The sequence below is a fragment of the Eptesicus fuscus genome, chromosome 14 (assembly GCF_027574615.1).
Source record: "Eptesicus fuscus isolate TK198812 chromosome 14, DD_ASM_mEF_20220401, whole genome shotgun sequence".
NCBI lineage: Eukaryota > Metazoa > Chordata > Mammalia > Chiroptera > Vespertilionidae > Eptesicus > Eptesicus fuscus.
Genome location: NC_072486.1, coordinates 14,903,511 through 15,047,689, shown reverse-complemented (window position 1 = coordinate 15,047,689; position 144,179 = coordinate 14,903,511). Strand labels below are relative to the sequence as shown.

General features: G+C 38.3%; 2 protein-coding genes across 2 annotated transcripts; one reads left to right on the top strand and one right to left on the bottom strand.

The window, feature by feature from the left end:
* The first annotated feature begins 57,109 nt into the window (after window positions 1-57,109).
* Window positions 57,110-141,085, top strand: ABCB5 (ATP binding cassette subfamily B member 5). The gene is made up of 27 exons (XM_008148273.3): window positions 57,110-57,162; window positions 59,449-59,506; window positions 61,156-61,306; window positions 66,440-66,494; window positions 71,287-71,478; window positions 71,560-71,731; window positions 74,637-74,761; window positions 74,845-75,022; window positions 77,026-77,139; window positions 77,421-77,531; window positions 79,583-79,708; window positions 80,935-81,138; window positions 84,958-85,128; window positions 99,614-99,775; window positions 101,338-101,475; window positions 103,814-103,957; window positions 104,842-104,946; window positions 105,132-105,209; window positions 110,846-110,929; window positions 120,383-120,586; window positions 127,281-127,381; window positions 128,399-128,539; window positions 133,417-133,573; window positions 134,144-134,341; window positions 136,168-136,374; window positions 139,146-139,292; window positions 140,888-141,085. Exons 1-27 carry the CDS (start codon window positions 57,110-57,112, stop codon window positions 141,083-141,085), a joined length of 3,774 nt encoding a protein of 1,257 aa, XP_008146495.2.
* LOC129151493 (thymosin beta-4-like) lies at window positions 126,810-127,239 on the bottom strand. Its single transcript, XM_054726590.1, has 2 exons — window positions 127,171-127,239; window positions 126,810-126,976 (listed from the first exon to the last, which is right to left on the bottom strand). Exons 1-2 carry the CDS (start codon window positions 127,237-127,239, stop codon window positions 126,845-126,847), a joined length of 201 nt encoding a protein of 66 aa, XP_054582565.1. The 3' UTR covers window positions 126,810-126,844.
* Window positions 141,086-144,179: the final 3,094 nt, after the last annotated feature.

The following is a 144,179-nucleotide window of genomic DNA, read 5'->3' as shown; positions in this document are numbered from 1 at the left end:
TTTATCAGTGGACAAATAAATAAACAAAATCTGCTAAATCCATATATTGGAATTTTATTATGCACTCATAAAAAGTAATGAATACTGATACATACAACATGGATAAACCTTGAAAACATTACTATTCAAATTACTAGAATTACAGAAGAAATGTTACTGATATCTCTTTATAGCTAAGAGAAAAAAGTCAGTCACAGAAGTCCACATATTATATGAGTCCATTCACATGAAAGTCCAGAATAGGGATCCTACAGAAATAGAAAGGAAATTAGTGGCTGCTTAGGACAGGAGGGAGGATATGGGGGACAGGCAGATGATAGTTAAAGAGTTTGAGGTTTCTTTTTGAGATGATGAAAATTTTCTAAAAAATCAACAGTGGTGATGATACATGTATCTCTGAATATAATAAAAACCATTCACTTGATTAATTTAAATGGGTGACTTGTATGGAATGTGAATTATATTTCAACAAAGCTATTTTATAAATTGATAAAACAGGAAAAAGATTGATAATACAGCAAATTGATAACACATCAAAAAATTAGTACTAATGAAAGAATTAGACCATTTTTTATCAGCATAATGACAGATTTTTAACATCTCTTTCAACTATTGATAGATCAAGCAGATAGAAAATCAGCTTACCACAGAAAATTTCAACAGCATAACTAAATAATATTGAATGAGAAGACCCAGAGTATTAGAATATATGATTTTCTCAAGTACACATGGAACATTTACAAAATCAACATGTATAAGGCCATAAAACAACTCCTCAAAGTTGCAAAAAATGTGTCACACAAACCCCCATTTTGTAACTAGTATACGATTAAGTTAGAAATTAATAACAAAAATAAATTTTTAATTCCATGTATTTAGAAACTAACTCATTGGTCAAAGATTGACTCATAATAGAAATTTTATAAATATGTCCACATATTTTTTAAGAAGTCTGAAATGTTATAAGAATATAAATGCTACCTTAACATAATCAAATATTTCACAAATAAGTACATTGGAGATTTGTACTTTCTCAAGAATTATTAGGCTTATAAATATCAGTAGAAAACACTGGGGAAGAAGAAATTTCTACTTAGTAGACAGGAAAGATTATGCAGCTATAAACAAAAAAATTAGATATTGCTGTAAGCCTCATCTAAGAATGGCTCTATGGGTAAAAAGTTAACAAAGTCAGATTTTTCTAAGCCCTTCTCCTGTAAATAGGTAATTATGAGTATCCATTTCCATGGAAGAAGTGTTCGAGAGTTCCTGATTTTTGTGATCCCTCTCCCAGCAACCCAATTATTCCAATCAAAAAAATATTCAGATATGGAGAGCCCGAATAAACAAGGTTTTATAAACAAGGATTTTTCCTAAGATTTTTCCTTTCCCCACCTAAATCAGTCTAAGTTTAGCACACCTATTTTAACAGACCTCCCAGAAACAACATCATAACTTCAACAGGCAAAAACGTAACCATATTTTTTATTTTCTGGAGCACTAGTTGATAAGATAATTAAATCAATACTGAAGATATTTTGCTGACCCAACTTAAAATAGATATTCTGTGGTAAAAATGATGTGTTACATACAGATGAATAATTTAAGAACAGGTAGTTAAGAATACTACTAAGATCCTAGTCTGTTTGGCTCAGTGGAGAGAGCATCGGCCTGCAGGCTGAAGGGTCCAGGGTTCCATTCTGATCAAGGGCACATACCGGGGTTGTGGGCTCGATCCCCAGAAAGGGGCATGCAGGAGGCAGCAAATTAATGATTCTCTCTCATCATTGATGTTTCTATCTCTCTCTCCTGCTTCCTTCCTCTCTGAAATCAATAAAAATATAATTTTAAAAAATCGTTAAAAAGAAAAGAATACCACCAAGTTAAAATACTCTTTTTTTTTTTAATTTTGTAGGTAAACTTCCAAGTTTTTTTTAGAATAAGAGTGATTGGCTAAAATTTAGCTACCAAACTAAAATTTCTGGACTCTAAACTGCCCATTGACGTTTAGAACAAAACTTAAAAATCTAGATGCTAAAACTGGGATGGGATATGAATGTATCAGAAATATGAAATATATAGAACAAAAATCTAAAAAAAGTTTCAATAAAATTATTATTTCAAAATTCTCAGTAATGTTTTAAGACATAGGATGAAGGATATAATTATTTATAGACTATATTGTCTTCCTCTGGACAATTCTCAGGGACAGGTATATAATCTCCCTACTCAGTGGTTTACCATCATATACACTAGAGCTGATTCTTTTAATATCATACATGCAATGAGCACCCTTTACTTCTATTTATGCTGTATAATGAACATCACTAATAATCATGGTGACATAAGTTACCATTAATTATTTTGTTTGTCCCAGGCTCTCTGTCATGTACTAGTTGTTATTTTTATTTCATTTTAAAGATACATATAAAATCTGAACCCACAAAAGTTCAATTAGGTCATGTACCCAGTAAACATTCAACCCCAAGTCTGTAATTCTCAAAAGTCCTCCCCTCATTTGTCTCTCCTTGTTGATCCGTTAGTTTTAAAACAAAATCCAAATAGGTATGTCTACACCTCAGAGTGTGAAAAATATAACATACACTTGACAGTCTTTCACACCCCAGAATAAAATGCAAGAATAGTATTGACCTTGAGCAAGAGGTTCCCTGTCCTGCTTTTGGCTGACTATACCTATCTAGCAGGGACTGTCCACTCATTCCTCAGGCTTCCTCTATGGAATTGGGACTGCTGGTTTATTTTCAAATAGCTTCCCATTCTCAGGAACCAATGTGTTACAGTTGGTTTTGAATAACTTTAAAAGTGAAATGGTGCAAGTATCATTTTTTCAATTCATGTTTTTGCAGTCTTCTATACCCCCTTGTAGAGCAGCAGTTCTCAATTTTTAACTTACATGATAAAGAGCGCCATGGGACTTGTTATCATTGCTATAGCCAAGGCTCTTCTCAAAGATTCTGTTTGCATAGGACTGGGAATTTCCAAATGATTCTGATATAGGTGATGTCCCAAAGACAATTTGAGAAAAATAACGGGATTTTATCCTTCTTCATGATAAACTGAATGTGATGATAATCATGTTTAAATAATATAAGAGGCAAGGTAAACTGCAGGTTTAGATTAACACATTACGTCCTACTGCTGCTGCTTTCTAGCTCTGACCTAGGACAAATCTCTTAACCTCTCTGAATCCCAGTGTTGTGAGGATTTAATGAGATAAAATGTGAAAGCCCTTAACATAGTACTTATCATTTACCAAAGTTCTCAAAAACATTTGCTTCCTTTCACTTTCCCCTTTTAAAACTCAGATCTTTGTATTACTCATTCAGTTTTCTTTCTCTTCCACAACATTACTAAGAAAGAGCAAAATGCTACAGCTCAAAAATGCCTGTCTTCTTAAACTCCTATGCATTGAACCAAGGCTATTCATTTCCTTGGTTAGTAGATGATTAATCTTCTACTCGTCACTAGTTGAATTTTCCACTGGCACCAGTAGTTTTTGGCATTTTAAGCCTTCTTTGGGCAATAACCCCATTTGTTTGGAGAAAATAAAGGATAGAAATTTAACATTTAACAAAACAATTTATAATGCACTGTGTTCCGACAGCAGGAATTCACCTGAGCTTTGTTACGGAGACTTTTCTGGTTCCTTCTGAAATGGCTGTCAAGTAGCTTCAGTTATCTTGGCCTGTTCAGGGAGCGCTGACCAGTTTTTACTCTGGCTTCAAATAGAAGTAAATTACTTTCTATTACTGGACACATTACAGGAGACCTAAGTGCTTTGGGAGAGCTAAAAGAATATAATCTCCAAACTGGGTAATAGCAGGGCTATGGAAGAAGACAGGAAAGAAATGTAAAAAGCTCGTCAGCTTATATTTTAATCTTCATGATTTCCTTGATACAGATTAGGTTGGTGAATTACAGAAGGATATTCTCTCACTGATTAACTTCTTAGAGCCTATGGGCTTTTCATCTTAAAGTGGCCCTTAATTTACAAAATGATTTCTAATGGAAAGCAAATGGTAGTAAACTTTAAGGAAGGACAGAATGGTATAGTCATTAAAGCATTATTGAAGGAATAGGAAGCACTTATTTGAAAGGACTACTGGCATAGGATCTTTAAGCTCTCAATAACTTTCTAGCTCTTATTCGTTTCAAAATTTAGATTTCATCAGCACCAACAGAAAATATCAACTTCGATGCAGGTTTGGTATATATTTAGGATTTATTTTGCCCATCTTTCACTTACAATGCTCTTATTGGCAAAAAATAAATACTTGGAAACAAACATGAGATAAAATGTATTTATCAGTACAACCTACTCTCAGGAATCTAATTTGCAATACTTATTTTATCCAGAACTAAGTCTGAATCTAGCTCTGCTGCTCCTATGTCTTGTGACATTGGTGATGTTACTCAACTTCCCTGGCCCTCCATTTTCTTATGTGTAATACAGGAATAACACTAATTCCCTCATAGAGTTATTATGAGAATTAAATAAAGTATCAAGGACTGATGCTGGACCATAGTGGGCACTCAACAAATAAGTAAATATTTTTACATAAATATCAATAAAATCAAACAGAACTTCAAAGGAAGACAAGCAGGGCATTTTCACAGGATGTCTAGCTGTTTGAGGTACAGAATCATAAAAGCTTAGTTGCCACAGGAAATTTTAAGTGATTGGATTTCTTTAGAAACAAATGTTTGAGCTTTTGCTGTTTTAGAGTTAAGATAATCACATTACTATTTAGTTTTAATGAATGTATTAGTGTTTCTTACTATAATCATTATCTGAGGCTTTCCCCCATGGATTTATCTATGGAAGAATGCAGAGTACCTACCACTTCATTAATATGAAGGTCTTCAGATTTATTTGGAATATAGTGTACTGTACAGTGATACCTAATATTTGGAAGTACATTTATATAAGAATTTGTCACAATTATAATAAGTTAAAGATATCATTTTCAAAAATTTAATTGTATATAGGCAAAATTACAGAAGTCTTGAAATATGCAACAGCTTGGAGTTTAATTGCAACTGGAAAACTATCCTTTGGAAAGTGTATGTGGATGGAAATATTTATGAGTTGGCACAGAGAGCTGGCACAGTACATTTGCTATGGGATAATTTTAACTGTTACCTTGTTTTACAAGCTGAATTTTATCTGTTGCTTTTATGGAAGGATTGAACAAGTCTATACATTCATGCTACATGCTTAGGTTGCTGTTTTAGTTTCAACTCCAGATATGCATGAGAAGATTTAATAAACTTACTACAGAAAAATGATCAAATGAAACAAACTATGGAAGATTTTCCACATATGGGCATCATGGCATTTCACATTCTCTATTGTTTCCTATATCATCAATTGTGCACCAGATTTTGATAAAGGAAAAGATATGCCTCAAGAATTTTATTATTTTGGACCATAAAAAAACAAAAATCCAAAAGTAAACAATGATCAAACCAAAGAAGAAGGCATAAAACAATAAAAATCAGAATCATGACATGCATGTTAAATAGAAAAGGGAGCCGTATAGTAAGTTTTCTGCTCATTCTGATTATAATCAAAGTTTGTCAAACAGAATAGTCTTTGCCCCAAAAGATTCAAAATTCCTAAGTTTACTCTTAAGTATTAAAATAGCTTCACTTTAGAAATATTATTAATGTCATGTGTCCACCTCTGAATGCATACTTCAAAAATATTAAATTTTAGTAATATGTCTTATGGAAATATCTATATATAAAGTTGTTCATGCAATACTATTAAAATAAAAAAAATTAAAAATCTAAAATTGTCCAAAGTAAGCAACTGATTAATGAGATACATTCACAGTGGATTACTCTGTAGCTATTGAAAAATGATGTAGGAAAATATAATGACATGAGGAAATGGGCATTTGAATTCAAGTGAAAAAATAAATAAAGTGATCCTATTTTTGTTTAAAAATTGTGCTTATGCACTGGAAAACTGGTTTCAGTATTCACCGGTGGTTTTCTCTATGTGATACAGACTTATAGTAGTTTGCTTAGAAATTAAATGTATATTGTAAAATTATAGCAATGAATATATATTTATCTTTGTGATAAGGAAGTGCTTATTATAAAAATGGGGGAATAAAGGTATATAAGTAGTGACAACTGTCTTTTTACAAACAAGTAGACTACTTCTCTATTGATATTTTTGCTTCCAACTTCCTGTCAGAGTAGTGAGTTGGATCAAACCAGGACAAATCACCAGAAAAGCCAACTCATGAATCAAGGAAGAAAACTGAACAAAGGCCAAATGTGAGTTAGGAACTAGGGAACCAGAACAAAGTCAGAACCCATGGAACCCAGAGAACATTACACAGGTTATCCAGTGATCAAAGGGCCAGAAACTGAAACCCAAGGGGTGAAAAGCAATTGTTTCCGTGCCCAGCTCCATCTTCCATGTTAAAGGTCTCTCAATCAGACTTTTTTTTTTGTAATTTAATAAATCTTTATTGTTCAGATTATTACAATTGTTCCTCTTTTTCCCCCCATAGCTCCCCTCCACCTGGTTCCCACCCCACCCTCTGCCCTTACCTCCCCCACACTGTCATCATCCATAGGTGTACGATTTTTGTCTAGTCTCTTCCCACATCCCCCACACCCCTTTCCCCCTGAGAATTCTCAGTCCACTCCCTTTCTATGCCCCTGATTCTATTATATTCAACAGTTTATTCTGTTCATCAGATTTTTTATTCACTTGATTTTAGATTCACTTGTTGACAGACATGTATTTGTTCTTCATATTTTTATCTTTACCTTTTTCCTCTTCTTCCTCTACTTAAAGAATACCTTTCAGCATTTCATATAATACTGGTTTGGTGGTGATGAACTCCTTTAGCTTTTTTCTTATCTGTGAAGCTCTTTATCTGCCCTTCAATTCTGAATGATAGCTTTGCTGGGTACAGTAATCTTGGTAGTAGGTTCTTGCTATTCATCACTTTGAATATTTCTTGCCACTCCTGTCTGGCCTGCATAGTTTCTGTTGAGAAATCAGCTGACAATCATATGGGTGCTCCCTTGTAGGTAATTAACTGCTTTTATATTGCTGCTTTTAATATTCTCTCTTTGTCTTTTGCTCTTGGCACTTTAATTATGATGTGTCTTGGTGTGGTCCTCTTTGGATTCCTTTTGTTTGGGGTTCTCTGCGCTTCCTGGACTTGTAAGTCTATTTCTTTCACCAGGTGGGGGAAGTTTTCAGTCATTATTTCTTCAAATAGGTTTTCAGTATCTTGCTCTCTCTCTTTTTCTGGCGCCCCCATAATTCGGATGTTGGTACGCTTGAGGTTGTCCCAGAGGCTCCTTACACTATCTTCAAATTTTTGGATTCTTTTTTCTTTTTGCTTTTCCGGTTGGGTGTTTTTTGCTTCTTTGTATTTCAAATCTTTGACTTGATTCTTGCAGTCCTCTAGTCTGCTGTTAGGTCTCTGTATAATAATTTTTATTTCAGTCAGCGTATGTTTAATTTCTAGTTGGTCCTTTTTCATATCCTCGAGGGTCTCGCTAAATTTATCGGCCTTTTCTGGGAAATTCTTGAAAAACCTTATAACCATGGTTTTGAACTCTATATCCAGTCGTTTGCTTTCTTCCATTTCTTTCATTTGTGACCTGTTTCTTTGTCTCTGCATTTTCACTGCTTCCCTGAGTTGGTAGAGTAGCTTTGTGTGGTAGGTGTCCTATATGGCCCAGTAGCTCAGCCTCCCAGTTACCTGAGGTGGACACTTTTGGTGCACCCCTTTGTGGACTGTGTGCACAGCCTTGTTGTAGTTAAGTCTTGATTGTTGTTGGTATCACTGGGAGGAATTGACCTCCAGGTCAATTGGCTGTGAGGATCAGATGTGTCTACGCTGGGAGAACTTCTGTGCTGGAGACACCCTTCTGGGAGAAGACTTGCAAAAGCCTCTGTGCTCAGCTTAGATGGGACGGAGTCTCAGGGCGGAGCAGACAGCCTTGGCTTCCCGTCAGCCCTGCCCTATGAGGCCCCTGGGTCTCAGTGTTCCTCGGTAATCACTGCAAGCGCCTCTGAGAAAAAGCCACCCTCGAGTTTCGCCCGCTGCCAGACAGTCCAGTTTCTCCCCGAATGAGTCTGGGTTCCCAGAAACTCGCCCGGAACTAGAGTTCAGCACAGTTGGGAGCTTCCTTCTCCCTCCCGCTTTAGGAAGCCAGCCATGCACTCAGCCACAGGTGCACTAACCAGTCAATCCTCTCTGCATGCGTGCCTCCAGACCTCTGCTTTCTGCAGCTCCCCTGAGTCTCAGTGTCTTTCTCTTTTCCTGACAGTCCAGATTCCACCCAAATGAGTTTGGGTTCCCAGAGTATCGCCTGGGACTGGAGTTCAGCGCAGTCGGGAGCTTCCATCTCCCTCCCGCTTTAGAAAGCCAGCTGCACAACTGCCCGTGCAGTCAGCCACCCGTCCTCTCCACGCACGCGTCTCCGTACCTCTGCCTTCTGCAGCTCCTCTGAGTCTCAATGTGCTTTCCTCTTTCCTTCTAGTTGTAGAATTTCCACTCAGCCAGCTTTCCTGTGGTTCTGGATGGTGTCCGTTTTGTCTTTTAGTTGTAGTTTTGATATTGTTGTGTGAGGCAGCAGTTTAGGTCTTTACCTATGCCGCCATCTTGGTTTCTCCCTCAATCAGACTTTAACAGAGCTCTAGGTGAGCTGCAATTTTCATGAAATTGTATTAGGAAAGGCAACTATAAAAATAAATACTTTAAATTCTAGAGAAAACCAATGGCCTAAATTTAAATTCTAAACTCCAACATGAAATTTCAGTCTCTGATTCCAAAGTAGTTTGCTGTGCATGTTATGAGGAAAAGATAAGGTTGTACACAGCTTGGGAATTCCCCTGCTAATGTTCCCCCCAAACTATAAAGGGTTTTATAGGAAACTTTAAAGGAAATCCTCTTCCAATATTACTATAGCTATGGTAAGAGATAATCACTTAATTAATTTTAAATAATTATCTCCATATTAAAGTAATCTAAATTCAGTTAAATTTTCTTCATAGGCTCGCAATGTTTTTTTAATTCACCTCTGAATCTCTTCAAGAAAGAAAAATGGGACTCAAGAATATCAGTATAGCCCTGACCGGTTTGGCTCAGTGGATAGAGCGTTGGCCTGTGGACTGAAGGGTCCTGGATTCGATTCCAGTCAAGGGCATATACCTTGGTTGCGGGCACATCCCCAGTGGAGGGTGTGCAGGAGGCAGCTGATCGATGTTTCTCTCTCACAGATGTTTCTGACTCTCTTTCCCTCTCCCTTCCTCTCTGTAAAAAAATCAATAAAATATATATTTTTTTAAAAAAAGAATATCAGTATTGCCCTGGCCAGTTTTGCTTAGTGGATAGAGCATCAGCCTGGGGATTGAAGGGTCCCAGGTTCTATTCCAAGCAAGGGCACATGCCTGGGTTGCAGGCTCGATCCCCAGTAGGGGGTGTGCATGAGGCAGCCAATCAATCTCTCATCATTGACGTTCCTGTCTCTCTTTCCCTCTCCCTTCCTCTCTGAAATCAATAAAAGTATATTTTTTAAAAAGAAAAAAAAAGAGTATCAGTATTATAAGAAAGACTAAAAGTACAGTTTCTTCAGGGACCAACCTTTAAGTTTCTAGAGGACAAACCCTGTGCTAATAGAAGGCCATTACTTAAATTTAACCAAGTTCCAGCATGGATGGACTTGGAGAGCATTGTGCTAAGTGAAATAAGCCAGTCAGAGAAAGACAAGTACCATAGGATTTCAGTTGTATGTGGAATCTAATGAACAAAATAAACTAACAAAATAAAAACAGACTCATAGAGGAGACTGAAAGCTGTCAGAGGGGAAGGGGTTGCATGACTTGGTGAAAAAAGTGAGGAGAATAATAGAAAATATATCCAGAGTGTATTAAAGCTTTGCTTACAGAGGTAAAGATGGGACCCTGATTTTAAAAGAAGAAGGGAGAAATAAGGAGAGTGGGGAGAAATAGGGTTCCATACAGTATAACAGTGGCTACTCACAAGAGGGCACAGAATAGGAACTATAGATTTCAACACTCAAAAAAGGGTTGGGGTGGTCTAGGGTAATAAAGCAGTCACACAGATATGGGCAAGACTGAACCCTGAAGACCTGCAACCAGAAAGATATAAGAAAGGAACTCTTAGCACATAAAATAGGACTTTCTTACAATGTAAGATGAGAGTACCAGTAATAGGTATTGTAGTTTATTTTAGAAAGGAATCCATATTCAAGTGATGAGTGGGAAAGCACTCAGAACCATATTGCTAAACACATAACCTATAAGGTATCAAAACAACCAAAATATTACAATATTATTACAACTCTACATTTGACTTCAATATATTTTGCCATTGGCAGTTACAAAGCAGCTTGGATTCTGGAGCTTTCAATTGAAAAACAAATTGGTTCCTTTAAATTGCACTTAGTATAAACAAATGGACAGAATGACCAACCACGACTATATAATATCTAATTATAAACTCAGTATAATTAAGAGAACTCATTAGCCTTATAAAGGGATTAGACAAGTATGGATTATTTTGCTTTGAAGAAGTTATTTCAGTCCTCTATACCTAATTTTTTCATTTATCTAATGTTCATTACTAGCCCTCACTTTATTGGGCTTAATTCATAGGAGCTAACAACACAATGGTCCTATTTTCCAATCTAGTCTTACAGGATTATTTTCCTAATTTTTAGTCTTGAAAAGGTATAAAAAATTAAATATATTCATCAACACATGTAAGAGATTATTTTTATTGAAATGCATAAAAGACTAAAAAAACTGTGATAGTTAATCAGTTAATCTTATCTTCAAAGTCAAACAATTGATGCACAACTGTAACTGCACAGAAACTTTATTTCTTTAATATGACCTTTTCTCCTTTCTTTCCTGATTCAAACTTGAGTCATCAAGCATCCTGGCTCACGTGCCTCCTCCTCCCTTGAAGGATCACTCACTTCCTTAATCATTAAGCCCTCAGAACAACGAAGTTCTGATCAACGTCAAATAATCTTAGGAACAAAGCCTTGGGTCTGTTGACCCCAGAAACAGAGTTTCAGTCAAACTACAGATAACATCTAGCCCTCAGTTGTATTTCATCTCCGGGCCCAGAAAAGCATAAAACCATATGAAGGGACACCATGGCTGACATCAGGACCAGCTGCACTGAGCAACTACCCTCTACCCTAGTGCTGACCAATCAGGAGAGACCACGACCCTGACCATCACCCTAAGTCCCTTAGTAACCATTATTAATAATTTTTTCCCTATAACCCATCCTCTGGAAGCCATCAGGGAGCCAAGTCATTGACCATGTCTCCAGGCATGAGCCACTTTCTGAAATAAACCCTTACTTTCAATGCTGCAAACTCCTATTCATGTCTTACTGGACTTTGATGCATGCAGGCAAACAGACCCCTTTAGTCCCATAACAACTGACTAAAAATGTTTGATATCATTAGGTGCAAGACCCTAATTTAAATGCAAAGTTTTTATATTTAATTAGGAAAAAAATCAAGATTATTGAGTTCTCATAAGAGTATAGCATGTCCATGGTGTTTCCTTATTTACTCCTTAAAATTAAAATTGTGTATGAAGGAAGAAACTAGAAATAAACAAAACCCCTACCTTTCCCCAGTGCAAAGTTGAAGAGGCAGCTCTCAGGGGATGCTTGTTTTCAGTCCTGACAGGAAGGAAGCACTCAGGGAATCCATTTCCTGTAGCTATTATCAGCAGTTTCCACAGCCATAATGGAAGTCTCTGACCCCTCCTAGCTTTCAGATGTCCTAAAAAGTCAGAGATATGCTTACTCATTATTTTATAATAGAAAAATAAAATACATGAATTAGAGAAGGGAGCATGGCTCTTTGGTGACTAGAAACATACATTTTTTTTCTTAATTAGAAAGTATATCTTATATTTTTGTTCTGAAATAATTTAAAACTTACATAAATGCTGTAAGAAGTATACAAAATACTCTTATATTCTTCACCCAGATTCATTAATTGTTAACTTTTTGCCACATTTCTCTCTCATTCTCTATTTATATGCATGTGTATGTACATGTAAAATCACTTTCCAGGACTGTTTGAGAGTAAATCATAGACACTGTACCTCATTACCCCTCTAATACTTCAGCATGTATCTCTTGAAAAAAGGACATTCTCTTACATAGCTCCAATACTATGCACAATACTAAGAAATTTAACATTGATGCTGTTAATGCTAATCTATTGTCCATATTCAAATTTCACCAATTATTCAGGCACATCAATTCTTAGTAAGCAGTTTTAACAAATAAACTAGACATTTTATTTTCTTTAATGAACAATGGACAATCAGAAGTTACAAAAAGCCAATTTATTTCCCAGAATACACTAGGTGCAAACATATATATGTAACTAATTTGTAACACAGACTAGCTATCTGCTAGAAATGGGTAACTAGAAATCATGAGAATGTATACAAATAACAGATGGAATATTTAATGCATTTCTTTCTTATATAACATGGAAAAAGGTGAAAAGATCCTTTTATTTTATCTTGATACCTCATTGAATGAATTCAAATATATTTTGAGTCTGCAGGATCCTAGTCTAATAAATTCATAAAGTTATTTCATCTATTGCCATTTTTCAAAATTTAACAGTGTGACGATCTGCCAGTAGCATAGCAAACACTAAAGAACAAGTGTATTCTCAAAGTTTGAGGACAGTACTTGGGGGAAAAGATTTCTTTTTCCTGACACTTTTTTTTGGGTTTAACCTAAGATCTAGCCTTCATATCATGACAGTTTACAATGAAATCCCCAATATGGAAGAAATGTGATTAACAATTCAGCCAATAAGAGACCTGCTAGGAACAATCTATTTGAAAAACCACAATATTCTTTGCATGGTTGTACAGATTGTTCAGGAAACCTTGGAAGATGTTCCAAGAGATGAAAGTACTAATGTTAAGGCTGATTCCATGATAACTGTACAAAATGGCCACTTCTCTGAACAGAAGACTGGTGGAACAGGAAATTCCAGTAGCTTCCAGTAAAAGACAGTTAATATTTGACTTTGTAAAATGTGTAAACACTGCATTTGATAAATACTCTTAATAAAGTTAGAGCATTCTAATCAAGCAAAAATATTACTAAAGTTTAGCCTACTGCACAATAGTAGTGAGAGGTACATAAGCCTGTAAGGACCAAAGATGAGTGAAAATCTCAATTCTCTTCTTTATCTGGTTAAAATCTTCCATTTCTAGTTAAACTTTCAAAATTTCAACTATCAACATCAAATTTCTTCATATCTGCCATGGAATATCATCTATATATATATAAAAACCTAAGCGACTGAACAACCAGTTGACCAGTCACTATGACGCGCACTGACCACCAGGGGGCAGATGCTCAACGCAGGAGCTGACCCCTGGTGGCCAGTGCACTCCCACAGCGAGAGCACCACTCAGCTGACCCACCTGTCCCGGCAGCCCTCCAGCCCAGCAGCAGCCACTCACTCCCTCGGTAGTCCTGCAGGTCCAATCTCTGGAGAACAGGCCAGGCACCAACAGACAGGTACTGCTGGCACGATCCCGACAGCGCTGCTGGCTTCCTGGAAGTCTGCCTCAAGCACCGCGGCCAGTTCCCCTCCCTAGACGCTCTGCAAGGAAGAAACTATATAAAAGCGGCTGCCAGGTGGCTCCTGACAACCAGTTCGAACATCAGCGGGGCGGATCCAGATCCCAGGCCCACAAGGGCATCCCACCGCCTGCCTGGAGGGCCAATCGCATCCCGGCCCCTCCCTGACTCCCCTTGGGACGCGCACCAGACGCAGGGCTCGCTACTGGTGAGCGCCGCTATGGAGGCGTGAGCCTCTCCCAATTGGGACTGACTGGGCACAAGCCTGTGGCAGGTGCAGCGGGACCAGGATGAGCAGGAGCGGCAGGCAGGAGCAGCAGGCGGCATTGGACTGCGGGTTTCAGCCCAATCCCCGCAGGCCACCCGAGGGACCCCACCCATGCACGAATTCGTGCACCGGGACTCTAGTATAATATAAAGAAAAATAATTGAGTCTATACCTACTGACTGCATCACAACTGTACAATTTGTTTGTGCTATAACTTAATATCCTCTTTGTACAATGAACTCCCAAATATTTCCCCAAAAAAATGATTAAAGAATATATACCCAGTGAGTATTTATATGTCTAAGGAGTTTTCACTGTAACTGCTACTGTACTTTAAAATTGTATACATATACTGTATTTTTAAACTTTTATACAAATTCAACGTTTAAACGCTTAATTTTTAAAGGTATATATGCCATGTCCTCCCCTAAAAGAGAGATTATGTGTGTATTTCAGCCAGTTTCTTTTTTTTATTTAATAAGAAAAGTCTTTCTTGTATATTTCTAGTTCTATTTAAATGATTACTTAGGTTTTTAGTTTGTTTTTTCATTTACTGGTAGAGACCACTTTTAAAAACTACTATTTGGAAATGATGCAAACAATATTTATTATCATTTCAATTCCCTATGTGGAGATATGTAAAGAAGCCTAAATTACTTTGTATAATTACATTATATAGATTTTATTGAAAATATTTTATTTTTAACAAAAGTACATTTAGCTAAGTTACAAAAATGTAAAGAGGCTTGGCAGATAATGAAATTATAATGTTCATCCTACAAAAGAAATTTTAGCCCTAGCTGGTTTGGCTCATTGCATAGAGCGTCGGCCTGCGGACTGAAGGGTCCCGGGTTCGATTCCAGTCAATGGCACATGCCCAGGTTGCAGGCTCGATCCCCAGTGGGGGACGTGCAAGAGGTAGCCAATCAATGATTCCCTGTCATCACTGATGTTTCTATCTCTCTCTCCCTCTTCCTTCCTCTCTGAAATCAATAAAAATATATTTTTTAAAAGAAATTTTAAGTAAGGCAAGACAGCAAAATGTCCAAACCAAATCAAATGCTGATACCTCATTTGTGCATCATATTCACATGAATACTGTATAAGGATAAAAAATTTGAACACATAACATAAACTTGAATGCTTAGTTCATTCTTAGCTTAATTTTAAAGAATAATTAGGCCAGGTTTTATTTCAAAAAATTCTTCTTTTAAAATATATTGTCTGTTGCTGCTGTTACCAACACTCTATTAAAATATTCCTGGAGCCATCCCATGTCCCAACAGCCCAACCTACATCCTCCCTGCCTAACTCATCAAATAAATTCACATCTTTAAATTGTAATAGTTAATCCCAAGTCAAAGTTTAAAAAAACAACAGGAAAAAAAATTTTCAAAACTCCTTGGAATAGAGTATGTGAAAACATGGTAACAGCTGCTAGGCACAGATGAAGTCTTTTTGTTTTTTACCCAGAGCAGAAAACCATTAAAGTCTCCAAGAAGAGTCACAAAATCTCGATTTTCTGTGCTATTTAAGTTTTACTGCATCTCCCAGGAAAGGAGTAGATGCCTTTAACATTTATTTAGAGGCTACTTACTCGAAGCAGAAATTAAAGGTGCCTACTAAGCAGAATGAACTAAAAGTGCTACATTCTCTGAGTTTCATCTCTTCAGATTTTGAATCCTCACTACCTCCTTTTGCTTTTCAAACATGTATCAATGTAAGAAGCACCTAGAGTAGGAGACTTCATTACAAGCTCGAGTGGCTTAGGAGCAAACAACCTAAATAAACCAAGAGGAGTTCTCTGCTTACCAAGCTACTTAAGCTGCTCTGATCGATTCTCTTCTCCAAAAGGTACCTGCCATTTTAAATAAACTCAGGCCAATTATTTGTTTTCTGGCTTATAACATAAATTCCTAATCTAGATAATCACTCTCTGCTGTGCATTTGTCTGGAGGTTGATAATCTTTGTCATGGGGTCCTGTAGTGAGGGAAAAACCCAACAAAGACAGTTCTACTGCATTCGGACTCCAAAACAGACATAAGTTCGTATGATTTCATCACAGGATTTATCAGGGTCATGCGCTGGAATCTGACAACTTGATTTTGAATTCCAACTCTAATGAGGGAAAGATCCCAGAAAAACAAGTGACTTAACATCTCCCTGTCCCTTCTACCTCATTCATATATAATATTTACCTCAGAATGTTGTAAGGATGAAATTTAATATAATGTGTGTACTGTTTTTTACACATATTAGTACTCAAACTTGCTTTTAGCTATGTGTACCAGAATTCCTAAGTAACAACATCTTGAACTCATACGTCAATTTGAAGATGGCAGTTGCACTCACGGGCTCAGTAACTCAACACCATTAGGATCAAATCTTTATTAGCCTCTTGGCTTGTTTCCATGTATGTAAACTCACGGTTACAAGGTGGCTTACATCACATTAGTGTCCTCTAGTCAGCCCACACCCCACCGCCAGGTTTCATTAACTGGAAATGTCACATGCTTAGCTCCAGGAGAAGCTAGAAAAATTAGTATTTGGCTTTGGCATATTTCTATAATAAAGTGTCCAAGGGAAAGAGGTGTGGGAATGGGTGTTGGAAAAAATAACCAAGAGTATCTACCATTATTTCCTTTGAAGAACTTTCTATGTTAGTAATGTTATTAAATCCTATAACAAAATATTTTGTTTTTACTCTAATAGTGTACATTTATTTTTGTTGAGGTTATTACTTTATCATTTCCCAGAAGCCTTCCACACTCTAATCTCAGCAGCAAGTGACGGCATGTGTTTTGTTTTTGTTTTTTTTGTTTTGTTTTGTTTTCCATAAAAGCTGATTAATCTGCCTTCTGTGAAACCTGTCACAGTCATCAAAACAAGAGAAGAGGCACATCCCAGGATTATCCTAAGGAAGAAAAGCAAGCAAATATATCCAATTATTTTATTTAAAGCAATTTCTTAAAATTTTAATTTTGTAGTAATTTATTAAATTGAGTAATTTACATACAGCAGTGATCGGCAAACTCATTAGTCAACAGAGCCAAATATCAACAGTACAACGATTGAAATTTCTTTTGAGAGCTGAAAACCGACTTCTGCGCATGGGCCACGAAGTTTCAATCGCACTGTACGTGCGCGCCCGCACGTGGTATTTTGTGGAAGAGCCACACTCAAGGGGCCAAAGAGCCGCAGGTGGCTCGCGAGCCGCAGTTTGCCAACCACTGACATACAGTATTTCCTTTAAATAACTACTCTATAAGTGATTGAGTGAGGTAAACTGTCCTGCCTGCGGCTATAAAATCTGTCTTGCACATTGCTTCTGCTTGCTCACACATGCTTAATCTTTATTGCCATCTTCTGGAGGGTTTGCTTTTACATGCAAATAGGTAATATAAGGCCAATACAGCTCCTCCCTTAAAGGGATCTAGAACCACAGACCCTTTTGGTATCTCAGATAAAAAAATACAGGTCAAATATGCAGAAGTGGAATTGCTGGGTTATATCCTACTTCTCTTTTTAATTTTTTGAGGAACCTAAATAATGTTTCCCTTTGTAGCTGTACTAGTTTATAATCCCACCAATGGTTTATAATCGCCAACACTTGTTTGTTGATTTATTGATGTTAACCATTCTGACAGGTGTGAGGTGATATCTCCTTGTGGTTTTAATTTGCATTTCACTGATGATTAGTTATGTTGAGCATCTTTTCATATGTCTATAGACCATCTGTAAGTCCCCTTTGAAGAAATATCTATTCTGGTACTCTGCCAATTTTTTAAAAATATTTTTATTTTTTAGAGTATTAGAGAGTACTTAGATGTTCCCCCTTTATTTCTTCCCCTTGCTCCACACTACCCGATTCCCACCCACTCCAGTCCTTCACCACCCTATTCTGTATTCATGGACTGTATTCATAGACTCTGCCCATTTTTTAATGGATTGTTCATTTTTATGTGTGTGTGACAAGTTGTGTGAGTTCCTTATATATTTTGTGTTTGCTTGTTTTGTTTTGTTTAACAGATGCTAATTTTTTTTAAATGTGTGATTTTTTTCTTAAAAAGAAATACAGGAAGAAAATATAGCAATGACCTATTCATTCAACAAATTTTTTTTCAAGAAAAATGATTTTAAACTGAAAATGGAACTCCCATTTGACCCAGTAATCCCACTCCTAGGAATATATCCTAAGAAACTGGAAACACCAATAAGAAAGGATATATGCACCCCTATATTCATAGTAGCACAATTTACAATAGCAAAGATTTGGAAACATCCTAGGTGCCCGTCAGCATATGACTGGATCAGAAAACTATGGTACATCTACACAATGGAATATTATGCTGCCATAAAAAAAGAAGGAACTCCTACCATTTGCAGCAACCTGGATGGAATTGGAGAACATCATGCTAAGTGAAATAAGCCAGTCCATGAAAGAAAAATACCACATGATCTCACTCATCTATGGATAATAAAGAAAATTATAAGCTGTTGAACAAAAAGATAGATGCAGAGACGGTAAAGCATCAAACAAAGTCAAATTACAGCGGGAAGGTTAGGGAGAGGTGGGGAGATAAGAGATCAACCGAAGGACTTGTATGCAAGCATATAAGCATAACCAATGGACACAAACCTCTGGGGGATGAGGGCATGTATGGGAGTGGGGTGGGGGGGCAGTGGTAAGATATGTACACATATAACACCTTAATAGAAAAATGAAAAAAAATAAAATAAAAATGATTTTATATATAATATTACATGTAATAAAGACTAATATTTCAAGAAATAAGATTTTAAATATGATTTTACCAAAACTGTACTAACATAGTATAGTATCACAAAAGTTGTAGGAAATACTAAAAATCTGCAAACAACAGGATTACTTCTATTATATTCTAAAATATTTTTCCCTCTGGCTCTATTTTTGTTCATTAGTTTATGTTGTTCATTATCTTCCACAAATAAGTGAGATCATGTGATATTTATCTTTTTTCAACTGGCTTACTTCACTTAGCATAATGCTCTCCAGGTCCATCCATGCTGTTGCAAATGGTAAGATTTACAGGGAACTCATACAACTTAACAAAAGGAAGATAAACAATCCAATCAAAAAATGGGCAAAGTACCTAAATAGACATTTTTCAAAAGAGGACATACAGAAAGCCAAGAGACACATGAAGACATGCTCAAAGTCACTAATCATCCGAGCAGTGGCGGCAGGTGCAGCGGGCTGAGATGAGCACGAGAGCAGCATGGCACCCCTCCCCGGCTAGGGCTCCTCCCTGGCTCGAGCTCCTCCCTAGCTGCCTGTTTGGTGCACTTCTACATCCCTCGGGGAATGTCCGATTGCCAACTTAGTTCAGGCCTAAACTGGCAGTCGGACATCCCCCAAGGGGGTCCCAGATTGCAAGAGGCACAGGCCAGGCTGAGGGACCCTCCCCCACAACCCCACCCCCACCCCGTGCATGAATCCATGCACCAGGGCTCTAGTTTTAAATAATAGAGGAATTAACCAAGAGGTGCACAAAAGCTAATGAGATCATAGATCATTGAATTACCTAAAACAAATATTTACTGTAACTGTAGATTTTAAAAATCAGTGTCATCCTTTAATCTGTATTATAATCATAGTTTTATCTTCACATATATTCTTCATTTACACACACCTGAAAAGTTTTATATTTGCTCTTTTGCAATTTAAATCACTAATGCCTAAGGCAAAGCCTCATAAAGCTATAAACACTGCTCTTGCCTCTTTCAGCTACCAAATAAAAAATAAAAGTAATACAATGTGGAGGGTGGGGGTAGAGAGGAGAGATCAACCAAAGGACTTGTATGCATGCATATTATCATAACCAATGGACACTGACACTGGGAAGGTGGGGGCTTGTCCTGGGGAATAGGAGTGGCCAGGGAGGGGTCAGTCAGGGAAAAAGGAGACATATATAATACTTTAAACAATAAAAAAAAGGTAATAGAATGCTGACTCTATAAGAACAATAAAAGGAAATCTGAAGTTGCACTTACTCAATATTTATGAAACAATGTTTAGTTAAAAAGTATTTCTTTCTTGAGACTCATTTCACTGTTCTTTTCTCTACTTTTTATATTTTACAGATATTTTGAGACATGAAACAGCTTCTACCAAGTGTTCATCCTAATTCTTTTCTTTTCTTTAATTTTTTAAAATATATATTGATTTCAGAGAGGAAAGGAGTGGAAGAGAGAGATAGAAACATCAATGATGAGAGAGAATCATTGATCAGCTGCCTCCTGCACATCCCACACTGGGGAGCGAGCCTGCAACCAGGTATGTGTCCTAACTGGGAATCAAACCATGACCTCCTGGTTCACAGGTTGGTGTTCAAACACTGAACCATACCAGCCAGGCCATCCTAATTCTTTGAGATATTTCCCATTTACTAATGCAATTTTTAGATTTTTAACTCACTTGAAATTTTGGATTTTCAAGACACAGGTAATGATATAAGAATTAAGGCTCTCCTCCATTCTATCTCCACCACCACTTGATATTATGAATCTTCCTTAGATACATAAGATTGATGGTGATTACTCCATCTGAATGTATAATAACTATGAAGCTCTTTGGCCCTAAGAACAGGGCCAGTAAGGCCAAACTTATCTCCTACGTAGTATATCATGACTCTTAGAGAACTTTTCAAACAATAACCTCATACATAAATTATACACTTTCACAACAGTCATTCGCTTGTAAAGAAAAGAGAAAGAGAAAAAAAGAGCAGAGTTGGTGTACTATAGAAAATTACAGTTTTCAATACCCATTATTTTCTTCATGAATAAAGCCTTAAATTCATTGGGGAAGAAATTCTCAAGCATTTGCTAATGTGGTTTATCCCCAAAGTTGCTTCAGATCAGATCATACAATCCTTCATTCACTTTGTGAAACCAGTTACTCATGGTTACTCAATTTCTTTCTTATTGGACCCTAACAGAGGCATTCTCCAGGCCTATTGTTCTCAAAGGTTAAAATACTTCCATGAACTACTACATCACTGCAAAAGTATGCCCTGGTCACAGGAACAAAGTCAGCAACTCAACCGAAGACTCCTGGGGAGAAAGTGGGGAGACCTGAATTTTAATGTGATCTCTACAACTAACTATATGAGAAAAACTCAGCCAATTATTCCATCTTGAGTTTCTGTCCCAGATATATTTTAAATAAAACAGCAGCTGTTTAATGCAGCCATTCCTAAGATGTGTGCTAAAGCACAAAATTGCTTCCAAAACTTTTGGGCAATCCTGAGACCTTTACACCCCTCTTGGAGATTCACAAGGAGCATTAACACAGTAAAGGCTCTGACAATTCCTGCAGTTCTACTTAACTTTGTTCAACCAACAAAAAACATTTTACTTTTTTTTTTGTAACCTAATACCCCTAAACATCTGTGAAGCCTGCACTGAGAAATGCTGCATTGGTGATTTTCAAATTCTGCTAAATCCTCTTAGTGTTTACCAGGAAACTGTAGTGAGGGGAAGTAAGGAGGGAAAGAGGAAGCAGTCCACAGGTAGGACAGTAGGTCCCAACCCCACTTCAATATTTTTATTATGGGGCCTCCAAACACAGTATCACTTTAAATAAAGGAATCTATGACTTTAAAGACCAAAAAAATCCACTTTGGGTTCTAAAAGTTTCTGACTTAGAAATAATTTATTTCTAGTTTGAATTGACATGTTGAGCTTATTATGGGATGGCCCTTAAGGGGTCCACAGTATTTCCAAGATAGGTACTTGTGGTAGATTGAATTTACTGTTCGTTATCACTCCCTCCTCACCTGTCATTCCATCCCCATTCTCACATGCTTCCTTAGAGGCAGAGTTCTCTTCTCTGCCCCACTGATTTGCAGCTGGGCCATGTGAACTGGAATGTGAGGGTCTAATGTACTTAAGTGGATTTTTTGTGTTCCTCTTGACCTCTCTTTACCATGAGAAGAGCATGCCCCAGATAACATATGCTCACCAGCCAAAGCCCAGGAATTAGAAAACACTTGAAGCCCAGCTACGGCCAACCCACAGCCCTCATGTTATATGAGCAAGAAATTAATGTTTATTGTTATACTAGGGGCCCAGTGCACAAAATTTGTGCACGGGGGGGGAGGAGGTCCCTCAGCCTGACCTGCACCCTCTCCAATCTGGGAGCCTTCAGGGGATGTCCTACTGACGGCTTAGGCCTGCTCCCCATGGTTCTCTGCTCTCTGCTGACCTGCCTGCTTTACACCACCACAGGCCCTGGTGTCTGCTCTCTGGCTCACTGCTGCAGAGGCAAGCAGGGCCCCGGTGTCTGCTCTCTGTGAGGGCCCTGCGGTGGACTGCTTGCCCCTCGCTGCCACAGCCAAGGGGTAAGCAGGGCCCTGCTGTCTGCTCACTCACTGCAGGGGACTGCTTGCCCCTTGCTGCCACGGCCATGGGCAAGCAGGATGCTGCTGTCTGCTCGTTCACTGCGGGGGATGTTCCCGCGCCCCCCCCCCCAGGCCACTTGCGTGTGTGCCAGCTAGGAGCGCCTGGGTCCCAGGGAGGTTCCCACCCTGCCCCCAGCTGCTCTGCGCCTATGCGCATAGGCCCAGAGTGGCCAGGGGGTCGTTTCAGGACCCCAGCCACTCCAGGCCTATGTGGAGGCCTACAGGCTCAGAGCGGCCTGGCTCCTGAGGATGCCTGTCCCCGGGACGCAGGCCACTTTGTGCTGGCATGTGCATAAGCGGCCACCCCACCACCAGCCACTCTGTGCCTGTTTATGCAAATTAACCCACAATATTTGTTGGGTTAATTTGCATACTCACTCCTGATTGGCTGGTGGGCGTGGCAGAGGTATGGTCAATTTGCATATTTCTCTTTTATTAGTGTAGCTGCCTCTGAAATTTGGGGACTATTTTTTTTGACACAGCAAAAGCTAAAAATCAAAATCTAAATTGGTTTGATTCTCAATCAAGCACCTGCAGTATTATACTATACTAGATAATCAGGTTTAAGATATGAATTGAACTCACTAATAGTTTTGTAATTACTTTGTATAACTGTAAGAAAATGGAATAGAGAGGAACCAAGATGGTGGCATAGGTAAACAAATGAACTTGCTGCCTCACACAATCACTTAAAAAATACAACTAAAAGACAAATGGATATCATCCAGAATCACGAAGGCTGGCTGAGTGGAATTTATAGAACTAGAAGGAAAGAGAAAAGCACACTGAGACTGGGAGGAGGTGCGGAGGTGCAGAAGTGAAGTGCGGAGGTACGGGGCGCGTGCGGAAAAGGTCTGGCAACTGGGTACACTGTTGTCTTTTTCAATCAGGAGGGAGATACAAGCTCCCGATGGCTCTGAACTACAGTTCCAGAATAGACCTTGGGGACCCAGACTCATACAGGGAGAAACTGGACTGACTGGCATCAGGCCGGAAAACGAGGGCGGCTTTCTCTCAGAGGTGCTTTCAGTGATTGTTGTTCCTGCACAGTGCCTCGGGACACAGACACCTGGGGACCATCAGCCATTGCTGTTTGCTCTGCCCTGGTGATTCCCTGAGACCCTGCCCACCCAATTTACAACCCCAACCAAGCTGTGCACAGAGGCTTTTGCATATGAATGGCCTGGCCTTTTGCAATCTAAAACCTAACAAACTGCAGCTGGGTCAGAGAGCCTAAAGCAGTGATGGGCAACCTTTTGAGCTTGGTGTGTCAAACTTCGCCAAAAAACTGAGCATAACTCGGGTAGTGTGTCACTTTGAGGAAAAAACATTATTTCGCAAATGTTTCATCCTCAGGAGCAGCAAATGTTTCATCCTCGGCATGCGGCCACCTCAGCGGCTGCATGTCATCAAAAATGGCTACGCGTGTCAGTGCTGACACGCGTGTCATAGGTTCGCCATCAATGGCCTAGAGCCTCCAAAAGAAGGCCCAAGGCTGGACAGCAGCTTGCATTGCTTCACAGCTGGGCCTCATCTGGGCACCTCCAAAACCCAAACAAAGAGGAGGAATCTGCAGATCTCTCTGTAGCTCCTGCTGGGTGGCCTCAGGCAGTGGCTGACTTTGCACCTCCTTGGAGATCCAAGAGCCAGTGTACCCAGTGGTCAGAGTGAGACCATCGAGATTACAACTCTTCACATCCATAAGAGACACACTCAGGGGGCAGACTCAGTGAGCACCAAAACTCCACTGAAGCAAGTCTTGCCCCATAAGGGTGTCTCCAGCACAGAAGTTCTCCCATCGTAGACACAACTGATCCTCACAGTCAATTGGCCTGAAGGTCAATTCCTCCCAGTGATACCAACAGCAATCAAGGCTTAACTACAACAAGACTGTGCACACAGCCCACAAAGGGGTGCACCAAGAGTGTCCACCTCGGGTAACTGGGGAGGCTGAGCCACTGAGCCCTATAGGACACCTAGCACACAAAGCCACTCTATCAACTCAGGGAAGCAGCCAAAATGCGGAGACAAAGAAACAGGTCACAAATGAAAGAAATGGAGGAAAGCAAACTACTGGATATAGAGTTCAAAACCACGGTTATAGGGTTACTCAAGAATCTTTTAGAAACCTCCAAGAAATTTAGTGATACCCTCAAGGATATGAAAAAGGACCAACTAGAAATTAAGCATACACTGACTGAAATAAAGAATAATATACAGAGATCCAACAGCAGACTAGACACTAGAGGATCGCAAGAATCAAGTTAAAGATTTGAAATACAAAGAAGCAAAAAAACACCCAACCAAAAAAGAAAAAAGAAAAAAGAATCCAAAAATTTGAAGATAGTGTAAGGAGCCTCTGGGACAACCTCAAGCATACCAACATCCAAATTATGGGGGTGCCAGAAGAAGAGAGAGAGCAAGATATTGAAAACCTATTTAAGAAATAATGACAGAAAACATCCCCCACATGATGAAAGAAATAGACTTACAAGTCCAGGAAGCGCAGAGAACCCCAAACAAAAGGAATCCAAAGAGGACCACACCAAGACACATCATAATTAAAATGCCAAGAGCAAAAGACAAAGAGAGAATATTAAAAGTAGCAAGAGAAAAATAGTTAGTTATCTACAAGGGAGTACCCAAACGATTGTCAGCTGATTTCTCAACAGAAACTATGCAGGCCAGACGGGAATGGCAAGAAATATTCAAAGTGATGAATAGCAAGAACCTACAGCCAAGATTACTCTACCCAGCAAAGCTATCATTTAGAATTGAAGGTCAGATAAAGAGCTTCACAAATAAGAAAAAGCTAAAGGAATTCATCACCGCCAAACCAGTATTATATGAAATGCTGACGGGTATTCTTTAAGAGGAAGAAGAAGAAAAAGGTAAAGATAAAAATTATGAACAACAAAGTGACAACAAATACATATCTATCAACAAGTGAATCTAAAAATCAAGTGAATAAAAAATTTGACAAACAGAATAAACTGGTGAATATAATAGAATCAGGAGCACAGAAAGCGAGTGGACTGACAATTCTAGGGGGGAAGGGGGTGTGGGAAGAGACTGGACAAAAATGATACACCTATGGATGAGGACAGTGAGGGAGGTAAGGGCAGAGGGTGGGGTGGGAACCTGGTGGGGGGGGGGGGAGAGGAACAACTGTAATAATCTGAACAATAAAGATTTATTTTTTTTTTAAGTGGAATAATGCCATACATATATATATCCCAATCCCAATCTTTATCCTCCAAGGGTAAATGCATTGCCTTCCATGATTTTTAAGATAATCAATGGTTAACAATAATGCCAATAAAACTCACAGTATACAGTTTTCCACTAGGGCAGTGGTCGGCAAACTCAGTCAACAGAGCCAAATATCAACAGTACAACGAATGAAATTTCTTTTGAGAGCCAAATTTTTTAAACTTAAACCTCTTCTAACGCCACTTCTTCAAAATAGACTCGCCCAGGCTGTGGTATTTTGTGGAAGAGCCACACTCAAGGGGCCAAAGAGCCGCATGTGGCTCACGAGCCGCAGTTTGCCGACCACGGCACTAGGGGAATCAAAGAATCTTCCCTTTGTCCACAAAGCCAAATACTGCTTGGAATTTAATAAGTAATATTCAAACATGCCTATAAGTGGTTTCATGTAATGAATAATGAAACATTTATGGAAGTAATCTGACTTATTGAGCTAAACTTGTACACAGAAGGGCCACACAATCAAAAGGAAAATTATATCAGCAGCAAGATTCAAAATTCCTAAGAAGTAAATGCTAATATTATGTGTGAGGCTTAAGTTCATGATTCTTTTGAAAAGTAATGAGAGATTTGTGATCTACTAAGGGAGAGGAACTTCTCTCTTAATAATTAAAAATAATGCCAACTACTATTTATGAAGCACCAACAATGTGATATTAAATAGTTGAATAAAATATTGAAGTAGGGGACAGCAACCTGACATGGTACATTATATGCTTATTTTACCGATGAACAGGTAAAAACTCCAAGAGTATAAGTAACATGTTCTCACAACTATTATAAAGTAGATTTTTTTCTAAGATAAATTGAATTAATAAATACTTAGCCAGATTACCTATGGAAGACAGAAGACTCAACTAAAATCAGAAATGAAAGAGGAGACATTATAACTAATGCCAGAAACGTAAAAAGATAATAAAGGACTATTATGAACAATTATACTCCAACAAACTGGACAGCTTAGACAAAATGGAAAACTTCCTAGGAACATACAGCCTAGAAAGACTAAATTATGAAGTAACAGAAAATATTAATAGATCTATAACTAGTAAGGAGAATGAATCAGTAATCAAAAACCACTCAACAAGGAAAAATCCAGAATCAGATGGTTTCATTGGTGAATTCCACCAGACATTTAAAGAATACCAATCCCTCTTAAATTTTTCCAAAAAGATAGAAGAGGGAACACTTCCAAATTTTGTATCACCTTGATACCAAAGCCAGAAAACATACTGAAAAAAAAACTCTGATATCTCTGATTAATCTTGATGCATAAATCCTCAACAAAATACTGCCAAACCAAATTCAACAGTGCATAAAAGTATTATACATCATCATGACCAAGTAGATTTAGTCCTACAATGCAAAGATGATTCAACATATAAAAATTAATTGACATAACACACTATATTAACAAAACGAAGTACAAAAACCACTTGATCTCAATCAATGCAGAAAAAGCATTTGACAAAATTCAACAACCATTCATGATTTTTAAAAAAACAACACTCAACAAACTAAAACTAGAAGGAAACAACCTCAATATAATAAAGGCCATATATGAAAAGTTCTACAGACTACTATTGAACTGTACACTTAAAAATGATAAAGTTGGTGAATTTTATTGTTTTTTACCAAAATTGTTAAAAAACGGAGAAAAAATTCAAATTCAGCTGTTCTTTTTTCCACAGATGTTTTCCTGCAACATGAACTTGGAGGTGAATGAAATGAACAACAAGTAGTCCAGGTGGAATAAAGGAAGTGATCAGATGAACAAGTGTCGAAAGTTATGTGCTAAATGAGGGTAACATGATAGGAAACTAGAATTGTTACATAAGTACCAATATATGCAGAAGCCTGCAGTTCAGATGTTAGAGCATGTACCGTTATAAGAGTTTTAAATAACTCAATGCTTTTTACTCAAAGATTTAATACTTATTTCATTTTCACTGTATTATTTTGCTAAGATGTCCATAACAAAATACCACAGACTGGTATTTTTCTCACAATTCTGGAGGCTGAAAGCCCAGGTTCAAGATGTGAGCAGGTTTGGTTTCTCCCGAGGTCTCTCTCCTTGGCTTGCAGATGGCCTTTGCTCTGTGCCATACATCCCTGCTGTCTCTCTCTGACTGAATTAGGGCTCAACCTAATGGCCTCATTTAACCATAATTACCTCTTTAAAAGCCTTATCTTCACATACAGTATCTGAGATGGTGGGGTGTAGGAGTTCAACATATGAATTCAGGAGGAACACAATTCAGTCCATAAACAATCACACGGTTTAATTTCCTAGTTAGTTGTAATGTGATTTTTGCTGAGAGAGAGAGAGAGAGAGAGAGAGACAGAGAGAAGGGAAGGGGAAAGGAGGGGAGGGAAGTGGGGAGAAGGAAGAGGAGGGGAGGGGGAGGGAAGAGGAGAGAGAGGAAGGGAGGAGAGGGGAGAGAAGGGAGGGGAGGGAAGGGAAGGGAAGGGAAGGGAAGGGAAGGGAAGGGAAGGGAAGGGAAGGGAAGGGAAGGGAAGGGAAGGGAAGGGAAGGGAAGGGAAGGGAGGGAGGAAGAAAGAGAGAGAGAGAGAAGAGCTATGGACAAATAGTTCAGGTCATATGTTATCAACCAGGAAAAATAAGAGAATATAATTATGCTTCAAAATGTATTTTCTAATGTGTTCACTATAAGTAATTTCACAAACTATACATTTCTATTGATCCAGCATTTTTTGTTTGTTTGATTGATTGATTGATTGATTCATAGATTAGCTGTTCTACGTTTTATGCAGTAGCAGGAAAAACAAAAAAGCAGGCTGTCAGGGCCAAAGGAAAGTCTGGAAGAACATCTCTGTAATTCTGCAAGTTCGTTCCCAAGAGATTTCACAACATCCTTGGGGAAATCTGAACACAAAACTTTTACTCAAAAGGTTTTAATATCCTGGCCTCCAGACTTACTCTGAACTGGGAAGTCCCTAAGTATTTTTAAATGAAATTTAAAAGAAATCTATAAATATTTCAAAAATTATTTTTTAACATTTTAAATGAAAATGCAATTTAATTGTGTCCCCAGGAACTGGATGTGTTTTCTATTTTTCTAGGTTCATTTTACAGTTTTTTCTGTATTCAAGGCATTAATTTTCTTTCCTGATATAAATTCTTAAGAAATTTATACTCTTGCACACAGACTACTTTTCTCAATTGTCACTGACATCAGTAAATATAAAGTTCCAGCTGGGCCCGGCCAGTGTTGTTCAGTGGTTGAGTTTCAACTTATGAACCAGGAGGTCACAGTTTGATTCCCAGTTGTGGAACATGCCCAGATTGCAGGCTCAATCCCCAGTAGGGGGCGTGCAGTAGGCAGTGATCAATGATTCTCTCTCATCATTGATGTTTCTTCTCACTTTCCTTCTTTCCTCTCTGAAGTCTATTAAAATATATTAAAAAATCTACACATATAAAAAGCCACCGACCATAACACCATAATGACCATAATGACCGGTCACTATGACACCCACTGTGGCCAGCGAACTGGCCCCATCAGGTACATATGTCTCCTTTTTTCTCCATTGACCCAAGATCTCTCTATGTGGTTACCTGAGGCTGATCCCTGGCCAGCATTGCAGCTTTACTTATTCCTCTGCTCAAACCTGCTCTTTTCCCATTCTTCCCAGTTCCTGTTCTCAAAAGTATCCTTTAATAAGTACTGCCCACTACCAGACTCTCCCACCTGAATCAAGGGTGGGGCTGGCTGGCCAACTGCCCCATCCCCTTGCCCCAGCCAGCCCCGCCCCCATCAGCCCACCCCACCGCAATAGGCCCACAGCTCCTCCCCACGGCCGGCCCCTCCCCCCCGTCGGCCCCACCCCTGATCACCCCCCAACCCCAATAAGGGGTGAGGCCAGCCAGCCAATCTCCTGCAGCCCCTTCCCCAGGCCAGCCCTGCCCCCAATGGGCCCCCACCACCCTGATCAGCCCACAGCCCCTCCCCCTGAGCAGCCCCACCCCTGATCACTCCCCCACCCCAATAGGGGGTGGGGCCGGCCAGCCGGGGGGAGGGCCCCACCACCCTAATCAGTCTGTAGCCCCTCCTCCTGGCCGGCCCCGCCCCTGATCGCCCCCCACCCCAATAGGGGGTAGGGCCAGCTGGCCAACCTCCTGCAGCCCCTCCCCCTCCCTGGCCCCACCCCATATAGGCCCCCCCACCCCAATCAGGGGCAGGGCCGGCCAGCCATCCACCTATGGCCCCTCCCCAAGGTCACTGGCCCCCGATTGGCACCCCCCACCCCATTTGGGGGCGGGGCTGGCTGGCCCACCACCCACAGTCCCTCCCCATGGCCGTCCCCACCCCCAATCAGCCCCCCAACCCCAATCAGGGGCAGGGCCTTCTGGCCAATCGCCTACGGCCAATACCCCCAGCCGGCCCCACCCTGATTGGCCCCGATCGGGGCGGGCTGACCGGCCAACCTCCTGCCATCTCCTCCTCCCGACAGGCCCAGTCCCAATCTGCCCCAATTGGGGCCGGGCCAGCCAGACCCCACCCGTGCACGAATTCGTGCACTGGGTCTCTAGTAAGTAAATAAATTAAATCAGTGATGGCGAACCTATGACACGCGTGTCAGCACTGACACATGTAGCCATTTCTGATGACACATGGCCGCTGAGGCGGCCGCATGCCGAGGATGAAACATTTGCTGCTCCTGAGGATGAAACATTTGCGAAATAATGTATTTTCCTCAAAGTGACACACTACCCAAGTTATGCTCAGTTTTTTGGCGAAGTTTGACACACCAAGCTCAAAAGGTTGCCCATCACTGAATTAAATAAAAGACCAGCTGGGGAAGCTGCTTTAACTAAATATATACACACTAGATGCCTGGTGCATGAAATTCGTGCACTAGGGGGGGTCCCTCAGTCTGGATTGTGAGAGGGCACAAACCAGGCGGAGGGACCCTACCGGTGCATAATCAGAGCCAAGGAGGGACACAGGAGGTTGGCCAGCCAGGGAGGGACCATGGGAGGGCTCCAGGGCGTGTCCAGCCCATCTCGCTCAGTCCCAATAGGCCAGACCCCAGCAGCAAGCTAACCTACCTGTCAGAGCATCTGCCCCCTGGTGGTCAGTGCACGTCATAACGACTGGTTGACCAGTCGACTGTCTGCCCCCTGGTGGTCAGTGCACGTCATAGCAAGCGGTTGAGCAGCCCTAGCATATCATTAGCATATTATGCTTTGATTGGTTGAGTGGCTGACAGGACGACCGGACACTTAGCATATTAGGCTTTTATTATATAGGATATATTCTTGACAAAATAAACCCCAGGAGTTGTTTTTAAGTCAAGGGCATATTGACGTGTGTGTATTTGTTTAGTATCTCTTAACAGAAATTCACAGAATTGAGAGAAATGGTGCAATCCATAGTTTTCTATAATTTATGAAAAGCTATATACCAAATACATTCCCTTTTCAATAATATAAGGTCTGGCACATCTTTTCATCTATAAAATTAAAAAATGTCGGATAATAATTTAGAACAGTTCCTAAATAAATAAGAAAATAAGATTGTTCAAATTTAAATATTTGAGACCAGTTCTCCATGCTAATAAGAACATCTTTGTTTAGACAGATTTAATGTATCGAACTATTGTATTTTTTAAAATATAATCAAATTCATAAACTTTACACCTAAATACTGTTTATAAAGTTTTTCTTCCTTGATTTGATCTTACAAATACTGATGTACATTAAACATTCTTTAAACAGTTACATATTTCTAAGTGTAGGGTAAAAATGCTGATTAAATATTTCATTTAATCTCTCTACTACACGAATAACATTCTAAATACAGCTTTCTAGATTAAAAAAAAGTCACTTTAGTTCAATAGGAATATCAGCTAGAGAACTGAGTATCAATAATAGTCATACAATATTAAAATTAAGTGATCAGAATGTTCAATTTTAAATAGATTGATATAATATCAAATTTTCCTCTACCAACCTGGAGATGCTGGCATGTAATATTTTCTACTTCCCTGAAAAGTCCAGAAAACAAATAAAGCATCCTCATGTTAAGAACTTGAAACTATACACAAACTTTGCTGAAGACACAGAACCATTTTGTAAATCCCAGTTTAGACTGGACTCTTGTGTCTAGTAAAATAGCATAAAATAGGGGAGTGAGATGGAGATAAATTGTATTCTTAAAAAAAAAAATTATTTCAGAGAGGAAGAAAGAGAGAGAAAAAGAGAGAGAGAGAGAGAAAGAGAGAGAGAGAAACATCAATGATGAGAGAGAATCATTGTCCTGCATGCCCCACATTGGGAACTGAGCCTGCAACCTGGGCATGTGCCCTGACCAGGAATCAAACCATGACCAAGATAAATTGTATTTCAATGTCAACTTCCACCTAACATTCTTAAAATTGGCGCATTGCTAGTTGCTGGGGTCTTCCAAACAAAGTAAGCATGAGAGCACTAATATGAGAATATATTCCTGCCAGACATACTAAAAATATAAGAAGAGAAGCCTAGAACAGCCATTAGAATAAACCCTCATTCTCTACATAAGCCTTACATAGGCAAGCATTTTCATCTCCTAATTGCTCCTCTGCCACTCCAAAGCCTAATGCAATGTAAATTAATTTTAGCATCATCTGTTTCTCAGACTAAGAAAAACACCAAGATCAAAATATGGAGTGCATAAGAGGGTCAAATAAAAATGCTGTTTTTTTAATATGGTTTCACCTGCTTTCTTTCTTGAGTGCAAAACTGACTGCATTTTCTAGTTGCTGGGGTCTTCCAAACAAAGTAAGCATGAGAGCACTAATATGAGAATATATTCCTGCCAGACATACTAAAAATATAAGAAGAGAAGCCTAGAACAGCCATTAGAATAAACCCTCATTCTCTACATAAGCCTTACATAGGCAAGCATTTTCATCTCCTAATTGCTCCTCTGCCACTCCAAAGCCTAATGATTGCTAAATTAATTTTAGCATCATCTGTTTCTCAGATTAAGAAAAACACCAAGATCAAAATATGGAGTGCATAAGAGGGTCAAATAAAAATGCTGTTTCTTTAATATGGTTTCACCTGCTTTCTTTCTTGAGTGCAAAACTGACTGCATTTTAAAATTGACTAGTGACCCGGTGCACGAAATTTGTGCACATTAAAAGGGAATTAATTACAGGAAATATTTTAATATTGTTATTTGCCCTTTCTCTATAATAGAAGTGTCAGAGATGAAAGAAAATTAGTAAAATGTATATGAAAATATTCCTCCTGTCAGAGTCTGGGGCGTGCCACAGGAACCAGAGTCAAGACAAGACCCTGCCCACTCACATGTGCCTCGAAATCGCTCGAGACCCAGACTCAGTCAGCCCCACCCCTGTCAAGCCCCACTGGTGGGGGGCGCGGCCTCAGGTCGCCTAGCCAGGCACCAGGGCAGTAGTCACGGCCTGAGGTCCCCCGGCCTGGCACCGGGGCAAGGGGCACGGCCTAAGGTCCCCTGTCAAGCCCCACCAGGCAGAGGGGCACAGCCTCAGGTCCCCTGCCCTGGCCCAGCGCCACGCAGCCTCAGGTCCTTGCTGATTGCTAGTTAAGGCTCGTTACGGGAACTCGGCCTCCGCTGTGAGCGCAGCCATCTTGTGTTACGAAGTCCCTGCCTCAGCTATGGGCGCAGGCATCTTGACCTTTACAGTGTGGCGGTCAATTTGCATATTCCCTCTTTATTAGATAAGATTTCTGTGCTTCTATTTCCCCATAAAAACATCACCAAGTCATCAGTGATTCTGTCTTTGGTCAGAAAGCCTCTCCTGCCAACACCCCTATCTAATCCTATAATTTTAAAAAATGACATATTTATGTATAAAAGATGATGTTCTGCCTGCATTTAATCATTGGCAGGAACTAAAAAGGAAACACACTATCCAACAACCACATTACCAAGAAAGCAGGATCCTTTCACAAAATTTATTCCTAATTATTTTGGTGTTAGAAAATAAAATGTGATTAAGAGGATTGCTTCTGACACCAGTTATATACTACTAGCCTCTCTGTAAGCTCTCTCCTGTTATCTCAAGAATCACTTTTATGTCAATGACTCTAGTCCAATTCCTGCCCTGCCTACAGACCTACATCTCAATCTAATGGTTGACACTTCCACCTGGATGTTTAGATAATATATCTGCTCCAAAATGTCTTCTAAATGAAGCCTCTCATATCTTTCGTCCATTTACCTCTCTTACTCAGATCTCAATAAATCTCCTTTTTCACTTTTCTATTTTCTATTTGCCACCACTGTCATCCAACTTTGAAGTCATATGTGGGTTCTTCTTCCATTGCCTCCAACCTAGATTTTACATCAGCTTGTCTTTTCCAAGCTAAGCTCCTATTTTTGTGTCTACTATTGTCAAAGACTCCAGTCTCTCTTTAAATCTTCTGATTTAAGATGGGTCTATTAACAGCACAGTTGTCCCAGGCTATCACTGGCCCAAACCAAGCTTTTGTAAAAACCAGAAAAGATACCCCATCCTCAAGACACTTGCCTCCCATCTATCAGGAAACCTGTCATAGTGTAATATACTTACGATGACTGAAACATGCTCATAATAAATATAGAAATAATTAATTACCATGTGAATGACACCCTCTAAGATTTGCAGTGCAGAATCTGCACACAGCACTAAGCAGCCCTGTGACCTTGCTATCCCTCAACTCCACACATTTTAGTGACCCCTCATCACCTGTGAAAATAAATGCACACCCATCAGCCTACTACAGGAGACTCACCATGCTTGGTTTCAGTCTGGATTCCAGTATTATTTCCTATTTCTTACCTCCTCACAGACCTATACTCCACTCTTGCTGCACACTTTCTCAGAATTGACTCACACTTGCCTAATGTCTTGCCTTCAATCATTTGTCTGCCTAGTACACCCTCTCTCTTTTTTTCACCTGTAAATATCCCACCCATTTTTCAAACCTCATTTCTTCCACAAAGTCCTCTTTTCCCCACCCCAAATAGGAAATGAACATTCTCTCCTTTGAGCCCCACTATACTTTGTTTACTATACCTGGGTTACAAAATACTGCCTTCTATTAGAATTACTGGCTCATTTGATTGATCCTGCACCAGCCAGTATACTTGTTGAAGTGACTATTTTGTCTCATTTTATGTCTTCTTCAGAGCCAAATCCATAGTGTTATGCAGAATAACTTTTTTTAATTTGCTTAACTGAACAATGTGAGTAGGTTTCATTCACAATAAAGTTGCATTACATTTTTCTAGTTAAAAGCTTTGCTTATTCCTAAAACAGACACATAGACCAATGGATAAGAACTGAGAGCCCAGAAATAAACCCACACATATATGGGCAACCAATTTTACAAGGGAGCCAATAATTTACAATGGAGAAAGGAAGGTCTCATCAAAAATGATGTTGTGAAAACTGGACAGCCATATAAAAAACGAAACTAGACTACTATCTTACATCATACACAAAAACTAACTGAAAATAGATTAAAGACTTAAATGTAAGACCCTATACACTCCACTCTAGCTGGCACACTTTCTCAGAACTGACTCACACTTGCCTATGGACCTTGGTCTCAGAGTACCATATTTTCTGGCATATAAGACGACCGGGCGTATAGAAGATTTTCCTGGGTTAAAAAGTTGTCTTATACGCCAGAAAATATGGTAGTTTTTATGAACCTGACTGCCCGAAGCCAGTTCCAGCATGTCATAATTGCAAGAGTTTCATCAAAAGGTTGATGGAACTTGGGGACTCAACAAGGGCTGAGTCACATATGTTATTGCCTGCTGGAATGGCTTAAAGGCATTTCCCCCAAACCTGAATAAGATGATTGTTTGCTGCCAGACAGCTCAGGGCATCTTAATCTACATGTTATTGCCTCCTTTTGGCCAAACACCTGAACAGCCATAGGCTATTCCCCATTCTGACAATGCTTCTGTACGGAAACCCTACCCTTTGAAGTGTATCTCCAACTTGACTTAGGACAAATTGAGTTAATAAAAAGCAAGGGGTCCTGAGACAAGGAGAACTCAGCTCTTTTAACTAAAGCTCCTCTGATCCCCAATGCCTTTCAAAATTATCTTTTGTCTCTGGACTCTTACTTAATCTACGCACAGCCTTCTCCAGATTCCAGAACCCTTCTAGATGCCGGATCAAGACCCACTGGCATTAAATGTCACCCAACATCTGGCATTACTTGAACTCACAAGCAAGGGAACAAAAGAAAAAAGAATGGAGGAAGGGGTCAATGCGGAGAGGGGGAGAGTGGACATCTATATTACTTTCAACAATTAAGATAAATTTTAAAAATAAAAATAAATGTATTAGTCATGAGAAATTTTTTAGAGATTAAAAATTGATTAAAACATATCTTGTTGACAGAATTTATAGCTACAAGAGCAGAGCAAAAATAATTATATTTTGTACAAATAAACAAAAAGTTTATAGTAGTTAAGCCTGTATATAATATTCCATTTTTATAGTTCCAGACACTATTCTAAGAGTTTTTTAAAAAGGTAATTTATTAGCCCTCTCCATAGGATTAATCACAGAATTATCCTATATAATAAAAGCCTAATATGCAAATTGTCCCCTTGGGCGGTTGTTCAACTAGGAGACCTGGAGTTCAACTGCTCGCTATGACATGCGCTGACCACCAGGGGGTGGTGTGGAACATGGCGGGCGTTGGCGACACAGCACTGGCAGCAGGCGGCAGTGGAGGCACTGCCAGCCCCGATGGGCCCCGACAAGAGCGTGACTGCGGTGGGATGGTGGAGCAGGTGAGGGGGTGGCAGTAGGCCAAGGCTGGGTGCCAGGCGGGGCTGCGGGGCTGTGATGCTGGGGGTCCGAGCTGGGGCTGCGAGGCTGGGGGCGCAAGCTGAGGCCCGATCTCCGCAGGCCACCCTGAAGAACCTCACCCGTGCACGAATTTGTGCACTGGCCTCTAGTCATGGGATATTATAAAGCATCCTATGAGGTGGATACTAATATTATCCCTTTTTATAGATGAGAGCAGTGAAACACAGAGACAGTTAGGAAACTTATGCCAAGTAACATAGCAGTGGCAGTTGTTCTATGCACTGCTCCCTTTCTAATAAACCTTTATTATTGACTAGAAAATTACACAAGATTCACATCTCCCTAATGGAATTTATATCTCCAAAATTTTGACATAAGCAAATTGAGCTTGTTAGAAACAATAGCCACAAAAGAAAACTCACAATGCAAAAGCTAAAATTAGTGCAATATGATATTGCAAAACAATTATGAATTAATAATTTCTGGTAATTTGAACAAAAAATAGTTGATTGTGACAAAATAATTTCTGAACAATAAAAAGAAAAAAACCTCTTTAAATGACAAAAGGATGCTATACAAAACAATTATCAAAAATTAAAATAGGTTTTATTGACTTTGTTCTTCTGTGCTTGCTGGGATGAGTTGAGCTAAGTAAAGCTGTAACAACAAATGACAACCACATTTCAATCATTTCAGTCATGTCAGTGGTTTAAAGCTGAAAAGTTTATTTTTCATTTATGCTACATCTATCACATTTTGGCAGGGTTTTCTGCACCCGATGTTCTCTCTTAGGGCTTGCACCATCTGGACTGTCATTGGTTGAGGTGACAAGTATCATTACTCTTATTTTATTAACTCCAGCAAGTCATATGGTCATGACTACACTCAAGCAGGTGGGTAAGTGCCATCCCTCTGTGTGCTCAAAAATAGAGGGGAAACATTTAGTGAGCAGTTTTTCAATCTAGATTATCAGCACCTGGCTTCCAGACACACAAAATTAAGTGTTCAGATTACAAGGTAGATGGAGCACCAGGAAATGTCTATACTTTCTGCCACTATCAATGCTGAGAATAATAATAAACATGATAATAGCAGCCAGCATTCCTTGAGAACTTACAAAATTCTGGACATTGTGCTTTGTATGCATTTTTATTTAATTCCAAAATCTCACAAGGAAAGTCTATTTTACAGAAAAAAAAAAAAAAAAAACCTGAAAAACAGAGAACTAAAATACCTTTCTGGGCCTTAGAGCTAGAAACTGTTGGAGATAGGACAATAACCTAGACCTAGACAATCTAATAAATTCCCCCTGTTAGAACTGCTCCTCTATGCTGTTCCCCCTATTGTGCTTTATCTCTGGATATTGCAGGCTTTGCAACTATATTCACCAGTGCTAAATAGAACTTGACCCTGGTGGTTTAGCTATAACTGGAAAAGACAACTTCCACAAAATTTTCTCATAAAGTCTGTTGCCAAGATTATTGAGAACAGCATGTGCTTTTCTAAATTACAGTGATAAGAAGGTCGACCATGCTGAGAGCCACAAGTAAATTCTAAGAAAGCAGCACGTCTCCAAAAGAGGAATATTTCCGCTGGCCTCCACAAAAGCTTGTGCATTGGTTTCTTGGGGAGAAGCTGGCTGAGACTACTGGTAAACCACATGAAAGAGATTGCCCTAAATCTACTAATTGGGCTTGCAGAGGGGTGCTACTGCAATAGTCTAGACATCACCATGCTATCCATTAACTTAAAGCAAAAGACCCCTTGCATTCTAAAGGCAGAGTAATGGAAGGAAAAAAAAAGTCTCTGACTAAATAAGTTATATTCAAATTACTCCCTCACACCTAGGAATTAACATCAACCATATCCACCCCCACCCCCTAAAAAAAAAAAATGTAACTATGACAATATCTGGTGTCTACTGAGCTATAAATCTCTTCAACAGGTGCTTATTGTCATGAGCTGGCAGTTGCTGGTGACAATGGCCTCTGGCAGTCATACACACACACACACACACACACACACACACACGCACACACACACACATGCCTTCCTTTCTTGCCTCAGGTTCCTTCAAGTCCACTGGATCTCTCTCAGTAATTTACATCCCCATTGGATCCTTTCTCTCACCTCTAGGGTACAAGGGACCCGAGCTATTAGCTTAGGCTCTTTACCATGCCATGGCTGGTCTGCTGTTTTGGCCCCATGATAACCATGGGGCTTCTAAAAGGCTTCCAGTCTCCTCCGGCTTATGTACCCTAAGATATCATGTACCAATTCCCTTCTGCTTAGGAGGTGGGAGAGAATTCAGGGCAGGATCTGAGTCTCTCCCATTAATTCTTATATAATCAGACATTCAGATGATTTGGACATAATTTCTCTGCCTTATTACCTTCAGAACTTTGGATTCTGATATCCAAAGCCAAGCTTTTGAACTTTAAAGCACCTATCTGTCTAAAGAACTTGGCTTTTAGGAATTTAAAAATTCTTAAAATTTGCTTCTGCTGTGAGTGTCAAAACCCACTCATCAACTCCCTTTCTAAACTATACCCTCCCTCCCTCTATGGGTAGTGTCTAGAGAAAATTATCTTGTGGGGAAAAAGTAATTGGTTCCAAGTTGCCCAGTGGATGAGAAGGAAAGTGGGGTCAGGATCTCTGTTGGATATGCTTTCTGGAATTCTGGGTGTTTCCACCTATTTTGAGGTTACTCTGATAACTGTGATAGCATTTATGTAGTACTTACTATGTGCCAGAACCTCAGATGACTTTATCTTCTAATCCTCACAAGACACTATGAGTTGGACCTTTTATCTCCCTTCACAGATAAGGAAAGGGAGTCTTGGATACATTTATTAACTTGGCTAAGTCCACACAGGTAGGAAGTAGATGGTGGAGCCAGGCACTATGTTAGTTTCCAAGTGTACAAAGATGAATAACACAAAGATGAATAATATATCAAGATGAATGCACCAACTGGTGTAAACATCATACACTTAAATGGATCCTGAAAGCCCAAGTGACTAGGACTGGTATTAGGATTTAGACAAATAGGAGGGGCATTTGACTAAGGAGTATAAAAGTCTTCCTAAAGAGATTAATACCTGAGTTGATTCAAGAAGAACAAACAGGAGAGTTAGACAAGTAAAAGGAATGGGAGAGGAGAGAAAAGAAAGGATATTTCAGACCCAAGAAATAGAATCAACAAAAGCACAGAGGCAAGCTGAAATAGAATGCTTTGCTTCCTGTTTAGGACTGATTTTCCAATTATTTACTATTGTATAACAAGCCACCCAAAAACTTATATGAGCAATTATTGTGCTTATGAAGCTGCAATTTGGACAGAGCTTTTTGGGGACACCTCATCTCTGCTCTCCCTACCATCATCTGGGAGAGCTCAAAGGCTGAGACTAGAATCAGCCAGAGGCTTACTCATACGTGTATTGATAACTGTAGTAAGCTGAGACCTTAGCTGATTCCATGGGCTTATAAACCTACCCCTAGCCTGTCGCTGTGGGTTGAACTTCCTCACAACATGGTGGCTGGGTTGTGAGGGTGAGCATCCTGAGAAAGAGTAAACTAGGTGAAAGCCATATCACATTTTTTTAACTATCCTTCTAAGTCATTCAGTATCACTTCTATCACATTCTCTTTGCCAAGACAACCACAAAATGCCACCCAACTCCAAAGAGAAGAAAAAAGACCTTAACTCTTGAGGGAGTATGGCAATGTTTTAGAACAGCCTGGGGAATTGGAAATATGGTTGTGATTATTTTTTAAATATACAACCAGACACAATGCTAAACATAAAATATATCTATATATATAAAAGGCTAAGTGTCTGTCCATCCGACCGGTATGTGATGCGCACTGACCACCAGGGGCAGACATCCAACACAGGAGCTGCCATGACACACACTGGCCATCCTATATAATAAAAGTCTAACATGCAAACTGTCCCCTTGACTGGAGTTCAACCATTCGCTATGACATGCGCTGACCACCAGGGGGCGGCGCAGAACATGGCAGGTGTTGGTGATATGGCGCTGGCAGCGGGCGGCAGTGGAGGTGCTGCTGGCCCTGATAAGAACGGGACCATAGCGGGATGGTGGAGCAGATGAGCAGGCGGCACCAGGCCAAGGCACATGCGAGTGAGGCCCAATCGCCCTGCCGATGGTGATCAGTGGCAGCAGTGGGGGCGGGGGGGTGCTGCTGCCCAGCTCCCAGGCACTGAGGGAGCCAGGCAGGGGCTGATGACCCAGGCAGAGGGGGCTGCGCAAGGACCCAGGGGCCCAGGTGCTTCCCAGGGCCCAGAGGTCAGCTGGGACCTGCTCTTCCACACCAGACGCTCGAACTTCAATCGCCAGCCAGGCCTAGGGACTGTACCCATGCATGAATTTCATGCACCAGGCCTCTAGTTTAAAAATAAATGGCACCACAGACCTGGTGCCAACAAACCAACACTCAGCTACCCCCAAGTGGGACACAGGCCCTGCCACCACCCCAGAGCGACACCCCACCAAATCGCAGCCAATGCTGCCAAGACTCCATGGCACAAAATGCGGCCCACAGCCCAGCTCAGCCCACAAACAGTCGCTATGAGCGCCAGGTAATGACATCAGGTAGCAATGCCCAGCTTCCTCTCCCTAGCAACTAGCCTCCTTGCAGTTTCTTCAGCCCAGGAACATGACTTGCTTTATACCCAGATGCAAACATTTTACAGTTTAACCAAATGTTTATGAAGCGTTTCCCATGCCTCATCTCATTTGATCCTCACAGAAATCCTGGAGTAGGTAGATAGCAGACTTGGTAAAATCCTATTTTCTTTACTTTAGCCTAAAAACAGAGATTTAGAAAGTTTAGAAACTTGACCCAACTGAAAAGAAGTAAGACATGGTGGAACTTGAAAATGACTTCAGATTTTCTCACTGTGCAGAATATAGTCAAACACTGCTACAGTTAAATATTTTATCCTTTGTTTTCCCCGAGTGATCTACAATAATGATCTGCTTTTGTATTGATATTTACTGCTGTGTTGCTGACAATTACCTGAAAGAGAAGTTGGGGTGCTTCACTGGGCTGGAAAAAGTTTAGCTAAATCAGAAAGCAGGTCTAATTAAGCAAGTTTATCTATATACATAAAAGGCTAAGTTGACTCGCGCATGCACGATACATATAAAGCTCTTGCTGGGGCCAATCGCACACGTGTGTTTTGATCTGTCATTGTCGATTGTGAATTTGGTTGACACTTCTATTATAGAGAAAGGGCGAATAGCGATATTAAAATATTTCTTCTAATTAATTTCCTTCCAAGGTGCATGAATCCATGCACCGGGACACTAGTAACAATATAAAATGCTTTTAATCATCTTCCATAACAATGCTCTTTCCTGATATAATCACATTATTAGTTGCATGAGATCATTTGATTGACTCATTGTCTACTAGGAGGGGGTTACCAGAATAAAGCCAAAAAAAAGAATGTGTCATTCACAAGCCATCAACATGACTTACCCACACAGTAAGCTGGGCATAGGAAAATTCTGTCACTGCACAAAATACTTGCTATCTTGACCACACTCATAAACTGTAAGACCACTACAAGCTATGTGTCCCAGACTGCCATAGATGCCTCTATTTTTCTAGGCAGTAATCTATAAGTCTTGACCAAGAATCTCTAATGAATTTAGTCATTTCAGGAAAGGTCTTATTGTTTGTGGAAATATCCTCAGAATGGCTTGGCCACTTTTAGCTTTATCTCACTTACTGGGTACAACAATCATAGCCCCGTGCCATTTAATGGCAACAGTCAGATTGTAAGATGTTAATGTCTCTCTGTCCTACAGAGCCCAGACGGCAGTGGCTCAGTATTGCATGACATGTTACTGAAATGTAAAGTTGTTTTTCTCAGGCAACGCAGAATGACGCTAAAAGGATTGGAATCCTCTTATCTAGAGGAATTTAACCCTGAACTTCCAGCTTCTTCACCACCTCACCACCACTCCCTGTGGGATCAACAGAAACAGAGTAGAGAAGCATGGTTTTTACTGTCCCTCAAATGCAGACAGAGACCCTGTTACCAAGTAATTTACATTGCAGTAAGAGAGAAAGAGTTTAATCAAACAGTTGCACAAATATGAGATGTAAGTAAGAAGGGATAAATGCTATGACAAGAAATCACCTGATTCTATGAAAGCATATCATAAAGAAGCCGACATAACTGGGGAAGCCTTCCCCGAGGAAGTTAGAGTTGAACTGAAGCTGAAGAATGAGTATGAGTTCACCTGGAGTCAGGGTTGAGAGGGGGAAAGGGGTGGAGAGGAGTTCCAGGCAGAATAAAATGAACAGGGCACCTGAAGGACAGAGCATGGTGAACTCAAGGAAGTAAAAGAAGGGCAGATGGCACAGCACAAAGGCATCCCAGGAAGTGTGAGACTAGGTGAGGATGCAGGGCCCCTGTCCTGAGAACAATGAGAAGCCATTCACAAGTGTGTTTGTTTGCTTTTAAATATATTTTTATTGATTTCAGAAGGGAGAGGGAGAGAGATAGAAACATCAATGAGGAGAATCATTAATTGGCTGCCTCCTGCACGCCCCAGGCCAGCCCGCAAACCACGCATGTGCCCTGACTGGACTCCAACCGAACCTCGACCTCCTGGTTCACAGGTCAAGGCTCAATCACTGATCCACTCCAGCGGGACCCATTCACAAGTCTTAAGCCTCTAGGTTTTTAAGTTCATTCCATTCAGAACCACGTAATATACAACTAGAGACAACCAAGTGAGAGAACTGGGCCTGGGGCCCTACGGCTCTCGTCCACTTTAACAACAGGTTGACCTAGGTAGTGGACGCGGGGGAGGGGGGAGAGGGGGAGGGAGAGGGCCGCCCACTGCCCACCCACGCAGTGAGAAACCCGCATAGTTTCTATCCGCCTCCACCGACTGCCAATCATGGGTGGAAAACACTTGCGCACGGTCTCCTTACCGTGAACCGCTCTCCAGGGTGTTTCCATCCTCCACTTAGCTGTGTAGGAATCCAGGCCTTCCAGCATGGAGGGAAAGCGGAGCCGCCTGAAACACCCATGCCGCCGCCGGAAGCGGAAGTGCCTGGAGGCCTCAGGAGGACCCGGATCTGGAGGCCTGAAGCCACTGTGTCAGGCGTCCTCAAACTACGGCCCGCGGGCCACATACGGGTGTTTTTGCCGTTTTGTTTTTTTACTTCAAAATAAGATATGTGCAGTGTGCATAGGAATTTGCTCATAGTTTTTTTTTAAACTATAGTCCGGCCCTCCAACCGTCTGAGGGACAGTGAACTGGCCCCCTGTTTAAAAAGTTTGAGGACCGCTGCTCTGTGTGAAGAAGGCTTCCCGCGTTGCCACAAGGACCCCACGTGGCCCTCCGGCACATCCAAGTCGTCGCCTTGTTGGTTTCTCCATGCTCTTGGTCCTTGGCAGCACCTTCGTGCCCTGTCCGGCTGCCTGATGCGGGAGTGGGCCCGCCCGGAAGCTGAGCGGCTGGGCAAACACCAAGCGGCCATGAAGTCCAACAGCTTCGACTCCAGCAACATCCAGCCGCCAGACAAGGACAGGCTCTGAATGCGGCCCAAGAAGTGCCACCTTCTCCACCCCGTCAGCCGACCTGCCCTCACCTCAGAGCACCTAAAAGGGTCCTAAGAGTCTGAAAGGTTTGGGTGGTGGTGGGTTTTTTTTTTTTTATTCTGTCAGAATTTGATGAGGTGGAGTTTGGGCAAAGCGGAAAACCCCTGAAACAGTCGTCCACCTGGATCACCACAACTGGAATAGAGGAGCCGTCGCCTGGAGATGTGCCCTCACTGGGGTGAAAGCATTTTTTTTTTTAAGGGGAGCTGACTGGCTGAACCACTGAGAGGGCAAATTCAGATTATTTTACTAGTAAAATGGGTCAGCCAGAGGAAGGTGAGTCCCTGGGGACAAGACCAGAGCAGAAGCCCATGTCCCTGCTCTACGTGAAGACAAGCAGGTGCCAGTTTTATGTTGGAGAAGAGGTGGGTATCGCTGCTATTTCCAGAACAAGATTTGGCGGGAGAGGAACATGGCAGATGACAAATAGACCAGTTTCTCAAAAACAGAAGGAAACACCATTTACATAGGGAAGAAAACGCAAATAATGTTTACAAGGGAGCAATGTAAGTCGTGATTCATCATTGGTGCCTGACCCCAATGCCCAGTTCATCTTCCTACAATGAAATGTTTGTCACATTACAATCCTGTTCAAAATTTTAGAGGCAAATTCAGGAGGGAGGGTAAGTTCCAGCGCTCCTCTGTGTTATTTCTGATCCAGTAAAATCTCGTCTCCTCCACAGCCGACCTCCACTCTTCGCTAAAGGCATCTTCCATCTCATCTGGACTCTGTGTGTATGTCCATGTCCATGCTTGTGCTCATGTCATTCCTCCGCGGGATGACATGGCTCTCTTCCTACCTTAGCCATTTCTTATTCATCCATTAGAACATCACTCAATTCCCACATCAGGGGAACCTTCCACAGCCACTCCAGTTTACAATTATTTCTCTCTCTCAGATTTTATAGCTCCTGTTACCTCTACCCTTCATATTTGCAACTAATCACAAATGAATGCACACTCTGCAATATTCTGTAACTATTTCTATAGGTTTGTCTTGTCTCTTGACAGAAAAATACAGGTTCCTTGTTAGGACCCATGTGTTTGGTCTCTTGTACATCTCTCATGGCTCCTGGTTGAAAGGTAAACTTCAGGCAGGAGGACAGGAAGCAACAGACTACACTTAAAAGCGAGTTCCCCTGAGCCTGGGCAATTCTATTTCATGAGCAGCAGTGACATCTAGTGGTTGGAAAGTTGTATGCCTTCTGACTTTTTAATACTTGGAAAAAGGCATTCCCAAAGAGAATGTTGTAGAATATTCAATGAATCCAAATTATTCCCATCGATTATGCTTGCTTTTGAAGGGATTTCAAATTTTAATTTATGTGCTCTGCCTTCCTCCCAATGCCTCCCCACCCCCTCCTGTGGTCCAACGGCCCACAAACTGCTTATTAGGGGTCCCCACATGTGCTCCTTATAAACCACAACTTCCCTTTCCCGTAGGAAGATCACCAGAAGCTTTCATGGCAACTATGCTCCGCTTCCTGTTAAAATGAAGTTTACATGCATAAATATTTATTTTGGAAATAAAATATGTAATTTAGAAAGAAACTTGAGATGATAAATTTGATAGCCAGAGTAGAAACTCATTTCAGAGCCAAATGGGAGAAAGGCAGTGTGGTATAGAGGAAAGCTGTGGACTTCAGCTTCCAAGGAACTTGGGATCAGAAGCCAGTTCTTCCCATTAAAGTCACATGGTAGTTATGACAGTAATGTCTCTGGAACTCAATTTCCTTATCTCAAACAATTAGGATGGCATATAACTTGTCAGGATGTTTTCAGGATTGAATAGAATCATGTACAATAAAATTCGGGCCCAGAGTAGGTAGTATCATTATTATTATTATTATTATTATTATTATTTACATTTTACTAAGAATAACTATCCTCATGTTTACAGTTTGATACTGTAAAAAACCAAAATGCTGGTTTTTAAATTTTCAGCTATCTGTGATCCTGATTAAAATGACCTCGTCTCTCTTTGTTTCAGGTGCTTAAACTACAAAATAATGACTTTGGGAAAACTGCTTTAAATCTCTGAAAATGAGATAGGAATTCTAATCTACTGTAGATGTTGAAATTTGAATAGTAATCAAGGGTTTAGAAGAATTGGAACAGACTGATAGTATCTTTACATAGAGAACTTGAAAAATGATTTCTAACTCTATAAATTGTGAAGATAATCTGGATTTGTGGAGGAAAAAGATCACTCTAGGAATAAATATGTAAACAAATTTATCACAAGAAAATATTGTGAAGTACTGATTTTTGTGGCCCTCTTATGGGCAGAATGTGAATCACAGTATATATATAAATTGTGTTGGAGAGTATCATCTGAGTAGTCTAAGTTTTACCTTATCTGCACCCTTGTTTTAAAAGTTGACCTTTTTTGCCTATAACCTGGAACTTAACAAATTTTTTCCATATAAGGAATGCTATATACCTATACTGTGGTCTATTTCCCAGTCAGTTCCACAGATTAATACCACAGTTAGACCTCAAATATATAACCCCACAAATAGGACTAGCTCAGTTAGCATCAATTGACAGTGATTACTTTAGAAATATAAAAAAAACAATAGAATTTTGTGATTGGAAGAAATTTGAGATCTCTATTCTAAATTCCAGTGAGGTATACCAAAAACACACCTTGCCCCAGTTTTGACCATAGCAATAGGAGCCAATAATCCCCTTCCCACCTAAGACAGATGTAGCTGTCTTCTCCAATCAGTATTATAGAAATAGCAAGGCATGGGCTGACCTGGGTTCTAATTTTCACTCTTCAATCTGTTGTAGAAGAGGGAATGGAGGCTGGGGCATAGTCTCCCCAAAATCAAAGAGGGTTAAACAAAGGTCTGTTTTGTGCTCACATTAATGACCTTTGCAGGTTGGCTGTAGCTCTGTTCCAAATCTTCATCTGCAGTCCAGGCTGCAGTAGCAGCCACTAACAGGGACATGCTCTGAGCAGAGGGGAAAAAATTTAATTGACAAGTTAGATTACTCAAAGTCTAAACTCAAGGTTACAATAAAGATCAAGTAAGACTAAGTTATATTATGTTAAATTATAACATATCATATCATATTTAAATTCTATTAATGCTATGATATCTTTTACCAGAGATTCTGTCCAGTAGGTCTGTATTTTTTTTATTTTTTTTTTTAATGCTCCAGGATTGAGAGACACTTGGGAGGGATAATTCTAGTCCTCGAGTCTGGCTGTGCCTGAAGCTAGCAAAGCCCCTAGACTTTTGTTTTTCATTTAGCTATTTGCCATTGGGTTCCTGTCACTTGTAACCTAAAGAGTTCTAATTAATAATACACTCCCCTCAGGCATAGTCAGTTTTGTTGTTGTTGTTTAATACATAAAATTTGAAGAAGAACCAGGTAGTTAACCTTGTTCAAAGTACTAGTACTAAAACAATTCATGCCATTACCCTGCAGCCCTTCATATTGAGGCCTTACAGTTTTTGTGGTACAGACTTCTAAGAAACATAAAATCTCTCATAGATGTTCCAGGAAGATAAAAGGAAAACTTCCTCCTATCCCTTTTGTCTATATTCTAATCACTTACTAATATACCCCATAGCTGGGCCCTTTATCTAGCTTCACTTTTCTCATAGGTTCTTTAGACAGCATTAGCTCTATATGGGGAAATATGCCTTTCATTAAAAAAAATTAAAAACAAAAATGAAATCTTAGCTAACCTCTGCTTCCATGCCTATTCTGGCAACTGTTGAAATGTAGCAGTTCACATTTACAAGTTTTCTCAGTTGTCCTCCATCTCTAACTCCTGATAAGTGTTAGGTCTTCCAAGGAAGCAAACCAATTACTACTTCTCTTTGGCCACACACAGAATTTCAGAACAGATGGACCTGGAGGCCAAATGTTGCTGTAGAGTTTAATATATTTTTTCTTGCTCTAAATTTAAAAATGTCATTATAATATTTAGTTTACTTAGAATTTAAAGCTATTGTTTTTTAAAAATACATTTTCACTTTTTCAGGATAGAACATTAACACATGATCTCAAAATAGAATTAGTTGTAAGAACTCACTCACATATGCTACAAGTATATCTAGTATATGAATTCAGTAATTTGTCCTGTTTTATAGTAACAGCACAAGGACTTCCCCTGTATTGATCATGGATTTTTATTTTCTGTATGTTTATGATGCTTTAACATCTTGGGGCCTTGCTGATTATAGAGAGAAAAAATTTAATTGACAAGTTAGATTACTCAAAGTCTAAACTCAAGGTTACAATAAAGATCAAGTAAAACTAAGTTATATTATGTTAAATTATAACACATCATATCATATTTAAATTCTATTAATGCTATGATATCTTTTACCAGAGATAAAAATTAGCTTGCCCTTCTCAGGGTTAGCTAATTCTTAGAGACAGCAAACAATTCATCCTGGAGTGCTTTTCAAAACCAACAATCCAGAGCCTATAGCTTCCTCCATCTCCTTTAATGGACTGCCACATGCTGAGCAAGCCATTATCCCCTGCCCAAATCAGTCCAAGATCAGGTGCCAGACAACTAGAGACATCCCCTACACCCAAGTTCACTGAAATTATTCAAACTAGCTAATTCTAAGCCTGCTTATGCTGTGTTGCTATGCCTTTCCTCTGGAAACCACAGTGAAGGCTCTTCCTTCCTGGCCAACCCTGGTGTGGCCCTGTGTAGAGTACCTTATTTCATGTTCTAGGGATCTGAGAGTATAAACATCTTCCTTCATGACAGTCATTTCTGTATCTATATGTCTTACCATACCTGATTAAAACAAGTCCTGAGTACAATTTAAAACCTTGGCAATTTTATTAACTATTCATCAAAATAGCTTCTATTAGTAAATATATTATTAATCTAATATTTTATTAACTACTAAGGTCCCTCTGCGTGGCCTGTGGGGATCAGGCCGAAACTGGCAGTCCAACATCCCGCAAGGGAGGTAGAAGTGGGTGAAGCGGCAGGCAGCCCGGGAGGAGCCCAGGCCGGGCACCACTCCACTCCCGCTCATGCCAGCCCCGCTGCGCCTGCCACTCAGTAGGCTTGCTGCAGCTCTGCTGCAGTCTCCGCACCCATCCTAGGGTGATACCAGTGTGCCCATGACCAAGAAGCGGCTGTGGGCTTGCACCCAGTCAGTCCTGATTCTGGTCCTGGTCTGGATGGGGGAGGGGCACACAGGGGGGGTGTCCAAAGGAGAGGTTCGCACCACAGCTGCACTTGCCAGGCGTCTGGTGCCCATCAATCAGCTGAGCAGCACTCCAGCTGTGGGAGCTCACTGACCACCAGGGGACAGCTCCTGCATTGAGCATCTGCCCCCTGGTGGTCAGTATGCATCATAGTGACCAGTCCAACCGTCAATGGTCCAACGGTCACTTAGGCTTATATATATATATAGATTTGGCAAAATAGCTTTTTTTAGTAAATGTATTATTAATCTAATGTTTGTTTTTATAATATTCAGAGGTTTCCTTGAGATACTTTTTTTTAAAGCAAGACTTCAGGAAAGAGGAAAATTCAATTCCATAGAGACTGTTTAGGAATAAATCACTTCCATATTTTTTTAGAAAAACTTCAGTAATAAAGTCTTTAAAGTTGGACTTGTGGTTTACAGAAGTCTCTATAATCTGTTTTTGATATGGGTATAATACTGTGAGTCATCAAAGGAAAAGTAATTTTCCCTCTGTGGATTAGAAATGATTTCAGAAATCTTTATAAAACTCAAAGGAGAAAGGCATTGATTGCTTTGAACAACTTGCCTAATTCATTTAGATCTGGTGATTTAATCTTGTCATTTATTTACAGAAAGAGCTATGAACAAGCAAATAGCCCCCACATGTGACTGGCTGATGTTTCCTTGCCTGGAGGAAATTAATCTGGTAACAAGTTATATCTTTTCTTTTCATTGATATTTAAATTAGAATAGAATTGATGGCCTGTTGGTGAACAAAATAGATGATGAATGCTGGCTGTGTGACTGGGAGATTTTACCCATCAGAGCCACAATAATGTAATCTTTAATAATTCATATTATGAAATAAAAACATCATTGTCCCTAAGAAGTTATTTATCCTCCATTTAGAAGAGGAACTTTAAAAATATTCTGTATATAAAAACAACTAGGAATAAAGCCAGTGTCCACTACTTTAAGCAATGACCTCAAATTCTAATTTGAATAAAATCATGTGTAGTACTTGTTAAAAATGCATATTTTGGGGTCCTGTTCTCCAGTGATTCTGACTCAGTAGTCTGAAGAGAGGCTCAAGAATCTGCATTTTTATTAAGCAGTCTGCATCCTGACACAGGTGTTCCAAGAATCACAATTCAATAAACACAGAGAAACCAGCGGCCTACTTTCCCTGCTTCTAAAGACTCATTGTTGAGCCATGTGTGCAATCAGCTGTCAGCTTGGGTCCTAAAGTATATTTTAGTAGCAGCTTCTGTCTAAACATTGAGCTGATAATATTAATTTTACATAAATTATATATGTGTATATCAATATATCTAGATAGACAGATATCTAGAGATAGATATACTTATTTTTTATTATGATTTCACCCTTTTCAGGTCCAGAAATAAATGCGTAAAAATTTCAGGTCAGTCATTAAGTTTAACTTGCCCTATCTTAGCTAGGGCAATTTAAACACTTTGAATCTCAGTTTCTTGATCTTGAAAATGGGATTACAATGCACCTTCACAGAATTATGGTGAGCATTGAAGGGGCAATGGTATATAATGCATTTAGCCCAATACCTAGCAAAGAGTAAGGGTTAAGTAAATAGTAGGTCTTGTTATTAAAAGATAGGGTAGAAGCACTACGACCCATTGATGCCTTACATTTGTAAGGAAATTGCTATATTGTTTCCAGAGCTCTTTCACACACATCATTTCATTATATCCTCACAATGTGCATATGAGATAGCGGGTACAGGATATTGTCCAGTTTATAAATGAGGTTCAACTTTGTCATTCGCTGTGAGCATTGGCTCAGACTATGGAGGAGGTGGGGGGGATGAGCCTCAAAGCAACTGAGAAGGTAGGAGTTTCTTTTACCTTTGAAACCAAGGAATTCGTGTACCCTAGAATGCTCCTGTAAACTTTAGAGCTCACAGTGGGTTTCAAATTTGTAAAATGGCAGAGTAGTACAATGGCTAAAAGCAATAGGTTTTGGAGTAAACAAATCTGGCTTTGCCACTATAATGGTTGTCAACTTGACAACGATTTTTAAGTTTTTTAAGCCTGGATTGCCTCTTTGCATAATAGTAATACCTAATATTTATTGACTCTTCTATATAATATATTTCAGAGTACAGAAGAGTACTGCTCAGAATAGAGGTAATATATAAGAAACCACCCACCTAAACATGCTACAATTACTACTAATGTATAGAAGCTGTTATTACGATGGTTAGCTTAAAGAGTAAAGTAATTTTTCCTAATGTGAAGAGATAGCTAGTGGACAAATTGTTTGCCATCATTATAATCACTTACATTATTAGGAAACAGAGGAAACATGAACAGTCTGTGTACCTAGGCCCAGATCACAAAATGACTCCATGGCAGGGTCAAAGTTCTGCTCTGTCCAAGACCTTGTCTTGTCTCCAGAGATCACTGTGATCCTCTCACGGCATTCAAAAGGACTTCCACTTGGGGAATTTCCTTGTAGAGTTCCAAATGCTCTTTGGTCTGGAAAATTACTTTGTATTCTTATGTTTAATATTCTGAGTTTTGTTAAAGATGGAATTTTTGCTGAGTTGAAGGCCCACACAGTTCTTACAGGTTCCAACTTGGAACCAATCGGAAATCTTTTGTGGCTTTGAGTTAGTCTTGGCAGAACACTTTCAGAGTGGGAGGATTTAATGGGTTTCTTTAAAGAGTCACTTTAAAGCATTCATTTAGGCTCAAACCAAAGTAAACTGACCACTCTATTCCCATGGATGTCAGATGAACAAGGGTTAGAATTCAGGGGAAATGTGGTAACCAAGCCTATTGAGAATTTGGTTGATACTTTGGGCCATAAAACAGAAGCAAGTCCATGGTGTCACTAAAAGAAACTTTCTCACAAAAACTTTTTTTAAAACTTTGTCCATTGACCAGTTGGGGGAGTTCTTCAGGCAAGGCATCCCCAGCAGCTCATGAGTAGGCTTTCTGATGGAGTCCACCCCATAGGGTTAATAGGATCTACATTCCTTTCATATGTTCCATTCTGAGCCCCCGCTGGTCTTCTCCCAGTTGCTCCCTACCCCCAGTCACAGCACACCTCATTGTTATGGGTAGGTTGTGAAAGAAATAGGTATTTTTAGTGGCTTCCCACCCAGTTTACCCTTTTCAATCCATTCAAATTGGAATTTTTGCTTCAACAGTGTCCTTGAACTTCTTTGCTGAACTCCTAGACTTCCACAAAGGCTGTGAGTGACTGTATAAATCAGTGTTCTTTGTGGGAGAAATGGTAGAAAGCTACTATTTCACCATTATGACCCCTGTCTAACTCTGACTTTGCTTCTTTTTTTAAAATAGTGATGTTTTACTCACATCTGGTATTACTTGATATGGCTCATTTGACCAAAAATGAAGCAAGTAGTTACATTATTCAAAAGAGGAAAATAGGCCTTAATTGAGTTGTAGTCGCTGTGCTTAGTATTATACAGTGAGGATTAAATGGCTTGCCCAAAATGATACGTATAATAAGTGGGGAATTCAGAATTTGAGTTTAAACAAGTTGACGCCAAGAACTGTGCTTTCCAATAAGATAGCCATTAGCCACATGTGGCTTTCTAGATTTAAATAAAATAAATTCTATAAAACTAGAAATTTAGTTTCCTTAATAGCCACATTGCACATATTCAACAGATACACATGCCTAATGGCTACCATTATCAGACAGTACAGAAATATCTGCATTTTTGCAGAAAGTTCTATAGAAGCAAAACTCTTAGCCTCTATACTACATCACTTCCCCTATACTTTTATATAACATTATAGGTTAGTAAAGCAAGTTTATTCTCAAAGTTTTAATTATTCCTTTTGTGCAGGTGACCATAGCAAGCAATTTTCTTAATTATCAGTGCCACATTTTCATCTGTATGCCAGATACATTCTAATAGCAATGCAAACATATATTTGTAAACTGAATTTCACCTTATCCTCAAAACCAACTTTCTCTCTTAACTTCTCCGTTTTCATCTTTGCTATTCTTTTATTTCCAGTTTCTGAAGGTTAGTCATTGAACTTTTTACTTTTTATTTCCTCTTTTTGTCCCCTGAATCTATATCCTGTCAACCTTCCTTTAGAAATATCTCTGAAATATGACTTTCTTACTGCTATCAAACTAGACCATGATAGTCTACCTGAATCTTATCTTTCCCAAATCCTTCCAGTCGATCCATGACATCAGGTTAATTGTATCAAATACCAATGGCCCTGTCCCTCATTCTCAGAAAATTACAGTAGTTTAAAAAAAAAAAAAGTTAATGCCTTCTACAACCTTATCTACCTTATCTCTTTCTCCATTTCTGCATGAACTGTTTGTTCTAACCAGACTGGTCTTTTTCCTCTATTGTGAGATACTTTACCTTTGCATTCCTGAGATTATGTTCTCATTCTTCTTCCACTCATCTCCACTTACTGAAATATTAACTATCCTCCAAGGACTAACCTCAGGGCCCTCCTTATCTGTAGGGTGAAACCATTTTGGGTCATAATGTTCTTTTCAGATGCTAGACTAGTCAGTCACTCTATGTGCTATTCATCACATAACTTCTTGTCTTGCTAGGTATATTGGACAAGGTTCTCCAGAGAAAGGGGAACAATATATTTATATATCCATATATCCTATTGTGTTTATTTACATCTTTATCTATATATACTTATATAGATATGAGAGAATGGGTAGATAGATAAATTTTGATTGATTGATTGATTGATCTTAAAGAATTTGCTCCCATGAGTGTGATGGCTGGCAAGACCAAAATCCTCAGGGCAGGCTAGAAGGCTGGAAATTCTGGCAAGAAGTTGACATCTTGAGTCTGGAGACAGAATTTTTCCTCATCATAGGACCTCAGTCTTTTCTCTTAAGGCTTTAACTAATTGGATGAGGCCTACCCACATTATGAAGGATAATCTGCCTTACTCAAAATCTACTGATTTAAATATTAATCACATCTAAAAAATACCTTTACAACAATATGTAGACTGGTGTTTAATCAAACATTTGGGTGTCATTACCTATCCAAATGGATGCATAAAATCCACCATTACATTGGGTATATATATTTTTAGAGCATATATGTGTGGGTGTGGGTGTGTGTGTGTGTGTGTGTGTGTGTGCGCTCTGCAATCGAATAGCTTTATGGAGAAGACAGAAATAAAAATTGTTTATGAAATTTGTCTGTACTCAGCAATGATCTTCCTACTATTAGTTTGTTCTCTTTGTAGCTTCTATAAAATTTATATCTTTCTTCATCTAATTAAAAATCCCATGTTTTCTATCCAACCTGTCTATCTTAGCTAGGCATCATCTTATTCTTATTAACCATGTTTCAGAATTAATTGCCATTCAAAAAATTTCTTCCCAATTTCTCATCTGATTTCTTATCTTGGCACACAAACCCAGAACTTTTTTTTAAAGCAAGAGCCCTTGTAAACAAAATATCTCTTTCTAAATTTGTATTTCTTTGTATCCTCTATAATATTTGCTATGATAATCTACATAGTTATCAATCAGTAAGGATTGGCAGAGTGACAGATTATTTAGGCCAACAAAGAGTTCTATTCTCACATTACCCACTAACTGTTAGATATTACTACCTGATTATCTCAACAATATCTCACATTACATGTTTCAAACCAAACTTACTTTTCTTCCAAAACATTGGCTAATCTAGAGGAACAAGAAGTAGCCGTCATTTCCAACCTATATCTTCCTCTGTAATAATGACCTCTTCATTGTCCCATGCTCTTGCATCTTGTGTTCCTTCGTCTCATGCATTTTTATCTCCACCTGCTTGGGATACTCTTCTTGATCTTTATATGTCATTCTCCTTCTTGTAGTTCCACTTTCACCTCAAACACTATCTTCCAGAAGAGGTTTTCCCAGACTGAACAGGAGAAGGAAAGCTATCTTTTTATTTTTATAAACTAATGGCTTACAATATAAGCTCAATACTTTCCTAAAGGAATAGATTAAATAAATATAATACAGTAACTAGGAATCTATAATAATAAAAGCATAATATGCTAATTAGACCAGATGTCCTTCCGGACGACCTTCCAGACAAAGCCGGGGCTGCGAGGGAAGCCCGTGTCCCGGTGCCAGAGGGAAGCTGGTGCCAGCAGCCGGGAGAAGGAAGGCCTACTTTTGCACTAATTTTGTGCATCGGGTCTCTAGTTGTAATATAAGGCAGAATGTATCAATGCACATAATACAGATACGACCAAAGCACAAAAGGAGGTGATTATTTTCAGTGAGTAACAATGAGGTAACTGAATGAATGCCTTGTACTCAATGATTATTTACTATGTCATTTACTATTATTTAAATGATTATTTACTGTGCCACTGACATATGAAAGAGATTTATTTTAGTTATTATAATTACTAATTCAGCTAACTAAAAATATTATGGGACTAAACAATAGAAAACTGGGTATATATAAACACTACAGATTTTTTTTTTAAAAGAGTGTTTGTTTGGCTCAGTGAATTTTCTTTGCTCACCTTGTGTCCCGAGTGCAGTATGACATGAAGAACACAATGTGCTTTAGCTGGAAATTAACCGCTGTAATCAGATGTTACAGCACGACCAGAAAATAAGCTTTTTAAAGCATAGTTATGAAGGTATAGTTAGTTATTTGTTGAGAAGAGAAACCGCACATGACTTTGATGTAAACGAACAGATCATGCATTTAACACGGTGAGCCTCAGTTGTTTTTATTTCTTTTTGTGAATATGAATCTTATTATATAATTGTTAATTTCCATAAAATGAAAATGATTGATAGAGTATGTTTTATTACTTTTCCTACACATATGTCAAAACAATGACGTGGTATAAAGTTAGTGTAGTAGTTATAAAGATTTCCTATTTGGAGTTAGGACAATTGACTTCTGGAAAAGGAAGTGCATGCCTTCTTTCTCAGGCACTAACAACTGACCCATTAGGTCTTATTTCTTCATGGAGAAACTTACTATTTCAAAGTGTTGGGGGTTTTCTCAGATGTTCGGGTAAGATTTAATTAGTACTTCTAGAGTTAAAATTCAGATTCTCCATATTCTGTATAATCATCTCAATACATGAGGTTAACTCAAAACAAATGAGGTTCAGTCAAAACATCTCTATTACATTTGCATTGAAATGATAATTTATGTAAATAATTTCAATCTGAAGACAAACTAAGATTCTGAAGTGTCATCCAAAGGAAGATACATTATGCTTAGTATAATTATAATGATGAGTGGGTTTTCAAACTATTCTACTTTTAATAACTATTAATTTATATATGGCAGAACCTCTAAATTGCTTACATTTGGTGAACTAGAGAGGCCTTCTCCCTCAAACTACTCACAGACACTATTGCATTAATTTTTTTACAGAGAAAACTAAGCATGAGATAGTTTAAAGTTTTCATCAATTACAGTCAAATCAGTGGCAGAATAGAGATAAAATCCAATGTCATGAAAAACTATGCATTGTCATGGAACTTGATATTCCTTCTTTTTTTTTTCCATTTCTATAATTTTCATTAGCTTTACATCTAAGCCCAAATGAGACCAAGAAGTCATAAATTCAATGATAAAATCTAAAGATACATAACCAGAACTCCAGTTGGGGTGGAGGGGTGAAGAGGCAGCATGTTTTTTCAGAAGCTGTTAGGGATATAAAGAACTCTTTTATCAGCTAAGTGATAAAATTTCACATAGTCATGATATATTTGTTGATATTTACTTCAGAATAATTAAGTTATAAAGAAGATGGCAGATTATGAAAAAGCTGAAGAGATGCAAGAAAATTGCCAGAGAAATAGGTAAGTTTTGCCTAAATTCTCCAAAAATGTGTTCTACAACTTCATATATACCTTATCCTTTTCACAGCTGTAGCAAAAAAGGTAATTTTTTTCCAAAACTAGCAATGCTATTTGCATTTTGCTGTACTTCTACATAATCAATGTTACAACTGGTTTAATAGTAATTTTAGGAAATCAATAGCTACAGGATTTATTGAATTAGCACTTCAGATATCACCTCTTCTGAATTTCTTGTAGTTTACCAGATACAGAGAATTCCATTTTAATTATCTATGGATCCTTCATTCCACTTGGTACATTTAATAAAATAAAATGTTAAGTTTTGATTATTTTTTTCACTGAATGGATGTCTGTGTGTAAGTTATAAAATTTTTCTTCACCTATAATCCATTAATTTGGAGATTTAAAGTTGAAATGTTTTAAAATTTTCCATCTTTACCATAATAATTGGGTTAAATTTCAATGTATAAACTGTGAGCCTCAGGTGGACCCCTCTAGATTCTGTGGTTCATTAATGCAGGGCTGTCGTAGCCAGGAAGGAAGCTCCTGCCATACCTGTGCTCTTCTTCACTTTCTTTTTTAAAAATTATTATCATTGTACAATCTTTATTTTTATTGAATTTATTGGGGTGACATTGGTTAATAAAATTATATAGGTGTACAAGTCTATAATATATCGTCTGTATATTGTATTGTGTGTTCACCACCCTAAGTCAAATCTCCTTCTACGACCATTTACCCCTCTATACCCTCTTCTGCCTCCCCACACCTACCTTCCCCTCTGGTAATTACCATACTGCTGTCTGTGTCTATGAGTATTTTGTGTTTGTTTGTTGGTTGGTTTCTTTGTTGTTGTTGTTGTTATTGTTGTTGTTGTTGTTGTTGTTATTTGCTTCATCCCTTCATCTTTTTCACCCAGCCCCACAACAACCCCCAAACCCCTCTGAAAGCTGTCAGTCTATTCTGTATCTCTGAGTCTTCACATTCAACTCTGGTCTTTTAAAAGACTACCCAACCGCTCCTTCCAAGGCTTTCCATGAAAGTCAATAGAGACAGAAATGTTTTCCTGAAACAAAATTTATCAAAAGAGAGCTTACTGGGTCTTAAGTGTTTGGAGTGGGGGAAGGTCTTTTATGATCTTAAAGCACTTTTTTGTCATCTATGACTCATCTCAGAGAAAATTGGCCTTGTACATAAGTAAATTATTAACCTCAGGTGGAATAGAATTAAGTGACTTCTCATTTATTTTATAATAAAAATAAAACAGAAAATAGTAAGTATTGGTGAGTATGTGAAGAAACCTCCTTGTGCATGATTGGTAGGAATGTAAAATGATGCAGCTGCTATGGAAAACAGTATGATGGTTCCTTAAGAAGTTAAAAATAGAATTGAAAGCAGAAATTGAAGATATATTTGTACACCCATATTCCTAGCAGCATTATTCACAGTAGCCAAAAAGTAGAAGTAACCCAAGTGTACATTGATTAAGGAATGAATGAATTAGTTTTAAAAATGTGGTATATACATACAATGGAGTAATATTCAGACTTAAAAAGAAGGAAAATTCCAACATTTGCTACAACTTGAATGAACCCTAATGATATGCAAAGAAATAAGCCTATGAGAAAAGGACAAAATACTGTAGGATTCCACTTATATGAGTCTCCTAGACTAGTCAGATTCAAGAGACAAAAGTAGAATGGGTCCGCTGGTGTGGCTCAGTGTTTGAGCATCGACCTATGCACCAGAAGATCCTCGTTCAATTCCTGGTCAGGGCACATGCCTGGGTTGATCAATGTTAGTGTTTCTCTCTCATGGATGTTTCTGTCTCCCCTCTCCCTTCCTCTCTCTCTCAAATCAATAAAGACTTAAAAAACAAAAAAAGGAGAATGGTGGTGAGTTTCCATTTTTCAAGATTCATGGTATTCTGTGGATGGTTAGTGGTGATGGTAACACAACAATATGAATGTACTTGATACCACTGAAAAGTACACTTAAAAAGAGTTGAGATTGTAAATTAAATGTACTTTACCACAATAAAAAAATTCACTCCAGATGTATATCTTCAGTTGTTACTCTAATGTGAACAGCCAATGACAACTTACTTTTCCAGGGATTATACTTAAAATCTTTGTATTGTCTGTGATTAAATTTGTTTTTAAAATTGCAGTGTTGGTATAATTTGCTACCCTGGGTGAAATTTGACTCTTCAGCACAATAATAACTAGAAAATGTTACAAATTACATTCACATTGTAATGTTACCTTTTAAACATATACTTTCCAGAAAACTGCAAGAACAACTGCCCAAAGTAAGAAACCAAGTTGTTGGACCTTTTGAGATAGTAAGTAACATCTGTTAGAAAGTATGCATATCAAAAAATTTTAGGGAATTGTCAGTAGTGTATAGAATGTTTGTTTGATAGTTTACATCTATTTGGGGGAAATAGGAATTTTTAAAAAATTCTTCAAAGTATTATTTCCAAAAGGAAAAATATATAATCAACCCAACAGGTTCACAATAAGGCATGGAAAAAACCAACACAAGAACTAGACAATGATTCCAATTTTGGGGGGTGGGAGTGTGTGTATGTGTGATCCGTAAATGTTATCAGAGGTTATTTCTGAGTGGTATCCTATATAATAAAGAGATAATATGCTAATTAGGCTGAACAGCAGAACTATCAACGAAGCCGGGGCTGCAAGGGCCAAGCCCCTCGCACAAATTTCGTGCATTGGGCCTCCAGTGGAATTGTAAATGACTTTTACTATTTTTATTTACATTTCAATATTTTCCAGTGATATTGACAAAAGTTGCTTTTATTTTTAAAGTTGTATAAATCCTTCTTAAATAAAAAATAATTATCTAAATATTTTGTAAAAGTTATGTATGCATCAGAGTATGTTTCAGCACAATTCTTTAGCATTATGTTTAAGGAAAATTTTCAAAAATGCGTTCTCAAAACAGCTCCTCTACTTAATCTAATCTCTAAATCAACCTATCAAATCAATATCACTAAAAATACACTTGAAAGTACGTATTTTTTCAGAAGTCCATTTTTTAAGAAATCTGGGAAGTAGCAGAACATGAGAAACTTTATCAAGGAGATAACACACTACTCTGGGGATGGTGGAGGAGCAGATACCCTCTTATCATCTGTAGTAATGAGTACAATGGTATGGCAGTTAATTCATAAATATTTATTAGCTAGTGCATGAATGAAGGGAAAACATTAAGTTTTTTCAGTTTCCACTTATAAAATATGTACTAAGTTCCTGTTATTCAAATCTAATTTCATTTCAGTAACATTATACATTTTATCTTGACCTCTCCCAGTAAAATAAATAATCCACATTTTCAAGTTCATGTTTTGGCTTTGGAATAGTGTTATGGGGACTTGCTATAGAATAGAATGTGAAGCAATCAATATTTGACTTTGTTATTTCTTTCTTCTAAACAGCTTTGCGAATTATTGTAGACCTTAATTTACAGAATACATGTTGTCCTAAGTAGAAATAAATATGAGGAATTTAAAATAAGAATGAAAAATATAATTTATTACATTTGGTGAACTGATTTTTACTAGGTTCATTGTACTTAGTTTTCATTGCTATGATGTTGATAAGCCTAGGGAATTGAAGATCATTGTCCATCAATCAAGATATTGTCATTGCAGTCTTTTGAAATATCTTAATTTATTCCAGAATTAACCAAATGAAGGAAGTTTCTGATTCATATCCACATCTGACCTGACTTGTGTCACAGGTCTACAATTTTTACTGATTTTGCTACTTTATATTTTTCAATATACATTGTAATTCCTTAAAATTGGTGACTATTTTTTTTACTTTATAAATACTTTTCCATTGTTTTATTCATTTATTTAGTCAATTAATTTATAAAATGACATTTACTTGATGGCAAAAACTGTAGGTTGGTTTTGGGTTTTAATTTTTTACAGCAAAATGCTACCGTTTTGTTTATTTTCCTCAGTTTCGCTTTGCTGATGCGCTGGACATCACACTCATGATCCTGGGATTACTGGCATCAATGATAAATGGAGCATGTCTTCCTGTAATGTCACTGATTTTAGGAGAAATGAGTGATAACCTTCTTAGTGGATGTTTACTCAAAAGCAACACAAGTGAGTACAATATTTACTTTTCTATATTGCTGGAGACTCAGAGGTGTTAAAACAGTGAGCTCATAATACAGATTATTGTATTTCCATACAATATCTACATGTTATGTATTAAAGTCATTTATTTTTCTATATTGCCAGGGACTAAAGAACCAAGATCTGTATTCATCAATATTTTTCAAAGAAACAGAACCAATAGGATGAGTGTGTGTTTGAATACATACATACACACATTATATGTGTGTGTGTATAGAGACAGAGACACACATATGCACACACATACACACAGGATGTCCCCAAAAAATATATACACACTTTGAATGATTATAAAATTAGTATTTATTAGCATACAGTTCATTTTCAAAATTTAAAAGAATCTATAGAAATGAGTAATTTTTCTGTCAATGCCTGTTTTCAAATTGATGACCATTCTGGTCCAGGCACTGCTGATAACATGAAGCAATGGAATCATTTTATTTAGTATCTGTGCACCCTCAATTCATCAATTGTTGCTTGTTTTGTGCTATAAACTTTATCTTTTATGTATCCCCATTTAAAAAAGTGGCACTTTAGGATAAATTTTCTTTGTTCAAAGCCTAGTCTAGCTTCACCATTATTTCAAATCAGTTGAACCTGAAAAGGAGTGAAAATTAAGTGAGTTATCAACTGCTAAAGTGTGCATACATTTTGGGGGACACCATATATATGAGAGAGAGAGAGAGAGAGAGAGAGAGAGAGAGAGAGAGAGAGAGAGAGAGAGAGAGAGAGAGAGATGAGAGATGAGATTTCAAGGAATTGGTTCACTCAATAATGGAAGCTGGCAGGTCCAAAATCTTCAGGATGGGCCTGCAGGCTGGAGACTCATGAGAGAACCAGTGTTGCAGTTCAAGTCCAATGGCCATCTATCTGCTCATGGTATATAAAAATAATCTGAGATTCGTATAGCTCAGCTGTCTATCTAGAATTTCAAATAATTTTCTATTTAAAGTATGGCATAGGGAATATAGTCAATCATACTGCAATAACTATGTATAGTGTCAGATGGGTACTACATTTATCAAGGTGATCATTTAAGAAGTTATGTAACGTCCAATCACTGGGTTATACACCCGAAACAAGTATAATATTGTATGTCAACTATAATAGAAAAATAAAAAATTATTTAAAAGGGAAAAAACAGTGATGATTACATCAAGATTTAATCAAAGGCTTGGGCCATTCCAGGCTATTTATCTGTAATTCAAACTTTAAGAAGAAAAAAAATCAAGAATGGCTAAATCTTTCAGAGATCTATTTAGAGTTTCATTAATAATATATAGACATACATGGCATTATAGAACATACTATGGCAAAGAAGCCAAAAAGAACATGCAGAAAAATTATAGTACTAGAAACAAAAAGCCTGAATAAAGATAGGAGGGGAATCTTAGCAATCAGGTGTGGAAAAAGTGTTTTTGTGCTTCCAAATTATAAATATCCTTCATGTATTGTTACCTTTGTAGCATCCTATTTTAGGGTCGTGTCCTTCAAGGTGACATTCTTCAGATATAATTTCCATCAATTCTCCTATGCACCAATATAGTGAATATCCATTTTTTTTAATCTGGTGGATATTATAAATATTAATAATTCCCTGATATGTTTTCCCCAAATTATACAGTAGGTAGTATCCTAATATCTATCTATATACATAAAGAGGTAATATGCAAATTAGCCAGACGCCTTAAGGCATCACGACTGGCTCAGGAGGAGGCTGCATCACGACTGACTCAGGAGGAGCTGTGCACGCAGATGGGCGGGAGGGGACTGCGTGCTGCCCCCAGCTCCAGCGGACACACACCAGGAGTGCGTGGCGGTGGCGGTCAGAGCGAAGCAGCCCGGATCCTGGGTGCTGGAGGGAAGCCGGTGCTGGCAGCCAGGGCAAGGAAGGCCTATTCTTGCATGAATCTTCATGCATCAGGCCTCTAGTTTATTATAACTAGGATAAATGTCTCATTAAAATCTGACTGTCTTTTAGACATAAGCCTAGTTTTATACAGTGTGCTTCCCTCTGTGCCCTATTTGACTTTAAATACTAATTTATAGCCTCTTGTTTTCCACCCGAAGGCTAATCTTTCTAATGTCCCAATCTTGTTTGAATGGAGTAAAGCCATTGATTCTACCTCTGTCTTTGCATGTGATGATCTCCTGTCTACAGAGTTAATAATTTTTTGAAAAAAAAAATTTTTATTGCTCTGATTTGAGCATGTGTTTCTTTTTTTTAAATCTTTATTGTTCAGATTATTACAATTGTTCCTCTTTTTTCCCCCCATAGTTCCCCTCCACCTGGTTCCCACCCCCCCCCATGCCCTTACCTCCCGCCATTGTCCTCATCCATAGGTGTATGATTTTTGTCCAGTCTCTTCCCACACCCCCCACACCCCTTTCCTCCTGAGAATTGTCAGTCCACTCCCTTTCTATGCCCCTGATTCTATTATATTCACCATATTATATTCCGTTCAGATTTTTTATTCACTTGATTTTTAGATTCACTTGTTGATAGATATGTATTTGTTGTTCATAATTTTTATCTTTACCTTTTTCTTCTTCTTCCTCTTCTTAAAGAATACCTTACAGCATTTCTTATAATACTGGTTTGGTGGTGATGAACTCCTTTAGCTTTTTCTTATCTGTGAAGCTCTTTATCTGACCTTCAATTCTGAATGATAGCTTTGCTGGGAAGAGTAATCTTGGTTGTAGGTTCTTGCTATTCATCACTTTGAATATTTCTTGCCACTCCCATCTGGCCTGCATAGTTTCTGTTGAGAAATCAGCTAACAATCATATGGGTGCTCCCTTGTAGGTAACTAACTGTTTTTAATATTCTCTCTTTGTCTTTTGCTCTTGGCATTTTAATTATGATGTGTCTTGGTGTGGTCCTCTTTAGATTCCTTTTGTTTGGGGTTCTCTGCACTTCCTGGACTTGTAAGTCTATTGCTTTCACCAGGTGGGGGAAGTTTTCTGTCATTATTTCTTCAAATAGGTTTTCAGTATCTTGCTCTCTCTCTTCTTCTGGCACCCCCATAATTCTGATGTTGGTACGCTTGAAGTTGTCCCAGAGGCTCCTTACTCTATCTTCATATTTTTGGATTATTTTTTCTTTTTGCTTTTCTGGTTGGGTGTTTTTTGCTTCTTTGTATTTCAAACCTTTGACTTGATTCTTGCAATCCTCTAGTCTGCTGTTGGATCTCTGTATATTATTTTTTATTTCAGTCAGTGTATGCTTAATTTCTAGTTGGTCCTTTTTCATATCCTTGAGGGTTTCACTAAATTTATCGGCCTTTTCTAGAAAATTCTTGAAAAACCTTATAACCATGGTTTTGAACTCTATATCCAGTCGTTTGCTTTCCTCCATTTCTTTCATTTGTGATCTGTTTCTTTGTCTCCACATTTTGGCTGCTTCCCTGAGTTGATAGAGTGGCTTTGTGTGCAAGGTGTCCTATAGGGCCCAGTGGCTCAGCCTCCCCAGTTACCTGAGGTGGACACTCTTGGTGCACCCCTTTGTGGGCTGTTGTAGTTAAATCTTGATAGTTGTTGGTATCACTGGGAGGAATTGACCTCCAGGCCAACTGGTTGTGAGGATCAGCTGTGTCTACAATGGGAGAACTTCTGTGCTGGAGACACCCTTATGAGGCAAAACTTGCTTCAGTGGGGCTTTGGTGCTCACTGAGTCTGCCCCCTGAGTGTGTCCCTTATGGATCTGAGGAGTTGAATCTGGATGGTCCTACTCTGACCCCTGGGTACACTGGCTCTTGGATCTCCAAGGAGGTGCTAATTTAGCCTCTGCCTGAGGCCACCCAGCAGGAGCTACGGAGAGATCTGCAGATTCCTCTTCTTTGTTTGGGTTTTGGAGGTGCCCAGATGAGGCCCAGTTGTGAAGTAATGCAAACTGCTGTGGGGCCTTGGGCCTTCTTTTGGATGTTCTGGGTCTTTCTGACTCAGATGCAGTTTGTTAGGTAAGTTTAGTTTTCAAAGGACCAGGCCATTCATATGCAAAAGCCTCTGTGCACAGTTTGGATGGGGCGGAGTCTCAGGGCGGAGAAAACAGTAATGGCTTCCCACCCGCCCTGCCCTAAGAGGCCCCCGGGTCTCAGTGTCCCTTGGTAATCACTGCAAGCACCTCTGAGAGAAAGCCGCCCTCGAGTTCCAGCAGCCCGTATGAGTCTGGGTCCCCAGAGTCTCGCCTGGAACTGGAGTTCAGAGCAGTCGGGAGATTGTGTCTCCCTGCAGATTGAAAAAGCCAGCCACGTACTCAGTTGCCAGCCCTCGCTGCATGCGCGCGCCTCCATACCTCTGGACTTTACTTCCACAGCTCCTCTGAGTCTCAGTGTGCTTTTCTCTTCCCTTCTAGTTGTAGAATTTCCACTTAGCCAGCCTTCCTGTGGTTCTGGTTAATGTCCGTTTTGTCTTTTAGTTGTAGTTTTGAAGTGGTTGTGCGAGGCAGCAAGTTCAGGTGTTTACCTATGCCACCATCTTGGTTTCTCCTCAATTTTTTAATATTTTAATGATAGAAGCTAAATTAAGGATGTCATTCTGTTTGTTAAACAAAAGAAACAGCCAATTCACTGAGCAAATATCTATTGATATATTTTTTACCAGATGATATAAATAAAAGTTTATATAGCAAATTTGTAACTCAAGGAGTATTTTAAATACTGTTTTATTATGTTGCTATCCTTGTTATACTCAACATATTTCAATGAGCTTTATTTACATTTTTCCCATGACTACTGCTTCTAGAATTTTTATGTGTTCTTGCTTTTCTTGGACTTTCTAAATCATTCCTTGGGGTATCTCAAACTGAATTCTAAATGCATGATCTCAGCAATAAAGGAGAGCTTTATTACTATTAGTTACACAATTGTTGTCTGAAATCAAAGATGTCCTAAAGAATTCTTTCCAAGTATGAGTTTCATGGTTAATATTAACACATAATTTTTCACATTGCATGAGCACTTCTTGAGATCAGAGGTAATTATTTCAAATTTTATGTTAAAGTCATTAAGTTTATTTTCTTAAGAATGCACTATATTTGGTTTGGAGAGTATGGCCAATTATTAATTAATTGCTTTTATAATTTTAAAAACTTTTTTACAGCAAATTATCGGAACTGTACTCAGTCTCAAGACAAGCTGAATAAAGATATGATTGTGTAAGTCAAAATGAAATGTTAATATCATGGACATTGCATGCTGCTTTATTCAATACTTATGAGGAAAACTGAAAAGTTTGATCATCAACATGACATATAAGGGATTAAAGCAAACATATCCTCTGATTTTTTAGGTATATAAAATATTATTACATATTTTTTCTATTTGAAAGTTACTTAGGTTCATATGCTTTAAGCTTTATTTGACAAAATTGCCATCAATAGAAAAGTTGTTTTACACAAATTTTGCCTCCTAGAACTGAAGGTACATATCCTAGAGACTAAAGGACTTGTTTTTCCTTTTTTTAAAAATTATTTTTCTTAAAAATCTTATAGAAAAAAATGTCACTTCTATAGAGTTTAAAAAATAAAAAGAAGTATGCAAAAAAATAGTAAAAATAATTGTAAAATTTTATTGACTAATTTTAGAGACTATTTCAGATTATTGTAGTTCTTTTTAGACTAAAAATTGTAAAGACTGAAATAAGTAATTTATAAGGACATTTTTTGTTAGTAGTTTTATGTACTGAACAGCATGCTTTCCTCTCTCACATACAGGGTGTCCCAAAAAATGTATACATACACAGTTTAAATGATTATAAAGTCAGTGTTTATTAACATACAGTTCATTCTCAATATTTAAAAGAATCTACAGAAATGAATAATATTTTTGTCAATACCTGTTTCAAACTGATGATCATTCTGGTCCAGGCACTGCTGATAACTCAACACAATGGAATCATAAACATCAAGAATCATTTTGTTCTGTATTTGCAAGCCCTCAGTTCATCAACTGTTGCCATAAACTTTTTTTTTTAATATATTTTATTGATTTTTTTTTTTTTTTTTTTTACAGAGAGAGATAGAGAGTTAGAAACATCGATGAGAGAGAAACATCGATCAGCTGCCTCCTGCACACTCCCTACTGGAGATGTGCCCGCAACCAAGGTACATACCCTTGACTGGAATCGAACCTGGGACTCTACAGTCCACAGGCTGACGCTCTATCCACTGAGCCAAACCGGTTAGGTCTGTTGCCATAAACTTTATCTTTTATGTATCTCCATAAAAAAAGCCTAGTGGCACTTTAGGATAAATTTTCTTTGCTCAAAACTTAGTCTGGTTTCATCCATTATTTCCAATCAGTTAAACCTGAAAAGGAATGAAAATTAAGTGAATTATCAGCTGTTAAAGTGTGTTTACATTTTGGGGGGACACCATATTGAGTTTGTTAGTTAAAGAGACACTACTGTACAGGGTATAATCACTGGATTTCAGTAGTATCTCACTAAAACTATGAGTCCTTACTATAGACCAAGGGGATTTCTCATGTTTTCACCCAAGGGTGAAGCCTCTATGTTGCACAATCCCAGGGGATACCTATCACATCACAGTGACACCCTCTAGGTCATCATTCTTTTTTTTAATTTTTAAAAACATATGTTTTTATGATTTTAGAGAGAGAGGAAGGGAGAGAGATAGAGAGATGGAAACATCGATAAGAGAAAAACATCATCGATTGGCTGACTCCTCTACACTCCCTACTAGGGATTGAGCTTGAAACCCGGGTTGACCAGGAATTGAGCCAGTGACATCTTGGTTCATGGGTCAGTGCTCAACCACTGAGCAACACTGGCCTAGCATGGCTACATCCACTTTAGCTAGGCATGTTATCACTCTATCTCTGTCTCCATCTCTGGAATGCCAGTATAAATTTTTAAAATGAAAGTATTAAAAAATTCTGAAAGGAGATACAGGCAGTCCTCGCATTGCATCGGACTAGACATACATTGTTTAGTGGTTACATCACCATCTCCCATCCTACCTAATAATAGACAAATATGCAAATTGACCATACCTTCGCTATGCCCGCGATTGGCCAGGAGGTGCAGGGGGGCGGGACTCGGGGTGGCCGATTGAGCCGGCGGGCCGCTGAGCTCGCGTCGCCAGCGGCAGCTCGAGCTCAGCGTCTGCGCCATGGCTGTGCTGCAGCACAGAATGGGCCTCTGGGGCAGCGAGCTCAAGTCCCACCGTGGACCATCAAAAGCGGGGGAGGCTTCTGAAAGGCCTGGTGCACCAGCGATCAAAAGCAAAAGCGTGGGAGCTGGGTGCCTGTCCGCTCAGGCACCAGGCCTTTCAGAAGCCTTCGCCACGCAGGAGGCTTCTGAAAGGCCTGGTGCACCAGCGAACAGGCACCCAGCTCCCCCGTGATCGAAAGCGAAAGCGTGTAGGGGATCCTACACGTGCATGATTCAATCATGCACTGGGCCTCTAGTTTATTTATATAAAAAAAAAAGTTCCGTCATTTCGCTGTATGTACATATGTGCTTTGTTTTTTATTATTTATTTACCACAAGTAAAGGTCAGGAATTATTATCTTTCTTTTAAATGTTTTTTACTGTTTCACTTTATAACTGCTGTGTATGTGCTCCATGTGAGTGACGTAGGTGCTTATGTAGGTGGGTTCCGACTTGCGAAAATCGTGTTATGTCGCACCATAGGGACAGATCTCCGATGTAACCCGAGGACCTACTGTATGTTTAAATACTAATTTCTGCCCTGGCCAAGGTGGCTCAGTTGATTGGAGCATCATCTTGTGCACCAAAAGTTTGTGGGTTTGATCCCCAATCAGGGCACATAACTAGGTTGTCGGTTTGATCCTGGGTCGGGCACCTATGGAAGGCAAACAATCGATGTTTCTCTCTCTCTCTCTTTTTTCCTCTCTCCCTTCTCCCCTCCCTTTTCCTCTCTCTAAAATCAAGAAAACAGCCCTGACCGGTGTTGCTCAGTGGATAGAGCGTCGGCCTGCAGACTGAAGGGTCCCAGGTTCGATTCTGGTCAAGGGCATGTACCTTGGTTGTGGGCACATCCCCAGTAGGGGGCGTGCAGGAGGCAGCTGATCGATGTTTCTCTCTCATCGATGTTTCTAACTCTCTGTCCCTTTCCCTTCCTCTCTGTAAAGAATCAATAAAATATATTTTTTAAAAATAAAATAAAATCAAGAAAACATATCCTTGGATGAGGATTTTAAAAATACTAATTACTGCTAATAATATAAGAGAGACATACTCTAGATGCCTTATTAGGGAAACCTAAATTTTTACTTTAGTGCACTTCATTTTTACTTTAGTGCCTCCTGCTTGCTGCAGCTCCGTGGCCGCAGCCATCTTGGTTGGGTTAATTTGCATACTGGCTCCTGATTGGCTGGTGGGCATGGCTTGTGGGTGTAGCGAAGGTGCGGTCCATTTGCATATTACTCTTTTATTAGATAGGATATATAAAGGATTAAAAAATTCCAATTTAATAAATTTTGGGAAAGGAAATGTAAAATGACTTGGGATTATAAAACCAGAATTTGCAATTATCTGTGAATAGTCAAAGACAAATCATAAAACCGTTTTGATTACAAATCCAAAGCAATTCTAATGGTTACAGAACCACTTTTATTCCCCCAGTGAGATTACAGTTGTTAAATTGTAAGCATTCCCACTGTTACTCACACTCCTTCAGCTCCTTCTCCTAAGACAGTGTTTTCACACCCGAGTCATATCACACAGACCAGGCACATTTTTCCTTTCACAAAGCTTAGCAAGATAGTTCCTTTTGACTTAGACCAACAACTTCTATTTATAAATAACCCCTCTTCCCCCAGTGCCTAAATCCACCCAAGTCTTTATCCTCCATAGGTTGTCTCCCCTTGGTCCCAGTTCCAGTAGGACAGCTCCTCCTCTAAAAGCATCAGTGAGGCCACACCAGTCACACATTGGCTCCTGCCTACAACTGGGGTCCTAGTTGTCTAGCACCTTTATGCCCAAGAAAGTTATTGTGCTCTCCTCTCTCTCTTCCTCATTCTTGCCACTGTTCTCCTGGCTTTTCATGACATCTGTGACAAGATATATGATTATTCCTAGTCCTTTCTGTCTTGCACAACCCTTCATTGATAACCAAGTAACTGTAACTATCATTGCAATGCTGAAAATCTCTTGGTCTTTTTCCCTCTCAATCTGTACCTACCTCAATGAAACAGTCTCTTCTAGGAGCCAGGAGTCTTAAACCAGTGACTCCTCTCTCCACACACTCTGCCTCCTAACAGACCTACTTAATAAGAATCTGTAACTTCAAGATGTCTACTGCTCTGTGAGGTCTAGTCAGAACACCACAGCCTCTGTCAATTGCAGGCCTGAGGGAAGATGCCAGGCCCATCAATTCTTACCAATTATTTTGGGTTGAATTAAATTAATATAGTACCACACTCTGCTACACTTCTTCACACACATATAACATCCACTTTAGTAGTTTGAGCACAAAGCTCTTGAGAGCTATCTTCCCCCTTTTTTTAATATGCCTAGACACCATCCCATTAGCCCTAGGAAGCCTGTGCAGGCCTTCTGAGTATCTCTTAGAACTAAGTATCTAACTGGTTAAGAGTTACCCACAACTAGTTATATTTTATGACCTCTGTATAGTATGTGTTGCAGCATCACTCAATTTGCAATCAGTGAAATTTATGAGGGATCTATGTTCTTTTAAATCTGATTTTAAGTGCTAACCACTTACTAGTATTAAAAATGCTCCAATTTTAGTATGTCTATGTTAAATGCTCAATGTAGAAGTGCTACTGAGAGAAAACATGGGCTGAAGACCTGTCTCTATTCTCCTCCCCAGTCTTTCAGCACAAATGTGATAGGCTCTTTTTGGTTTGGGGGTGTAGTAAGGAGGTGTTGGGGTTTCTTTGGTGACAAGGGAAAAGTTGTTCTTGTATCTGACTAACATTTCTGATCATCTTTTTCAGGTTGACCCTATATTATGTTGGAATAGGAGTTACTGCTTTGGTTTTTGGCTACATGCAAATTTCCTTTTGGGTTATGACTGCAGCACGACAGACGAAGAGAATTCGAAAAGAGTTTTTTCATTCCATTTTGGCACAGGACATCAGCTGGTTTGACAGCTGTGACACCAGTGAACTGAACACTCAAATAACTGAGTAAGAGTATGCACATGTAGCCTATCAACTTTGTTTTCATATCTGACATATAAACAAATCTGCTGCATTTATTTGTTTCAGTGACATCAACAAAATCAATGATGGTATTGGAGACAAGATTGCTCTGTTGTTTCAAAACCTGTCTACATTTTCCATTGGCCTGGTGATTGGCTTGGTGAAGGGCTGGAAACTCACCCTAGTGACTCTGTCTACGTCTCCTCTTATAATTGCTTCAGCGGCCTTGTGTTCTAGGGTAGGTGAGATGGCTAATGTGTTGACTAGAAGTGGGAATGTGAATGAGGTGTTTTACTGAGTTTGTCAGAAAGGCATTTCTGTTCATTTTTTATGTCTCAAATAGAAAGGGACATTATACATCAAAATTACTTTTGATTTTGTTTACTGTTAATCACCATTCTATCCTCAAGTTATTTGGCTGTGGTGAGGCTGGTTTTAGTATCTTATTAACATTAAAAATATTCATCTTCATTTAGCAGCCTAATGCAACTTCAGATGATAGCATGAATAAAGTATTGTGCCTGGATATATCAGATGCTGAGAGTGCCTTAGTGTTCTAAATTCCCAGATAAATGTGTTGCAGTTTATTTCACTAGAACAGAATGAGAAAATCCTAAAACAGTAAATATTCAAATACTTTTTTATGTCAGCCATTTAAAGTTTAAAATGTTAATAAGGCTCTGAATTATATTTAAAATGTTTGCTAATGTCTATTTTTATGTACTATGTAAAGCTCTTTAAATTTTTTAATAAATTATGTATGTTTGTTTTAAATTATAGTTTTAGCACTGTTATACTGTGAGTATACCACAAGATATTAACCTATTTACAGCCAAATCTTGAAACCAATGTTCTTTGTGAAGTCTAAAAACAACCAATATATCCCTAATAGCTCTCTCCAAATCATGTTTTTGGCAAGTCCACCAATGTATATACTCATCTCCTAGATTTGAGGCATAGTGTACTCTTAAGGGATGGATAGAGTTTTTAATTTTGCAAAGCTAATTACTCATTATGAAAAGCAACCCCATAAAATTCACTGAGTGTATTTTCTAGCAATATACAAAGTCAACCTAGCAAGAATTTTTAGCAATGATAATATTTTGTGGTTAATAATTCCTTAACAATAGACCCAAATGTTTACATAGCAAATCTTTATTTAGTGTGACTTCGAGTGTTGACCTGGTAACCCTTGTCAAAATCTTATTTGAAATTAGAACCTCTTAGGAGAAAGATTACCCACAGTATGTTGCTAAGATCAAATCTTTAACTTAACTGCCCAGGGAAGTGACGTAGACAAGTTGTTTAAAAGGAATAGCAGTGGGGAATCTAAGTTCTGCTATTGTTGTATTAACTGATTATGAAGAGGAAGCAAGTAAAAGTAAAAGTTATCCAATTGACTAAAGAAGTTAGGTGGACAGTTTCTAGCTTCCTTCAATTTAATTTATTTAGCAAACATTTATTAAATAAATACGCACTATACTCAAGGCTTTTTGCTGCTTCCCTTCTAGTGATATATCATAGAAATTATAATCTTTTACAGTAATTCATAAAATAATGGGTATTACTCAGTTTATGCTACCTTCTGAGTTTAACAACTGTCCAAGCTTGTCTTATATAAAATCAGCTCCAATGATGTGAAGTGTACTTTGAAAGTGGATAGATCTGCTATGTGAGTAGGCAGTAGTTAGACTCAGACTCACAGCACAGAGGACAAATTTCATTCCCTTTCATTGTGCTAATTACTAAATTAAATCCTTTACTAATTAAAGGAGTAATAAGTGCATATAATAGAGAAAAGAGCCCATTCTGATTTTTAAATTTTGGGAAATCACATAAACCTTCCTAATATGACAAAGAGTGATATTCTCCTCTCTTTGTCTCTGGAATCTCACCTCTTAGTGTTTGGAGATACAGCATTTTCTTAGAAGGCTGCATTACGCAGTAATAGCTTCTGGGGTCATACCCCAGGCATATGCAGGATCATCTTTTCCTGCTACAACCCCGTGGCCAATATCCTCTATAAGCCTTGTTTTTTACATAATAACAAATCAAATCAAGTTAAATTAAGCTTACTAATTTCCAGAGTACACCCAAAATAACTGTATTCCTAATATCCTTCTCCAAATCAAGTCTTTATCAATTGTATTATATAAACACCCAAGTTTTTAAAAATACAGAGAGAAAAAACAATAAAACTCTACTAGTAGAAAGCAAAAATAGAGATTTAGATTCTAGGTTATGTTAGGTTAAGATCTTTCACTGCCGTGAGACTTTAAACGTCAATTAAGCCTGGACAGTGTGACTCAGTGGTTGAGTATTGACCAATGAACCAGGAGGTAGGTCCCTGTTCGATTCCCGGTCAGGGGACATGCTTGGGTTGTGGGCTCAATCCTCGGTAGGGGGACATGCAGGAGGCAGCCAATCAATGATTCTCTCTCATCATTGATGTTTTTATCTCTCTCTCCCTCTCCCTCTCCCTTCCTCTCTGAAATGAATTTTAACCCTTTGCACTCGCTTGCTTTTTTCTCGAGCTGCTACTGATGCTAACCGTGTCGAGTCACACTCGACATCCGAGTGCAAAAGGTTAAAAAATCAGTTGATATATCTGGCCATTCGTTTCCTCATTTGTAAACCAACCAACGAGGTTAGATTAAGTGATATTAAGTACCTTTGCAATAATCCTATATAATAAAAGGCTAATATGCAAATTGACCGAATGGCAGAACGACCAGTAGCCATGATGCACACTGACCACTGGGGGCAGGCGCTCAATGCAGGAGCTGCCCCTGGTGGTCAGTGTGCTCTCACAGGGGGAGCGCTGCTCATCCAGAAGCCGGGCTCACGGCTGGTGAGCATAGCGGTGGTGGCGGGAGCCTCTCTCACCTCTGCAGCAGCACTAAGGAACAGTGAGCCGAGCAGTGAGGAACAGCAAGCTGGCAGGCGGACATCCCCCGTGGGTCCTGGACTGCGAAAGAACTCAGGCCGGGCTGAGAGACTCCCTCCCCCGCAATGCACAAATTTCGTGCACCAGGCCTCTAGTAAAATTATGTTATTCTAGATTCTACCTGAATTAAATGCTCTGTGCATTGTTACTACCCTTGGGTCATTCTTTGGTTAACTGTGGTTATGGTTTATTACAGATAGTCATCTCATTGACCAATAAGGAATTAAATGCCTATTCCAAAGCTGGAGCTGTGGCAGAAGAAGTTTTGTCATCAATCCGAACAGTCGTAGCCTTTGGGGCCCAAGAGAAAGAAATTCAAAGGTCTGTTCCTTTAATTATAACAATATATGCTTGGTTTTATTTTTTCCCCCAAAGGCTATTATATTATGTTTTGTCTTTTAAAGATATGCATACAATCTAAAAGATGCAAAGGATGTTGGCATTAAAAAGACTATAGCTTCAAAACTCTCTCTTGGTGCTGTGTACTTCTTTATGAATGGAACCTATGGACTCACTTTCTGGTATGGAACCTCCTTGATTCTGAGTGGAGAACCTGGTTATACCATCGGAACTGTCCTTGCTGTAAGTTGTATGTGAGAACAAAAGTAACTGGCCTAGATACATTTTTTTATTACTTAAGAGTATAGTAAAAAATTCTCTTTGAATAATATTTAATATTCAAATGTGAATATTTTTAGTAAACATAGGAATACTTGTTTCCTTCAAATGATTTGTATATAGCTTTAAATTTTAGTTATGAATGGCAGGATATATTCATCCAGCCTATCTTCTAAAAGCATCACACTTTTAGAAGAATCATAATTTAATTTTCCACTGAGAGATAGAGTTTTCTTAATCTAGTAGTCAAAAAGGCCAGTGTCTAGTGAGACTTCTTCCTTTCAATCTTGCTGAGATAAAATGGCACTCTACATTCACCTTGCTAAATGTCTTCCCTCTGGAAATATTCTATAGATTGGACTCTTCTGTCCGTCTCTGTTCTTTCCACATATAGGCATGTTTAAAACAGACTAGCCCCGGCCAGTGGCTCAGTTGGTTAGAACATTGTCCCATATATGAAGAAGGTTGCAGGTTCGATTCCCAGTCAGAGCACATTCCTAGGTTGTGGATTTGATCCCTAGTCAGGGTGCATATGGGAGGCAACTGATAGATGTTTCTCTCTCACATTGATGTTTCTCTCTCTTCAAAATCAATGAACATATCCTGTGAGCATTTAAACAAACAAACAAATAAAATCAGACTATATAAATAATTCTAAATTGTCCATATCACAATTTAGAATTATTTAAACTCTTAGGGGTTATACATTAAATTTGAATTTACTCAGTTATCCTCTCTGCTGAACATTGGGTGTCATTTAACGCCGGTGGTCTTGATCCGGCATCTAGAAGGGTTCTGGAGAAGGGGCTGTGCATAAATTAAATAAAAGTCCAGAGACGAAACAAAATTTTGAAAGGCATATGGGGGGTGGGGGGCAGAGGAGCCTGGCTGAAGAAACCAAATTCTCCTTGTCTCAGGACCCCTTGCTTTTTATTAGCACAATTTGTCCTAAGGCAAGGTGGAGATATACACTTCAAAGGGTAGGGTTTCCCTACAGAAGCATTGTCAGATTGGGGAATTGCCTTTGGCTGTTCAGGTGTTTGGCCAACAGGAGGCAATAACATGTAGATTAAGATGCCCTAAGCTGTCTGGCAGCAAATAATCAATTTAATGCATCCTTTTCAGGTTTGGGGAAATGCCTTTAGCTATTCCCAGATGATTCAGCCCTTGCTGACATGCTGGAATTGGCTTCTGGCACCTCCCAAGTTTCAACAATCAACAGATCATTTCAGGATTAAGAACTATTTGCCTTGCTGAACCGAATTGATCTGGTCTATATATTTCAATTTATGTATGGTTCTCCTATTCTATATAGATTTCTATTTTCCTCAGCTAAAATCATCTTCTGAATTTGAGACTCCCATAGTAAAGACTTTAAGCTATTCATTTATTCCATATAAATGAAACTTCAGCGTGAAGAATTTATGTGTGACTTGGGCAAACGACTTGCTATACCTCAGTTTCCTCATCTATAAGTAGGGAAAATAGCACCTAGCTTGTGGGGTTCTTTCCTTATTTGAATTTTTGCAGAGATGTGTCTGTCTGAAAATGTTCAGTAAGATAAGAGTTCATAAGAGTGTGGACAGAAATAGCATAATGTCTCTAAGTTAGTAAAATCAAAGACATTCTTCTCTTTAAAGATCAAGGGGTTGACCCACAAGGAGGGAAGTGCAACTCACCTCCTCACTCAACCAGGTTCAGGTATGGCAGGCACTCCTCTGTAAGCCAGTTTTTCTGCTCAGACTTCCCAGGTGATAATGATAGGACTGTGGGACAATCAAAAGTTGTTCCACATTAGGAAAAGGCCGAATATACTTGGATTAACTTGTTTCCTTTATATTTGACAGCAGCTTCTATCCTCTCCTACATAATTTTTCTGATATCTGAGTCTTAGCCAACTATATACTTTATTCTGTTGTCTCTCTTATATAACTGAGGAAAGATAAATATTATTTTTTTTCTTTTAGGTTTTCTTTAGTGTAATTCATAGTAGTTATTGCATTGGAACAGCAGCCCCTAACTTTGAAACCTTCACTATAGCCCGAGGAGCTGCCTTTAATATTTTTCAGGTTATTGACAAGGTAAGACTTCTGATTGCTTTGAAATATAACTAGTATTGCTGCAATAAGGAAACAAAACAAAAAGATGGGCAAAATTCATGTTGGGCAATTGACTATGGAAAGATTGTTTTAATTCTTCTACAAGGAGATTGTTTTATTAAAATCTTCATGTCTAATCAATGCCCTTCAAGCAAAAAGGAAAACATTATAAAAGAAAATCATCTTTAAACTATAATGTAGAAAGTAGCTATTTGTCAACTTATTCCCTTGAAGATTTATAGCATTCTCTTTGTTTTTCCAAGGAACCTGCTATAGATAATTTCTCAACAACAGGTTATAAACCCACATGCATAGAAGGAACTGTGGAATTTAAAAATGTTTCTTTCAGTTATCCATCAAGACCATCTGTCAAGGTAGGTTAAAATTAATTATAGAATTGTATAGTTTTCTTATATTATCACCAACTGGCTAAGATCTCCTCTTATAAAATAATCTGGGATCAGTTTGGCTAAAATTAGCCACTTTGTTCAGAGACTTGAAAAGAGAGACAAGAGAAAGAGGAAAGCGATGGTGGTGGGGAGGAAGGAAAGAAAGATCAGTAATGGACAGATAACCCTGGATGAGCTAATTACATTTTGCAGCCTCTTTTCTATACTCAGCTGACTAAAGCATTTTCAATTCCCTGGGATTCCTTCACTCTGGATTTGGGAGCACACCAAAATATCTTGGATTGATGGTGCCACCTATTGGTGGTCCCTGGATGTTATCCACCCAGCATAACTCATTTTAATCTAGTTTCTAACCTGGGAGAATTATGCACGGGTTGTGCGTTTCACTTCTCCCTTTCCTAGGGCTTTTACTGCACCAGCATTTGTGCCTCAGTTACTTCCCCTCTCACTTTTACACACACACAAACACACTCCTGTATGCACACGTAGCAGTTTATCCTTCTTCTGTCATTCAGCCTTTGACAAGTTCTTGAGAAAATATGTCTCTTCTGTTGTCTTCCTCCTTTCATTTCATTGTGTATTTCCCCAAAAGAGTAGTTAAAGAATGCAAAGAGTAACTACTAACAAATACCTGTTCATAGAAAAAGGACATGATTTTAAGTGAAATTAATAAAATTGCTCGTTATCAAACTATACTAGTATTGCCTTTTAAAGTATGTATACAAATGTCCCCTGTATAATTTGCATCAAAAAAGATCTTCCTACTCCTGTCTCCTTATTTTTCTCTAAGTCTTTGATTGAAATTCTCTTTTCAAAGCTCTTTTTTTAAATTTATTGTTACTTAATTACCATTATTACAGTAGTACTGTCTTCCATTTTTCTTAACATAAATAGAGGATTAACTCCATTTTTGCAACTACGCTTGGGTTGTCTTCCTGGAAACAAGTACCAATTGTGCTATTATATTGCAAAGTAAAGTGCTCTCTGGGTTGTAAGCAACTGTTTTTGAAATGAACTTTTGAAACATAGCTCTGTTAGTTAAGCTGAAGAATTAAAAAAGAAAAAAGTTCACTCATTTTAAATAAAACACAAATTCTTCTAGGGAAAGAACAGAAACCTACTCTAGAGTAAAAGTGCAGGTGGGGCAGGAGGTCCTCCCACTGGGGGTCCTGATTTCTCACCTCCTTTAAGGAATTTTTCTCTGCTTGGCCCTTTGAAGGTTTTATGTTTGGCTATTTAAAGGGTCTGTTTCTTTACAAATGGGGAGATCAAAGTGAGGGAATCCAAAGAAAGATTCCCATACTTAGGGCTAAATACATACAAATGCAAGCAAAGATAGGTGAGAATTTCTCAACAGGATTGCTATTGTCATTTGGGAGGTTTCTCTCACTTTGCAGGTTCTTGGAACACTACCAGTAAATACTGGTTTCAACCCTCCAAGTTATTGAGAAAATTTTGAAGTGCTTCCCCTAAGCTGAAATGTCTCCATGGGATCCACCACTAGGAGAAGGAGGGTTTCTGTTGGTGGAATCTCATTCAGGGGAGTCCCTAAGAAGTTTCAACAGTTGTTTTACTTTGGAATATATTTTGCAATAATGTTAAATATATTATAAAAAAAGAAATTACTTAAATAGCTCACCAAGATATCTGGCAAGATTTCATTCCGCTGTTGCAAATTAAAAGTAAAATTTTCACTAACTTGGTAGTCATGAAATTCATATAAAGTATTTCAACTGAAAATACAGTTTGCTGTGGCTAGTTAATATTTAATAAGTACTCTTAATTTATATTTCTTCTTTATATAGAGAGATGATGAGAGATTCTTTAACTATTATTTTCCAAAATTATATAGGTTATTATTATATATGTATGTGAAACAAACAAGATCTAAATTTGTTTTTAAGGGCCACTGAAGAATTTGTTTTATGTTAAATTACATTAAATTTCTGAAAATAGGTAAACCATATTTTCATTTAACCTAGTTTTATGGAATTTCTTCCCATACATTCCAATAGATTCTGAAAGGCCTGAATCTCAAGATTAATTCTGGAGAGACAGTAGCCTTGGTTGGCCCCAACGGCAGTGGGAAGAGTACAGCAGTCCAACTCCTGCAGAGGTTATATGATCCCCAAGACGGCTTTGTAAGTGCACCTACAAACATTATGCAGAATCTGCACAGTGAGATTTGGACATACCACCTATTACAAAGATCTTACAGCTATGTTAACTTTTAATTTTTAACTGTGGAGCTCCAAGAGAAGCAATGTTGTTTTCTTTGCTACATATGCATTCATTCAATAAATATTTCTGAGCACTTACTATGTGCCAGTCACTGTTCTAGGTCCTGGGAATACATTGGTGAACAAAGCCCAAAAAAACTCTGCCCTCATCAAGTTTACATTCTAATAAGTAGAGACAGACAATAAATAAAATAAGTTATATAGTAGGTATTAAATGCTGTAGAGAAAAATAGCATAGTGATTTGTAGTACCCAGAACTTACCAAGAATTTCAGTTTCTCAAAACATCCCAGAAGAATGACATCTGTAGAGAATATGCTCTCTCATTTTTTTCTGTCACCCATAATGTTGCACTTAATTTTCTCACCCTTGTACATGGCATAAAGAATGAGACTATGATAGTCACAGGACCATAATTTTTAATGCTTCTATTCAAATTTTCAACTGTTCTTTTTAAAAGAAAATCTCTCCAATTGCCTGATTTCATTTAAATTTGACTTCTAAGTAAGTCTTCATTTAGAATCTTCAACACCCCACTCATGTATCCATGCTAATGTTGAATAAATTATTGGATAACCATTCTGTATATAAAGCAGTTGCAAAAAATACCAGAGTTGGTGAGAAAGAGAGACTCTATAAGTTATATTTATCAAACATTGGCTTCTGTCATTGGAATATGTTGGGGTAATAGGTAATGGTACTATCTCTGGAGAAGACAATTTACTATTATTTTGCAATGAATGGGGTGTTGAAGAGAAGTAAGGAAGGATATTTCCTAGAAAAAAATGAAAGATCACATCAGTCTTAAAATAACAAAACTGAAGTTTGTTACATGTATCTACACAATGGCGGGATATATCTTTATAATACCTAGTTTGTGGATCTTAGAATAAAGATATTTAGATGATATGGCAAGATTTGAAGCAGTTTTTTTTATATTCTGTTTGTTCCTATCTACCAGAAAAAGTCTCTTAACAATATAAACGCTATAAATATTTTATCAAAATACAGTCAGTCTTTGACTCCTGAAAAACTGTGCTTCTCAGCTTATGTTTTAGACTAGTAAAAAAGACTCAAAACAGTGAAGTAAAAGGCATCACCACATGATTCATTCCTTTGGATTGGCAGATCACAGTGGATGGGAATGACATCAGAACTTTAAATGTGCAGCATTATCGAGAACATATTGGAGTGGTCAGCCAAGAGCCTGTTTTGTTTGGGACTACCATTAATAACAATATTAAATATGGACGAGAAGGCGTGACTGATGAAGAGATTGAAAAAGCAGCAAAGGAAGCAAATGCTTATGATTTTATAATGGAATTTCCCCATGTAAGTATACTATGTAGCCTGTATCCTTAGCTTAGAGCTAAAGCACTATAATATTCCAAAATGAAATAAAAAACCAATAACTTCTACAGAGCAGGAAAATGTGATTAATTTTTTAGTTTTCCTAGATCAGTGGTCAGCAAACTCATTAGTCAACAGAGCCAAATATCAACAGTACAACGATTGAAATTTCTTTTGAGAGCCAAATTTTTTAAACTTAAACTTCTTCTAATGCCACTTCTTCAAAATAGACTCACCCAGGCCGTGGTATTTTGTGGAAGAGCCACACTCAAGGGGCCAAAGAGCCGCATGTGGCTTGCAAGCCGCAGTTTGCCCACCATGGTCCTAGATGAAACATCTATAAATGAGAGAGCATGGTAACAACCAAAAAAATGCATCATTGAAATTTTTAAAATCATATTTGGTTCTAATTGGTTCTCACTGTAAATGAAAATATAAAATAAAGATTATATGAGACAAAGCAGAGAAATGATGTCTCAAAAATGTTGATTTGCAAGGCCATCTTGTGGCTAAGAGTAGGAATGTCACACAAAATGTTCAGATTGGTTCTGTGATTAGGCAAAAGAATAAGATTGTTTTTTAGAAGCACATAGAGCTAATATTGGACATGAAATGTGAAATCATACTTGGAAATAGACATAATAAACTAATATCTTGGTATTAGGACATTTCTTAATGGGTATTTAGAATTGATTGCTATAAAACCACTTATTTGCATTTTCAAAGTATTTGTTCATCAGTATCACTGAAATTGTTGTGGGGAGTACCCTGTGAAATATGGAAGGATAAGATTTGAAATTAAAATACAGACAAAATTCCACCATCCCTGAAGGAAACAATAACAAAAAAGTTCATTTTAATGAGTATGTTTTACAAACTGCCCTCCATGAATCATCATAATTTTGTTCATTTTTTAATAAAAATTTTTGTTATGCTAGTAAATACCTCCTATCCCCATTACTTAGTATCATAATTAAGACAGAAAACTCATTAAAGACTTGAGGTCATTCTTTGCCTTATGGTTCAGGAAAACACAGATTTCCTTTCTTTGACCTTTTGAGACTTACAATGACTTCCTTTTCTCAAAACACCAGTCATCTTCAGTTTCTCACTTGAAATTAGGGAGCTTTCTGGTGCCTCTGAAATTATACCCTGTAAGTTACTACTGTCTTTTACTAAAAGTATCACAGTTATACAAAAATGTCACTTGCTATAAATAGAATAGTAAATCCTAAAGATATAATCCAAAGAACAAATTAAAGATATTAACTTATGATGATGGAAACTAAATTTCACAGCCATGTTAATCCAGAGAAATAAGGATAAGCACAATAATAAACAAAAATTCCAAAAGTGGTTAATTTATATAGGTGAAATATTTGAAAAAGTTATGCTCAAAATAAAACTACATTACTTTTGTGAAACTTCTGTGATATACATATATTTTTAATTATTTTATTAGGATTAACTAATACTTGCTAGCCTTTTCCAATAAACAACCATAAGTCTGGCTAAAATAGGACAATTGTTTCTAAGCAATGGATGAAAGGTAACATAAAACTATGATTCCTGAGAGAAAGGAAGCTCATGAAGAAAGTTCATGATTTTGCAGCATTCTGCCTGGGAACAAATTTCTGACCCCGTTTCTGGGAAGTGGAATCCAGACAGAGCTGAGAGACAGAATTTCAGAGCAGCTTAAGAAAAGATAGAGGAAATGAGAGAGCTGTGGAGCTGAGGTGGGGTCAGAAGTCCATGTAGATATCGCTGGGGAATCTTTGTCTGAGTATAAGACTATCCAAGGCTTACCAGAGAGCAGCTGATACAAAGCTGAGAGGAGAATGGAGATGCTAGAAGTTGAGCAGGATGGTGGGGAAGTTGAAAGCACAGCCCAGCCAGAATGGAGAGATCACATTAACACCTTTTAAATACCTCAGGCATGTAGCTGAGACACCAATAAAAGCTACACCTTAGGAGTAAAGACCACACCTTAGAGTAAGGCTGACTATAGACCTGCCCTAACAAATTCTAAAACCACGCCATGACAAGATCCACAGAGTAGACATAACTTGGAGGTTGGGTCCTGCCAAGTTTCAAGACTTACAACAGATTTACTCCCAACAATCATAAAACCAAGATTATACAAGTTCAAGGTGGTAAGTCAATATTTGAATTATCTAGTAGAATGAAAATCAAAAATTTTTTTCACAAGAAAACAAATTCAGAGTCTCTCCAACATATGCACAGAATTGAGTACATCATAATTTAAATGTTTATGCACCTCAGAAAAGCTTCAAAATGAATGAGGCGAAAAGATACATCTGAAAGGAGAAATAGACAAATCCACAATTTTAGCTGAAGTCTCCAATACTTGATAGAACAAATAGGCAAAAAGTAAGGATATAGAATGACTGGAGTAATACTGTCAACCAAGTAGATCTAACTGACATTTATAGAATACTCTACCTAATAATTACAGAATGCATTCTTCTCAAATGCACATGAAATGTTCACTGAGATAATATTTTCGGCCATTAAAATAAAAATTAATAGCTTTGCAATTTCAAAGAAAATATATAAAATATGCCCATAATAGCCGAAACCGGTTTGGCTCAGTGGATAGAGCATCGATCTGCGGACTGAAAGGTCCCAGGTTCGATTCCGGTCAAGGGCGTGTACATTGGTTGCGGGCACATCTCCGGTGGGGGGGGTGCAGGAGGCAGCTGGTCGATGTATCTCTCTCATCGATGTTTCTATCTCTCTTCCCTCTCCCTTTCTCTCTGTGAAGAATCAATAAAATATATTTAAAAAATAAAAAAATAAAAAATAAATAAAATAAAATATGCCCATAATAGAATTAATAATACAACTCCACAAACATTTGAATTTAAATAACCCACCTCTAAATAATCTGTAGCTCAAAGAGGAAATTTAAAGGAAAATTTAAAAAATCTTTCTATCTAAATAAAAATGAAAATGCAGTGTATCAATAGTTGTGGGATACAGTTAAAACACTGCCTTAGTAGAAACATAGCATTAAATACTTATTTTAGAAAAGAAAAAAGATCTAAAATCTATAAACTAAGTTTCACCTTGAGAAACTAGAATAAAAAGAGCAAGTCAAACCCCAAGCAAGCAGAAGGAGGGAAATAATAAAGATTAGAGCAGCAATTAATAAAATAAAAAATGGAGAAACATTAGAAGGAATCATTGAAACCAAAAGCTGGTACTTTGATAAGATTAATAAAATCAGTAAAACTATATCAGGGCTGATGAAGAAACAACAAAAAAGAAGAGTAACTACCAATCTTGCCAGATTAAATATGTATATACCCCAAAAAAGTAAAAGAAAACCTAAACTGAAAAAAGTTTTGAGGGGAAGTTTATTTTTGCAGAAAACTTTTTCATACTCTTTTTCAGAATATCCAGGACAGAGATTGTGTGTAATGCATGAAATTGCTAATAAACATTTTTAATAGTAGTTAAGTATGTTTTCGTATTACAGTGTTCTTTTAAAGATAGCAACATATTCTAAAAATTACCTAAAAACTTTGAAAATTCAAATTATTAAAAATTCTTGATATATCATATATTCTCATTTCTTTTATCCATAGCCAAATTTTTCTTAGGTCCTCTCTTTACTCGACTTTTTAATTTAATAGTTGTTTATTTTTATAAAGAATAAACCAAAGGTCAAAATCAGCTAGACTAGTATTAAAACATAATTGATTATTTGTCACTTCCTTTTTTAATCATTTGATCATGCTATCCTCTGTTTCTATGCTCTTTCCTATTTTCCATTAGAAATTTAATACCCTAGTAGGGGAAAAAGGAACTCAAATGAGTGGAGGACAGAAACAGAGAATCGCGATTGCTCGAGCTTTAGTTCGAAACCCAAAGATACTGATCTTAGATGAGGCTACCTCTGCCCTAGATACAGAAAGCGAATCCGTTGTTCAAACTGCACTGGAAAAGGTAAGTGAGCAGACATATTTCTGATTTTTATATTCCTGATTCAGCATTGTTTTTCAATACAAGAAAGTATAGTACCATAGTACATTATTCATTAAGTTTAGTACGCTCCTTAACATATGCGTGCAGTTTGTTCACCCTCTTAAACATTTATGTGATGGTTATAGGAAATGATATGGAGAAGAGAAGAAGATGCTGTAATTGGTGCCAAAAATATATTTGAGAATGATATCCAAGCAGTCATCCTATATAAATCTTCATTCCAATGGGTCTGCATTTCCACCTCCCCATAGTAACCTCACACCACTACTACCATCGTGGTTATAACTATGTTCACCTTTGCCTTTTCCATACACACCTATGGGATTCTCTTCTCTGACAGCTTTTCTTCTTTAGGGCAGCCTTGGAGTATCATTTTAACTTAATTTCACCTCAAGTAGAGAAGCATACATTGTGGTTTGACCTGCACTTGAACCATCCTACCCCTACAGCCCTGGGCCCTCAAACCTCATACTGACCTGCTTACTGCAAGCTGCTGCACATGCTTCATGGCCACAGTTCAGTCATGACTCTTGACCAAATTGTACTGCATCTGGAAGGGTGGTTGGTGGGGGATCTGATAATTTTTCAATGGCCAAACCCTCTTTTTAATCATGGCCTCCAAACCCTTCAGAAGGCTTAATGTCACATTTTACTTTAACCTTATTTGAAAATGTGCTGTGTTTTTTTTTTTCTCAAGAAAAGGATAAACTTTTCTTTTTAAATATTGACTTTGTGGGAGCAGAAATGGTTGTTGGCAGCCAGAGTGCTCACTGCTTACTGAAAAATTTATTACTTACTATCATCAACTTGCAAATCAGATTGTATATGTTTTTGACCCTTGTTTCCATCACATGATGAGTATGTCACATGTTGTATGTGATATTTTTTATTTTCATAAAATAAACAAGTGATAAGGAAATTCATGTTTATTGTGGACACTTTGCTAATTTGGTTCATTTGGGTGAAGAAGAAACAGTGATTCCCTCAAGGGCATGACTAATGCTTATTCATTTTTTATACTTATTATCTAAGACAGGGCTTTTATCTATAGAATGCACTCAAATTATGTTCAGAATTGTTGATGTTTCATTCCTTAGGGCTTGAATGTACTAAAAAATGATTACACTTAACATAACTATCTCTTAAGTTACATAAGAGTTTTTTTCCAGGTGTATTGAGGTATAGTTAACATACGTATATAAGATTTTTAAAAACATATTATAATAGGCCCTGGAATTGTTTAAAGGTTAAATATCTCCATTGTCTCTTCATCCTGTATATTAACCACTTCAGGCAATCAAAACTTGTTTAAACTTTAGCCCTGGCCAGAGTTCTAAGTAGTTAGAGCATCGGCCCTTGAATCAAAGGGCCATGGGTTCAATTCCGGCTCAAGGGCACATGCCTGGGTTGCAGGTTCCATCCCCAGCCCTGGTCGGGGTGTGCGGGAGGCAACCAATTGATGTGTCTCACATCAATGTTTCTCTCTCTGTCTCTCTCCCTCTCTCCCTTCTACTCTCTCTAAAAATCAATAGAAAAATATCTTCTGGTGAGGATTTAAAAAAAAACAACTTGTTTAAAATTTAAAAATAAATAGTTGCTTGGCAACATGATAAACTAATACACAATTTTTTTTCCTTACTGGTTAAAATGAAATCTACATCATAAGTAAAAAAGAGAACAATGAAAAATATTTGTAAACTATGATTCCAATCACATAAAATAGTTGTATACGTGAACAAAAATGAAGGCAACATATATTAAAGTAATAACAGTTGTGTGGCAGAATTATGGGTTTTTTTAAGGTTTTTTAAAAATTCATTGCTATTACTGTTTTTCAGTTTATAAAGCATGGTATTAAATCAACATTGTAGAGATGTATACATGTGAAACTGCTTTAAGCAGTGTTTGTTCTTTTGTGGGGTAAGGGTAAATGGTAACAAATGGGGTGATGTAGCACAGTAAATTGGATTAATTATATATGCCTCAATTTATTGGCAAATGACTCTTGGCAAAGAGGAGAGTTAAAATGTAGGTAAGTTAAAATATCCCTTCTTACTGATGCATCTCTCCATGCCCAGCCTTCACATATTCTTCCCAACCCTTTCTCTCCATTACCCCATTATCTTCCTTTTATATTAAGTTCTAGAACCAGTAAAACTAATCTGTAGTGACTTTTAAAAATCATATCATTAGTTTCCTGGAGCAGAAGATGGGTTTTTATTAAAAAGGGACATAAGGGAACTATCACTCTTGATCTCACTAGGATTATTACAATATCTAACTCCCTGCTTCAGCCCATGCCCACTTCAGTCTTTTCTCAACACAGGGCCACGTAATGCTATTAATGTGTAAATTTGACCATGACATGCCTCTGCTTCAAATCCTCCAGTGACTTCTTATCTCACACTTCACTCTAAATAAAAACCTAACTCCTTACAGTAAGCTACTGTAAGTTCTTTGGAATTAGGTACCAAACTCCTGGAAACTCACATCCCTCCACTCTCCCCCACATTGGCTGCTCCTTAAACATGTCACAGCACTTTTCGTCAGCTAACATACTGTGTATGTATGTATTTACTTATTTTGTTGTCTCTCTTTCCCCACTGGAATGTCAACTTTCTGGTGGCAAAGGCTTTGCTTAATTAACTGTAGTGTTCCCAGCATTAGGACCATGACTGGCCCTTAGTAGACAGGTAATAAATACTTGTTGAAAGGGTTTTGGATGAGTATGATACAGAATAGTTCCAAGACCTGAAGTGCCCTTTTCTGGATTTCTTAATTTCCCAAAACTAGTTTTGATTCATTAATCTTGTTCAAGAAGAGAATCTAGGGCCCATGGATAAAGGTTAATGCCACAGGCTATGGGGTTCCACTCTGCTGGTTTGGACCTGGCATGCCAATGCAGCAAGCTTCCAGGCTGTCCCACTGTGAGGAGGCACAGCACGTACATCTCCGGATTACTAGGGAAGCAGAGGAAGCCCACACTGGTTTTGGAATGAGACCTGTAAAAGCTCTTTGAACTGTTAGAAGTGGAATGCAAATCTAAGGAATAATTATTATTCAGAGAAGGTCAACTATACCACATCAATGGAGAACCTTTAAAAAGGCCCTTTACTAATTATGAGGGAAATGTTTCCATCATTGTTTTATTCTTAGAAGAGATAGAACTGCTTCTATTGCAACCTTTTTGGGCTTTTCTTTATCATCACTGTTCTTTCCCACGATGATGCATTCGGTTGGTGTTCCTCCAAGAGCCTTTACATTTATACTACCTGGATAACTGAACAATAAGGAAATCGGTATATTACAGTAAGCGTTGGGTTACTTTCTTAAATTAAGCCCCAAGAAATGGTTATCCAAAGTTGAAGTTAGCTTAATTATTGCGCGTGCGCACGCATGCACACACACACACACACACACACACACACACACATTTTGGTGTGTCTACCATATGTCAGTTACATATCTTGCTATCTATGATATTGAGGATTTTTTTTTTAATATTTTTCTTTTTTTTTTTTTCTTTTAACCATTTGTAGCAACACTATAATAATTGGGAACAGAAAGGGGATTTCTGCAAGGGAATTTCCTTGGCTGGAATTTAGCCAGGAAAACAAAAGTAACAAAGAAACTACCTCATTCCCAAAGCATCATGGCATATTTTATAAACCTGCTTAATCAAGCTCACATTTGTAAGGCTTGGTGTTAAATTATAGGTCACTAGCCGAAACCAGTTTGGCTCAGTGGATAGAGCGTCAGGCCTGCGGACTCAGGGGTCCTGGGTTCGATTCTGGTCAAAGGGCATCTACCTTGGTTGCGGGCACATCCCCAGTGGGGGGTGTGCAGGAGGCAGCTGATCGATGTTTCTCTCTCATCAGATGTTTCTGACTCTCTATCCCTCTCTCTTCCTCTCTGTAAAAAAATCAATAAAATATATTTTTAAAAAAAATTATAGGTCACTAACTTCTTTTAGGGTAGTGCTTCTTCCCTTTTAATAGATCAATGCCCCATTGAGACTCTTCAGAAAAATCTACAAATGCATTTATACACAGAGATTTACAAATAATATTGAAGGGTTCATAGATTCCCTGGAGCCATTCATGTATCATTATTTTAGGTGTAATAAAGGAATAAATGGATAATAATAGCTAAGAATCCAATGATCCTAGTCGGTGTGGCTCAGTGGTTGAGCGTTGACCTATGAACCAGGAGGTGACAGTTTGATTCCCAGTCAGGGTACATGCCCAGGTTGTGGGCTTGATCCCCAGTAGGGGGATTGAAGGGGGTTGCCAAACAATGATGCTCTTTCTTTCATCATTGATGTTTCTACCTCCCTCTCCCTCTCTCTTCCTCTCTGAGATCAATAAAAATATATTTTATAAAAAGAACCCAATGATATAAGAACACTTATTCTCCTGCTTTACTGATGTACACACTGAAGTACATTTGGGTAATAGTGAAGTCAGAACCTGGACCCAGACTGTCAACCTTCATTCACATAACCACCATGCTGTACTGCATCAAAATTATACATCTGCCAGGGACTGAAGCAAAATCTGAATATAGGTCACTGTTCAAAACTAGCCTCTTATTAAATACTAGTGGCCTGGTGCATGGATTCATGCACATTGAAAGGAAATTAATTAGAAGAAATATTTTAATAGCACTATTTGCCCTTTCTCTATAATAGAAGTGTCAGAAATGAAAGAAAATTAGTAAAATGTATATGAAAATAATATATAAATTGATTAATAAATAAACAATAACAACATGATATAACAACAACAAAGACATATAAAAACAACATTGATAAAAACAATGACTGATAAATTGATTAAACTTATTCTAATATCTCCCTGTATACCACATTAAGAGTGAAAACACTTTCAGAGTGTTTGACCAATTTCCCTTGTGATGAAGTATTTACAACTTTAATGTCACATGCTCTTCGAACTCGAGAGAAAGCAACATATAACTGACCATGTCCGAAAACAGGTTCAGGTAGGAATATTCCTACTCTGTCTAGAGTTTGTCCTTGTGATTTATTAATAGTCATCACAAATGCTGGCATCACAGGAAACTGTCTTCGAATTAATTTAAATGGGAGACCAGTGTCACATGGGGACAAATTGATTCTTGTAATCAGAACAATATCTCCTTCTGCAAATCCTGTTAATACTTCAGCTTCGATTATGTTAGATCACGACCTTTTGATAATAAATCTAGTACCATTACAAAGATCCCATTTACTATTAAGATTTCTCAGTAGCATGATGATGACACCTACTTTCAATTTTAATTTATGGCACAGCATTCCCAAAGGAGTAACACTATTAAGAAATTCGATGGGAAAATTTTCTTTTTCAGTATCATCCATTGAATCGATGGAATCATCACTCAAATAGGTATGAAAATCTCCATCGAGTATATCCAAAATTTCTCAGAATGTCAACAAAAACAACCAAATTCACGATCGACAACGACAGATCAAAACACATTCGTGCGATTGGCGCCAGCAAGAGCTTCATATGTATCACGCATGTGCAAGTCAACGTTTATTTTTAAATTGCCAGTGCATGTCATATGTACTGGCCAATCAGTTGGTCAGATGGTTGGACAGATGGTTGGTCACTTAGCCTTTTATATATACACTGAGTGGCCAGATTATTATGATCTCTGAACACATAATAATCTGGCCATTCAGTGTATATCCTATGTAATAAAAGGCTAATATGCAAATTGTCCCCTCGACCAGGAGTTCGACCAGCAGGCAGGTCGGCCAACTGCCCATGTCCCTTCCCCCTGGCCAGGCTGGCTGGACCCCACCCATGCACGAATTCATGCACCGGGCCTGTAATACACACACACACACACACACACACACACACACACACACACTGAGTGGCCAGATTATTATGCATTCTGAGATCATAATAATCTGGCCACTCAGTGTATATAGGTAGAATTACTATATGAACAACAATTTTGTTTCTGGACATATACCACACAAAAAAAAATTGGAAGTAGTGAGTCAAACAGGTATTTCTATAACAATATTCACAGTAGCATCCTTTACAATGGCCAAAAGGTATAAACAAACCAAACGTCCATCAACAGATGAATGGATAAACAAAATTTGGTGTACACATATAATAGAATAAAATTCTGACACATGCTACAACATGGATGGATCTTGAGGACATTATGCTAATTGAAATAAGAGGGATGATGAAAAACAAGTTTGTATGATTATTACTTAATGAGATAGAATAGTCAAATTTATAGTCATAAATAAAATAGAGGTTACCAGGGGCTGAGAGAAAAGGGGAATAGAGAGTTATGGTATGAAGGCTACAGAGTTTCAGTAAGGGATGAAGAAAAAGTTCTTAAGATGGCACTGGTGAATGTACTTAATGCCTCTTAATTATACATTTAAAAATAGTTAAAATTTTATGATATGTATATTTTACTACAGAAAGAAAAATAGCTATCTAAGCCTTAGTATAAAAGAAAAGTGATACAAAAGAAATTAGCCTCTCAGATCTGGGAGGACCCTACCATTAAAAATGGTTAAAATCAGAAATATCATGGTATACATATTTTACCAGCATTTAAAAACAACAACAATCTAGTCTCTTCCCAAAACATTCTGCCCTTTTGGGAGAGAAACTCAAGCCATACCCCACATGAGGCTCTCATGTAGGCTTATAATAGACTCACTTTTATTCCCTTAAGCTGCTTATTTTGATCCTATTATAAATATACTAGAGGCCCGGTGCACGAAATTCGTGCACAGGGGTGGGGGTCCCCTCAGCCAAGCCTGGACCCTCTCCAATCTTGAAGCCCTTGGAGGATGTCCAACTGATGGTTTCGGCCTGATCCCAGGGACATCCCTCTCACAATCTGGGACTGCTGGCTCCTAACTGCTCACCTTCCTGCCTGCCTGATTACCCCTAACTGCCCCCACCAGCCTGATCACCCCTAACCACCTCTGCCTGCCAGCCTGATTGCCCCTAACTGCCCTCCCTTGCCAGCCTGGTCACCCCTAACTGCCCTCCCTGCCAGCCTGGTCACCCCCAACTTCCCCCCTCTGCCAGCCTGGTCACCCCTAACTGGCCCCCTCCCTGCCAGCCTGGTCGCCCCTTAGTGCCCACCCCCTGCCAGCCTGGTCACCCCCAACTTCCCCCAACTGCCCCCTGCCCCCACCGGCCTGGTCACCCCCAACTGCCCCCCTGCTGGCCTGGTTGTCCCCAACTGCTCCCCCCGCTTACCTTGTCATCCCCCAAGTGCCCCCCCCACCAGCCTTGTCACCCCTCTCTAACCCCCCTGCTGGCCTGGTCACTTCACGCAGCCTGCTGGTCAGTCATTTGGTCGTCCCACATTAACCTCCCTGCCGTCCTGGTCACCCCATGCAGCCTGCTGTTTGGTTGTGAGGGCGTTGTGACCAATTTGCATATTACCCTTTTATTAGTATAGATACTGGATTTTTCTTTTACAAATGAATTTAAATTATTAATTAGCAGGATATTTCAAAGTCTTAAAAATAAAATGAAAAGCTTTAAAAATATAGCAAAATATTTTCATGATATGGATAAGTATCTTAGTGATTTCTGTAAATTTAAATTATTCCTAAGTTTTGTCCTCCCTCACAAATAAGGAAAACTCCTATATATAAGATATTTTTTTAAGATATTGATTTTATATAATTGCTACCTACTTGCTACCAAATAAGATTATTTATAATGTATTATTTCTTGGTCATCATTCTGGCATAAGTATGACATTACTGAAAGAAAGATGAGCTATTTTAGCATTTTTCTCTTCTTGCCCATCATTTACTTTTTCTTGGAAATTTATCCACAAATATTAGTTTGTTAATAAAGTTAAATGAAGGAGAAAGGTATTAAATAACTATAAATTATTTGTATTATTGCCAATTGCTAACTTATTAACTAACTTATTACTAAGTTATTTAGAAGTGAGAAGTGAGATTTCAGTCTATAAAAAGAAGTACAGAGTATTATTCTTTGTACACATGGTCTCATCTCAGCAAAGAGTTTAGATATTGAATGTGTTTTCCTTTCTAAAGGCATACATGAGTAGATTCCTAGAAGTTGAAAGGAAGGGTTCGAGGAGTAGATGAGTCACTTAAGTATGGTGGCTTTAAGTGCCTGATATTTTGCTTTTTGTCATCTCATTTTACAAAAGAGAAAGTATTCTTGGGGAGGTGTAGTAACCTGACAATAATTTGACATTGGAACCAGTGTTGACCAAGCCAATTGGCTTTTGACATCATAGTGAGGTAGTTAAAACACTAGAAATTCCATGTTTCCCATATAACTACCATAGAGACCTTCTCATAGCAGATGGTCAATTAAAATTTGGTAGCTAAAAGAGGTGGAAATTTGTAAAAAAAAAAAAAAAAAAAAAAAAAGTAGTGAGAGTGTTTTTACACTGTATTCTTGGAGTAGTGGGGACTAGGGTTTTCCAGGAGCCTCTTGAGGAGTAGAAGAAGGTGGGGAGATGGAGTGAGTTCCCCCACAGTCAGTTCAAACAGAGCAGCCACCATTAATTGGTATGGTTTATTTAAATATATCAAGTTTCCACATGTGCTTTCACTTGGTGAAAGGATTTTGTTTAAAATCTTTTAAAAAGCTTTAAGAAAAAAAAGAGAGAGAGAGCTTGAAGACCACAGGCATATGTTGTCAATGGGCCCCAATTCACCTGAGGCAATTTTTAAGTGGAATCAGTGGGAACTTGTGTTCTCATAGGTTTCTCACCCCCACTCTTGCTGTGGGACACCAGAACTCTGTGCTTACAGGCTTCTCCAGAGAGTATATTATCCCTGTTAGTTGACCAAGCAGTCAAATGCAGGCTCTCTCAAATGCTCCCTGCTTTGCATTGTTCTTTCTTTTCCTGTTGCCCACCTTTATTCAAGGCCCATTACCACAACTGGTGAGAAGCTGGCTGGTCTCCTCAGACCCTTATTTCTGCAATTCTTGGAGGGATGTTTTAAAGCACCCTCTATTTCAAAGTCCACACTAATTACCTGGTGACTTATGGTTGTGCGTGGAATGGTGAAGTAACCTGAAAAAGACTAGCAAAGTGTCAAGTAGAGACCTATCTTCCTATTGATGTTTCTTTGGTCAAATACCTAATTATTTGGCTTTAGCTTTATGAACTGTGAAGGAGAAGAGGAGATGCTAGGAAATTATTTCAAATTGGTATTTTCTAGAAGAAATAATGGCAACGAAAACATATTGAAAATCTTCCACACCTACTTTGAGGAATTTGGGGAAAAGAAAGAAAGAAAGAAAGAAGAAAAAAAAAACAATAGTGGAATGGATTGCACTACTTCTCTTATCTTTACAGTAATTCTTGCTAAAAGACGAAGAATCAGCTTAGATTTCTTTGATTGGTTTTCTAGGAGACACTGCTTTCAAAATCTCTTTTGTTTTAAGTTTGAAACAGTTCATGTTGAATTGTTTTGTTCCCTGTGGCTAGTACATCAGTTTTAGGTCACAATTCTGATGCAGCAGAGCTGTAAACAATTGTAGTGCTCATCTTCTGTGTATCTCAGGGGTCACCATGCTTCATTGCCTAATAATGTTCAGTGTCTTGAAAACCATTTTTCCATATATTTTCCAGCTGTTTTCTTGGTTTCAGGTGAGAGAGTAAATCTTATTCTTGATATTCCATCATGGTTGACAGCAGGGCTTGTCTTTTATTTTATACAACTGACTCTTCAGTTTTTGAGGCACTGCTGTGGTATTTTCCTTTTCCAATATTTTTATTTTTTTTTTTTTTTATTTTTATTTTTTTTTTTTTTATATGTTTTATTGATTTTTTTACAGAGAGGAAAGGAGAGGGACAGAGAGCCAGAAACATCGATGAGAGAGAAACATCGACCAGCCGCCTCCTGCACACCCCCCACCGGGGACGTGCCCGCAACCAAGGCACATGCCCCTGACCGGAATCGAACCCGGGACCCCTCAGTCCGCAGGCCGACGCTCTATCCACTGAGCCAAACCGGTTTCGGCCAATATTTTTATTTTTTATAAAATTCAGAAATCACCCATTTTTGGAATTATGCATATTAAACTATCAGAGGATATAGTTCATAAATATTGTTTAAAGGAAGTATGTATTATAGAGGTAAAAATAGCTCTTTAGTATTATAAGATCACTGTTAGGGACCAGTCATTCTCATCATAACCTGCATTTCAACAGAGGGAATTTAAATAGGTCTACTTTGTTCATATGTAAAACTTTTACAAAATTGTACTCTTGCATGAAAGCCTGTCCTTAGTGCCAGTATAGGGCACAGGAGGAGAAAACTTACAAGGTATAACTGGTCAATGCAAAGTGCTTTAGTCACATTAACAGGAAGACATCTCACAGAGAAGTGGCCGGGTTGGTGGACTTTGAGTATTCAAAGGACCTGGGTTTGTGTTTCAGCTTTGCCACCTACCTGCTATGTGGACTGGTAACCACTCCTTAACTTCTCTGAGCTGCCGTTTCCCTCTCTCTCAGAGCATACTTTCCTAGTCAGTTCACAGGACTGTGTACGCAAAACCAAATAGAGAAGTGTTAGTTAAAGAACCTTGCAAAATCTAACATTCTTTAAAATACAAGATATTCTCGCCAAAACCGGTTTGGCTCAGTGGATAGAGCGTCGGCCTGCGGACTGAAAGGTCCCAGGTTCGATTCCGGTCAAGGGCATGTACCTTGGTTGCGGGCACATCCCCAGTAGGGGGTGTGCAGGAGGCAGCTGATCGATGATCCCTCTCTCTCTCTGTAAAAATCAATAAAATATATTAAAATAAAATACAAGATATTCTCAAAAGTATGAATTTTTTTGCCACCTTACTTAATAATTAACCTGTAATATTGTTTGGCTTATTGATGGATGACTATTTTTATGGCCTTCCTACTTATTTTTTTAAAGATAGCAGAACTGACTAGTGTGCATTACCTGAAATTAAACTTCATATATATGTTTAGTTGTCTTAAGGAGCAAAAAGAGAAAACCCACAATAAAAACAGTTCAAACTAGTATGTCTAAGGTTATTTATTACAACATCAATCATTTTTAACTTGATCATTTTACAACCTCTTAAATCTCAAAAACATGATAAGATCTGCCTGTATGAAAAAATAGAATCTAATAGAAAAAGACAGAGTGATGGGTAATTTTTAAAGAACAAATTTAATTTATATACACGATTCCCCTGTTCAGAAACCTCCAATAAATTCTATCCTATTGTTTTTAATAGTTTCAAAAAAAGTTTTCTTTACTTATAGATTTAGAATAGAAGAGTTTGAAATAAATACTCATCTGCCTCATCAAGAATATATACTGCAATAGAGAGGACTTCTTAGAGAATAGAGAACACCATACCAGATTCTAGTACCAGTCCTTCCAGTGATTAGATGAAGCCTTGAGCAAGCCTCTTAAGTTTTCTGAGCTCTAATTTCTTTCTCTGTAATAGATAAGAATAAAAATAAGAACAATAAAAGTAAACAGTAATATGTAAGTATTGTAGTATTAATAATATTAGCTATCAGTTCTTAAGTACCCAGAACATTTTTAGTGTGCCTGTAATATGCCAAAAGTGTCAGATATTGTGCTAAGCATTTACAAAGCTATAGTACCTCAAGAATAACAAGACAATCTTGTAGAGGAGTAATAAAGCTGAAAGACCTAGATTAATAGATATGAAGGGCTATTTTAAATCTATGGTAGCTAAGACAGTGTAGTATCCTATATAATAAAAGCCTAATATGCAAATAGACAGAACGGTGGAAGACTGGTGGAATGACTGGTCACTATGATGCACACTGACCACCAGGGGGCAGATGCTCAATGCAGGAGCTTCCCCCAGCCTGCAGGCCCCAGGCCAACCAAGGCAGGTGCCAGCGGGGACCCCCCAATCACCCTGCCAGTCGCTGTGCAAAGGGAGGCGACCAGTGGGGGGGAGGGGTCTACCAGGGGGTAGGGCCAGTTGGCTAGCGGGAGGCTCCAGGCCAGCCAACGTGGGTGCCAGCAGCCCCCCCGCCCCCAAATCGCCCTGCTGGATGCCCCACAGATCAGCCCTGATTGCCAACCAGGCCTGGGGACCCTATCCATGCATGAATTTTGTCCATCGGGCCGCTACGTAGTGCAATAATAGACAAACTACATAGAACAGTATACAGAATACAAAAACAGACACAAATAATGGTCGCCTGATTTAATGACAAAGACAGCTCTGCAGTGCAACAGAGAAAGGATGGTCTTTTTTAAAAATGCTGATGGGACAACTGGTTAACATACATTAGTCCCCTTATCTGCAGGGGATATGTTCCAAGACGCCCAGTGTATGCCTGAAACTGCAGATAGTACTGAGCCCTATATACACTATGCTTTTTCTGATATATACATACTTATGATAGAGTTTAATTTATATTAGGCACAGTAAGAGATTAATAACAACGACTAATAATAAAATAGAACAGTTACAACAATGTACTGTAATAAAAGTCATATGAATGGTCTCTCTCATAATGTCTTTTGAATTGTTTATTTCTGGAATTTTCCACTTAATATATTTAGACCACAGTTGACTCAGGATAACTGAAACTGTAAAAAGTGAAACCTTCAATAAGGGGTACCACTGTATGGGAAAAATGTACACTGATTCCTACTTGACATCACATACAATTCAGTTCCAATGAAGTATAGATCTAAATATGAAACACAAATGATAAAGATTGTAAGATAAAAGATAGAAAAACACCCACATGACATTGGAGTAAAGATTTCTTAAATAGGGCACAAAAAATCATAAACTGATCACTAAAATTTTTTAAATTATATTCATCAAAAACACCATTAAGAAAGTGAAAAGACAACCATTTAGAGGGAAAAAAAATAAGTGTAAAACATAGAATCTGACAAAGTACTCATATATAGAATATATAAACAATCCTGAAAACTGATGAGAAAAAGACAGTTCCTATAGAAAAAAAATGAGCAAAAATCTACAATTTGCAGGAGAGAATATCCACATTGTCATGAACCAACTGAAAAGTTGTTCAACTTTACCAGTCAAAAGGGAAATGCAAATAAAAGTCACAATATGATAGCACTTTTCTACCAGACAAAGACAGAAATTACTAAGAGTCAGTGAGACTATGGAGTAACCAAAACTCTCCTGCACTTTTGGAGGTTTATAAATTGGGACAACCACTTTGAAAAGCTGTTTGGCAGAACCTTCAAAAGCTAAGCATATGACTCATTAATTCTTCTAGGTATAAAACTAGTAGAATTGTGTACATATGTTCACCAAATAAACATGTATAAGAACCTATTTATTATGGGGAAAAATCTGAAACTACCCAAATGTCAATCAGCATAGGATGGGTAAATAAATTGTGGTATATTTGCACAATAGAATTCAGCAATAAGAATGAATGATTCACAATTATATACAACAAAATAGATGAATCTCAAAAACATAATGTTAAACAAAAACACCCAGTCATAGAAGGTTATATGACTGGGTGTTTTTGTTTAACATTATGTTTCCATTTATATAAAATAACAAAAGAAATCAAAACTAATCTATGCTGTTAGCAGTCAGGATCGTGGTTACCATTGGTGTGTGTGAGCTGGGCAACAGTGATTAGAAGAGAGCCTGAGAGAATCTCAGCTGATCTGTTTCCTAATCTGGGTACTATACATCTGGATCTATTCAGTTTGTGAAAGTGCATTGATCTGTACACTTACGTGTACTTTTCCATATGTATATGATGCTTGTAAAAAAGTTAAAAACATATTACCTTAAATCTGTACCCACCTCATTAAGAAATATCCCCATTCTAGAGATGAAGAAAATGAGAAATAGTGAGTTTAAGTTACTTAGTTACTTTTTAAATTTTGTTAAAATATATTTTTATTGATTTCAGAGAGGAAGGGAGAGGGAGAGAGAGATAGAAACATCAATGATGAGAGAATCATTGATCAGCTGCTTCCTGCACACCCCCTACAGGGGATCAAGCCCACAACCTGGCAGCATGTGCCCTGACCGGGCATTGAACCGGTCAACTCTTGGTGCATGGGATGATGCTCAATCCCCTGAGCCACACTGGTCAGGCTACTTAGTTATTTTTAGTGACTAATAACTAGAGAGCTGTTAGTTGACTCAGATTAAATGGTTTTTAGCTTCCTTTCTAGTTCTAAGATACCATGGTTTTATAAATCCACCAATTTGGAATCTAATTAACTTTATGACTTCCTTATTTTAATTTTCATTGGCCTTCCTAATGTATCAGTGTTTCCAAGTTTCTATATCCAAAGTAACATTCTCTAACATTTAAAATATATGACAAGTAGTTTTCTTGAATATTGAAGAGTTTGTTATTCTATTAATTTTATATTGTTTCTGTATTTATTGTTTTGTAGGCAAGCAAAGGTCGGACTACAATTGTGGTAGCACACAGACTTTCCACTATTCGAACTGCAGATCTGATTGTGACCATAAAAGATGGGGTGGTGGTAGAAAAAGGAACACATGCGGAACTAATGGCAAAACAAAGTTTATATTATTCACTTGCAATGTCACAGGTAATGTTTACGAGACATAATGTTATGTTAGCAGGGTTCTTTTTAACCAGAATCCCAACTCTGCAATTTAATCATTTTAGGACCTTGACTAAGTTATTTAAATTTTTTTGGCCTCAGTTTTCTAATCTCTACTGGGGAAAATAATAGTAACGTATTCATGAATTCCTGTGAGTACTAAATTGATTCATTCATATACAGTGCTTTGAATTATTATTGACATAAATTGTATTATATTATGATTACTAGCATTAGCATTATCCAGTGAAACTTTTCAGAAAAGTTCAAACCATGGAGATTTATGCTGTAGTTATTTGTCTTGAACATGCATGATTATTTGCAGACATATTCATTTAGTGAGTTTCCACATGAAAATGAGAGAAAAACAGATAGAGATACCAAAACTGATTTTGTCTAGCAGCCTTCTCAGGAAAAGAAGTTGTCTTTGTCCTGTTAGAGAACCTTCTTAGAAAAATTTATTATTAGAAGAGGTCAAAATGTTACTTTAAACTTGTCACAAAGTAAATATCTCCTGAAAAAAAGCCAAATAAAAGATTTCTTTCTTAGTACAGAAATTTATAGGGGAGGATAGAAAGTGATAGCACAAAGGAATGTCTGATTAAAGATGTTAGGATAGTATAGGACTGGTTAAAGTTCATTGTACTTTGAAATGACTGATTAACAGTTGTTAAGCTTGTCAAAGAATCAGTGTCCCTGGGAAGCCTTTCATGTGTATATTCTCCTTTGTACCTAAATCTACCTATGTCTTTCATCTCTCCTCCCCACCCTGATCTGGGCCACAATCACCCTGACGAGACTCCTCATTTCTGTCTCACCCCCTTCCTCTCCTCTCTTCTCAGGGAAGTCAAATTTATTTACTCACACCACTCAGATGAGCAGACAATATCTAGCTCCTTTATTTCATTAAAGCTGGTCTCATTTCTCTGAGTAGCAAGAAAAACAAAACTAGACAGAGCATTCTGGTTTAGAACTTCATAATGGAACTGTTTAAATCATGTCCTATGATTTAAACAGTTCCATTAAGTTTAACTTGATATTTTTGGAACTCCTTATTGTTTATGAACTGGCCCCACCACTTTTGCTTTTTAATCAGTTTGGAATCTGCAGCCGTGGCCGGCCTGGAAAGTATTATTCTCCTGAGATCTTCCTGAGGCTCAGGACCAGCCTCACATTTAAGTGCCTAGCTACAAGTTAGAAAATTATCTTTGCGTCATCTCCCTCACTAAGCTCCTTTAACTAAGATCTGCCCCTGCTGGTGGAATAATTGTTTGGGATTAAGGCATTGTTTTCTCCAGTTAATTATACAGATCTTTAGGGAGAGACAGTGTGTGGGGGGGAAGGAACAGTTAAGTCATTGTCACTCACTAACATTTTAGTGTAAGTTGGACTTGCTCTTTATGAAGCCTGAAAACTTCAGCAAGACCTGCATAAGAATATACCACTTTCAATAACAGAGGCAATATTGTTTAGAGGGATGTTTAATAACGTTTCTTTGAATATTTAAGGCATTAGTCTAATGGTACCCTGTATGTTTGTCATTTAAGGATATTAAAAAAGCTGATGAACAGATGGAATCAGTGGCATATTCTGAAAAAAATACTAGTTCAGCAACTCTGTGCTCCATGAATACCATCAAGTCACACTTTACTGACAAGTCTGAGGAATCTACTCAACATAAAGAGGTAATGGTTCAACTGTCAACAAGTTTACCACATGTTCTCCAATGAATTTTTACTTAATCCTTACAATATTTAGAATGCATTTACGATAAAATGTTACTCTAGCACTAAACTTACAAAACATAACTCTTTCCCAAACTTTACTCTAGTATCACCGGGACACTGTAAGGAAAGAGGCCCTTAAATAAGCCGGCACTTTTGTCAGAAGCCATTGTGCAGACAAGACATCCCATGAGAAACTTACATTATTCTTTCTTTCCTATGAGGCAAACTGTGGTTAAAACAGTGCCTCAGGAATTGTGGTACAGATACTACCAGTGATGTTCAAAGTTAATTTGGGTCATATAAAGACCCAGATCCACCCCACTACCAGGACACAGATAAGCACCAGCATGTACAGGATCTAGTCCTCTAATCCCAGGGCACAACCAGAGAGAATGAGGAAAATGTTCCGAGTATGCGTTGAGGCCAAAGTGCATCCTGGGCATGTTAAGAGGCGGGAGGCTGAAATGAGTGAGGTAAATTAGAAATTGAAGAGAGTAGTACTAAGTGGTATGAGATGTACAGAGGGTTACAGCAGGGTGATCTGGACTAGGGGAGAGCCTGGGGGTAGGAGTGGGGAAGCAAGCATGAGAACAAGTACTCCTTGCTCAAGTGAACAAAGCTGTGTGCAGAAGCGTGCAGGCATCAGTGATCTGACTAAAACATAGGCCCGTGCTGTCTGGTCCTCATGGTTACACCTTTACTGGCCAAGCGAAGAGCTGGAGAAAGCACTTGGTATTCAAACACATGAGAAAACAGGCACCTAGCTCTCAGAAAACTGTAGGCAGAACAACAAAGAAAAGAGCTCACCCTGCAGGAGTGTTCTCGGTGAGCCGCCAGAAAGAGCAGGAAGAAAAAGTGGAAGTATTCTATTTTCAGGTTCTGAAATGATATATATTAGTTGAAGATAGACTGTGATGTTAATGGCAGTCAAAGTAAATTTCAGAGCAAAAATATCAGTTTGTCAAGAACTGAAGAGAGAAATAGATAAATTTGCAATTATATTCAGAGATTTCAACACCCCTCTCTTAAATATTGATGGAACAAATAAACAGTAGTTCAATAAAGATAGAAATGGCGTTAATAGTACTGTCAACCGACTTGACCTAATAGACATTTATAAAAGTCTAGACTTATCAATAGAAGAATACACATTCTTTTCAAATGCACTTGAAACATTCACCAAGATAGGCCATATTCTGGACCATAACACAAGTCTCAATAAACTTTTAAAAATTCAGGTAATTCAAAGTATATTACCTGACCAAAATAGAATTAAATAAAAAATCAAGAACAGAAAGTAGATAGGGACTTTGGAAGTTAAATAACTCAGTTTTAAATAATGCATGGATCAAAGAAGAAATCAAAAGAGAAATTCAGTATTTTTAACTGAACGAAATGAAAATTTCAAATGAAGCACAAAAGGATGTTAAGAAATGTATACTACTAAACACCTATATTATATATTAAAAAAGATCTCAAATTAGTAAACTAATAAACTTCCCCCTTAAAAAAACTAAAAGGAAAAGAATGACTGCAAAGAAGAAAAATCCATGAATTCCAAAGCTGGTTCTTTGAGAACATCAATAAACTGAAAAACCTCTGGACTGATTGAGCAAGTAAAACTTAGAAAGAAGACACAAATTACCAATATTAAGAATTAGAGTGATGACATTACCACAGAAACTACAGATATTAAAATAATAATAATACAATCATATGAAAACATTTCTGCCAACAAATACTACAACTCTGATGGAATGGGCAAACTCTTTGAGTATCAAAGCCTACTCAAAAAAATGTAATAGCTTCAATAATATTATATCTATTAAAATGAAATTAAATTTGTAGTTAAAACCTTTTTTATAAAGAAAACTCCATGCCCAGGTGGCTTTACTAGTGAATTATACCAAACAGAAAATTGAAGAGGAAGGAATTCCTATTTTCTGAGAATAACATTTCATACAGTTTAATAGGAGTAAAGAAAAATATACATGTTATTTCCTCTGTGAGTCTTAGCTATCAAAACATGTGGGTTAATTTGTACTTTTTAATGGTAGCAACTGAGTGAAATGCCAAAAGAAGAAGTTGCACAAATAGTAACTTTTAAGCAAGATTCCTTTGTTTTGAGGTCATCACCACTAATATGGGCAGTGAAACCTTTCTAAGAAAAATTATTTCTACTGATTCACCTATTGTATTTGATATTTTACATTATCGGTCTGTTTAAGATGGCTAACTTCTCTAGGTTCCATTATTCTCTCAAACTGGGGTTTTAACCAAGGTATTTTATTTATAGACAGGTCTCCCTGAAGTTTCACTATTAAAAATTTTAAAATTAAACAAGTCTGAATGGCCTTCTGTGGTTCTGGGGACATTGGCTTCTGTTCTAAATGGAACTGTTCATCCAGTATTTTCCATCATCTTTGCAAAAATCATAACTGTAAGTAAAACTAATTTGCTAATAGTTTCAACTATTATAAACAAAGTGTGACCTGAGAGAACAGACCTGTTGTACTCTGATCCAGCAAGAGGAAAATTGGGGTCCCCTCTACTGTGGGATCCATGACAGAAAGGTTAACTAATGCTCTCAGGGAAAAACCAGCCACTATTGTGAAGTTTTTGGCTGGGACTTGTTGACTGGGCAATCAGTAAATAAATTGCTTTGTGTTCTAATTTTGACTCCAGTGCTGTATCAGCATTCCAAAGCATTGAAGCAATAAAATAGACAAATACGACTGCTCTTCTTTCAACTGTTCAGAACAATGGCCATTTTTTATTAACAGCTAGATCAGGGAGAGGAAAAAAGAGTTTTAGATTGTGCTGAGGGACCTAGGAAAGTTGATGGGTTCAAGGATTTTACTAGCGCTATGTTAAGTTTTCAGTCTCCCATATTTGCAGTCATGCCTTATCAACATAGATGCCAATACGTACATGTATAATTACCAATTTTAGGTACAATTTCTAGGGACATGTGCAAAGTTTTCATATTGCAGGTAGTGCTCTAAATAGAGGAATACTAAGAAATCTGACTTATTGAAAATTATTGGTAATAATTCAAACTGATAGTTTCTTTGACAATATACTGTGAAAATAGTAACAGGTAGAGGACTCATTTGTCTGATTTTATAAATACATAGCTTAAGTGAGAGAATTAACAGCAAATTATGCTTTTATCCCATTTAATAAACATAGAGGATAAAACAAGGTACACCTTATTATGTTGAAATTCATTTTTTAAATCCTGATGAATAGACATTTTAATTTTTTTCTCTCTTTCGTATTTTCTTCCAATCACCTGATTTTTAAAAATCTATTCTTTTTCAGATGTTTGAAAAAGATGATAAAACCACATTAAAGCGTGACGCAGAAATTTATTCCATGGTATTTATCATTTTGGGTGTTATTTGCTTTGTCAGTTATTTCATTCAGGTAAGATTTCAATGAATTAAACACGCTTTAATGTGATTACTTATTTATGTTATCTTCTCTATTTGAGATAAGAATAATAGCTAAATGTAATAACTAAATAAAATATAAATAAGTAAATATAGTAACTGTTACAAAGAAATGGAAAAGAGTTAAGAATAAATGTAGATTTTCTTTTTGTTTTCCAGGGATTCTTTTATGGCAGAGCAGGGGAAATTTTGACCATGAGATTAAGGCACTTGGCATTTAAAACCATGCTATATCAGGTCAGTGTTTAGTTGATTTTTTATTTTATTTTATTTAAAATGTGCTTTTAAATATTCTAGCTTTGGGTATTTCTTCAAATCAATTTCTTGACATAACCTTTCTTTTGCTCATTTAAAAACATGCTTTTTGTGTTCCAAGTGGCATCTGATGTCAGAATTCTTATAGTATATTTCTGTAAGAGAAGCAAGTTCAAAATTGTATACAAAAATACAACTTATAGAAAGCAGGGTTTAGAGTCTGCTCCTCATTCCTTGCATATTTCTTGACAAATCTTTATTTAATGTATAATGTAGTGTTCTAGGATCAGAATGGAAACTCAAATTAAAACTGAAAAGGAAAGTTAAGAGCTACAATATCTTGAATAACATATCCCCTTGTTCTCACCCATGTGCACAGCTTAAGTTTTTTCACTTCATACTTTTTTTTTTAAATCTTTATTGTTGAGAGTATTACAGATGTACCCCTTTTCTCTCCCATTGCCCCCCTCCACCCAGTTTCTACCTTGCCCCAAGCCTTCACGACCTTTTGTCTCTGTCCAGTGGTAATGCATATATGCATAAACTAAACAAACAAGGAATCTAATGAACAAAATAAACTGATGAATAAATAGAACCAGAGGCATGGAAACAATCACTTCATATTTCTTAAAGCAGCCAATTTCTCCTTCCTCAGAAGAGTTCTGAATTCAGATAACATCAGTCTAGCTGGCAGATCGGCCTGCTGAACACTGGTGATCAATCACACTTGTGAAATAAATAAAACTAGGTGGATTAAGTAATGATCTTGAGAAGTAAGTCTTGGGGGCAAATGATAGGAATGTCTCTGTTTGGCACCTCAAAAATTCTTTCAGGAGGCTGAGGTGTATTGGGTTACCCTGAAAGCAGTAATCACTGGGAGCCCTTCACCACACTTTCTGTCACCAGAACTCACTGTGCAGGAACAAATAGCTTCCTGCCGGGTCATTTCTTTTCAGAAATAGAGTTTCTGTCACTCCAGCCAAGTCATCAAAACCAGATTTTACATCTTGTGACTTTTAGCAGTAGCGTTTGAAGGGCTGCTGTATAACAAAACTCCTTCACTTTTGTGCACTTAGGGAACTAGGAGATACAAAATGCAGCAAAACAAATGGGAGGTTTCCCAGAGCAACCTGATGCTCTAAAGCAGTTGGTGCCTGACACCCCCTCTGCTCAAAAACGTCCAGAAACTGGAGACTCTCCTTAATCCAGAAAAAGGAAAATCTAAGGGATCATAAAACCATATAGTGCCTGCATGTCTGGCTCATGTCAAACTTGGTACTTTAGTTTTGCTTTTGTTTTTTTTTATTTTTGAACGCAATGTCTTTACTGCAAATTTCTGATGATATAAGGTGGAGTTTTAATTAACTAATACTATGTTTCACACTAGTTGACAACATTTGCTCATTTTTGTTTTTTCTTTATGATTTATGTTTTTTCATATTCAAGGATTTTCAGTTTCTGGAAATTTTTTAAAATGTTCCCTGATTGAATGTTTTAAACAAAAGAGTATACATTTTAACCTTTAAAGCATTACTTTGAAATTCCTCTATAGAGGTTTACAGTATGCTTTTAGTAGAAGAGTCTCAAGGTCACAAGCCACTTCAACTTGTAGATATTATTTTTTTAAATATATTTTATTGATTTTTTTTTTTACAGAGAGGAAGGGAGAGAGAGAGAGAGTTAGAAACATCGATGAGAGAAAAACATTGATCAGCTGCCTCCTGCACACCTTCGACTGGGGATGTGCCCGCAACCAAGGTACATGCCCTCGACCGGAATCAAACCTGGGACCCTTCAGTCTACAGGCTGACGCTCTATCCACTGAGCCAAACCGGTTAGGGCAACTTGTAGATATTATTAATCCAATATCCTGATTGTTAGTAATAGACACTGATGCTTTGCCTAGCACTAGCCTTGTGAACATAAGGACAGTAACATTCATGGATAAAGTAGCTTCTGCCAATAAGAATGCACCAATCTCTAAGCCATAAACTCTGGTCCTTCAAAAAACATGCATGTACAAAGATACACACAGAATCTCTATGTTATTCATGTTTTTAAAATTCCCTCGTAAATTTAACTCAGCCCTCTCAGCTTAGTGTTTGTTTTCCCTTTTCATCCTTCAGCATTCTTTTTGCTTCTTATCTTGTGTGTGTGTGTGTGTGTGTGTGTGTGTGTGTGTGTGTGTGTGTGTAATTGGAAGAAAAGAAAATAATAGTAATTTGGGTTTCTTTATAAATATCTTTCCCAATTTCACTTTTGTCTACAGTGAGGGAAGCTCCTAATGTTCAGTTTTGCCTAACTCTTATTACCTGGTTTTTGTCCCAAGTTAAGACTTTCTAAGGCTTAGAAAGCATGCTGAGACTTGCAGTGCTTTTTATAACCGTTTTGAAACCTCATTTGAGGTAGAGGTATTTATGGAATCAGGTGTGTCTTTTTATAGTTATAAAATCCATATTTTATTTGATTACCTGTGCTCCTTCCAGTTAAAAAGAATGTTCTAATTGTTGCTGACTTTAGTGGTTGTAAATAATTCATTGCTAATTGTGTTCCAAAGCTAAATTTATACAGAGTGTCCCCAAAAATGTGTATACACTTTCACAACTGAGAGCTCAATTTTGAAAATGAAATGTATTTTTTAAAAATAGGTATTTTATTGATTTTTTACAGAGAGGAAGGGAGAGGGATAGAGAGCTAGAAACATCAATGAGAGGGAAACATCGATCAGCTGCCTCCTGCACACCCCCTACTGGTGATGTGCCCGCAACCAAGGTACATGCCTTTGATCAGAATCGAACCCAGGACCCTTCAGTCTGCAGGCCGATGCTCTATTCACTGAGCCAAACCGGTCAGGGCATGAAATGTATTTTAATAAACACTGCCTTTATAATTATTCAAAGTGTGTATATATTTTTTTGGGACACCCTATATTTCTTAATGATAAATATTGACCTATAAATCTATTGGGCTTTTTAACAGATTTATTTTGGCCCATTACTCTCTAAATTAGATTGGCTAAGTCTTCTGTGGGAGTGTCTCTAAATCGTAAGATGATGGCATTAACTGGTGATCCCTAAGGGATCTCAAAGGGCTAATTCTAAAAGTATTTGAGGTAACAAGTACTGAAACAGGAGAAATAAGTAATGAAACTCAACTATAATACTTCAGTTAGATGGGAGGTACTTGTTTAAAATCTCTAGTTGCCTAAGTTCAAATCCTAGCCTCAGCACTGGCCAGCTGTGTAGCCTGGGGCAAGTCATATTTAAGCTCTCTGTACCTCAGTTTCCTCATTTATAAAATATGGATAATAATATCTACCTCACAGAGGTGTGATAATTAAATGAAAAAGTACATACCAAGTACATACATAGTGTTATTTATTTCTAGTAAATTTTTTGGCAGGAAAAAAGTGGATTTGCTAGTATAAAAAAAAAACTGATAGCCTTACTTATTTTACCATCAGAAATAGAAGGAGCAAGCTCATTTTTACTCAACACCAGCTATGTTCTAGAAACTCTAAGCGTTTGAGCATATATTGCCTATGCTGGAAAACAAACCCTAGAGTGTACAGCTGCTGACTTGAAAAGCAATTCTGTACATCTTGCTGATTGAACACAAGATAATGACTAAGACTAGTCACATATGTATCCTACGCTTTGTGTTACTATAGAATCAAGAATGGAATATTCAGTAATGAATTCTCTTTCTACATTTTAACATCCTATTGTATATAAAAATTCTCTATGCAACTCATGTCATATTGCAATATAAAAATACCGTACTTTCCGGCGTATAAGACGACTTTTTAACCCAGGAAAATCTTCTCAAAAGTCGGGGGTTTTATATGCTGGAAAATACGGTAGGTTAGAAAAATCTCTGACAATGTATATCAGATTGCTTAAAACCCAAATATCATATTTTCCGGCATATAAGACCCCCGACTTTTGAGATTTTCCTGGGTTAAAAAGTCGTCTTATACGCCGGAAAATACGGTAATTAGAAAATGTACAGTATATCTTAAATTGTTTGTGTCTACAATAAAAAACAGGCAATGTCTTACAGTTCAAGAGTACTGTAGTATTACTGTTGCTGATGTGAGTTCCCAATATGTTAGGCTCTTGACTGGGGTTGTTTTCAAAGTGACTGTGTAGTGCAGATCATGATCTCCATAGGATGCCCTCTGGGTATCTAGGACCCTAAACTCTTTGGGACACTTTCCCAATTCAGGGGCTTAGACAGTAGTGCTGTCATGCCAGGGTTGTACACACTCTGGCTCCTGCCTTATTCCCTCTTGGGAGCTTTATTCTCACGTGACTTCATGATTACTGCATAGCCTTCTATCTGTTATGCTTTTGTTTCGTTAGTTGGCAGAAATCTGTATGTAACCTAGGCATCAGGTTCCTGGCTGGGTTGTTGTAAGCCCAGTCATTTAACTCACTAAAAACAAATCATTTTTCAGAGACAGTCTCCTGTAGTTTTAACCCACAAGAGATACGTGGTTTGAGTGAGTGGGAGGAAACACTCAATAGCTAATAAAATCAGAATTCCTTGGGTTGAAAAGTTCTAAGTGCTGTCTCTATTTGCTGTTGAAAATGAAATTGGTTATAACATGTTGCTTTTATAGCTTATATTTTTTACCTGTCTCCTTCTTCAGACTGCATGCTTCTTGGCTGCAGGGGTTTCATAGCAGCCTTTCTGCCTCCTTAGCTTCTCACAATGGCCAGTGCTTGTAAAATGTAGGGGGTAATATGAAGTGTCAGAGAAAGCCTTGCTTATGTGGGTCCTACAGAGAAAAAGATAGACTTTTTATTACTAATTGGTTTAAGTAGAAAGATCTGGAAATATTTCTAAATTCTGTGGTGCATTACCTTGCTTTTTAAATAGGGTCTGCTCTCCACAAATTACTTGTGGAGTAAAATTACAAATTACTTGGTGGCTCAAACTAATCATTTTTAACATTGATTATTCTAACAATACTAGAGGCCCAATGCACAAATTCGTGCACCAGTGGGGTCCCTCAGCCTGGCCTACAGGATCAGGCTGAAACTGGCTCTCCGACATCCCCTGAGGGGTCCCGGATTGTGAGAGGGTGCAGGCCAGGCTGAGGAACCCCACCGGTGCACAGTCGGGGCCAGGGAGGGACGCAGGAGGTTGGCCAGCCAGAGGGAGGGACCGCGGGAGGGCTTCAGGGCATGTCCGACCCATCTAGCTCAGTCCTGATCAGCCAGAGCCCAGCAGCAAGCTAACCTACCAGTCGGAGCATCTGCCCCCTGGTGGTCAGTGCACGTCATAGCGACCAGTTGAGCAGCCTTAGCATATCATTAGCATATTACGCTTTGATTGGTTGAACGGGTGACTGGACACTTAGCATATTAGGCTTTTATCATATAGGATTGTAGCATGGCAATAAGTCCAAGCTGTTGGACTTAATTTTTCAGTTTATATCTAAGTATAGATCATTGTGAAATAAGAAACAAAAGTCATTTGATCTATGATATTTGCAAAAATTAAGGACCTGTGAGTGAGGAGGCAGGTAAATGCCTTGTGACATATTACAGCAAAATAATAACTCAGAGAATCTTTTTGATACTTGTATGTTAATTCCCTTTTTTCTCTAGGATATTTCCTGGTTTGATGATAAGGAAAACAATACAGGAGCCTTGACAACAATATTAGCCACAGATATAGCACAAATTCAAGGAGTATGTATATTGCTTTTATTTTTTTAAATGGCATATGTATGTGGTATGCATGTATGTACATGTGTGTGTGCATATATGTGAGCTATACTGAGATGACCCACGTCTTTAAGGAGAACAGGTAAGTCCCAGGGCTAAAAAGAGATCTCAGTAAAAGATGTAAGGAAGTTTTAATAAAAGAAGAAAGTTTAGCCCAGCCAGTGTGGCTCAGTGGTTGAGTGCCAACTCATGAGCCAGAAGGTCACAGTTTGATTCCCAGTCAGGGCACATGCCTGGGTTGCGAGCTCGATCCCCAGTAGGAGGCATGCAGGAGGCAACTGATTGATGATTCTCTCTCATCATTGATGTTTCTACCTCCCTCTCCCTCTCCCTTTCTCTCTCTGAAATCAATAAAAACATTTTTTTAATTTAAAAAGAACATTTAGTTTTTTCTGCCCCCCAATAAATAAGATCTTATTTACCATAATATCTAACAAGTTAGATTCATGTGTACATCTGGAAATGATTCTGTACTAGTTGTTATACAGATCAAGTTAGAGATATGTGTAATAATGACTGGTCATGTTACGCATAAACAAAATATTTATGCACCATATTCAAAATTGATGACAGAATGACCAGTATAATATATGTCAAAGTGATGCTTAAATAAGTATGGGGAGTACAGTAGTATGGAAGAGATAAATAATAATTTATTAATTTTCTTCCAGTTATTTTAAGAAAATTAAACTTTGATCACAAGTGGGATTTCAACTATGATTGAGAAAATGAGTCCAAAACAAGCTTTCACACTTTTAACTTAAATGAGGTAAAGCTTCTAATCTCTTTGTTAAAACAAGAAGTCTAGCAGTTATAGTCTCATTTTTCCTTATCATCAATGTGGGAGAAAAGGAAAGTTAATGATGCACCTCTCTCAGAATGACAGGAAATCTTAAAAGTATTTTTATTTACAAACTAGAGGCCCGGTGCATGAAATTCGTGCACGGGGGGGGCGGGGTGTCCCTCAGCCCAGCCTGCACCCTCTCCAATCTGGGACCATTTGAGGGATGTCCAACCGCCCATTTAGGCCCAATCCCGGTGGGGTCCCTCAGCCTGGCCTACAGGATCAGGCTGAAACTGGCTCTCCGATATCCCCCGAGGGGTCCCGGATTGTGAGAGGGTGCAGGCCAGACTAAGGGACCCCACCGGTACACAATCGGGCCTGGTCGCCTCCAATTGCCCTCCCCTGCAGGCGGTCGGACATCCCTAAACGGGCGGTCGGACATCCCTCTCACAATCCAGAACTGCTGGCTCCCAACTGCTCACCTGCCTGCCTGGTTGCCCCTGACCGCTTCTGCCTGCTAGCCTGATCACCCCCTAAGCACTCCCCTGCCAGCCTGATCGACGCCTAACTGCTCCCTGACCGGCCCAATTGCCCCTAACTGCCCTCCCCTATAGGCCTAGTCACCCCTAACTGCCCTCCCTGCTGGCCTGATCACCCACAACTGCCCTTCCCTGCAGGCCTTGGTCCCCCCCAGCTTCCCTCCCCTGCAGTCCTGGTGTCCCCCAACTGCCCTCCCCTGCTAACCTGGTCTCCCCCAACTGCCCTCCTCTGCTGGCCCAGTCACCCCTAACTGCCCTCCCTTCCTGGCCTGATCACCCACAACTGCCCTCCCCTGCAGGCCTGGTCCCCCCCCCAACTGCCCTCCCTTCCTGGCCTAGTCCCCCCCAACTGTCCTCCCCTGCAGGCCTGGGTCCCCCCCCCCCCCAACTGCCCTCCCTTCCTGGCCTGATCCCCCCCAACTGTCCTCTCCTGCAGGCCTGGGTCCCCCCCCCCCCCCCAACTGCCCTCCCTTCCTGGCCTGGTCTCCCCCAACTGCCCTCCTCTGCTGGCCTGGTCACTCCTAACTGCCCACAACTGCCCTCCCCTGCAGGCCATCTTGTGGCGGCCATCTTGTGTCCACATGGTGGCAGCCATCTTTGACCACATGGGGGCAGCCATCTTGTGTCTTGGAGTGATTGTCAATTTGCATATTACTCTTTTATTAGATAGGATATTAAAATGTCAATTATAGCATTGCTACCAGAGCAACAAATTATCAGCTGAAACAGCCCATCAAAATTGCATTTTATGGAGGCTATTTCCACAGGATATAGCCATTATTCTAACTTATGTAACTTCTGCAAGACTTTGTTCAATATATAGATACAAGGGCAGATTTCTATTACCAGAGAATAGAACAAGTTGGTTACAGCTGTGAGTATTCCAATATATCCATATTGGTTTGGAAAAGTATTTTAATCATATAGAAAGAGCTCAAGAGGAAAGGGACATCACCTTTATCTTTTCCTGAAACTCTTTTTGATAATTTTGAAGTCAAGGCTCTAAATTTCATTAGATAGTATTTAAATATTAAGATAGGGTTGAGTAGTTAAATTTTACTGGCATAGTGGGGAAAATGATAGAATTTCACTTACTAAAGTAATGGGCATAGCATTAATAGCACAAATAGAATTACGTAAATGACAATGTCTTTTTTTAGAAATTCCAGGGTTTAACTCTTTAGACAGAAATATCATTCTCTATAATTCCATTTGAATCCCCATTCTACACAATTTGCTGTTTTCTTCTTTACTGTGGGAATATGTTTTTCTTACTGTCTATCATTTAGATCTTTTAAGAATTCAGTGAAAAGGCATTCTTACTGGCAGCTGTATTTTATATGTGAGCCATCTTCTCTTTTAGCAAGTATTTACTTTAACAAAAGAACAGATTAGGATTGAAAGACCAACATTATTTTCCTTAAATTCCTTAGTTGTTTCTAATAAATAGTGTTGTCTCTCATCAAGAGAAATTAATGAGAATATGTGTGAGCCTAATTCCTTATAAGCATCTGACTAATACAATTTGATCACTTGAAACTTTGTTGCAATTGTAAATGTTGGTCTCATAACAACTTTTGGACAGGTCATTTTCATTGAATGAGAAGAAGTAGCTAAAGAAAAAATGGTTGAAATACTGATGGTAGATTTTTAAATTGTTGAATTTAAAAAGCAAAACAGCCAATGAAGGATTTCAAGAGTGAGACTATGTCTACTAGCATGTAATTCAAATAAGGCCTTGCTTTGCCATATAAAGATAAATTCATATCTAACTTGAATGGATACTCTTTTTATCTAAGGAAGAATTATTTATCAGTCCTATTTGTCCACTATTTCTTTTCTCACAAAGACACACTACCCTATGGGATAATTCAGGGTCATATTTCCTATCATAGCAATTTAAGACATATTCATCTCAGTTTCTTCATCATGTAATTTTAGTTATATTTTATTTTATCAAATGTGTTAGGATGAATGTTGATAAAATAGTTCCTTAATAATAATAAATATTATTTTGAAATCTTTACTAATAACCAAAAAATATATGCCCCTGGCCATTTTTAGAAACTCTGATACTTTGAGAGCCATGAAAAAGACATGTTAGTAAAATAAAGTCATAGGACAACATGATTCCTGAAATAGTTCAATAAATACAACTAATTTAGCTGGTATTATTTCAGCCTGAGGTCATGTTGTATTACCATTGTATCTGTCAACAGACTATTTTCTATGTAAAATGTAGCTTTACTAAAGGTATAAGGCCATTTTAGATCCTTTGGAAGACTAGATTCCACAAAATTACAAAGATATTATTTCTGCATCAACCAAAAGTCTTATCTCGTTTTTGTCCACAAAAAAGTGTATTATTGACACTACAGTGTACACTTGATGTAATACTGACAGACACAAATATTAATTATAAGAATTCTTCTCATCATAAATATGATTATACTGCCCAAAGAAATAAAAAAAAAACACCTCATTAATTCCAAAAGCCCAACGAATTGATTAGGTATAACTAGGTTATCATTACATGGACAATAGTGACCTCATTTCTTGACTTAACTTTTTGACATAGGAAATGTATAAAACAGCTTGTCATTATTTGTGATTCAAAGAATGTTAGAATGGGAGAAGGCAATGGAGGGGAAAACGGGACATATGTAATACTTTCAACAATAAGGATTTTTTTTAATGTATCTTTATTGATTTCATAGAGGAAGGGAGAGGGAGAGATAGAAACATCAATGATGAGAGAAAATCATTGATTGGCTGCCTCCTGCACATCGCCCACTAGGGATCAAGCCTGCAACCTAGGCATGTGCCCTTGACCAGAATCGAACCTGGGACCCTTCAGTCCGCAGGCTGATGCTCTATCCACTGAGCCAAACCAGCTAGGGCTACAACAATAAATATTTATTTAAAAATGTTACTAATCATCAAAATAACTTTAGTATAAGTGTGGCATATAATCAAAATGACTCTATCATAGCATAAATTAGACATATAATTTTTGTTTTGCCTTCATTTAGAGGCATTATCAAGTCTACAGCAGCAGAAGCTAATATCCAAAGCCATAATGGTTACAGGTGATTCTTCTTGTAAAGAAAAATTTTAATCTCAGCTCTGAACTCAAAATATTGCAATGAAACTATCAGTGCTAACCCCTCGAACTGTTGTGTGATAAGGCAAGTAAGGATAGTCAGCTTCTGTTTTTGACAAAAATGGAAATAAAGATGGTTAAGTTTATAAGAGCAAATGAACATCATCATCAAATTGGTCCAATAATGTGTGATAAATTCAATAATTTTCCACTAAATAGTTGCTGATGAATAATATACTGAATAACAATATTAAACACCTTATATTTTTACATATATTTGTCCAACTAAGTCTTTTTTGTGCTCTACAAATATTTTTCATCACCATCAATTATAATACATCTTAGCAGATTCCACTTCAGGTGTACTGACTTAGTTTTTTCTCAACTTCTTTGAAAATATTCTCACCTGTAGTTGTTCCATGCAGATTACTCATTGAAGTTAACTTTTCAGTCACTTCAAACTCAGCATTGGCTCCTCAAAAACCCACAATTGAGCAATATCAGTAACATATGTCAGCCCATCAAGAGCCAGGTAAAGCTAATCAAAATAATCCACCTTGGTTTTTAATTGACTATTGTTATTGCTGACAAAGTTCTCAGCTTTTTGAGCAACTTTTCTCACCAAAACACTAATTGTCTGATGTAAGTTTGTGCTTTCTAAACAAATTTTTTTCCACTGCAGCAAACATGATTTAACTAACTCACTATCCATAAATGACTTTATTTGCTTAGCTAACAAATGAGCCACTCAGAAACTTAATTTCAGCCTCATTTTCACTTTTTAGTTTTATGAAGAAATTATGCTAAGATGAGATACTTCACTTAAATTTTCTAATTTTTCTGAGTGTTGCTTTTCTATGAATTAGAAATATTGTGATGAGTGCTTAGTCTGGTAATGTTGATGTATTTTGTACATTTTTAGTACTATATAATGTCATGGCATCATAAACACAATGCTATGGCATCTAATTATAACACAAAGTAACCCACAGTCTATTGTTCCTTAAAAGCAGGACATTCAAAGTCTTTTCTCTTCCTTTCTTGTTTTTAGATGTTGAACATGCACTAGTAATTTTTTAAAATTAGGATAAAATGTCAGTATAGCAATACATGTGGCACTCAACATGCTGTCAAACTGTAATCACCTCACAGATTGGTCACACGCTGAGCAGCAGTACAAAGTAAGGAGAGTGACACATAAGGTTTCTCTAGCAACTACTCAACTCCATCATTATAGCACTAAGACAGTCACAGGCAATAGGTTCCAGTGAAAGTTTATTCCTAGACACTGAAATTTTCATTTGTAGAATTTGATGTGGGTCTTTCTGATATCTGCATTATCTCTTAACTTTGAAATATATATTATCTATATATATAAAAGCCTAAGCGACCGAACAACTGAACGACCAGTTGACCAGTTGCTATGACACGCACTGACCACCAGGGGACAGATGCTCAACACACAGGATGGGGCTCCCTCCTGTCTGGATCGGGCCTGTGGGGATCAGGCTGAATCCGGCTATCCGACATCCCCTGAGGGGTCCCAGATTGCAAGAGGGCGCAGGCCAAGCTGAGGGACCCCAACTGTGCATGAATTCATGCACTGGGCCTCTAGTACAATACTAATAACTTTTAACATCATTGTCTGCTAGGTCTAACATTTGTGTCAATTCTGGATCAGTTTTAATTAATTTATTTTTATGCTCATTGTGGGTTTTATTTCGCTGCTTTTTGCATACCTGCAATTTTGACACACTGTAAATTTAACATTTTTGAGTGCTGTATATTTTTGTATTTTTATATATCTGGTTTTGTTCTGAGATGCAATTAAGTTACCTTAGAAACAGTTTGATCCACTTGGGTCTTGATTTTAAGGTTTATTAGGCAGGATTACAGCCTACTATTCAGGCAAAATCCTTCTACATATTATATTCAACATTGTGAATCGTGAGGTTTTTCTGGTCTAGCTGGTATGACCAGGCACTATTCCCAGCCCTCACACATACATTACTCAGCTGAGTATTGAAGGAAGACCTTCTGCAGATATCCAGATTTCTCTCTCTGTATACCTCTCTCTGGTGTTCTGTGCAACAAATTCTAGCTTCCGTGACCTCTCCAGAGCTCAGCTACATTTACTCAAGTTAGGGCTCTACTCTGTTGGGTTCTGTTGTAATTAACAATTCCTACTCTGAAGCCTGGCTGCTCTTTCAAGGCGTAAGCTATGACAATCATAGAGCTCACCTACTTTGTTCCCCATCTCTGCCCTTGGTTGCCTTACGTTTAGTACCTTGAAAACCATTGGTTCATAGTTTTGTCTATTTTTTGTTTGTTTTAGATGGGAGCATAAAACCATTCCATTACTCCATGTTAGCCAGAAGCAGAAATCCAATATATAGAACTTTATTTCTACAATTGTGTACTGAGTTTCCTTCCCTTTATTTTCTTATGCTAGCCATTCCTCTTTGTATACTGTGATTCTCTTAGAAAAGTTGTATTCCTCACATTTAGCATAGTACCTAAGAATTGAAATATACTTTATAAATAATTATCTAGAGAAGTATTTAATCATGATTTTCTGCTCTTAATTTCCAAGAAAAAACAACTGTATCTTTGTGCATGTTTCTAAAAGATCTAAGGAAGTTTCATTACACTTATTCTGATTCCAGTTCTAAATTCATTAGAGAGATACATTATTCCTCTAAGACCGTTTTCCATTTTCCTTTAGTTCTTACAGCATTTTTCAAAGCCAAATGTCTGTTATTTTCTATTAATTCTTCATGGAACAGGACAAATATATTCAGACTTTTTTTGTCCTACCTCCATCAACAAAAGGCAAGGTTTGTAGCCTGTTCTTAGCTGACATTTCAAGAAGTTTCTGGTAACTTAAACTAAAAATACCATGTAAAAAGGTATATAATCTTATTTTTTAAGCAGATTAGTACACAAATGGATAACCAAAATGCAAAGATTTGCAAGTGCAAGTCACTTTGTAGAAAGGGCTTTTTATTATTGTTTTTTTAATGACAATACTAATTTGGTAGTACTTGAGTGAACATTTATATGATTTAAAATATATATATATATATTTTTTTTATTGATTTCAGAGAGGAACGGAGAGGGAGAGAGAGAAACATCAATGATGAGAGAGAATCATTGATCGGCTGCCTCCTGCAGGCTCCCAACTGGGGATCTGCAACCCTGGCATGTGCCCTTGACTAGAATCGAACCTGGGACCTTTCAGTCTGCAGGCCCACGCTCTCTCCACTGAGTCAAACCAGCTAGGGCTGATATGATCTTTTAGATAAGCAATTTGACACTAGCTACCAAGAATGTAAGAGCACATACCATTTTACATATGACTTCAGACTAAGAATTTGACAGTAGAAAATAAAATATAAGTACAAAGACTTCACACAAGGTGCTCATTATATCTTTATTATTAATAGTGAAAAAAACTAGGAAACAACCTAAATATTTTTGAAGACTAATTATAATGACTCAGGAAAAAGTTTGTAGTATAATGTAAAGTGATAAAAGCAGGATAGAAAAAGCTACATACATATAATAATCCTAACTTGAATATGTATCTATTTATGTCTAGAATGATGTAAGTTTTAGCATTATCTAAATCTTTTCCAATTGTAATACTTTCATGATCAGAGAAAAATATGTTTTAAAATGTGAATTGAGCCCTGGCCAGGTAGTGCAGTTGCTTAAAGCATAGTCCCAATAGGCCAAGGTTGCAGGTCTGATCCCTGTCAGGGCACCAAAAAAAGAAAAAAGAAAAAAAAAGTGAATTGATATCTTGGTTGATTATAGTTGTGTTTCTAGGTAAATATGGATCTCATTTTTTCAGAAGAATTTAACATTGTGTTAATTATGTTTCACATGTCCCATTGAAAGTTGATTTATAAGGCATGTAGTTCCTAGAAAATATATTTCTATTTATTTTTTTTTTAAATTTCTTTTGTTACCTTATACCATGATGTTTCCAACTCCTTTTCTACTTTGATATTATTTCTTTAGACTCTGCATAGCGAAACCAAGTTATAAAGTGCAGAAAGGGAATGTAGACATCATATCCAAAGTGTACATTTTAATGAATATCCTCAGTTATTCCATTCAACTCTACCATGGCATAGTGGCTAAGAGTATCAGCCTTCCATCAGTGCAGCGGGGAGGACAGGACTGGGGTTACAGCCCACATACCATGAGTGGGCACCCATGTGTGGCAGCAGCCTGGTGTGGGAATGCCGAGCCAGAGCAGAGTGAGGAAGATGCCCATGCAGGGCAGAGGCAGGGGCCATGATAGCAGAGTGGTTACATACTGAGGGATTAATCACATGAGTCTATTAAAGAAAATGGGAGCCAGGTTTCTCACTGTTGAAAGGGGGACAACAAATGTTGGAAGGGGGAATGCTGGCAATAACCTTGTGGTGTTGGATTGGAACTGTAGATATTGATGTGAACTCATGCATTTCAAGAAATATAACTAGAGAAATAAATGTAGATTTCAATGTGTGCATGCATCTGTACACACACACACACACACACACACACACACACACACATACATATTCCCCAGTTCTACCCACTGACATTTCACTAACAATGAGCACAATTGGCACCATATATTGACTTCTAAATCACATTCTCCACTAAAAGGAACCAAGACTCCTTAGAGAAAAGACAGATTCCAGGAGTAGGGACTGGAAAATCTTTTTGTGTCAGGAAGTATTTAAAGCATGACAGAAATATGTCAAAGAACAACAATATCGGACATAAGGTAGATAAATAAAGCATAAAGAGTCTATAGCACAGGACATTTTAAAAATATGGCTATTACTTAATCCCTAAGTATAAATTCAAAGTTAAAATCTAAGTATAAATCCTAAAAAAGAAAGCCTAACTTGTTTTTCAAGAAACTATAATAGCAATTCTTATAAATTTTAGATTAACTGACTTTTTTTCCAAAATATGTCTGATTATAGGCAACAGGTTCGAGGATTGGTGTCTTAACACAAAATGCCACTAACATGGGACTGTCCATTATCGTGTCCCTCATATATGGATGGGAGATGACACTCTTGATTCTGAGTATTGCTCCAGTACTTGCTCTGACAGGAATGATTGAAACCTCAGCAATGGTTGGATTTGCCAACAAGGATAAACAAGAATTTAAGCATGCTGGAAAGGTAAAATAAAGACTGTTATCATCATAACATTTTAAGAGAAAACAATCAGAGCTCCCATCTTTACAATATGCTAACTTCTTTCCTTAGGAATCTGTAAAGTGTTATATATATATTGAAATGCACATATACAAATCAAAGATTGGGTATAGATCTTTTATAGCAATAGGGTACATGATTTAGACCATGGACTCTGGAGTCAAATTGGCTGAATTAGAATCCATATCCTATCACCAACAAATATGTGATACAAGCAACTATGTCAACATTTCTGGACTTCAATTTCTTCATCTGTAAAGTGGGAATGATAGTATCCACTTATATATTTTTGAATTACATAAAACACTTAGCATTGTTATATGCAGAACACTTAGAATAGTATCTGGACCCAGCATGTCAAACTTGTGGCCCGTGGGCCACATGTGGCCCACAGTGAATATTTTTGCAGCCTAGCCAATATAATGATATGTAAGAAATGTTTTAATAAAAATTTTGTAACTTAATTTTTACAATATCCTGTTATGCATAATCCTACCTAATAAAATAGAAATATGCAAATTGACCGCACCTTCGCTATGCCCAAGCCATGCCCACCAGCCAAAGCCACGGCCACCGGCCAATCAGGATGAGTATGCAAATTACCCAACCAAGATGGCGGTTAATTTGCATATGCGGAGGGAGGGAGAAGTGAAGACTGAAGACCACTTAGAAGGAAGAGGAAGGAAAAGCGGAAAGCAAGGTGGCTGCCAGAGGGAAAGCCTGGGGGGGGGGGCGGGGCGGAGCGGGGTGGGGCGGAGCGGGGCGGGCGCCAGTGGCCCGCGGGTGCAGGCATGGCAGCCGCAACGCAACAGCAGCGGCAGCAGCCGCAGCAGCGGCTTGCAGGATTCTTCCTGCAAATGGGCTACTAGTTATTAATAACAAACTACAACATTCACTAATGACTGATTACTATAATCGTGTTGCATTCATTTCCCTTACGCACTGGCTCACCATTTCTCTCCACTAATAATAGCAGTGAATATTTTAGCAACCGATTGCCACATCTTTAGTCTTGTACTGCAAGCATGTCAAACTCAAAGGCTAACACAGTCCAAATAAACAAGGTTTAAGTTTACGTGTGCCACAAAAAAACAAAAGCTTCAATTTTCATAGAAATGTAGGTTTATTTCAATAGAGACATGCTGAATACAAAGGGCTAAAATAAATGAGTAATTGTTGACATAAAATAATAGAACATTTTAATAAAAATTAATATTTTTTCTTGAACATTAACTTACCAGACACTGAATAACTGCACAAATTAATAAGCGTAACACAAATAAACCTATTTTTCTTGTTCTCTGAAAGTGAAATATTTCCTGTTGCGCACACCAAACAAGTCAGTACAAGACTAATGACATGGCTATTGGCTGCTAAAATATTCACTGCTAGTATTAGTGGAGAGAAATGGTGGGCCTGCGTGTAAGGCGCGTAAGGGAAATAAATGCAAAATGATTATATTAATCAGTCATTAGCGAACATTGTAGTTCATTATTAATAACTAGAGGCCTGGTGCACGAAATTCGTGCATGGGGGGGTGTCCCTCAGCCCAGCCTGCACCCTCTCCAATCTGGGACCCCTCAAGGGATGTCCGACTGCCCATTTAGGCCCGATCCCAGTAGGATCGGGCCTAAATGGGCAGTTGGACATCCCTCTCACAATCCAGGACTGCTGGCTCCCAACTGCTCGCCTGCCTGCCTTCCTGATTGCCCCTAACCACTTCTGCCTGCCAGCCTGATTGATGTCTAACTGCTCCCCTGCCAGCCCGATTGCCCCTAACTGCCCTCCCCTGCCGACCCAGTCACCCCTAACTGCCCTCCCCTGCCAGCCTCATTGCCCCTAACTGCTTTCCCCTGCTGGTCTGATCACTGCCCCCAAGTCCCCTCCCCTGCAGGCCTGGGTCCCCAAAAACTGCCCTCCCCTGCAGGCCTAGTTCCCCCCAACTGCCCTCCCCTACAGGCCTGGTCACCCCTAACTGCCCTGTCCTGCAGGCCTGGTCCCCCCCAACTGCCCTCTCCTGCAGGCCTGGTCACCCCCAACTGCTCTCCCCTGCAGGCCTGGGTCCCCCGAACTGCCCTTCCCTGCAGGCTTGATCAACCCCAACTGCCCTCCCCTGCTGGCCATCTTGTGGCAGCCATCTTGTGTCCACATGGGGAGAGCCATCCTTGACCACATGGGGGCAGCCATCTTGTGTGTTGGAGTGACAGTCAATTTGCATATTACTCTTTTATTAGATAGGATAGAGGCCTGGTGCATGGGAGGGGGCTGGCTGGTTTGCCCTGAAGGGTATCCCGGATCAGGATGGGGGTTCCCTTGGGGTGTGGGGCGGCCTGGGCAGGGGCCTGTGGTGGTTTGCAGGCCGGACATGCCCCCCATCCCCCCCCCCCCCCCACCCCCCGTGACCCAAGCATAAGCTGGAAGCAGGTATCTGGGATTTATTTATCTTCTATAATTGAAACTTTGCAGCCTTGAGTGGAGGCCAGGGCAGGCCAGGGCCGGGGAAGCTTGGCTTCTTCCATAGCCAGGGGCAACCCAAGCCTCCTGCTTGCTCCAGCTCCGTGGCTACAGCCATCTTGGTTGGGTTAATTTGCATACTCGCTCCTAATTGACTGGTGGGCGTAGCTTGTGGGCATAGCAGAGGTATGGTCAATTTGCATGTTTCTCTTTTATTAGATAGGATTATGTATAACAGGATATTGTAAAAATTAAATTACAAAATTTTTATTAAAACATTTCTTACATCCATTATATTGGCTGGGCCGCAAAAATATTTGTTGTGGGCCACATGCGGCCCGTGGGCCGTGAGTTTGACATGCTTGTTGTACTGACTTGTTTGGTGTGCATAACAGGAAATATTTTGCTTTCAGAGAACAAGAAAAATAAGTTCATTTGCTTTATGCTTATTAATTTGTGCAGTTATTCAGTGTCTGGTAAGTTAATGTTCAAGAAAAAATATTAATTTTTATTAAAATGTTCTATTATTTTATGTTAATGATTACTCATTAATTTCAGCCCTTTGTATTCAGCACGTCTCTATTGAAATAAACCTACATTTCTATGAAAATTGAAGCTTTTGTTTTTTTGTGGCCCACATAAATTTAAACCTTGTTTATTTGGCCCATATTAGCCTTTGAATTTGACATGCTTGATCTGGACAGTAAGTACTCAGTAATGTCAGCCATTATTACTGTTACAGTCTCATGGGGGAACTTGCTAACATGTGATTCCTTATTCTCTGATTACTGAATAATTACATTTTCTTTTTTTATATATATATTTTATTGATTTTTTTTACAGAGAGAAAGGGAGAGGGATAGAGAGTTAGAAACATTGATGAGAGAGAAACATCGATCAGCTGCCTCCTGCACACCCCCTACTGGGGATGTGCCCGAAACCAAGGTACATGCCCTTGACCAAAATCGAACCTGGGACCTTTCAGTCTGCAGGCTGACGCTCTATCCACTGAGCCAAACAGGTTAGGGCTAATTACATTTTCTTGAACAATTCTGGGTATTTTATTTTTTAAAAGAAAGAAGAAATATAATAGTTACTGCATACATAGTGGTGCACTTTTTTTAAATTGATAGTGACTAAGACAAGGTTTTAGACAACCATTTTTATGCTGATCAAAATGAGCAATTTAATTTCTTGAAAAATGCTTTGATATATTTAAGCTTCTCAGGATCAATTATATCCATAAAAATAGTAATTATATTGGGGATTTAGGGAAACATTAATACTATATCATAACCTCTAACAATTGAAAGGGGTGTCATTTGATTTAATCAGGCACCCAAAGTAGGACTCCCTAGTACAACATCCCTGTCAACCTGTCAAGTGTCCATCCATCTCTTACCCCCCCACCCTCCATTCTCTCTAGGGGCATGCAAGGCAGTACATTACTTTCCCAATTCTTTTTTTTCTTTCTTTTATTTTTTTTTTATCTTTTTTTTTTTTGTGTGGGCCTTCTATCCTACTCTTCGTGGCTTTCATTTTGGTACAGGTCCAAAGCCTGTTTCTTATGACAGCCTTTTGGAGGACGCACCATGTAAACAAGGAGTCTTATCTTGGCTATCCATCCTCAAGTCTTGAAGCTGTTCTCAAGATATGGTTGCAGAGATCTTTATCACACTGCTAAACATCCTCTGAATATGAAAATGATTTTAATATCACTTATGGTTGCCCAACCAGTGTGGCTCAGTGGTTAAGCATTGACCTATGAACCAGGAGGTCACAGTTCAATTCCTGGTCAGGGCACATGCCCAGGTTGTGTGCTCGGTTCCCAGTAGGGGGCATGCAGGAGGCAGCTGAACACTGATTCTCATCATTGATGTTTCTATCTCTCTCTCCCTTTCCCGTCCTCTCTGAAATCAATAAAAATGTATTTATAAAAAATACATATTACTTATGGTCTGTAAAACTGACTGTGTTGCAGTTGGCACATTATAAATAGCATGAATATTCATGAAGAGGGATGCCAAGCACATGACTCATCTAAATCTGGTTTGTATGACCTTGGGGCTTTTCCACCTTTCTTATACTAGATAAGGACCTTTGGAATGTATGCTTGGGCAGTACAGACTGAAATACCTACTATATATTTGCCTCAGACATAGTGAAAAGTTGTTTGCTTAACTCTGCCTGTATGCAAATGATCACAACTTCCAAATTAATGGGACCCTAATTAATTATATTTTACTCATCTTATTTTTATGTCATGAACTTTAGTTGTATCTGTGCCTTTTGATTTTTCCTTTTTATATTATTAGAGTAAGCACAGAATATACAATCAGTAACTTCAATCAAATAGGCAATAGCTTTCCCAGTACCTTTAAATCAGTCAGTTTTACCAAACATTAAAACTTCAAATATGGACAATAAAACATATTGCTCCTTCTTTGGTTGCATGTGTAGATTTTGACAAATCACCAAATGTTTTATTTTCAGACTTAAAATGGCCATATTAGTGTGTTTTTTTAAAGTATTTTCTAAGGTTCTAAATTGATAATAGTCCTTTCCCCATTGTGAAAAATGATCACAGATTTTTAAAAATCATTTCTATTTTTTTCTCAAGGTTTCAGCATTCTTCTCCATTTATCTTGCATACCACAGAATGTTACAAATTGAGGTTTCTTTGAGTTCATTTTGAAATTGCTGAGAATTTCAAACAAAACATCAAAATTGAGAGTAGAATCCAGGTTTCCTGACTACGGTCCAGAAACCTAGTCCTTTCCTGTAACCCAAATTCTCCTTCAAAGACCATTCGGTGTCCACCTAGGTCTTGCTCAGTCTCCTAGCCCCCTCTGCCAATCTGGAGACAGAATGTAAAAGCAGGAAGGTCCTCTTCCCAGCCAACATGTGTTCTCATGTTCCAGAAGTTGGTCTAAGCAAAAACTCTCCTCCCTTTTGGATCCCACATGATTACTCCTTTTTAAAACTATATAAATATGGGAAAGCATTCATTATATTTTAATTAAGTACTTCTTAAGTTCACAGATACCAAAATGAGTAATGACTATAGCTTATAAAGAATTCTGTAGCCATACCCCATCTTCCTTTACTGCAATGTTTCCTGAGCCTTTTGGTTGCTATTTGCCTTTCTGTGCTAGAATAAAATAGTTATTTATTTTATTCTCTCTACTGTCTTCTCCTTGAATTATCTTGTAATTCATAGGGCAGTTCCTTGGCATAATTACATAGGAACATAATGCTCACTACTGTTTGATCCTATCCTTCTGCCTATGGAACCAGTTTAAATAGAAGTTCAGTGAAGACTTGACAGAAGCTAAATTTAGGTCAGTGGACTAAATCTTTTTTTTTTTTTTTCAGGTTTTAAAACTTTTTATTTGCATATTTAAAAAATTGTGCATTCCGATAATTAAAATCATTTGAACATAAAAAAAAAAATGGCACTCTGATTAAACTGCATCTTACAGCCCGCAGGAGCCCTTGGACCAGCTTGGTGTTTAGATTTCACCCTCGTCCCACCCAGCTCGTTCCTTCACCAACAAGCCAGTTCCCCCGCTTCCCCGCCAGCCAGCCGGGCAGATGGGAGCGGCAGGGGCGGCCTCCGTGGTCAGCAGTTCTGATGTGAAAGGGGGCAGCACAGTCACTTAACCTGGTCCAACCTCTTTGCACCTTACGAAGTTAAACGCTAAAAGAAGTAAAATAAGAAGGCAGGGCTTGTGGGATGCACAGTGCATATTGGCGGCGCGTGCCTCATTACGATTCGCCTGCTTGCTTCTCCTGTTCAGTCGTTTCTTTTGAAGGCAGTGGGTTTTTCTCTTGCGTTTCTGTCTTCTTCAATTTCGACCCATCGAATTTCTCAGTCTCAGCCACATCGGGTTTGTCAGACTTGGCTGCAGAGGAAGCCCAGCGAGGTGCGCGCACGAGAGAAGTCCGACCTGCTCAGTGACCGCCGCCGAGTTGGACTAAATCTTTTTAAAAGTTTTCCTTGAGGCTGTTATCTATCCTGAAATGTTATTTTCTTATCTTATTTTGGGGAAAGAAAAAAAGGAAGCTAAAAAAAACTCATTAGGAAAACTTACTGAGTTGATGTACTCAATATATCCCCTGTATAAATGACTGAAATTCACAACCAGGAGAATTTTAACCATTATTAATTTTATTTCTCCCTTTTATTGTCCTGTTTCATAAGATAGCAACTGAAGCTGTGGAGAATATACGCACAATAGTATCATTGACAAGAGGAAAAGCTTTTGAGCAGAAATATGAGGAGACGCTTCAGACTCAGCACAGGTGATTGTAGATCCATACTGACTCCATTAACCATAGTTGGCTCCTGTAAAGGCTGTACTCCTGATGACCCCAGTGATTTGCCTGCCAACCCATTTTCTCTGAATCTTTCCTAACAATGCCATAGCATAATTTCTCATTTGGCTTCACCAAGCGGAGACCAAAAGAGGAATAAAAAATAAGCACGGTTAGAATATGTTTTAGGTCCTCCCACATTGCCATGTGCTTGTACTAAATGTGTACCTTCTTCTTATTTCCTAAAGTATGACTGGGGAAATATATATTTTTTTAAAAAAAGAGTGCTCAGCCTTTTAAATTGAATCTCTAAAATGGTTCACATTTTTAAAACAAATGTATACGTAATAAATGTGATCACCCCTTTTAATTTTAAACTAGTCATCCTAAGCACATTTACTCACTGATACTCTTTGTATTACTTTATCAGAGAGATAGTTTTATACTCTGTTATGCACATGCTTGTGGTTGGTATTTAATTTCACTATTTAATCTCCTAGTGAAAGATTAGGATAGAAAATATTTTAACTTCTCAACCAGATCTCCTTAACTCTTTCATTAACTGTCCTCTGACAGACTTACCCATTCATTTGAAAGTAAATAGAGGCAACTTGTTATACTGAATTAAGTGTATAGCTATAAGCCCTGGCCGGGTAGCTTAGTTGGTTAGAGCATCATCCCAATACACCAAGGTTGTGGGTCTGATCCCTGGAAAGGGCACATACAGGAAGCAACCAATGACTGCATAAATATGTGGAATAATATATAGATGTTTCTCTCTCAAATCAGTTTTTATTTTATTTTAAGTGTATAGCTATAGAGAAAATCATTACATTTTCTGTTTTCTCTATAATAATTTTTAGTTGTTAAAAAATAACTACCTCTTAGAAAAATGTATGTCCCCTAAATAATATGTCTAATCTCCTATACTCATTACTCTGCATTTATTAAAATGTGCTTGGTATACCTTATGACCCATTATTTAGTAAATTTTGTGCATTTCAGAAATACCCTGAAGAAAGCACAGATCATTGGGGTCTGTTATGCCTTCAGCCATGCTTTTGTATATTTTGCCTATGCAGTGGGGTTTCGATTTGGAGTCTATTTAATTCAAGCTGGACGAATGACCCCGGAGGGCATGTTCATGTAAGTTGTACAAAAATATAAACCCTGTTAATGAGTCATGTACTGAAATTGACCAGAAATGTGTGTAGTTTATAGCATTATCATTTTAATCATATATGTGGGAAAGGCATGCTGGGGAAACTTTTTAATGTTTTTTTAGTTTTTTTATATATGTAAGTGTAGTCTAGCTGGTAAAATACTGATAGTGATATAATACAGGTAATCTGAATTCAGTTCCTAACTAAATTGCTCCTGTTTCAGTTTATTAGAATTTGGGAATGTGGAGAGGGGTAAACTATGACTTCTGGTCATCCATTCCTCCGGAATCTGTGAGGCTTCATGGAACTCTCAAAGTGGAGATGGTTTTATCAAATACTAGAGGCCCGGTGCATGAAATTCGTGCACAGGTAGGGTTCCTAGGCCTGGCCGATGATCAGGGCCAATCAGGTTCCCCGCCTCCCCGCCTCCTCCTTCCCTAGCTCCCTCAGTGCCCCGCCACCACCACTGGTCACCCAACATGTTCCATACTGTCCCCTGGTGGTCAGCACACATCATTGCAAGTGATCAAACTCCCAGTCTTTCAAACTCCTGAGGGGACACTTTATATATAGCCTTTTATATATATATAGGTGACTGTAAATCAGTCTTCCTTCTGTCTCATATAATAATTCCCCAGGTCTTTGCCGAGTTGCCTCTTTCTCATCATCCAGGCCTCTGCTCCTAAGTGCATTCTTCAAAGAGACTTATGCTGATGGCCCTAAGTAGTCCCCTTGCCCCTCCTCATCGTCACTCTCTATTCTATTACCATGTTTTATGTATAACACTTACCACTATATAAAATTATCTTTTTGTTTCCTTATTTATTGACTGCATAGACTGTAAGCTTAGGGAGAGCAGAGCTTAACCTGTTTTGGTCACTAATGTTGCCCTAGAACCAAAAACAAAAGCTTGACACATAGTAGGCACATAATAAATATTTATTGAATGAATGACTAAATAAAAGGGGAAATTTGGACTGCATAATTAAGCAGTCTAGTCATTCCTGGAAATGTGCTTCCAAAGTCAGAGTTTTCACATTACTCCTGTTTTTCATAGATTCTTCTGTTTTTCTTACCTTCTATATCCACACGTCTAACACTAGGTACTTTGGTAGCAGGACTGGAACTAAGTCAAAGACAACTATTTATATAAAAATAGGATGTTTATAATTGGGAGTTTACTTCTACATACTGAGATTCGTTTAGATTAAAACTAAGTAAAGAATTTTTTTAGTTAAAGGATGATACAACTTTGCCCTGGCTGATAGCTCAGTGGTTAGAGCATTGGCTGAGTAGCCCAGTCGCCAATTGATGTGTCTCTATTGATACATCTCCGTCTCTGTTTCTCTCTCTCTCTCCCTCCCTTCCCTCCTCCTTCAGGCCCTCCTCTCCCCCTCCTGCACTCTCTCTAAAAAAAAAAAAAAAAATCAATGGAAAAATATCCTCGGGTGAGGATTAACAACAAAAAAAAACATACAACCTCAACGTCATGCTGATCACTATCATGCCTGCAAGTGAAATTAGGCAGGATGTTTCTTGAAAAGGGCCTTTGAAGATGCCAACCATTCTGTTCATATGATAATCACAATAACAAACCTTACTCAAGTATTAAGGAATTTTCATGCATTATCTGACTAGTCTTCTCAACTACCTTGTGAAATATTATAATGCCCATTTTACAGATGGGGAAAATTAAGACTCAAGAAGGAAATTACCTAACTTGCCCAAAGTCACTTAATCAGCAAGTGGCACAGCACAGATTTTAGTTCATGATTCAACATGGCAGAGGCTTTGCTTGGTAGACATTTTTTATTATTATCATCATTATGATTACTATTGTCACCAATTCTGTAGAAAGTTTTGCATAGAATCTTTCTGCAAAATTATATTTTTAAAAACTTCTTGCTTAGCTTTCTGAACATTTGAATATCTAGGACTGGACTGATTCTTAACATAAATGGAACAAGTAACTTGTTTAATGTTATTTTATGACCCTAAAATATAAGAGAATCAGAAGGCCCCAATACAAAAATTTCTTCTCCTTCTGGTGTACCACGTTTCATGAATTACTTACATTAAATTCATAAAAAGGTTAATTTCTGGAGACAAGCATTTTAGCTCTCAGAACATATATAGAATATTAACATAAGAGTAATGATTAATGAACACTATCACTTTGGTATTGCCCAGTGTCCTGAGGAAAGAAACAGGGAGCTATCTGAGCTAAGGCAACTAATATCACATTTTGAGTTTCATACAACCAATCTACAGACAAAATAAGGATACCCATACTTTTATAGTATGGGCAAAGGAGAGTCTCTGGGAAATAGGGGTACATGGCTGTGCAAAAAATGTGAACAGATGAGGTTTGTCTTCAACATCAAAGTCTCCAATCTTCTTAGAAACCCAATGTAGCCCCCAACTACCATGAATATGTCACAAGTGTCTCTTTAGATACACTAAATTACACCTGGCCTAGAAGACTGTGCCTTCCAGAATCTAGGGTGATCGACAGCTTTCTATCTAGTCAACTGAGTGGAAGAGATTACAAAGAAACTCCCTCCTACTAGAATCCTCCTTAAGTAAAAAGATCTTTGTGTCATTCTCTAAATCAACAGCGTCCTAACTCACCAATCATGGAGCTGATTAAAATGCAGCCATCTGAAGCTCCCCCACAAATCTAACCCAGGTATTTGTAGATCTGGTATAGGGCCAGGAATCTACATTTTACCAAATATTCTGGATTATTCTGAGGCACACAATCTGAGGATCACACTTTCTTTAAGAAATAGGGGTATGGGGCCCTAGCTGGTTTGGCTCAGTGGATAGAGTGTCGGCCTGGGGACTGAAGGGTCCCTGGTTCAATTCCGGTCAAGGGCACATGCCTGGGTTGCAGGCCCGATCCCCAATGTTGGGCATGCAGGAGGCAGCTGATCAATGATTCTCTCTCATCATTGATGTTTCTATCTCTCTCTCCCTATCCCATCCTCTCTGAAATCAATAAAAATATATTTTAAAAAATTTTTTTAAAGAAAGAAATAGGGGTATGGGAACTGAATCCCAGTCTGCTCTCCATAGTTGCTTAAAACCTTAGGGTTTTCTTTTGGCCACTACCAGAAACCTCCTAGAATTATATAAAAATTGGGAAAGTCATATTTTAGTTTATTGTTAAATATAAAGATGTTTTACTCACCCTATAAAATGAGGATGTATTTTCATGATTTATAGCTATAGGGATGGATAAATTATCTCTCTTTCAGAAATAATAGTGTTATTTCAGAAATAATAGTGTTATAGCCTTAAAGGGAGATGCACAAAGGGAGTTTTAACAGCAGAATGCCTTGATGTGCTCATAATATCAGTTTATCAGCGTGGTTAATATAAGCCTTAACTTTTTCCTCCAAAAAAAAAAAAAAAAAAGTGGGGCAACATACATTTTCTATGGTAGAAGCTATTTTTATCTCTGTTGTTATAAAAGTTTCTCTGGGATGAGCATTTTTTTAAAAGGTGATTCCATTTTCACTCTGCTGCCTTGCACAAGCATTTAGACAATCTCTTGTTTAGGTTCTCATACACATATATGTTTAGTAAAACTCTCCCCTCTGCCTCTGTTAGCCCAGGTAACACTTTTGACTCACTTCCCTATAATTGTGCACACTTTGAAAAATACAAAATAATTTTCTCCTCTCCGATTTTTAGTGCCTCTAAGTTAGTTTCTAGCTGACTTGCCCTTTGCAAATTGGTTCAGAAACCATTATTGCCTAGCAGAGGTTACTGTAACTCTTCATACCCCCACTACTGAGCTTTCCTCTCTGTTTCTCCTTCTTTGCTATACGTATGAGCAGGAAGCTAAGTAGAACACATGGCTAAGAAAGAATCAAGGCCTGACAGCCTTCAGTACAGTCATAATAAAAGCCACAGCTTTGAAAACTGCCTGAGAGACAGAGCCAAAGTCTTTACTGACCAAAACAGGCAGGTTTTGAATAAATATTGACAGTTGGTTGATAGCTTGAAATAATAAGGGATGAGGATGCAAGCTAGACCTCCACCACCAGCTCTGCTCTGCTAGGCTGGGAAGCCCTGGAAGAACTGTGAGTCATCATTGCAATCAGGAAAGCAGCCTTCGTTAGCTAACACAAGGAGAACAGGAAAGTCTTCTTTTAGTGTTCACTGCAATGGCAGCCACCCAACTCCTGCCCCACCCCTCCCCCGAGATTATCCAGAGGAGAGGAGGACAAGATAAGAAGTCTAAATAGAGGGATCAATGACTGAAGGGATGTGAAGGAGACAAGTCAAGCGAGATTTGATATTTAGGGCCTTCTGAAGATGCTAATACGGAAACAAGTGATAACAAACTCCAACACGCAGACATCTAGAGTTCGGGCCAGCTTTCCATTCGAAACAGCACCATGTAAGGGAGAACAATGAACAAGGAAGTTCAAGGTCCAGTCCTACAGTTTCACAGTTATGTGACCCTAGGCAAATGGCTTGATTTCTTTAGGCTAGAGTTTCTTCATCTGTTAGAAAGTTGTACGAGTTCCTGCCCTCCTTATCTCCTAGGTGATCAGATGGCATCACGTATATGAAAACATTCACTAGTTAGGACCTTTGATCCGTGTCTCTTATCTGGAAGAGAAACTTTTAAAATTACCTGAACCTCAAAGGTTATTGTGGTGTACAAAGCGAGGGACAATAACTACGTGGTAGAAAATTACAAGAAAGATCATTATTGGGCCTTCAGCATTAGTGGTGTTGTCTGGATCAAAAGATTATATTCCTGTGCCTGCTTTTTCCTTTACTTTTGGAGCTCCATTGTTTGAAATGAACCTAACTAGATTCAAATGCTTTATCTTTTGATAGAGTTTTTACTGCAATTGCATACGGAGCTATGGCCATTGGAGAAACACTTGCTTTGGCACCTGAGTATTCGAGAGCCAAATCCGGGGCTGCACATCTGTTTGCTTTATTGGAAAAGAAACCAACTATAGAAAGCTATAGTCAAGAAGGGAAAAAACCAGTAAGCACAACTATGATTTTCAATGTCCACTTATTGTTAATTGTCCATATTAAGCTAATCTCTAGACTGGACTGTGCCTGGGTAGTGAAGCTGAAGGAAACCTGGGCTTTTAAGCAACTTTGTGAAGTCCAGTAGTGAAGACAACAAGAAGCGCAGATATAAAAATCTAAACAAAAGTAACAGAAACCAGCCTTGACCGGTTTGGCTCAGTGGATAGAGCATCTGCCTGTGGACTCAGGGGTCCCAGGTTCAATCCGGTCAAGGGCATGTGCCTTGGTTGCGGGCACATCCCCAGTTGGGGGGTATGCAGGAGGCAGCTGATTGATGTTTCTCTCTCATTGATGTTTCTAACTCTCTCTCCCTCTCCCTTCCTCTCTGTAAAAAAAAATCAATAAAATATATATTTTTAAAAAGTAACAGAAACCAATGTGCAGGCAGCAGCTCCACAGAGAGGAATATGATATTTAAAATTAAAGTAGTGTGGAAACATGTTCAGTTGTCAGAAAGTGCTAAGCCAATGTGCTATAATGGGTTACAACCTTTCTAAACACTGCCAACTTTCTTTCACAGGACATATGTGAAGGGAATATAGAGTTTCGGGAAGTCTCTTTCTTCTATCCATGTCGCCCAGACGTTCTCATCCTCCGTGGCTTATCCCTCAGTATTGAGAAAGGGAAGACAGTAGCATTTGTTGGGAACAGTGGCTGTGGGAAAAGCACCTCTGTCCAACTTCTGCAGAGATTTTATGATCCCATGAGAGGACAAATAGTAAGACTTAATTTAAATACAACTTTTCTGGGGATTAGTGGTGCTATTCTTAAACATTCTCTTGGGTTTAAGTATCTTCACTGGTTTGGGTAGGGCAAACAGTACAGTAGTTAAAAGAAAAAAAAAACTATCCCTTAACTTAAGAGGACAAGCAAACCAATAATAGGAAAGATGGATAGGACTTTGACGCTAAGGGTAAAGACCCAAAGATTCTTCAGCCATTATGGGGGTAGAAATTTCCATCTTATAAGCCATGGAATTCTTTTAAAATACGGGTGTTGGAGGACCGGCCTAATATCCATCCCCGGGCTCTTTATTCTGCTCTGGTTTAAGGCAGAGATAACAGTTTCCTCTGCTTCTCTGGCTCAGGCTTTTTGCTGTTCCCACTGACCATCTTCAACCCTTCCACCTCCAATTCCCAAAACTTTGTGCATGATTAGGGACAATCAGAATCAGTTCTATTAAGTCCTGAAATCTGATCTCAAAAAAAAAAGCAACCTCTCCCTCCTTAAACTCCAAAGACTGTTTTTCTCACCTGGGACTTTTCTTACTCTACAGTATATTCAGGTTTTCACTAATCCTCTCCCCACAACCACCACCACATTACACACATACACAAACACAACCTCCTGTTCTGCCTCTTTCTTCTCACAAAAAAAGCATAAGCCTCTAAAAGTCAGACTTCTATCAGTCCTTATTCGTCCTTATTTTCTTGCAATTTACAGTCTTTTCCCCAATCACAGATTCTCAATGACTGTTTGCAGAATGGAATGGTCCAAAATGGCTCCCTTTTTACCAATAATAAGTCCACAATGAGTACTGCTATTAGGTACCACTCATCTGTCTGCACATAGCATATGACACTCCCTCCTTTAAAACCCCCAATGGTTTCCCATCACAGTTAGAGTAACCCATAGTCCATAGCATCATTCAAGGTCCTTCATGATCTGGCACCTGCCTCTCTCTCCAAACTCCTTCCCTATCACCCCTCTCCCCCAGCTCATTGTACACTGTGTGTCTATGTTCTTTAAACTTACTTATGGGTCTTTGATCTTCCTATTATGCTGGTTAGAATGCTTTTATTCTTCTTTGCTGGCTCCTTCTCATCATTCATGTCTCGGTCTAAATGCTACTTTTAGGTAGGGCTTCTTACGTGACCCCATAGAAAATAATGCATCCACCCACATTCATCCCACATCCCCACATCCTCAATCATTCTCTCTCCCATTATCCTGTCTTTATGACACTTTCTTTTTCTAGTTTGAGTTGTTAGTGTGATTATTGCCTGCCTCTCCCCACCAGAATACAAGGTGCAGGAGGGCAAGAGCTTTGTCGTATTTACCACTATTTCCCTGGTGCTAAAGAGCCCCCTCACAGAGTAGGTTGATTGATGTTATATGGACATATAAATAAACATGGCTGTGTGCACAATGACATATTTCTACATGTGGGCTACTGTATCAGTCTATACATACTCTCTTTCTGGGCTTTAATAAAGTGGGGTCCTGTTATGGTGGAGGTTGGTCATTTTCCACGTGACTTAAGTACAGAGCAGCAGGCTCTATTCTGGACTCTGGGTAGGTCTCCAGAATATATGGCCATTCCTAGAAACGTCAAGTAAGTGTAGGAGTTGGCATTTTAGTCACTTACTCACTGTCCGCTAGATTGAGACATATGATTGATGAGCCTTCCTTGAGTAACATTATACTGCTAAATAGCTTGAATGCCTAACCTTCTCGTTATGATTTGTGTGTTTGAATACAGTGAACTGTAACATGATACAGTGTTGGATCTTCACATACCATTCTCCATTCTGGTTTTGGCAGCTATTTGATGGTGTGGATGCGAAGGAATTGAACATACAATGGCTTCGTTCCCAAATAGCAATCGTTTCTCAAGAGCCTGTGCTCTTCAACTCCAGCATTGCTGAGAACATCGCCTACGGTGATACCAGCCGTGCTGTGCCATTAGATGAGATCAAAGAAGTAGCGAGTGCAGCAAATATCCACTCTTTTATTGAGAGTCTCCCTGAGGTAAGAAAATATCTGAAATCTTGAACTTCAAAGCTGCCGACTTAGCCTAAGTAGTTCAGTGAGGTTAAAGGGTTGCTTTACGTGCTCCATGTGTTATACCATGTATTTATTACCAGCATCTAATGTAAAGTTATATGTAAACGCAACGTTTGACATTTTTATGTGACTATTTTTCCGAGACCAAACTATTTTAATATCCGCTGAATTATTATTTAATATATTTATTATTTCTTCTTCTTCTTCTTCCTCACAGCAACTAAGAGGGATCCTTTAAAAACATTAGTTTTTATGTTGAAAAACTCCTGGTTGAAAACTTCTTAATGGTATCCCTTTGCACTTACAATAAAGTTCAAATTCCTCACGTGGCTGGCAAGGCTTTCTGTGATCTGGCCCTGTATACCTCTCCAACCCCTTCCTCACCACGTGCTGGCTCTGCTCTAACCACACTGGCCTCTTTTCTAGCTCATGAACACGTCAAGTTCTTCCCTACCTCAGGACATGTGCACTTGTTTCTTCTTCAGCTGGGACCTCCCTTCCTCTGGCTCTTTGCAGAACCAGCTGCTTCACTTTCAAGCCCTTTCAAATGTCACCTTTGTAGAGGCCTTCCTGGACACCTTCTATAACCTTTGGGGATTCAGGAGGGTGAATACCAGGGAGTTAATTTGAAGCGTGCTAAGGGTAATACATCTGTGGTATATGCCATGCAGATGACCTTCAGGCACTTGGAAATATCAACCTGGAGCATGGGAGATGAGTTGCAACACCACCTTGGTCTTAAGGCTCCTCTGAGAAACAGACCAGGTGTGGATGCGCCATAGTCCCCACAGTATCACACAGTGGCAGCTCAGTGAAGCCACACCATGGCTTCTTGACTAGGACTTTGACCACTGGAACCACCCTGCAACTCCACCCCAGGGCCCCCGCGGATTTTCCAGAATGCAACTGATTTAGGATTAGATCTTTTCTATGTTCCCTCCAGGACCCAAGTGGCTTTTAGCCCCAGGCCCGTATTAAGAAGCCATTGCCCCTTCATCTCATAAAACAGGTGATTTCAGGGCATTCACCATCTCAGTGTTTGCCAGAAAATTGATTCATGTTTTCAGTTTAAACAGGAAAGAATGGAACTCTATGGTTTATTAAAAAAACAAACCGTCAGTTTAAGTATCTGAAAATGTTTTTGTATATCTACCTTTATATCTACATTTATAATCTGTTCTGCCTATGATAGGCAAAAACATCTGAATTTGATTTTCATCCAATTCATTCTTGAGACTTATATTTTCCTATAATCCAGAGAAGGCCAAAAATGCAAAGTGATTTCTAAGCTAGTCTTGTACCTTCTTCAGCTACATGGGAAAATCCATGTACAATTTAAGTGAGACTAGTTAAAAGAGCTACAAACCCATGATCATTCCCCATTCTCTGTTTTAGGTTGGAGGTTAGATCTCTACTTTAGATGGGAACTTTGCAGTGTGTGGAAATGAATGACACGTTTTTTTCAGATTACCCTACCCTATAATTCCAAATTTTACAAAATACATTTCAGGAGGAGGGGGTCCAGCCTGCTGGCATTCCCAGATAAAATCTCAGAGGAGATAGTTGGAAGTCTGTTTTCTTTGTATAGCATTTCACTTCAGAAAAAAATGCTTTCACTGAGCATTAGTAATTCAGACATCCATTGTTTGATATAAAGAAAGCAACTGCACATTTTAAATTAAAAAAATGAGTTTTGAATGAAGTAGACACATTTGTCTTACGGCTGTGTCATAGGCTCTCTCAATACCAGCTTTGCCCCAGTGACAGTCAGATGTGAAGGGAAAGGCAATTGATTCAAGCATCTCCATGATGCCAAGACAAAATGAACAGCATATAATCACATGCTGCATCTTCTCTGAGGTGCGGCTACAGGATCCACCTTTAGAAGGCTGTACACTTGGACCTGCTTTCCAGTAGAACAGATCCATCCTCCCATTCTTGTCGGGGTACGATAGATAATGCATTTGTTAGATAAACGCAACCACTACTAGAAAGCAGTGTGAAACCCTGGACGGAGGAAGATTTAATAGGACAATCTAGAAAGCAAGCAGGAGGCTGCTTTCGCCAACTGAACTGACCACTCGTGATCTAGCGGACTCCAAAGGCTGCAGGATATGAGACATTCTCTTTTCCCATCTGTAGAGGGAAACACCGGAGAAGGGGTAATTCATTAGTAAGTAGGAGAGCTGTAGAAACACTGTGAAGTGCTAAATGTGATGCCAACCTGACTTATTGCCAGGCAGCACCCTGTCACCGAGCACAGCATCCTGGCAGCTGGAGAGATAGACATGCCTGTAGAGATTTAACAAGAGCTCAAATGAAGGGACCCAATAATTTCCTTGTGTTTAGATACTTTAAATCATGTTGACCTGAAAATAGAAGGTAATGTAACTTAATGGAAAAAGATTTGTGTTTACTTGGCACTTCTTTTTTTTTTTTTTTTTTTTGCCAATTGTTTTTTCTCTTATGCTTTAATTCAAACAATTCCTTTGTAGGAGCATAATGGCAAAGGTCTGTTGCCTGTGACTAGATTTGATATGTAAATGAGATGGTAGTGTTTACTGCTGGTTTAGCATTCATTTGCAACAAAGCACAAGAATATATTTCAGTACTTGTTGGGACACAAATTTTCCAGAGTAGCAAAATTTGAAATATTTAGATGGTTCTCACCCACAGTTGCCGTGCTAATTTAAATAACCAAGCCTTACTTTCTTAATTGCATGTTCCTGTAATAGAAATACAACACACAAGTTGGAGTGAAAGGAACACAGCTTTCTGGCGGCCAAAAGCAAAGACTAGCTATTGCAAGGGCTCTTCTCCGAAAACCAAAAATTTTATTGTTGGATGAGGCCACTTCATCCCTTGACAATGAGAATGAAAAGGTAACATCCTCTTTTTTCATCTCAGAATATAATATTACATATGAGAGTGGAGAATCATGGGGGGGGGAGGGGGGAGTTCAGTTTAGAGAAAGAAAGGCCTGGAGATCATTGTAGTCATAGGGTCACCAGTTCTAATTAAGGTTAGAGGCTGGTGAAGAGATGGGGGAAGTAGGAGGGAATTGGGACACAGGGCATCTCATGTTCTAGAAAGGTGTTCCCTCTTGGATTTGTCTCATTATCAAAAAAGGGGCCTGATACTTGAAATGTTTCTCCATTCAAAGAAAAAGCACAAGAAAATTAACTTTTCTATTTTGTCATTAGTCCCATAAAGCCAAACAAATTAATAAGGCAGTCTACCTGTGTAACAAAGTGCTCTACACTTTAGTGTGGGAGCCTGCTAGTTACTCCACCTTCTATAATTAGCTCAGTTTGGGAAGGGAACCAGGAAGCAAACGCATGTGACAGACCCATACTGCAAACTCCTTCAGACGTTTAATTTTGCTATGTCCTTGTCCCCTAGTAGTTTTTCACCTATTAGGCACTTATTTGTTACATGAACATTGGTCAACTAAGAGATAATCATTAATACAGGGTAAGGCAAAAGTAGGCTTACAGTTGTTCGTATGGAAAATAACACCAAGAATAAACTCTGTGTCTCCCATACTCATCACTGTAAACCTGTGTTGGTCCTACCCTGTATTTATTGAGTACTCGTTATTATATGCTGTCATCTCAAGCCTCATAGCAATTCAATGGATTAGATTATTTTATCATCATGCTCATTTTACAGATTAGAACACTGAGGCTTAGAAAAGTTAAGCGACTTCCTCTAAATTCTAATAGAGGGTGTCTGATCTAAGAACTCATTTGGTTAACCCCACTCAGATGCTATTTGTAGATTACTATCATTCTTGATTTCCAAGGAGACCATGTGTGATGAAAAAACTTTTTTAAAAAAAATCAGATATCGAGGCTGTTATCTTGGATTCATCAGTTACTGGCAGTGTGACCTTGGTCAAGTGACCAGGGCTTTTCAAATCTCGGTTTACTCATCAGAAAAGTAAAAATAACCCCACCTTACAGGCTTATTGCAAAGATTTAAATAAGCTATCCATCATTGGGACATTTTATATATTCAACAAATATTGCTTTTTACCCTCCAGTCTCATTTCCTTTATACAGCCTTATGACCTCTTTGCAGTTAGGATGCTGTTTTAATCAGGAAAGTTTTACAGATAAATTTGACCAAAAAAAAAAAAAAAATACTATGAGAAGAAATGAAGAAAGTAAATTAGATCATTCTACTTCCATAGAAATACACTTTCTGACTTTGAGTTTGGAACCACTTACTTTTATATACAGATAACCATTTCATTTTTATTCATTGTCACAAAAGCTTGTCTAACCAAGTCTTACTCAAAGTGTCCATAGTTGCTTTTTCTAGATTTCTATTGAATAGGACGACTATTTCTCAAAGTAGGGCAACGTCCTTGGGAATAAGCAAATAAACCAAGACTGTTATTAATTGGCTTGATTTGGGCGAGTTTATTAGCATCTAATCTGAGCTGGTGATCACAAGTCCTTTTCTCTTGCAGGTGGTTCACCAGGCCCTTGATCAGGCCAGTAAGGGGAGGACGTGCCTAGTGGTGGCTCACAGACTCTCCACAATACAGAATGCAGATCTGATAGTGGTTCTGCACAACGGAAAAGTAAAGGAGTGGGGAACTCATCAAGAGCTCCTGAGAAACCAAGACATATATTTTAAATTAGTAAATGCACAGTCGGTGCAGTGATGCTATTGGAGTTAGCACATGTTTTGATCTTTGTGTAATGCAAAGAGAAGGTACTTAGTAATCATGTGGCATGCTTTGATCTCCTAGACTGTATATATCATATCTAGAATCATGCTTTTCAAGTACAGACACGTTCTGTTTACATACCATCTTCCCTTCAGGTTTGTAAAAGCAAACAAGAATGTTCTAAACTCATCTGAGTGAGACAATGCCTGTATGCTTCACTTGATAAAAATGCTCTAGCATACTTGCTTGTAAAGCGGTATCTGCAAAGTGAATCTATTTTCCATTGACTTCTGCATGAAACCGGGAGTATGTTCCAAGAGGGACATAAGCTGAAAGATTTTAGCAAAGAAAGAGTAAGATGTAGTTGGGCCTGTGGCATTACAGGAAAAAAAAAAAAAAGACTTTAATTTGGAATTTTCAGCATTTTGTAACACATATTAGAGTACTTTGAACTAGTCCTTTTCTTCAGACCTTAGGAATTTCTCTCATAATATCTCTCTCAGTGTTTCTCTCTTAATGAATGTCCACTGTTTCCAAAAAGTATTTCCCTTTGTTAGGGGGATAGGAGGATTACAATATAAAATTTCTGACAAATTAGGTAGTTATTTCCACTTCATCAGTAAGTGAAGTGCCTCACATGATCCACCCTGAATATTCCATTATCCTGAGCTTTGGGTTTGGCAGAATAAGTCACAGGCCTACCCGTGTATGAACACTTACTTACTTAAAATAAGAGCTACTTTTATTATGGGTGAATGATTAAAAATTCCTTTATTATTATTGAATCAAGTAAATTTGTTTAAATTTTATAGATACCTTATTTTATGTATATATGATTTAAAAGTTCTGTGTAAATAACAATATTGGTCATCTGAGTCGTGTTTTCCATTTACCTAAATATGTAATTTCATCTATTGACTTTATTTCTATTCTTAATTCTATTTCTTTTCATTTACAGTAACACTACAGCCAGCCTCTCTAGAGTGTACTCTGTCAGTCATCCACAGTCTTGTGGAGAAAATTTAAAAGATGTGCGTATTATGCCACTTTTTAAAATGCAAAACAAAGATAGGGTTGGGAGTTTGAGAACCAGATGTAGTGTTCAGAGGCATTGGCCCTGAAAGCCTTGTGGCCACTGTGCTGTGCATGGTGGTTTCTCTTCCCAGAGAGGGCATGCCGGAGGAAAGGGCAGTGCGGTATGACGTGCAGAAAGCCTCCGCAGGGGAACTGGGCTCCGGTTCTGTAATCCCTACACTCTCCATCTAATTCATAGCCCTACTTAATTTTGATTAGCATTTTATTTAAAAAGATTCCAAAGGATGCTCTACAGGCAGCATTCTCTTAAATGAAGTCACTGCCTTCACTGGACTAAGCAAATATGCTGAGAATTGGGGTCCAACAGTTTCCAGGATCTGTGGGGCTATCAGCTGTTAAAGGCAGAAAGTAAGTGGAGGCCAGCTGCTTTTTAGTTTAACAGTTTAAAATGCCGTGCTGTTCTCAAATGGTTTTAAAATATATTGTAATTAAAACATTGGTCTTAATGGAATCAAAGCACCTGTCCCTAAAGTTATTTCAACCAGCTATGGAATTACTTTGATGAGCTCAGAGTTTGAGGAAAACTTGTAATAATATTTTCAAAATGAACAATCATTTACACACTTTATTGGTTTTATAAGTCTGACTTTTCAATCTTTATATTTTTTCTTAAAGGAGGGTATTCTATAACTGAAAAAAAATCTAAATTAAGAATTGACATTTTTACCTTTAAAAACAAAGAAAATAGCAAATTTAAATCTAGGTTTTAAATTTTAAATCACCCATTAAAACACTTACAAGTTAATTATTAAATAATAATACATTAGGTTTGTAGTTCACAGCTTGGTATTTCCATAAGGGCATTAAGCAATGAAGGCCAGATTATTCAGGGCACCAAGTCAGTAAATTAAAGATATGTTGTCTTCTTAAAGGGCCTTGAATATAGTAGATGTTCAATACTAAATACTCTGAGATTCAATTCAAAAAGACAACTATCATAGCAAGTGAAATTATTGATATTAAAATGAGGCACACACATTTACTGAAAAGCAAACCTGGTGAGCTGCAAATTGTTTTGCTTCAACAATCACATATAGATTTCTCCACTATCCTAGTAAGCCAAAATGGCATAAAGCAAAGAAGTAGCCTTCATTTATACGGAAAAACAAGACCCAACAATAACATACCAAATCATACCAAATGCACCTAATTACATTCAGTTTTACACTAAGCATAACACCCTTATGAGCTCTCTTAGGCTTTTCTAGTATCTTAGGACATATCTTGCTAACAGATGCACAAAATAAATCGAAATAATGCCCAGATCACAGGCAGTTCAAAGCCTTCGCCACTTGGTGTTGAGATGCTGAGTGTAGTTCCGGAGATTGGCGGTGCCACTCTCGCTGCTCAATAAATGCTGACCACTAATTTTACTTTAAACCTTTTTTCGTAAAATTGAAAATCCTCTTTAGGTTCCTTTTGGAGAGAGAAGACAGATACTAATGTAGGTCTTTCCTAAAAAAAAAAAATAAAAGTGGCTTAACAGATTTCAGAAAGCAGGGATACCTGTAATCACCATATCCCTGATCATAGTATGATCAGTCATTGTTGACCATAGGATAATATACTTCTATTCTTGGCTAGCTTAAGCCCATAAAAACCTTTTCTTTCCATTCACCTAGTAAATGTAATTTTAATTAACTTATTTTTCACTTAATATTTAGTCTTATCATAGTTCAAGTTGGTTTTATTTAATTTTGAAATAATTTGGTACTAGAACATACATTGCCAAATTTCACATATTTCCCACAGAGCTTATCTAAATTATAATCCCCTAATCTTGAATACTTCCTAATCTCAGGAAAACACTGATCTCTGCCAGTTATGATTCACAGCCTAATACTTATCCAGATTGACCTCAATTTAAACTCGCCTAAGTATTCTTGCCCCCTACTTCTCCTTTGCCTTTGGGTTTGGATATACAGTAGTAGCAACAGACACTAATGAAGCACCAGTTTAAAAAGAAAGTGCGAGGAGTGAGGGGACCTGTAAA

What these genes read in the sequence shown, in the direction of transcription:
- LOC129151493 (XM_054726590.1), bottom strand. Translation starts at nt 127,239, where the DNA reads ATGGTTAAAATTCTCCTGGTTGTGAATTTCAGTCATTTATACAGGGGA. An exon ending in ATATTGAGTACATCAACTCA is followed by an intron (nt 126,977 to 127,170) that starts GTAAGTTTTCCT and finishes TCTGCAGCCAAG; the next exon opens with TCTGACAAACCCGATGTGGC.
- ABCB5 (XM_008148273.3), top strand. Translation starts at nt 57,110, where the DNA reads ATGGCAGATTATGAAAAAGCTGAAGAGATGCAAGAAAATTGCCAGAGA. An exon ending in TTTACTCAAAAGCAACACAA is followed by an intron (nt 61,307 to 66,439) that starts GTGAGTACAATA and finishes ACTTTTTTACAG; the next exon opens with CAAATTATCGGAACTGTACT. An exon ending in TTTTTCAGGTTATTGACAAG is followed by an intron (nt 77,140 to 77,420) that starts GTAAGACTTCTG and finishes TGTTTTTCCAAG; the next exon opens with GAACCTGCTATAGATAATTT.